This window comes from Lutjanus erythropterus, chromosome 10 (genome assembly GCF_056507025.1).
Source record: "Lutjanus erythropterus isolate fLutEry1 chromosome 10, fLutEry1.hap2, whole genome shotgun sequence".
Lineage (NCBI taxonomy): Eukaryota > Metazoa > Chordata > Actinopteri > Lutjaniformes > Lutjanidae > Lutjanus > Lutjanus erythropterus.
This window is the reverse complement of record NC_139326.1, coordinates 1606558-1749686: the sequence shown is the minus strand read 5'-3', so window position 1 is coordinate 1749686 and position 143129 is coordinate 1606558. Positions and strand designations below refer to the sequence as shown.

General features: G+C 40.4%; 7 protein-coding genes and 1 long non-coding RNA gene across 12 annotated transcripts; 6 read left to right on the top strand and 2 right to left on the bottom strand.

Annotated features, from left to right (window-relative positions):
* The first annotated feature begins 7199 nt into the window (after nt 1-7199).
* Nucleotides 7200-16472, top strand: npy8br (neuropeptide Y receptor Y8b). Of its 2 annotated transcripts, XM_084727819.1 has the most exons (3): nt 7200-7312; nt 7619-7757; nt 14496-16472. In XM_084727819.1, exon 3 carries the CDS (start codon nt 14639-14641, stop codon nt 15740-15742), a length of 1104 nt encoding a protein of 367 aa, XP_084583945.1. In that variant the 5' UTR covers nt 7200-7312; nt 7619-7757; nt 14496-14638; the 3' UTR covers nt 15743-16472. The 2 variants fall into 2 exon arrangements, with proteins under 2 accessions (XP_084583945.1, XP_084583946.1); XM_084727820.1 differs by lacking the exon at nt 7619-7757.
* Nucleotides 16473-27944: 11472 nt separating this feature from the next.
* LOC146319778 (progonadoliberin-1-like) lies at nt 27945-29407 on the bottom strand. Its single transcript, XM_084729409.1, has 4 exons — nt 29396-29407; nt 28290-28418; nt 28107-28205; nt 27945-27992 (listed from the first exon to the last, which is right to left on the bottom strand). The coding sequence occupies exons 1-4, from the start codon at nt 29405-29407 to the stop codon at nt 27945-27947; spliced, it is 288 nt and encodes a 95-aa protein (XP_084585535.1).
* Nucleotides 29408-31291: 1884 nt separating this feature from the next.
* kctd9a (potassium channel tetramerization domain containing 9a) lies at nt 31292-37159 on the bottom strand. The gene is made up of 12 exons (XM_084727818.1): nt 37000-37159; nt 36567-36688; nt 35562-35605; nt 35381-35474; nt 35213-35271; nt 34985-35113; nt 34818-34885; nt 34186-34281; nt 33408-33557; nt 32802-32907; nt 32587-32720; nt 31292-32237 (listed from the first exon to the last, which is right to left on the bottom strand). Exons 1-12 carry the CDS (start codon nt 37045-37047, stop codon nt 32121-32123), a joined length of 1167 nt encoding a protein of 388 aa, XP_084583944.1. The 5' UTR covers nt 37048-37159; the 3' UTR covers nt 31292-32120.
* A 462-nt stretch (nt 37160-37621) lies between these two features.
* ankrd39 (ankyrin repeat domain 39) lies at nt 37622-41768 on the top strand. The gene is made up of 5 exons (XM_084729408.1): nt 37622-38055; nt 38249-38352; nt 39970-40173; nt 40275-40484; nt 41239-41768. The coding sequence occupies exons 1-4, from the start codon at nt 37962-37964 to the stop codon at nt 40419-40421; spliced, it is 549 nt and encodes a 182-aa protein (XP_084585534.1). The 5' UTR covers nt 37622-37961; the 3' UTR covers nt 40422-40484; nt 41239-41768.
* Nucleotides 41769-44263: 2495 nt separating this feature from the next.
* On the top strand, nt 44264-51473 carry LOC146319775 (uncharacterized). Of its 3 annotated transcripts, XR_014771488.1 has the most exons (4): nt 44264-44941; nt 45203-45303; nt 47655-47885; nt 50289-51473. It is a non-coding gene; the product is annotated as an uncharacterized LOC146319775 (long non-coding RNA). The 3 variants fall into 3 exon arrangements; XR_014771487.1 differs by having other exon boundaries at nt 44264-45303; nt 47683-47885; XR_014771486.1 differs by having other exon boundaries at nt 44264-45303.
* Nucleotides 51474-59351: 7878 nt separating this feature from the next.
* Nucleotides 59352-103447, top strand: fgfr1a (fibroblast growth factor receptor 1a). Of its 2 annotated transcripts, none has more exons than XM_084727816.1 (18): nt 59352-60017; nt 69062-69242; nt 78068-78310; nt 78691-78780; nt 81094-81266; nt 85150-85273; nt 86318-86508; nt 87427-87577; nt 94099-94289; nt 95020-95165; nt 96133-96254; nt 96725-96835; nt 97528-97718; nt 97830-97952; nt 98674-98744; nt 98852-98989; nt 101479-101584; nt 101686-103447. In XM_084727816.1, exons 2-18 carry the CDS (start codon nt 69089-69091, stop codon nt 101860-101862), a joined length of 2502 nt encoding a protein of 833 aa, XP_084583942.1. In that variant the 5' UTR covers nt 59352-60017; nt 69062-69088; the 3' UTR covers nt 101863-103447. The 2 variants fall into 2 exon arrangements, with proteins under 2 accessions (XP_084583942.1, XP_084583943.1); XM_084727817.1 differs by lacking the exon at nt 87427-87577 and adding an exon at nt 89951-90095 and having other exon boundaries at nt 59353-60017.
* Nucleotides 103448-120319: 16872 nt separating this feature from the next.
* lgi3 (leucine-rich repeat LGI family, member 3) lies at nt 120320-131450 on the top strand. The gene is made up of 9 exons (XM_084729407.1): nt 120320-120804; nt 123394-123465; nt 124406-124477; nt 127511-127582; nt 129007-129078; nt 129290-129459; nt 129551-129715; nt 129808-129898; nt 130284-131450. Exons 1-9 carry the CDS (start codon nt 120602-120604, stop codon nt 131011-131013), a joined length of 1647 nt encoding a protein of 548 aa, XP_084585533.1. The 5' UTR covers nt 120320-120601; the 3' UTR covers nt 131014-131450.
* Nucleotides 131451-134890: 3440 nt separating this feature from the next.
* On the top strand, nt 134891-140981 carry chmp7 (charged multivesicular body protein 7). The gene is made up of 10 exons (XM_084727815.1): nt 134891-135472; nt 135751-135922; nt 137333-137518; nt 137647-137780; nt 138727-138775; nt 138856-138975; nt 139063-139161; nt 139460-139514; nt 139939-140172; nt 140271-140981. Exons 1-10 carry the CDS (start codon nt 135216-135218, stop codon nt 140324-140326), a joined length of 1362 nt encoding a protein of 453 aa, XP_084583941.1. The 5' UTR covers nt 134891-135215; the 3' UTR covers nt 140327-140981.
* Nucleotides 140982-143129: the final 2148 nt, after the last annotated feature.

Below are 143129 nucleotides of genomic sequence, written 5' to 3'. Positions count from 1 at the left end.
TAATTTCTTTTGATGAAGAACACATTTTGTTTTGGAAATATCAGCCGCAGAAGTGTGTGCCTTCTCTCCAGTATTATGAAACTAGATGCCACTCAGTTAATGCACCGAAAAAGTGTTAGAAGTGCTAGAAGAGCAGCATTCATTGAACGTGCTCATATTTTAGGTAAACGGTGAACTGAACCAATCAGTTTGCAATTAACCAATGTGACTGTGAGCGTCATGTTTCTCTGTCATTCTGTGGTGTATCAGTGAAGTGCGTGAACTACACCGCAGGCTGGTGACGAACAGACAGAGAGAGCCATGATGCTCATTTTTACCAATATGATAAATAATAATAATAAAAAAATTGCATAGAACTTTAAAAAAAAAAACAGGTTTACAAAGTGCTTCACAAGCATAAAAACAAAAACAGTGTATTTACACAACAGAGTAATATCAGCTGATGGATGAAGATCCTGTAAGTCATTATAATGAGAAACTTTGTCAAAATAATGTCTTCAACTGAACATAATGACTTAGTATCTCAAAATATTGTCTAAAAACAATGAGAAACTTTATCATTTTGCAAATTTTCTCCCAAAAAAGTCAAATAAAAAAAACCCACAAGAACAGAGGAAAAACAGAAGAAAAAAAAGTGAATTATGAAAGTGAACTGGCTCTACAGTTTTAGAAGTAGCTCTTTGTAAGTGTGAACTTGTACAACACGGGCCCCGTCTCTCTGAAACAGCCTCCCCTCCATCTGTTACATATCAGCTGAGTCTGTAAACAGCTCTAAAACTGTCTCAAATCCTATTTTTACAGTGTTGTCTTCCCTGCAATGTGGCTGTAAATTATTTTTTCTGTATATTGCCATATATTCTGTATGTAAACTGAACAGAAGTATAAACACATCACTTTTGCTGAAGTAAAAAAAAGTCAGACACAGAGGATTTATCTCTCTTGGATTTTGCTCACAAATTTGTTGAACTCAGTTTTAGTGAGCGCTTCTTCTGTGCCAGGATAATGCATCCCCCCGACAGGTGTGGCATCCAGCAGGATTATTGCACAGGTGTGTCTTGGATCAGTTTTATGACACTTGTTGCTGGTTGTGTTGGTTAGGATTAGGCGTGAGGATTGGTCCGTCAGGGTTAGGGTAAATATTCCAGGGTAAGCCAGTGAGGGGCAGAGCAGGGCGGGTCATGACATCCAGCACCCAACACCCTCTTGGGAAAAAAGATCCTGTACCTGTAGCCCTGTGTGAAATAGCCACAGTACAGCGCCTAAAGTAATAAGTGTGGGGTTTTTTTTCAAGATCAAATGTAACAAATGTCAGCACAATTACCATTTCATATATTTGAACTTTCTTTGAAATTAACCACAGAATTAACCCACATTTCATGGTAAATATGTGAGAATTAGCCAGTATTACTTGCACAAAAATGACACTTGTGAATTATTACATACTTACCATGAAATTTGGAGGCAATTTGTGGGTAAATTCTGAGAAATGTTTAATGTGTTGCTTTGTAATTATTACCACCAGCTATGAAAATGGTACTTGCTAATTATCACATAAATCTGGGGGTAATTTCTAAGAAATTTCAAATATATTTCTTGGTAATTCTGACCTATTTAAGATGATATTATGAGTCCTGAGCATCATTATTGTTATTGTGACCAGTTCAAGACAAGCCTCTGCAATAATCATGCTGTTGTTCAATCAGCATCTGTTTGTCACACCTGTCAGGTGGATGGATTATCTCGGCTTTGTGCTCACTAATACAGAATTCAGCAAAGTTTGAACAAAATTTGACAGAAACATCCCTTTTCTGTGTAGAGAAAAGGTTTTAAATGTTTTACTTCAACTAACGAAAAATGGGATCAAAAACAAAATGGTTGTATTTACATTTCTGTTGAGTGTACATACAGAACACATGAATATATAGCAACATACAGAAAAATAAATTACAGCCCCATTGCAGGCAAGGCAAGTGTGTAAAAATGGGTTTTGAGAAGTCTTTCTTTCTTTGTTTCTTTCTCTCTGTGCCTCGTCTTTAAAGCACGACTAAGCAAAGTGTGAAGTTACAGAGACTCATCATCTCTTTCTCTCTTTGTTTTGGCCGGCTGCTCTTAAAATCTATTTTTGAAGCCCCACTGCACAGCAGAGGATATTAGAGCTCTGCTAAAGTGAAAGTTTCTTTGTCAGCACAAATAAATCACACAAAAACAGCTATGCGCTTAAAAATACAGAAAACCAATCGCTCTCCAAATACTATTAAGCATGGATATGTGGAGCTACAGCAGGGGAACAATTCCTTGTTAATTTGGCACAGTACTATATTGATTTACACTGGCAGTGACACATAAAACTATTAACCATTTTCCCACAAGAACTGCTTATAAAAGCCTTATGTAATATGAGCCTCCCTCTGAATCCTAATATGGACATACATCTGAATCCAGTTACATTATGTGTTGTGTAAATGGACACAGGAGGGGAGTCCAAACAGTTTACAGAGTGAACAGAATAAAAGAGGCAATCAAAGAGCCATCAAATATTTCATGTGACAGCAAGATAAATGTTTCAGAAATGTTTGGAACATGTTATCTGTTCCCGTTCTACCTTATCACGTAAGACGGAACAAAACTCATCCGCTCTCTGTTTGTCTGTGCGCACGACGTGCTCTGTGACAGACATGTTAGTTTTAGAAAGCAGGTCTCCGTCAGAGGATTCTCGCTGTCCAGATTGCACAAGCTTTTCTGGTCACACGTCACTGTGTCCAGAAAACGTCCCGGAGTCCATCAACTTGTCACTTATCAATCAGAAAATAAACTGCTGGACAGGCTGTCAAAAAACAATTTCATGTCACCACAGTGCTCTGACATTTAAGAGTTACTCTGAGAAATGTTTTCCTCATTCAGTCTGTCAAAAAAAAAAACACACACAGGTTGAAAGAGAAATCAAAATGTGAGCGACAGAAGTGAAGATTGCACAAGATGAGAGTCAACAGTCATTACATGTCTCAATGTATTGAACAGTTGTTCTTTAGAGGCAAAATATCTGTTCCTGCAGCCTTTGTCAGCATTCCTGCTTTCCTCTGAAAAATATGTGCATAGATTAATTGTCTTGAGTGCCTTGACACGCGTGTCTCTGTGTCAAGTAAACACCCACAGAGCTGTTGTTGTTGGTGGCAAGTCACTGCAGCGCTCTGCCTCTCAGACAAACAGCTATTACTGTTCTCTGACATGCAGCCTCCACTCGAAACAGGAGTGTGTGGGGCGAGTGTGAAGAAGCAGTTAACAATCTGTTGCACAAGCAAGAGAGGTGCAAAAACACGGGTTTAAAATAGTTTGAGGTGTTATCTCCGTGTAGGGATCTGGACGAGCATTTTCATCCTGATGATGCTTCAGTTCGCATGGAAAATTATGCAAAGGTGCACATAATGCACGCTGCTGAGAACGTAACACCGTGGTGGTCAGTTCTGTGTTATTAATCAGTCGGAGTCATTTACTCATTGACAAGGTTAATGATCTTCATACATGCACAAATCAATCCATACCTATCAGAATCCACCAACATCCATTACTGAATTCTGGCAGCAGAAATTATTTTAGATTTTTTAAAGACTGATGCACCATGGTGTTTTTGGTGATGAAATATGACCACAAGATGATTCTTCTGTAACTGACAGCCTTCTTCAACACTGAGCTCTGCACCCACAGATTTTCACACAATGTGAAAACTGAATTTCTCAGAACAGCATTGTTTCTGTTTATCCACAGCTAATCCACAGCATCCACAGGAAGGAGGAGGAAGTATTCTGATCATTTACTTCAGTAAAAATTCTAATATCACACCATAAAAATAGATAGCATGTACAACAGATACAGAAGTGTAGAGTGGAAGTTCTCTGAAATGTTAATGACATTTCACCTGACCTTTTCTCTGCGGTCGTGTCTTCTTCTCTGTCTGTTTTGTAATTTTTGTTGTGTTACATTTTTAACGGTGTTTTTGTCAGGTTAGGTCTTTTTTGTCCTGTTAAATCTTTTACATGATTTTCATCTTGTCACGGCCTTTGCATCGTTTTTCATCGTTTATGTATTTTACGTATTTTTTCGGCGTCTTCATGTCCTTCTCAGTGCTGAGCTCCCCTGTAATTCAAACCATGCAGTGACTCTCCTCTAACACCAGTTTAGCCCTAAGAAAAATCATATTTGCAGGTTTGACTGTGGCCAAAAAGACCATAACACACTGATGTTTGTCCCCTGAACCTCCCTCGATAGAAGTGAATGATTAAATCATTTCAGGGACATTGCTCCCGTTGACAGATCATTAGCTGTAATTCTTGAAGCCTGGTCATCCAGTGGAGAGGCCTGTGATGTCCTCACTGACTATAATGTGTCACACTGATTATTTAACTTTTTACTTTTCTTTTGTTCTCTCATTCTTTGCAAGACCATGATGATATTTACATAGTTTGTGTTCAGCGTTGTCAGTAAAACACCCTCTTCTTTCATACCTTCTGTATGATTTTCATCTGACAGATTGAATCAAAACAAAAAATAAACAATATTACATTAACCCTCTGAGATGTAGTGGAGTACAAGTAGAGCTGGGAAATCTGACCATTTTAGATGGAGATGGTGACCTACGGTTTCACCGTCTACTTTTCAGGCAAATCACAGAGATCATAGTGTTGAATGTCTTTTTACTTCTGTTTCCAAACTTCACATAACCTCACTGACAAGTGGATCCACGCTCTGTCAACAAACCGGTGGTTAACTAGATGGTTATGCTGATTGGACGCACTACTTCTCATGGCTCTTCCTTATCATGCCTGTGCAGTATCTCTGACACAACATTGTGTTTAAATGGTGCAAATGGAGAAATTCAGAGGCTATTCCAGGTTCAGCCTACAGTGCATTTCAAACTTGAGGAAAAAATGTCACCGTTTAGATTGTGTACCAGGATTGCTCCTAAATAGACTACAGTATTTTTGGGCCAGATTGCCCACCTATAGTAGAGAGTGCATTAAATGAAAACACTAAAGGATGGTTCAAGTACCTGAACATAAAGGTTTTAGTAGAAAGAAAGAAGTTCCAACATGAATCTGCTCACAACAGGGTCTGTGGATTGTCTTGAGTAACTGTGATCAATCAGTCAGACCAGCAAACTACATGTTGTTGTGAACTGTTCCTTTATGTACAGTATTTGACTCTGTAAAGTATACATTACAATCATGTTTTTAACATGTTTCACATATTTTCCACTGTAAACTGAATAATAAATTCTTATGCATCGTGTGTATCATCTTTAGATTTTTACTTCTCACGTTAACATGGAGTTATAAATGGTTAAATACAGAATATGCATTTGTTTTGTCACACTATGCGGTCTCACCTCCTCCACTCTAGAACGCCACGGCGGAGCCCCCCAGGGCCGTGTGCTCAGTCCCCTCCTGTTCACGCTGAACTGCAGCCCCCGACATGGAGAGAACTCTGTTGTGAAGTTCACAGATGACATCACCATCAACGTCAGCAAAACCAAGGAGCCGAGAGCCAAGACGCACTTACTGCCTTACATCAGTGAAGCTGAGGTGGAGCAGGTGAACAGTTTTATGTTCATGGTCAACCTGGACGAGGACATCGCAGCTCCACCCTGGTAAAAAAAAAACAGAAAAACAGGCTCAGAAACAGCTGTTTTTCTTAAGGAAATTTAAGATGGCAAAACTGGCTTCATGGGATGTGCACATTAAAATTGCCCAGAACATCACTGGTACCCATCTACCGAGCATCAGTGAAATCAGGGAGGTGAGGTGAAACTAAAAGACAACCCCCCCCCCCCCCCCCCCCAGCCTGTTCACCCTGCTGCCTTCAGACAGGAGATACAGAAAATCCACCGCTGTACCACCAGACGGAGGAGCAGCTTCTTCCCTGTGAAACTGTTCGATTCATCCTCAGCACTCCACTTTATTAGTTAGTTTGTTCTACATTTTTTATTTGTCTCTACAATCCACTGACTCAAGTGTCCCCATGGTGCACTGTGTAGTGGACAAATGCTGGTAAAGTACCCTCTAGGGTGCCCTTTCAGTGGACAAGACATTATTAAGTGCCCTCTGGAGCAGTGGTTCCCAACCTGAGGTCTTTGTCTGCTCTGTGGCTGTCAAATTTGAATTTGAAGATGACCTCTAAAGCTCTGTTATAATGAATCATTACTATTCTTTTGGTAAGGATGAGGACGTATAATCCACTCTGCTGGGTTGTTAAAAGAAAAGATGCTAAACTTTTACTAGAAAAAAGAATACAAGTAGGGGGTTCTCTGAGGAAAAAATGTTGGGAAGCACTGGTGCCCTTCCAGTGGGCAAAATGTGATAAAGTGCCTTCTAGAGTGCCCTTCCTGTGGACAAATTGCAGTAAAGTGGCGTATAAGGTGCTATTCCAGTGGACAAAACATTTCAAAGTGCTCCAAAGTGTTCCACCACATATAGCTGGTGCTCATATTTCTTTTCGCCCCTCTCAGCCTGAGTCTGCCACTGACAGTGACAAACGCTTCATGTCAAGAACAAAATGACTTCGGATCAGTGAGATGAACATGCAACTGATTTTTTTAGCCCCCTCTCATGTTAGATAGATGAGATAAAACCATTGTGACAAGTTACCAGTGTGACAATATGCCCCTCTCTCCCCTACTGTACACAGACATTGCAAACCGAGGAAGCGCTATAGGAATTTTAAACATTACAGTAGAAACATGTCATTTATCAGGATTATATCACAGTGATATTACAGTGATTTCTCATCGGGGAAATATGAAATTTTCCTTAACTATGTGAAACCTCAGCAGCATTTCTCTTTACAACAAGACACTAAATGAATCATGATGTCACTGAGCTACAAATTCCAAATAACTCAATTTACCCATCGGCCCCTCTGTGGCAGCGCGCCTGCATGCGCGCGTAAAGGCGTCCGTGCGCGCATTCGTGCGTGCGAGCGAGCGAGCGTGTGTGTGTGTGTGTGTGTGTGTGTGTGCGTGCGTGCGTGCGTGCGTGCGTGCGTGTGTGCGTGCGTGTGTGTGTGTGTGTGTGTGTGTGTGTGTGTGTGTGTGTGTGTGCTCGGCAGGGAGAGAATTGATTATGTAACATGTTCACAGTCACATCCAGCCTGAGTCTGAGGTCGCTTTAAGAGATATCTGAGCTGCTATCAGTGATCCCGGCAGGACACCTCCTCCTCCTCCTCGTCCTCCTCCTCCTGCTCCTCGACCCAAAACTCCGCTGTCTGCTCACTGGGTCTCACCTGATGCAAAGAACGGACTCCAAGAAGACAGAATATCTCGGTAAGAAACACTGACAGATGATTAAAATACGGAATTTTGTGGCAGCCAACTCTTTGACTGAAACTATGAAAACAGATTTGCGTGTAAGGTCGTTCATTTGTTTTTCATGACATGCTTCAGTCCAGTTGTTCTTTATATTTTCTTGAGGTGCCTACAGAGAGTTCAATAATCTTATCGCAGCGCTGGTATTTTGAATTTCCTGCAGCTTTCAGCCTTTAAAAGACAGAATAGGTTGAATAGTTTTCTTTCTGGGATAATAAAAGTGCTGTGTGGCTCTTGAGGTGTAAATGTGCGGCGCGTTTCCAGAGGAGTCTCCTCCACCTGTCCGGGGCTCAGAGAGTCCCCCCTCCCCTCAGAGCGAGCAGACACAGCAGACAGAGAGACAAGAGAGAGACAGTCAGACGGTGGATCCAGGACAGCTGCTGCAGAGACAGAGGGACAGAGGGTAGGAGACACATACTCACACTTTTCCTCCCCCCAAAATTCATGCGTTTCCTCCCCGCCGGAGGAGCCTGATGCCTGATGTGTGTTTGCATGAGCGGATCGGGACTTGTGGCTGTTTTGTTTCATGTCGAAGTGTTTCACTGAGAACTGAGATGATGTGAACGATGGAGTCAAAATCTAATTTGTTTTTTACAAACAGCTCCATTTTGAGACAAATCCTCAGGAGCTGTAACATCACAGACTTCACTGTCTCTCTCTTATAGTTCATTTTTATCTGCAGGAGGTTTGAAATCTGCAGATAATCTGTTTAATTTTGTATAATATATTGAATATCCTGATATTACAATAGAAAATGTCACACTGAGACCATGTATACAGTGGTATCCCATTGATGTATACAAATTACATCATTTTAATTTAATTTGATGTAATGCAATCTGATACAGTTCATATTAAAACAGACCATATAAATCTATAAAAGTAACATTTCTTACCTTCAAATAGATGTATTTCATGAAAGACCTCAAGTTTTTTGTGACTTATGGAAAAGGGAGAAGACAGTTATATTTCAGTGCATGAATAAATATTTTGACATTATGAATATAAACTGAAGTCGGGCTCAGACCAAACATTTGGCCAGACTTTTGTCAATTTTTCTTTCCGTCCTTCTTATAAAATCTAAATGTCATCCAAAGTTTAGATATTAGATTTGAGGGTGCACTGTAAACTGTGCTGATGTTGTCAGACAGGCTTTTTCTTGTTTTTGCTTAGAAAGAAATGCCAACCTGACTCTCATAAAACTCTTAACAGGAGCAGAGAGGCTGCAGAGATAGAAGAAAGATTTTAGTCAGGAGATCCATAACTTTAGAATCAGGACGTCAACCGGTTCATGCTACATTTAGATTGATCCAGGGATCCACATATCGATGCAGCTACATCTTTCATGTTTAAACCAGTTTCCAATTCATATTGGTGGATTGTTACACCCCTTTACTACATGGTTAATTATTTTATTTTATTATTTTTACTTTGTTTTATGAAATGACTGCTTCTGACTGCTGCATTGGTTTTGTTTTGCAGTTGCACGTTCAAAATTCAAACATTTAAAGATCATTCATGCCAACATGATTAGGTCATTGCTGCCACATTTATTTTATTTTATTTTATTAAAGAAGGAAGCAGCAGCATCAGATTTATAAAGGACAGTTGTTATTTTGCTTTTCTTTTCTTTTGGTTTTTAGTATGGCGATAAATATCGTGTCATGGACTGTTTATCATGGTATTATTGTACTTTGAGTTTTTGGTATTGTTACATTCATAATGATTTATAATGTAGCTCATGTCATAGGTGTATAGTTCAGGGGGATGGAGGGAGCAGGTCCTCCTATGTAGAATATTTGTCCTCCTCACTGAAAACATGAAAGTAGCAGAGGTCTTACCTGAGAGCCTTACAACTCCACTGTGTTTTCCTTCACATAAATGAAGAAAGTTCACAGTATAAACTGATGCAGAAAAGGCACAAATTGCACAAAAGTGCAGCAAATTAAGTGTCTGATGCTTTAAGTTCCAAGGTGTCCGCCTAATATGTGTCCCCCCGATGTTGACAAGAGACCTACGTCCTTGTCTTATATCAAATATTAATTATGTCCTTATTAAATTTCCTTTGCCAGCAGACACAACACACAGCAGTGCATCACTGTAAGTGTCCAAAGTCTGCCATAAATAATCAGCATCAAGGCTGCAGTGTGGCTCTGACACATGGAGCACAAAACAAGGAGGGGATTCATTATCCAGATACTTCAACAGATAAGACTGTGTTCAAGGGCTGCAACTAACACTTAATTTCACCAGTGATTAATCTCTCCATCATTTTCTCAATTAATCCATCAGTTAGTTTTCTTCATAAGATGCCAGTTTTATCCCCAACACAAAGATATTCAGTTTAGTGTCAGAGAGAAGTAAAGAAACCAGAAAATATTTCACATGTAAGAAGATGAAATCAGAGAATTTGGACTTTTTTTCTTAAAACAAAATCACACAAAATGACCATTCTCAAAATAGTCAGTGATTAATTTTTGTCAACAGCTAATAAATTAATCGACTAACTGTTGCATCTCTAAACTGGAGGTTCTAACTGCAACTAATCATTAATTATAATCGATTTGTACAAATAAAATGTCAGAAAATGATGGAAAATGTTGATCAAAAATGGCATCCTCCAATTTCTTGTTTTCGGTGAATAATTTAATAGTGGACAACTTATCGATCAATCAACTAATTTTTGCAGCTCTACTGTGTTAAGAATTATTCAATTAAAGTGCTGTTATTACCGTACTCAGGTTCAGGTTCAAGTGTTTTCTTACTTGCTTTGAGCTGCAATGATTAGTCGATTAATCGGGGGATCGAGGAATAAAGAAACCAGAAAATATTCACATTTAAGAAGCTGAAATCAGAGAATTTGGAATTTCTTTTCTTTAAAAAATGTCTCAGAATAATCAATCAATTATCAAAATACTTAATGAAATTAATTTAAGGCAGGGATAATGTACAGTGAGTGAGTTTATTTTGCAAAAACGACCCAGTCACTGAACATTTTGTTGCTTATTGCATATATTGACAAATCTACACCACCACAGGGTCCATCTCTTAAAATCAATAATTTAACACAAAACCATTATTTTACTTGTGTTCCTTTGTAGTACACAGTAGAGCTGCAACGATTAATTCATTAGTTGTCATCTTTTACATGCCTTTAGTAAATACTCGATTTTGATTGGTCAGTTACACCATTCTAAGGTCTGTTATTTCTGAATAACAGACTTCCACTTTACATCAGGGTTTATTTCGCAATAATGACCTGCTCACTGTACGTTATCCTGCTTATTTTTGTTTATCTCAGCAATAAATTCCAGTCAATCAATCAGTCAATCAATCAAAGAAGAAACTACATTAAAGTATAATTTTACAAACTTGTTGTACTTGTTTAAAAAACAATTTCATACAAAGTATTAATTTAAAAATGATTTTATTGCTCCTCCAGAGGCAATGATCAGGTCCATAGCAACAGTGTGTTTTTCATAAATAACAGACCATAGACCGGGTAAGCCGAGAAATAAGTGCTAACAACTAATCAATTAATCAATAGAATGGTTGCCAGATTAATCGATAATGAAAGTAATCATTAGTTGCAGCCCTACTTTTACTGTGAGTGCTCTGGCTTGTTACTAATCACTAACAGATGAAACAACATGTTGTAATATGAATTTTCTGCTCATAATAGAGACAGACGCAAGCAATTAATGTGTCAGCATTTATCATCGTTAAGGAGCCCCGCAATTAAAAATGATAAATCCTTTAAATCCCGTAGATTTCATTCTGTTAGTATAGCTGCTGTGTTGCAAAGCTAATTTCTGGGGAATTGAGCCGTGGGCAAAACATCTCGGTTAATCAGTTCTGTTTTTACTGCCACACACGCACACACACAAATATGCATGTCCACACACACACACACACACACACACACACACACACACCCCAGTCAGATGTTCTTGGTCCTGGTGTAACAAAATTGTATTTCTGTTCTGTTTTCCAGTACATTAATTTGTTGGCGTTTGCAGGGACCACATGTGCTTTAGACTGCGAGCAGCTCTTGTGAATGCTCAGTGACAATGAGAGGTGTCTGCTCCTTTATGGACAGAAACTGAATCAATTCCCGCTGTCAAAAAAGGGGGGAAACAGTGAGCAGGGATGATTGTCTCTGAAGAAGCGTCATTATCACCGTTATTGTGATGGAAATTCAAATCAGCACGCCATAATAGCCATGCCACCAAGTCTGGATCTGTGCTGTTTGCTTGATGATCTGCCATCAGTGCGTCATTTATTCTTATAGCCGCTCCTCGAGGAGACAGAAAATCTGCTGCTCATATCTGCATACAACATCAATTATCCCCTTCAGAAAGCCATGTTTTTGTAATCCAGAGGTGAAACTGGACACCTAAATTTACATCTCTGCACCAGAAAGACACTTGTGGAGTTACATTCAGGAGTGCTGTCAATTTAAAGGGACACTTCATCCCAAAATCCATATAAATATGTATTTTTCCTCTGTCCTGCAGTGCTTTTTAACCATCTTAATAGTTTTGGTGTGAGTTGCAGATTTTTGGAGATGTCCACCTTCTTTCCAATATAATGGGATTAGATGGCACTCAGCTTTACCTTTATTTTTTATTTTTTATAGGACTATATATTTTTTTCTATTTATTTTACTTTGAAGATGTATCACTATCCTCCCACTCAAATCCTTAGTATAAGACAACATAGGTGTGCTCCTGACTGACCGTGATGAACACCTGTGTAACATCGCAACACGTTGGTCATTTATAACCCTTTTTGACATGGAAAATAAAGCCATTTTGAGGTTGTGCAAAGCTTGGATTGTTCTTAAAGGAGACTTGCATTTTTGACTTTTTTTTATTGAGACTTTCATGGATGCAATGAGCCCTTCACTAGAAGAATAAAAATACCAAAGATCACCTGACCAGCATGAAGACCCAGCAGTGTGTCCACTCTGTTGTGTTTGAAAAACTAAACAGCATCGTCTCTTTCCAGAAGTCATGACCGGTTTACTCATGATAATCCACAGGCCTTGTTGTCAGCAGTTTCACAAAGGATCTATTTTCTTTCTACCGAACTAAAACCTGCCAACCGTATCACCGTTAGGGAATCGAGATGCGACTCCAGAGCTCCACAGGCCTCCGGTCACAGAACAGAGTTGGATCTCAGCTCCTTACTGCATATCTGTGATTGTTAGTGATAACCAGCATTAAGTAAAACCATTTAAGGACAGTAAAATGAACAACTGCAAGAGAATCGACTAACTCACCAGCACATCGTCAGTGATTTCTGCATCGCGAGATGGCCGAAAGCATCACACAAAGCAAAGCGACGGGGGCGGAACTAAAAGTCTCTGAAAATTCACCACATAAAATAAAATATTTGTGTCTTTGAAGAGTAACAGCTGCCACCCAGAAACAGCGGTAGGGGAAACACTAATATATTATATTATATTATATTATATATATTATATATGCAAATATATTTCAGGGCTTGAAAAGATTGGCAGTAAGCTGAAGTAAGAAAATCTAAAAGGGAAACAAATGCTGTACAAATATTCTCTCGTTTCATCCACCTCAGATGACGACAGACTGTCTGTGGAGCTTTTGCACACCTGAGTCAATGAATGCCTTTTTTTCTACTCTGTTCCTGCTCTGTGTTCAGACTCGGAGATAAGAAAACAGTTGCACTGACAGTGAAAACCTGTGTAGGTCTGTCTTTTTCCACAGCAAAAATTGATCAGGAATCAATAAGGAAATCAATAAAGAATCTGATCAATTAGAGAGGTCACAGTTTAGCCGTGGAGGACTTCATTAACGTTTACGTGCTCGTGCTGTCACAGGTACGACCTTCTTGTCCATGAGTAGATGCACGTTTCCTTCTGCGCACTGAGACGGTTGGCAGGTGGCAGAAAGAAAAACTAAACTGTTGTGTATATTCTGATTATGGAGAGGCTGAACTTCTGGAGCCATTTGAGCCATTTTGCTTCTTTTGCGTCAAAATAGTATTTTTTCAAAGTTTTTTTTTTCCACAGGTTTGTTCGACCATGCTAACAGACTCCAACTGATTGCACTGTATACATGTCCAAAGAATACTCCTAAAACCTGACTACTATCCCACATATGTATCCCTGTATTATATATTATACACTGTGTGATCTGAGTCTGGATCTTTGAGCACCACAAGCCGAGTGCCTGTGCAAATCTCTGCTGATGAAGTTGTGTCTTTTGTCATCATAAATGACTTTATTTAGTTATCTTGTCTTTTTGGAGAGGATGTTGTAACGATACCATGACAGAAAATACTAACTAACTAGATTAAAGCACAAACCTCTTATCCATGAGTAGATGCGCGCTTCCTCTTGCAGACTTGTTCGTTTGGCAGGTGTGATTTTGTGGAAGAAAAATAGCTCCTACATGAAACTGCTCACAACAACATGTGTCATGATTTCTGAAAAGAGAGACTGCTGGTGTGCAGGCCGAGTGCAATCTAGCAATCCAGTGGCTCCCTGTGGCTTTGAAAAAAATTATTAGAAAATGATTAACAGTTCTTTTTTAACACTTTAATTGCCATTTATCATTGTAGGAGGCATAGAGTGATTCTTACAATTCTTACTGTAAAATGTAGCCTACGCACTGAATAAAAACAGATGAGTTTTAATATCTCATTAGTGTGTCATGGCCTCCATCTATTGCCCAACGCCTTTTGCTGTACATGTTGCCGGTGGCTACCTTGAGGCTCTTGTGGCTAGCAATAGATGCCAATAGTTGTGGCTCTAGACAGATTTTTTCCCCCTTTTTTGGCCAATAATGTCTCTTTTGATAGTAAAGGTTGCTCCCTCTTGATCTAGATGGTAAATAGCACTACAGGTAAGAGGGGTGAGCTGTCTCTTTCAAAGAAAATCACTCTCTGCTGCACATCTTTATTTATAAAAAAGTCTTGTAATGAAATGAGCTGTTTCATCAAGTGAGGGTCAATTCCTTTTTATGCTTTGGTTTTTATGAGAGTTACATTTTAATTTGAGCAATAAACCGACCACTTCATATCTCAAAGAGTTCATGACTTCAAAAATAAACTTTTCACGGATGGAAATTTGTCTCATTTCTGTTTCTTTCTCTTTTTTCAGGTTGCTGTAAGACTGCCAAACATTAAGGATGAGGAGAAGCTGTAAAAAATGCAAATATTATTCATGAAGTAATTACAGCAGGTGTGACACAACAGATCAGCTCAGTTAGCCGCCGGCCTTTGAAGTGAGACCAAGAAAGCGTCATGGAGCTGCAGCACAGCAGCAACAACAACCAGGCGCTGTGGAAGGAGATACCGTGGGACTTCACCGAGGACTGCTCGCTCTCTGTCAGCGGCACCACCTTCCTCATCGTCGCCTACAGCACAGTGATGGCGGTCGGCCTCATCGGGAATTCATGCCTCGTGTTCGTCATCACGCGGCATAAGGAGATGCGTAACGTCACCAACATCTTCATCGCCAACCTGTCGTGCTCTGACATCCTCATGTGCATCGTGTGCCTGCCGGCCACAATCATCTACACGCTGATGGACCGCTGGATCCTGGGAGACGCCCTCTGTAAGCTCACGCCCTTCATCCAGTGTATCTCCGTCACCGTGTCCATCTTCTCCCTCGTCCTCATCGCCATGGAACGTTACCAGCTCATCGTCCACCCAACCGGATGGAAGCCCCTGGTGAGTCAGTCCTACCTGGCTGTGGCGGTCACCTGGATCGTGGCGTGCCTCATCTCGGTGCCTTTCCTCTCCTACAGCGTGCTTACGTTACCTTTCCAGAACATGAGTGTCCCGTTCCCTGTCAGCGACTACCTCGTCTGCATGGAGCGCTGGCCTTCGATTAAGGAGCGGCGGGCGTACACCACCTCCCTGCTCGTCTTCCAGTACTTCCTCCCTCTCAGCCTCATCATGGTGTGCTACCTGCACGTCTACCTGCGCCTCAGGCGGCGGAAGGACATGGTGGAACGTGGCAGGAACGCCACGCAAAAGAAAAACAAGGGCTCCACAAGGATCAACGCCATGCTGATTGCTATCGTGGTGGCGTTCGCCCTGTCCTGGCTGCCCCTCAACGTCTTCAACACAGTGTTCGACTGGAACCACGAGGCCATCCCGTCCTGTGGCCACGACATCATCTTCTCCTTCTGCCACCTCACGGCGATGGCCTCCACCTGCGTCAACCCCATCATCTACGGATTCCTCAACAGCAACTTCCAGAAGCAGCTCAAGACCACGCTGCTGCGCTGCCGCTGCTGGGGGGTGACGGAGCGCTACGAGAGCGTTCCGCTCTCCACTGTCAGCACGGAGGTCACCAAGGGGTCGATCCTCAGCAACGGCTCTATCAGCATCAATACTTAGACCCGAGGCTTTTCAGTCAGAGACAAAGACACTGCCGGGGCCTCCTCCGCCCTCATTGTGTCATCCTCTGGAACTTTTCCTGCTCGGTTGAGTCCAAAAGGAAGGTTGACATTAACAAAGTTATAAACCTCACAACAGCCGTCCAGAGGGAGTCGACTGAAGACACTTAACCAGCGTGGCGCCGTGCCCTCGATTCAATATGAGTTCACATGTAAGAGGAAGTAGATAACAAAAAGACGGTACAAAGGTTGGACAAGTTGAAGTATTGCTGTTGGGCGACTGAAGGCACTTTACATGAGCACTTTGAGAACTGTAGTCTGTACAGTCTGTTCCCCGCGTGGAACGAAGAGACGGCATTTAATCTGCTTTACATCTGTCATGTTTTCTTTCTGAAGCACTGGGATCTCCTCAGAACGTCATGTTTATGTGGAAATGAGCGGTTTGGGGTTTGATTTTCACACTTTTACCCTTATTTGCCAACATTTAGAACTCAAAAAAAGGGAAGATTTCCAAACCAAAGTGGAGTTCCTCTCAGAAATTTGAGTTTTGTAGACTTCGTTTCCTGCATTCTGGCGACTTTTAAAGAATGAAAATAACAAAATAATAAGTAACGTACACTTTTTTTCTCAAACAGATGCCTGCAGATGACTTATAAATGAAAATTATGGGCTGGAAAACACAATGGGACCACCAAAATGAAAAATACATATTTTTCCTCTGACCTGTAGAGCTTTTTAATCCATCTAGATAGTTTTGGTGTGAGTTGCAGAGTTTCAGCTGTAGAGATGTCTGCCTTCTCTCCAATATAAAAGCTTAAAGTTTTGGAAAAAGAGAGATGAGGTTATTTACTTTTTTTCTTTAGATAAACTTATATCTTTGAGTTTTAGAGCCCCCCCAAAAAAATGTATTAAAAATATTAAGTACATTTATTGAAGTGACAGTGAATGATGGCTGAAATTTTAAGATTTTCAGTTCGAACAGTTTAATTTTCAGGAACCAAATTACTGACAGATCAGGTTCACAGCTCACCGTGACCAGTTTCATAAACACATTTGAGTTTCTAAAGCTCAAAGATTCAAGTTTATCTAAAGAAAAAAATAATAAATGATCTAAACTAAAGATTAGCAAAACTTTTTAAAGTTTATTTGAAAATTTAAGAGCTTGAGTTGGGTTAAATCTTTCTATGGTAGAATTTAGCGGGACTATTGGATTATCTGAAGTAACCTGGTCATGATTTCTGGAAAGAGACACTGATTTAGATTTTTTTTTGGCCTTTTGTTCATTTTAGTTCCATTATATTGGAGAGAAGGCAGACATCTTTACAGCTGATATCTTTGAAACTGGGCAGCTCACACCAAAACTGTTTACAGGGATAAATAGCACTAAAGGTAGAAGGAAAAAATATGTGCTTTTTATTTTGGGGTGAATTGTCCCTTTAAGTAGTAATCCAATTTCAAATTTGCTTATAATAACACAGAAAATGAATATTTTACAAATGTTTTTCTAATTAGGCTGCTCTTGGGAAAAGAATGTGTTCCGTTTCTGTAAAACTTTACGCGAGGAATTAAAAAAAGGAGGTGAAATTTTGTCATAAATTTGGAGAAATATGGGAGAACAGTGACCCCAGGAGGAAAACAGGACGGGGCAATGAAAAACAGAAGTCTCTCTGGAAAATTGGGAGGGTTGGCAAGAATGTTTTTACCTGCTCTGAACGAGTACTGAAGGCACAGAGGGTGTGAGGAGAACTGCAGATGTTTTTATTTTTATTTTTATTTTTATTTTGCTGTTTTATGTCACTACTATTGATGAACATATGAAGGGATTGTGAACTGTGTTGTGTTAATGATTATCAGCAGAGTAGTATAATATATAACTGAAGGAGAGAACATTAAATGTGGCTCCAGGCGTTCATTCAGACGAGTTACTCCCATCATCTTAATGTGTTTCTTATTACCTAAAGTCACCACAAACGATGTAATGATCTTTCACAGAGAACTCTATACATTTCATGCTGTCTGCCAAGGTCTGCGCTGCAGTATATTGTGCAAGTGGGATGTTTTTTTTTTCTCATAAAATGTGCCATACAATGACCATATATCAAGTGCCATAAAACAAACTGAAAGTGTCAGTGAAGGACTTTGTCAGAGCTGCTGTATATAACGTTACAAAACACATGTAGGGTCTGTAAAAGATGTGACACAGTTACAGTTTATGGTGGAATATCGAGCACTGTGTAGCATAGCAGATATCTCCTAGGAAACCTGTTGTTATTCACTTCTCTTTGTGCTATTGAACTGAATTAAAATGTTTACTATTATCTTTAATCATGTTGTAATATTCTCACAATCTTCACTGTTTGTTCCATTTTTATTCTAGATTTTTTTGTGTTTGCACTCGATGTCTGATTGTGTTAAACATAGAATATCACTTACACCAAACTAAAGCTAATGCAGTCTATACAGCCATTTATAATACAAGAGTCCTGCAATAATTCCTACTTTCTTGAAGGTTAAAGGGATAGTTCAGATTTTTTGAAGTGGTATAAAAATTCCTTCGTTCCTTCTAATTCTAATTTTAAGTGTATGCTGTATTATTAATATTTTCACAGCTTTGCCTTGCTTTTCCAACATGAAACTGCCATTATTGTAAGCCAAATATCGCTCTTTCCAAACAAACCAGACTCTTGATAAAAACAGTAAATTTACTCCACAGAACATGAGAGTTTCTGGTCTGCTGCTGCCTCGATCTGTTTGTTCGTTTGTGTTATTGTGTGACTTCTGTGTTTTAAATGGTTAGTTCAGATTCATCAAAGTCACACAATTATACAAACAAGTTGCAATCATGAAAAGGAACAAAAGATGTGAAAATGTTTCATAAATTGGGAGAAGTGCAGGAGAATTATGAGTAACAGGAGTCTTCTGGGGAAATCAGGACGGTTGGCAAGTTTTAAATGTCCCTCAGCAGCATCTTTTAACTATCTTCAAAATGTGGTTTTCTTTTCAACAAAGACAACATAGCATATAAGATATGTACAGGAAACAGGAAACAGGAAACAAGAGGTTCCAAAAGAGGCGGAGCTTAGGACAATAAAAGCTGAACATGTCAACCTTCATAGGGGAGGATCTACTGCAGGCTGCTGTATTAGACCAGGTTAGTTTTAGCTAGGTGTGCCTAATAAACTGGCAACTGAGCGTATATGTTACTGTCACCTTGCAGGTCAGTTAATCAATATCACTCCCTCAGTATTTGACAGATAATCAATCAGTCCCAAGTCTCCTCTTAAAGGCAAAATGCGAGCAGACTGCACTGTTTCTGCTTCAGGAAACCGTGTGAGATCCTGATTCCCCAGAGATTAAAACGCTGATGTGTTTACACATGAGTCAATCGGCACTTGACACCGCTGTCGTCGTACGTGGTGAAAAGGCGAAAACCTCCTTCTGATCTAAAACTTTAAATTTAAAAATGTTTCTGAGGTCAAATTCAGTGTGCTGCCTCTGTGTGCATTATTCAGGAGGGGAGTCTGAGATCACAACACGTTTTAGATGTGCTTGTAGTGTTGAATAAATCAGTGTTGTTTGGTGCCTTCATTGGTAAACAGCACGGGGAGGGAAAAATTATTCATAGCTGGCTTGAAGTTAGCCCTCTTTAAAGGGACAGTTCACTCCAAAATCCAAAATACATATTTTTCCTCTGACCTGTAGTGCTGTTTGTCCATCTAGATAGTTTTGATGTGAGTTGCAGAGTTTTGGAGATATCAGCTGTAGAGGTGTCTGCCTTCTCTCCTATATAATCAAACTAGATGGAACTTGGCTTGTGTTCTTCAAAGAGCCAAGAAATACATTTAAAAAACTCAACAGCAGTGTCTCTTTTCAGAAATCAAGACCCGGTCACTCAAGATAATTCATAGAACTTGTTGTGAGCAGTTTCATGTAGGAACTATTTTCTTGCACGTACTTCATCACTGAACAGGAGGAAGCGTGCACCTACTCACTGGAACCCTTATTTCTAATGGCTAAATTCCACCGGGCGCGGCTCTGTCGCGTCACAGCTGCACCAGGTCCACCGGCAGCGCCTCGGCACGTCCCAGAGGCGACTCTCCGCTCCGCCGCGATTCAAATACACGCCAAGTTTATTTTTGACAGATGCTGCATCAGTTAGCACAGAGCAGATCGAACAGGCAGGAAGTCAGACACAGAAAAGGCAGTGAGGTTTGGGTTCATTTTCAAAATAAAAGACTCCGTGCAGACTTGCAACATGTAGGCTGCTTATCCATGTCAGAGGCAATTTACAATCTATGGTTGTAGTGAAGCTCTGGCAGGCTGCAGGAGTGCAAGACGAGATCAACACTGTAAACTGACAATAACAAGCAATAAGGAGTCTTCCACTGTAAGTCGCTCAGCAGCTTATTACTGTCAGTTGTCTGTCGATGTAAAGCTAAACTCGATCTCCTGAAAACAAAAGCCTCTGTGCTCTGGCTAAACTCCATTCACATATCGGTCAATTTAACTGTTATAAACTCCTTATAAAACATTAGTGAGGATTTCTTACTCATTCTACCAGGTTTCTGCTTTAAGAGGAAATATATGTATTTTTTGATTTTGGGGAAGAACTGTTGCTTTAAGAAAAAGCACTACTATGAGGAGAGAAAAGGGTAAGGTTGTTGCTGTCAGGGGTGTTTTAGCTGTGATGATCATGTCAGGAGGTCAACTGTAGGATGTTTTTACACCCCACAGAAAAGCCGGACCTGTTTTTGACTCTGAAAACGTCTCAAACAGCTGGATGAACTGTATTCTGAGGGCAGTTCAGCCCTTCGCAGGGCTGTCAGAGCTCCTTGTCCACATAATTGACTGTGTGCTTCCGCTGCCTCGGCCTGAGCTGACCTCTGCAGACCGTCTGCTCCTATATTTTCCTTCTTCTCGGCTGCCTTTCATTTTAAAACGCCACTGAATGAAGCAGCAGCACTCATTCTGTTTTGCAGGAAGGACCCAAGATGCCGGAGGTGCTGACGTACTCCAGCAACACTCGACAATGAGTGGAACTCAAAGGATGCCATTTCACATTGTTACCAAAGTAACTGCTGAGGGGCTTTGAGCACATTACTGCACTATAAAATGAAGCTTAGCTGAAGACAAACACTTAATGAGTACGCGGGGCCACACTCTCCTTGTCAGTGGAGCAGTTCCAGAAAGATTAGCATCTTGGCTCTCTGCATTTTAATTTAGAGAGATTCTCATAGACGCACAGAATCACAGGAACAACATGAACTACATGGTTGGCCCGAGTGTTCCCCAAGCTGTTGTTCTAAGCATTTAAATTCTCTGCAGTCACATTTTGTGCTGTAAGATGAGGACATAATTCATCCTGTTTTACTGTGTTCTCAAGTTTATAGTAATAATAAGAGTTTTAATCGCTTTTTTTCTGTTGCTTTGTAGAAGAAAAGTCCTTCCTTCATGTGTGAATCCTGCTCTCCAGCTAGCACTCATAAACATCAGCAGGCTGCAAAATGTTAATAAACATATACAGGGCTGGATTAAATGCATACATTACACTAGGCAGACTGTACTTTTTTACAGGGGCCCCTACATGCAGATTATGATATTTGCAACAGGAGCAGATTGTTAAACCAAACTTTGTATTTTTCACTGTAAAAATGACCCATACTATAGCCAGCCACCAGGGGGCGATCCAGATGTTTCAGCTTCACTTTATGCTATCAGCTGCAGAGCCTCCACCCTTTTCTGCAGCAGAGGCTTGCAGTTGCAGCCACTAACTGAGGCTGGCTTGTGACCTTTGAGAAAAACTTGTGTAAAGCTCTCTGCTGTTTTCTTTCTTACTCTGCATTTTTTATTTTCTTTTATTGCGCTTTGCTGCACCAAAAAACACACCAATAAGCTGTTAGCCTATATGTCACTGCTGCCCACATCTGACGATTATCTCCACTCAGCCACGGATACATTGTCCTGCATATTGCTGCTAATGTTGTGAATGTTTAAAAAAATTAATTAGATGAATACCTAGATGAAAACAAAATTCTAGATTGAAGCTTTTTTTCTAAAATGTTGTAAAATATATGCAAACTATCACCTGGCTACAGCTACATATTTGCTGTCTGTACGGAAAATATAAAGATACTGCTGCCAGCTGGTTAGCTTAGCTTAGCATAAAGACTGGAAATGGGGGGAAATGGTAGACTTGATTGACAGCTGAGTTCTGCTTGCGATCGAGTCAGCCGCCTGTGTGGGTGGGGACTTGAAAGTGTGGCTCTGACGCTGTGCAGGCTCTGACGGACATCACCAGCACAAGATGGCAGCAGTCGCATTTGAGATATTTTGGCTTCATTTTTGTAGAGGGGGGAGGATGTGGAGACGCGGTGTCCATATTAATCTACACATCTAACTCTTGACAAACAAGCAAAAGTGTAACTAGATAAAGTTTTAGATTGGATGTTTATCTCTTTAAAGTATTTTAAAATATATGTTAGACGTTAATGTAGGCAGCTGATGTTCTTTACCCATCTGTCTGCGCCCCCTAGAGGCAAGGAGGCTCTAGGCATATGCCCAAAAGGCCTGTGTGTAGATCCAGCCCATAATTTTCAAAGTGGGGGCCGCCAGTGGGGCCTCAGCAAATTAAAGGGAAGATGACATAAAATGCTAAAAATATAATAGTAATATTAAAAATAAAGATTAAAAATTAAGGTATTTAGTATGCCATTAATAAAAGTATATTCTGACTTTTTTGTTTTGTTTAAATTTGTAACAGTTTGTCAGTAGGTTTTTAAAGACAGATTTATAAAAGGGGGCCCCGGCCGTACGCATGTGGTAACTCCTGATAGGCTACAGTATTAATGTAAATCTGCAGGGTCTGTACTGATGAATTATGAAAAGTTATACAAGGAGTCACATTATAGATATGCCACAAAATAAATTCTCTGTTGAATATCTTGTATTCAGTGATGTCAGACAAAGCCACTGGCCCTGTGGCCCTTTGATCCTCTGTGAGAAGGAACTAATCTTTTTGTTTTGGCAGATGAAAAGGTCAAAGGGAGCCAAGCTGCCGCCTCTGGAATCTTAATCACGGTGTTATACATACGAACATCTGCATCGAAAGAGACAGGTAGCTTCATCTCAGGGTCAAGCACACAGATCAGCCCAGTCGATATTTCCTCGCTCTCTTATCTTTCTATTGAATTGGCCTAATGGTTCCGCCTCGGATCAGGCGCTTCCTGGTTCCTCAGATCTGCGAGGGAGGGTTTATTTCAGGGAGCAGTTCTTGTTTTTATCTCTTCATGAGCCTGGAGATCGTAACAGCGTGGATGTTGTGTCATGTGAGTCAGACCTGCGTTCACACACGTAATCCTGCAACACGAGTCCTTTTTTAGTGAATCTAGATGTAAGTGTGTGTCGTATCCATCACAAGACTCATCTTCCTCTGTGTACACTCTCAGAAACAAGGGTTCTTTCTAAAAGGTTCTACCCAGCTTCTTCTTCTGAAAAACCTGACCAATTGAGGAAAGGGTTTCTTACGAGTTCTTTATCAGACTAGGGGTTCCATAAAGAACACTTTTCATCCAAAGAAAGGATTGTTGAAGCTCTCTCATCAAAGGTTTGTATCGTAACGGAAAGGGGTTCTCAGCAGAACCCCCTGAATGGTGCCTGTATAAAACCCTCAGAATAGACAAAGGTTCTCAGTAGAACCCTCTGAGTGTCTTCTAGATAAAAACCTTGGAATATAAAAGGGTTCTCCGTAGAGCCCCCTGGGTGTGTTCCCTCAGATTTTCCTGGCAGAAACTCCTGGGTGAGTGGGTTCTAGAAAAAACCCTTGGAATGTGAAATGGTTTCTGTAGAACTCCCTGACAGGCCTTCTCCACCAACATGGAACCAGACCCGTTCTGGTTCAGGCACCTAATTTTGAACCACTCTGAGCATCTTGGTTTGGAACCTGACTGAAACCAAAAAAAGTATGTTTTCCTTGGGAACGACTGCACCGTAGACTAGTTCTCTGAAGAACCTCTCATGAGAGGTTCTGAGTGAAACCTTCCACAGATGGTCCTGGGATGGTAGTATAACCGTTTATGCTGGGTTCTTTATAGAAATCTCTGAGAGGAATGTAACATTTATTGAACAAAAAAGGGTTCTCTTATGGGGACAAGCTGAGTAATGTTTTATAGTTGTAGTTAGCATCTTTAATTCTAAGAGTGTGGTGTTAATGACACACACACACACACACACACACACACACACACACACACACACACACACACAGTTTTTTCTTGCATAACAGAAACTCCCTGATCAGTGACAGTTTTTTCTCAGGATGGATGGAAGGATCAATAGATAGATGGATGGATGGATGGATGGATGGATGGATAGATAGATAGATAGATAGATAGATAGATAGATAGATAGATAGATAGATAGATAGATAGATAGATAGAATAGAATTCTTTCATCTTGCCCTGATAATTTACGTTCTGCCCTCTGCGTCTGACCTTCCATTTCCTCCGGTCAGAAGAAAAGAGGCAGACTGCGGCCGTCTTTAGTTGCCTGGTTACAGTTTCCTCGAGGGTTTCAGTGGGTTCTCTTCGAGCTGACACAGAACGCCAAGCTATTAAAGGCACTTTATTAAACACCGACAGAGGAGCTCCGGCAGGGTGAGGCTGCTTTTGTGGAACCAGCTCCGTCAGACGGTTCTCTCTGTCTGAAAAGGAACATGACAGACGAAGTGAGGCAGAACATTTATCGCTTCTTGATGACACAGACAGAACCTTCCCTTTTACCTTTTCATCAGCTTGTTAAAACTGTAAACAGTGACTGTAAAGTAGCCCAGACTTTTAGGGGGATTTTCATTTTGATACGTCGTGGCAGGGGAAGCACAGGTAGTTAATAACCTTACACTGTGAGAAGTAAAGATCCCAACCAGAACCATCAAGGGTTCTTTTGCTTCTACTCATAGAGGAACCCTTGTCTGTTCCTGGTAGAATGCTTTTAGAGAGTTCTACCTTGAACCCAAAGTGAAGGGTTACGTCTAGAACCATCTGTGAAAGGTTTCACCCAGAATCCTCTCTGGAGGTTCTATTCAGAACCTTTCCACCTTCTAAGGGTAGAAGAGCCCACCCAAGTGGTTCTAGCAAGACACAGAACACACTCAGGGAGTTCTACCAAGAAATTTTTTAAAAATCCAGATTATGTAATCTGTTACTTTCCAAGCCTGGTGGTAGCTTCATATTGATTATCTATATGATACAGGGACACAGTATCAGTCTACTCATCTAACAAGCAAACAAACAAGCACATAATGTAGAACTACTCCTTTAATGTAATGAGCTACATCTGCTTTCCCGTCTATGACAGGTCAGAAGGTCTGCTGATGATCCATCCTCACACGTTTAGGGACCAGAGTCTGCATCATTAAACACGACACTGATTTAGACTCTGGTGCTGGCCTGAATCGGCTCTGGGATCACAGCCCCGTGTTCTCTTTTATTAGTTCAATCAGTCTCAGTCTGTCTCTGTGAGACTAATTAGAGGTAACCTGGTGGACCTGGCAGCTGTGGGAGTACAGACTCAGCAGGGTCTGAGTCTCCAACAGGTATTTTCTTGATTATAGAGCCGTTTGAAATCAGCATGCCCCTCTCTAAACATATTCTTTAATAAGTTAGGGCTGCTTTGATGTTTTAAAAAATGTAAATAATGTTCTTTTCTGCCAGAAATGTTCCTGATGTGATGTCTTTGAATTCAAAATGGAGGGTGGATGTTTACTGAGAGTTATTGTTCACAGTGTTATTGATCTTGAGTCAATATTTTACGTCCCACTGTGCAGTTAGTTGCCTTTCGTATGTTTTTTATCTCTTATCAAATCACTTTCAATGGTGGACAATACTTGACCCATATGGTGTCGGCTGGTTGTTCAATAAAAGTAGCTGCCTCTCATCAACAAGATGAAACTGACGGAAGTGATTTTCTGTTTGCAGAGTAACAGCAGAGTGACACACAGACTGAACTAGTTTGAAAACACACTTTCCACTGCAGATAAGAGTGTGAGCAGCAGCAGGATATTACAGGCTGTTGTCTCACTGTCAAACCTGTGTGATGAATTAACTTCGATTTGTTATTCAGTTTGTTTAAATTCCATACACTGATGGCAAACACACACACACACACGTGTGTCGCCTGCTCAAATAATCTTCATGTTGTTTATCTGAGCGTGAATAAGCACCTTTATAATGCAGAGGAGATTGTGGAGTGTACGTGCAGCAAGCCGAGCAAGCAATGAGCTATTATAATACAATAAATTGGCTGCAGACACATGTTCTTCTCATGGTGAACAAACACAATAAAGTACAGTAGATTACAGTCAATTACAGTATTGACTGGATCTGATGCAGCCTCCTGGAAAAACACTGTAAAATCTCAGCAGTAGAGAGATGATGTAGATTCTACAAAATTTATATTTGATGTCAGATTATTTTATGAATCAGACAGAAATACTAGCGGACGCTCTAAAGATGAAGCGTAACATTATTGTCTGATGCCCTCTGGTGGCTGAGCACAGAGAAAAAAGAGAAGGAAAAGAGAAAGAAAAACTATGCTGATTTTTTTGTATAGTTCCAAACTATCAAAGTTCTGGACACTAAAATTTCATGATTGCAGTATTCTGAAGAAGCACAACCTTCTCAGGTTCGATGATGTTTGACAACATTTAAATGTCTCCCGACATTTTCAACATTTTAGGTTTCATCACACTGACACTAAAATCCAGACTACATCAGAGGGGAAATATAAAATTAGACAAAAGGCTTCATTTGCACAAATTGCATTCTCAATTAAAAGCAGACCCCTCTGGAACATTTTCTACAACAGTCAACAACAATTTTGGGTAAAACTTGACTGTCTGACTACTATTATTTCTATATTTGAGCTCATGCTGCAAATGTTCTGCAGGTCCTTTGTTAGATTATCTATGTGTTGTCATGAACGCTTGCTGTTCTTGTTTTTGTTTATTATATATGTTGTTTTTAAGATTTTAAACTCTAACTTGGGGCAAATCCTGAGGGGTGGCAGCTGTCATCCCTAAAAGATACCTTGCCACCCCAGTTTTGGACAGTTCCAGTTCAAAATATGTTTATGCATATAAGTTGTAGCTGGCTGGAAATTTCCAAGATGGAAACTTTGAGGTCTGAGTGCAGCAAGTGAATGCAGCACGGGGTCTGCAACCTTTATGGTCATTCTGACCAAAAATCCAGTTTGGAGCTGAAACTATTCATTTCTCTATTTCCTCTGAGATTTTTCTTGTTTTGCATAGTTTGCCCCAACTCAAGACTAGCAACCAGCAAAATTGTGACTTAGGCTATAACACACAATTAAGTTGACTAAACATTAACTAACATTAACATTTTATTTGTTGTACAGGCTGCACATTTTTACAGTCTGGATGAAGCCTTTTCCAAAGGATCACACAATAAATCTGAGGGGTTTTTAAGATGTGGTAGAAAATAAGGAACTTTCTTTTAATCTCTCCTTTTTTGCAATATTTGGTAATTTTGGTAATTCAGTAAGACACATGAGGCAAACTAATCAAAATCATGTGTGTGGATTCAGCAGCACAATATAATAATCCCTCACACGTTCACAACCTGCTGACTGCTGTCAAATAGAGCAACAAGGATTAAAACTTAAAATTAAAACCTGTTAGCTGTTGTGTGTCACCTTCCCTTTTTTTAACGAAAATACTGACAAAGGTCCAGTGGCCCAGTTTTTAAACTGCTTTTTATACTTTTCTCTACTGCTGGATTAAAAATAATAATAAAAAAAACACCTGTTATGTTTCCGTGCATAACAATCAAGAAAACTCACAAAAGACTATGTACTGATCTCTTTCAAATATACTCAAATACATTCTGATCCTCCTGTTTACCAGCAGTTATACTGATGTACATAAAGCCATAAAATATCCTGAATTAGAGAGATATTTTTGAGGTAATATGTGTATGTGAAAGCACTGCTCGTACAAACCTGCCGTATTCTCATCAGGAAGTTTGAAACTGCTGGGACATGAAGCAGAACGCTGGGGATTTAAATCCTCCAACAGAGCAGAAAACGAAGTCTGCAGCTTGAATTTGGATGATGGATATTTGGATATAAATCAAGTCACGCAGCGCTTGTGATGTGCTGATATAATAATTTATTGTAGAATCAAACAATCATCATTTTTGATATGTTCGGTGTCCAGTCTCTCTGTCTATGGCACTGTCCTAAAAGAAAACAGGAGATTAAACCTGAGAGAATAAATTAAAACTTCATCAGAACCATGAGGCCTTCACAGTATTAACAGATCAATCAACAGAAAAACGATCAGAAAAACTCACAAGAAATCCTTTCATTCTATACATTTTAGGGAAATCCAGTTCCCTTGCACAACCCAGAACACCGCAGGGTGCGTCCACGTGTGGAAAACCCTCAACTATCTGTTCAAGAAGAAAAGAACATCACAATAAATTTGCCATATTGGAGGAAAATTATGAGAATCCATGAGAGTGATAAATCCTTACATTTCCCAGTGTGTCTGAGAGTCCGTCCAGCTCTCTTTTCCCTCCTGGACTCAGTCCATAAGACCAGTGCTGACAGCAGCCCTGAGACAACAACACCGTCCCCACAAGAAGCAGCACCAGCGTCAACGTCTGTGAGGACATTCTGACCAGAAAAAGATTCAGATTACACAGAAACGTCCTTTAACTCACGTTACTGTCGTAGTTCTCAGCCCTTAAATGACACAAATCTGATTTACAGTATATTTTACCTTCTGTGAATAAGGCAGGCCGGCTTCTCTGATTAGTTGCTTCTTGTCCGCTGTCCTCTGTGAATCCTGCTGCACATTATTTTCCAGGGTTTATATATATAAGCCTGTGCCATTTCCCTTTCTCTTACTTTTCCCAACACTTCACTGCAGGGGGCACAAAGTGGGATTAAGCAACACTTACTGGCGACCTGCAGAGCTGTTTAAAGGATTACACATGGTGTGTGATTTTCTGCCCTTACACAAAACAAAAAAAAAACAAGTTACACGCAGGCACGCAGGCATCACAGCCGCAAATCATCAAAACACTGCCTCTAGTTTTCAGGTACTTTTATGATCACGGTCGAGGCCAAATTTATTTACAGAGCTTTTTAAATACAAACCAGTTTGTGCCGAAGGCCTTTACAACAAACAACTGAGCAACATGATCATCACAAGACATAAATACATGAATAAATAGAAAGTACAGGGATCTGCAACCTGCAGCTCTTTAGCCCCTCTCCAGTGACTCCCTGTGTCTTTGTTAAATAATTATCTGGAAATGACTGTTTTTTTTATATTTTAATTTTAAAAATCTGTAGATCTGAGGGGCCTTCATGTTCTGTTTGAGGATGGAAGTGCAGAGATGTGAATCTAACATAACAGTGAAATGAGGTAATGTGGTTCTGAATCATTTTGTCAAGTGGTTTACAGTTTACAGAATATGAGGAGACTGAGGACCGGACCTTGAGTGACTCCACATGAGAGACATGCAGGAGTAAAGGATGAGATGAGATGACATTTTCAATGAGATCATCGGATGGTTGACAGTCCAGGTGTACCTTTAATCATTAATGGGGCCTTCACAGATATGACAGTTACCCATGATGCCATGGGCTCTAACACACCTCCATACCATCACAGCTGCTGTCTGTTGAAGAATCTGGATGGTCCTTTTCCTCTTTAGTCCAGAGGACACGGCAGTATCTGTCTTTCTCTTTGCATGGTAGAGTCTGAACTTACATTTGTAGATGCAGAGACAAACTGTGTTTACTGACAACAGTTTTCCAAAGTGTTCCTGAGTCCATGTAGTATCATTTATACAATGATGAGGGTTTTTAATGCAGTGCTGCCTGAGGGGTCAAAGGTCACAGACATTCAGTGTTGGTTTTCAGTCTTGCTCCTTACGTGCAGAGATTTCTCTGAATCCTTTAGTGATATTATGGATTGTAGATGGTGAAATCTATAAATTCCTGCAGTTTTGTGCTGACAAACGTTCAAATGCTGGTGGACTGGTGTAGTGGTGTCAGCCTTATGAGACAGGAGGACATGAAGCTTGATATTTGCTTGTCTAGAAAGATTTCTGTGAAGCTTTTTGTGAGAGTCCAGGCTAGAAGTAGGAGGTGGGTTTACAGCTGATTCTTGGGTTATGGCAACTATTCTCAATTATCCTTGAAAAATATGGTGCATTATACAAAACACTCATTCATTCACAACTGAGACAAAAAAAATATGAAAAATTAGATGACAAAGGCTTTTTCTTCTTCTTCATAGCAGTTTATTTATAACAGTCATTTATGGAAATATATTTCCACGGTCGAGTGCAATAATCACAGATAGGGAGACCGTCAGCGCTCCCCGCCTCAAACACAAACCAACATTTGCCCCATATTGCATTCAGTGAGATGTATCAAAATAAATAACCAGAGCTCTTCCACGGACTTTCACGCTCACGGTGACACACACAACATGATTGCCTTCATCGTTCATTCTCACAGGCTGGGTACCTTCTGTTGAACTGAGTGAATAAAGTATTGCATCAGAGCAGCTTTGAGCTACAGCGAGAGAAAACTTCACCGGTCAGAGACGAGTAATAATCATAATAATAATCATAATAACAGCTCTTCACACATGCAAACGGACGACGCCGTCCAGAGAGAGAAGTGAAGTGACAAACACCTGCCTACTCTAACAATCATTCTTTTGGAAGTTTTGTTTTACAGAAGATTACAAGCACCAAACATTTTTGGTGAAAAGGTTTAACATGTTACAAGTTAACATATAGTTGTGCAAATAAGTTCAAAGCATGATTACGTGATATACATCGATACACAGGAGTAATGTTTCCAGGCAAACCCACGACATGAACACGTGAAAATGGCTTTCTGTTAAAGGGACAGTTCGGATTATTCACAGTGTGGTTGTATGAGGAACTTATACGATACGATGTAGGAAACTAAACAATGTACTGCTAGTTGCTGCACTTCTATTTTGGGTGGCACAACAGTAACACAACTCCTGCGTTCTGTGAAATAAAATGACTGTTTTAGTCTGATGGCTTTGGACAGAATTATATAACAACAGTTTCTAAATATAGCGTACACTTAAAGGACAATTCTGCACTTTCCGTGTGGATGTCTTGGGAAAGGAGGCCTGTGGCAAATTTCTTCAGATTTGGTATAAAGGACACAAGGATGAATCGACTAAATTTTGTTGGTCAAAGGTCACTGTGACCTCACGTTTTTAGTCATAATTCAAGACTTCATGTGTTAATTATGAGAAGAATTTTCCCTTGTAATGTAATTATACAAACTGGTTGTATCCTCTCTGTCCACAGCAGTACAGTGTCGAGCTTCCTGCACCAGGACTCCTGCTGCTTCTCCAAACTGGAGGCGTGTCGATCACCACCTACTGTAGTTAATACACAGACTATGGATAAGTACCTCGTACAGCCACACTTCAAAAAAACCCAAACTATCCCTTTAAAGCAGACTCTTTTCTCCTAAAGCGAATCTTCAGAATAATGAATGTCATACATGTATATAAACATAACAATAAGCAGTGCCACAGTCAAACGCATGCACTTGTGGATCACTCACACACCAGATTAAAAAAAGAGGTAGATTCACAGAAAACAAGGGAAAAGCTTCTTTAAGAACACAATAATTCAAAGTAGGAAAGGAGAAACGTCACAGCTGTACATCTTGTATTGCATACCCAAGCTGTGTTTAAAACTAGCCCGTCGCATAGTTTTATTTTACGGTGCACTAACAGCACTTTTAGCCTTTCAGACTGTGCTGTTGTTATGGCTTTGGCTTGCATCGCTTCCTATATTGTACGTTGAATCCAGCAAAAATTAAGTTAAAGAGGAAGATTTAACGACACAGTTATTGGTAGGTGACCCTTCTGTTTCTGCTACAGCAGCATCAGTGAAGCTCTCGACTTCACCACACGCAGATTATCTGATTCTGACTCCCATTAACACGTCAAGTAACATGAAGAGAATATAAATTATGTAAAACATGACATGAGTGGATTGCATCCAGTCACATCTACATACACGAGGAACATTATTTTGTTTTGGTGATATATGCAGCCGAACATTTACAAACATACAGAGACAACCCTGAATAAAATCTAGTGCAAGATATTTAAAGCTAACATGATATAGGTGGAATGCCAGGGATGTGCATACAGTTACCTGTGCTGCAGACAGGTACAGATTGAGAGTAGGGAGTATACTGTACTGGAGGAGAGGCTGCTGGAGGAACAGAGCAGTAAAGAAAGCCGACTCAGGCTCACACTGACAGCCGCTGTGTGAGCGGAGTTATCTGACGCTCTGAGACATGTGCAGAGGAGTCAGCATCTCTTCAAAGATGGCTCCTTTCACGTTAGAGCCTCTCAGGTTGGCTTCTTGTAGATCGCAGCCGGACAGGTCACAGTTCTGCAGAGACGCAGCAGAGACAGAACAGTAAGACAGGAGAAATAAATGGATCTGAGGAAAAACCTGACGTATATTAAATATTTTATGGAAGCAGGCTGGAAAATGTTCACATATTTCATTGGTGATTTAACTCCTGCTAAAGCATTATGTAAAACCACAAGTGACGATAGTTTCTTTTCTTTTCTCATTATTTTATTATCTAGTGGTTGATGGTATTTGGGGGGGGGGGTACATCTGTACTCAGATGTGCACTGTTTCATCCTTTCTGGCCCAAGAAGGTTGCTGTAAATTCTAAGATCTCCAGCTGAGTCAGCATGAAGGTTTTTAGAGATGATCCCCTCTGACTCACCTCCAGATCGGTCCCTGCTAAAGTGGCTCCCCGCAGGTTACAATTCTTCAGCTTGGCATTTTTCAGAGTGGCCACACGCAGGTTGATCCCGGTCATCTGGCTTCCTTCCATGTCCACTCCCTTCAGGTTAGCACCTGATCACAGAAACAGTCGGTTAAAACACGACTACAAATATGAAACGACCTCTGCTTTGATTAATGTTTGTGATGGATCACCTTCCAGGTTGGCCTTCAGTCCCGATGGATCCTCGAAGTTGCATCCTTTGAGAGACGCTCCCTCAGCATTGGAGCAGAGCATCTTCACCCCCTGTAAGTTAGCACCCTGCAAAAAAAAAGTTCATAATGTTCCTGTAAGTTCATACTGAGTTACAACCTACATGAAATGTATGTGAAGTGACCAGATTGAGGAGAAAACAGTCCGGTTGTCTGCTTGTTTCTTTAATGAGGTGACTGTGAGAGGAGGTCTGTGTGTGTGTGTGTGTGTGTGTGTGTGTGTGTGTGTGTGTGTGTGTGTGTGTGTGTGTGTGTGTGTGTGTGTGTTTGTGTCATTGGCAAACATGTTGAAGAACAGAACGGTTCTTCCTCCACACCACTGAGGGGACAGCAGGTGTGAAGTGACCAAAAACCACAAACTAAAAGTCTATTGTTCACCAGCAGGAGGAAGGCCAACAAAAATAACACAAAAACGCCGCACACAGTTTAAACAGAAGACGGAAACGTTTGCTTCCCCACAGTGAGATTCTCTGAGTGCGTTCTGCTGCTCATAGTGTATGAACACATGAATCATTTAGTGGTGGCATGAAAACAGTTTTTCAGACTCACATCCAGGTTGGCTCCGGAGAGATCGGCTCGCTCCAGATTAGAGCAGCACAGGTTGGCGTGTGTCAGATTGCAGCGGCTCAGATTCGCCATTTTGAAGTTGATGTAACGCAGATCGAGTCGGGACAGATCAGCGCCACTGAAGTTAAGACCCTGAAAACAGGAAGAGAAATAGAGTCAGACAACTGAAAGAAAAAGAAATGCCAATCATTTTGAAAACTGATTGTTTCAGACATTTTTCAAGCAAAACATTTGCTGCTTTTCTGTCATTTATGAAGGTAAATAAGAGTTTTTGGGTTTTGGATTGTATGTTGGACAAAAGAAAAGAAGGATCTGGGAAACTGTGATGAGCATTCATTACAATTCTTTAATGTTTTACAGAATGAACAATTCATTTTGAAAATAATCAGCAGATTAATCAGCAATGACTGCATTTACATGCACACAGTATCCTGGTTTTGATCTTATTCAGGATACGATGCTGACATAGAACATGAGAAACCTGGTTATTCACACCCCTGAACACGTCTGTCTGTAGTTCAAACTTTTCATCTCAGTATCTACCAACAAAGGCTGTTCAGAAACCAGGAGTACTCCAGGTCCCGTATCCAGGTTTCTCAAAACCAGGATATGATGTTTATATCTGCAAAACATAACCATAACACTACAAAAAACTGATCATAACCAGAATACTTTTGTGCATGTAAACGCAGTCGCTGAACGCAGCAGCCTTTATGTTGAACTGATGGGCTAAATGAAGTCGTTTTTCGTGGGGCTCTACCTGACAGCGGAGCTCTGACTTGGTCGGTGTTGCCAGAAGAAAACGTACAAACTCTTTGCGGGAGATGGGAGAGTGGTCCTCAGGAGGCTGTGAGCTCTGTTTTCAAAGGAAGAACATGGTGAATCCCGATGCGTTCACATTACTAAATGTAAACTATTAACTAGAACTGAACTGAATAGTTTGAAGCTTTAAATTATGATACAAATGTTGCACAGCCTTTTCTTTTGTTTGCTATTTATTCTGTTTAAAGTCTGTTTTTCTGCACAGTTGCAGATAAAGATCAGGCTAAACTAATAATATTAGTATTACACTATTCGTAGAATTAGATTCCAGTAGTGGCTGCAGAATCTATTTTCTGACTCGTGTGATCCAAACATTGTAAAAATAAAGATAAAAATGTAAGCCTTCAAAAACAACAGACTTTGGCTGATCACAGGTCAGTGACACAGCTGATTGGCCATTGATTCTCCAGAACTGGTTACTGTGCCTTTAACTGGTTGTTCTAGGAGCAATCAAACAGCAATATAAATTACATTTTAATTCATCTGAAAACCTCAGTAGAACATAAGTGTAAAAAAAAATCCATTTGTTACAGCCCTGCTTTAGTATTTACCTTCCACAGTTCATATTACCTTGATCGCTGCTTCCAGCTGTTCAGCAAGCTGCTCGATTCCAAAGAAGCGAGCCTCCTCCAGCACACCTGGAGGACATTAAGGACAAATTTGATCAGGAAATAACTGTGAGAATTTTATTTAAAGACCCACCTCTTCAGGCACGCTTCATCATTAAGGATTCTTACCTCGTATATTTATGCCTTCATTGATGATGAGCTGACCGTGTCTCAGATAGTTGAGGATCGGCTCAAAGTATTCCGGGCTGCGGTCGATCAGGTACGCCCCGTGCCTGTCCCGCTTGTTCCCCCACACATCTGGAGCAAATACAGAGGTTCATTCAGAAACATGGCTCAGATAAAACAAAGGATGAAATGCTCTCTGATTGGCTCGTCTGATCTGCAGCCATTGTTCACCTTTCTCTCGAAACATGTGAGCGAGCATACTCTCTGGCTCTTTGCTGACCAGGGTGCTCCTGAACACAACACAGACACGTTCAGTAAAGAAGACAATTCATGAAAATGTTACTATAACAGAGAAAATCTAACATTAATCTTTAGTAATGAGTTTAAGACCACAGATACCTGGTGGTGGTGAAGGGACGACCGCCAATATTCAGGGTCAGCCAATCAGTGTGAGCTCCATGATCTGATGAAACCTTGGCTTCATTTTGAGGGTCTGTGGTATAAAGAAAAAGAAGAGAAGAAGAGTGTGAGACCACGTTCACACTTTGACTGACAGTGGATGAGACATGACAGCACTCACCGATAAATGGATCTCCTTCTGACACATACAACACGTCGTCATCTCTGTCAGAAACACAAGATACACGGACATGTCACAGATACACACTTCATTACAGAACAAACGACAGATGATAATGATGATGATGATGATGATGATATTTAAAGACAAGATTTATTTCTTTTGCACAAGGAAACATTCCCTCGCATAAGTTCAGTCTGAGCACAGATGGCGTGAGGATGTCTCTCGTCTGCTCAGAGCGTATTGTACAACACTTCATACTGCACACGTGTGATCAAACTACAGAGAAGCAGGATTACAGAAACTTCAAGTGGCCTATAATGATGTTGTGAGAATATTACTCCAGAGCCAGAGATGGTACAACGCAAGTGTTTTTGTCTGCAGGAGTCAAGTCTTTCTAGTCTGTCATAAGAAATCTCACGTGCAAATCTATATGCTGGTGAAATGACTCTGAGAGAGAAATAATGTTTTAGTTTATTCTCATCAAGTGTAAGGCATTGATACATACATTTCACGACCACTTCACGATAAGACCACCTTTATAAATGATTTATAAATAGCATAAATAGATTATTACCTTCTATATTCTGTAAAAAAGTATATCAGACAGTATGATGACATCTGTATTTTTTCATCTGCTCCCAATCATCCAGTATCTGTCAGGTCCTAGTGAGCCGTTACTGGATCTTGCCATAAAGTGAACCCACATCGATGTATGAAAAATATATTATAACTGTTCATTAATGATTTATAAAGTGTTTACAACCTAATTGTGAACGATTTATAATTAATGTATACTGCAGTGTTATTGTAAAGTGGTACTTTGTATTTTTCTCCTTTAAATCATGACCTTTTATTGTGCCTATTATATGTAATTTATAATAAGTGATGTCTTGTCTTGGACCTTGAGTGTGTAATAAAGTTTGAATTGAATTAAAGTGAACTGACAGAATGAGACGACATGCTCATAACAGCAACATGTTTATTATTATGGTGTGATCTTACCGTATAAGGGCAATGTCATCTATGAGACCACCCTTCCCATTGTACAAACAGGAGGCTTTGATTCCCAACTTATTGCTCGCTACTGACAGTAAGTCTGACAAGGTCCCATAAACTGCTACAACCTGAAAATAAAGGATTAAAAATCAATGGAAACTAAATAGGTCACTGTTGTCTGATACATGATTAATGAGGCACAGTCAGTTAGCAACAGAGTAAACGAGGCTGAGATAACATTTCAATTCATCTTAATTGTGGAAATAATGCTATAAAAACTACTGTTTATTTTCACTTCATATGACTATTGTTAATAACTCTTTATATGTACAATGTAAAAGCGTCACTTCGCTATAATGAAATCCGTCTGTTCAGTGGAAAAATCCAGTCATTCTGCGGCCCATTAAGCTAACACATTAAATAGCTTATTATTACCCACCTTGCCATTTTTATTTGTCCCGTTAATAAATAAGGTAACTCTTCTCATTCTTTACGCGCTTTGGTTATTACTACTTTATTACAATTACGACAATTAATTTGGCGTTTGCCAGCTAACACTAGCTCGCCGATTCAAGCTGGGTTAGCTAGCTGCATCAGACAATAACACGAGACAAAAGATGCCTTCATGAGCGACCGGAAAAATAGCCATTATCAGCTTGCACATACATACAATACCCCAAGCGCAGGTAGGCAATGGGTAAAGTTTAATATCTCACCTTCTCTGGTACATTTACACTTAGAGTCTCAGTTATTTTGTTTATTATTAACACATTACATACATAAATTTTGCTAACGGCGATGTAGGACATTAAAGGGGACAGAAAAGATCAGACATGTAGTAATTTTTGATAATTCATGAAAATAATTAAGGGCAGCAGCGTACTATTTCGCTTTTCATCATCATTATGCTGCCACAGCACAGAATTATGTGCCGCCGCTTGTTTTCTCTAAACAAATCTGGACATAATCAGACAATCCCACGAAATAAGCGAGTCCCTGAAGGGGCTTCCCGAATGCAGCTCTGCCATTGGTTGGAGCGTTCACGCAGAGGCACGTAAGGACGTTATTTTACGTCCGGTGGTCTGGTGCAAACACCTAGCCGCTCTGGCGTTTTTTCGTGATTTCTGACATAAATTAACGCTAATGGCCATTTACAGTAGGTCAGCCTGTGTCCAAATTATTCCATAGAATATTTACTATCTTTCGGTTAAACATTCGCTGACTTTTTAACTTTATTTCGTGTGGTTTTGTATGTTGGTGGTGATAATATCTCATGAAGTTGAGGACCACTGAAGACAGGAAGAAACAGAAATGTCAAACATCTTAACTCTCAGAACCTAGTGTTTAGCTTAACATTTTAATCGATCTGTATCCTGTTAAATTGCCAAATTAATTCACACAATGGCCTCTGACAGACAGCAGTGTGCGTGTTGCTCCCATCCTTTCTCTTCTCCCAGTGTTTCCCAGACCCTGGATGAGATGGACTTTGAAAGAGGTTTGCATTCATGTGGTGGCTGAGTGAAATCATGGTTCTAATAGAGTTATGTAGAATATATAATTGTTTGTAAGTAGATCTCCTCCTCCAAATGCAAAATGTCGCATATTTGACTTTTGCCCATAGTTATTTTTGCACCTGATTTTACTGTCAGTGAAGGACAGGTGTGTGTTTGTGTGTCATTCTTCTGCAGGTATCTGGTCTGCTGCAATGGACGGAGACCTGGAGAGAGTCAAGTCTTTGGTGCAGAGAGGCACAGACCCAAACCTGAGAGACTCAGCTGGATACACAGCTCTGGTGAGTCTGCTGACAAGATGTTTAGCTGTACAGAGATGGACACAAACATCAAAAAGCATCTTCTTACAAATTAGAAATATATTGTGTCAAAGGATTTAATCTGAATATTTAGGCAAATGCTCTAAAAGCCAGTGTATATTTATGAAGCATATTTCATGTTGAAAGCAATTTTATTTAGGAATTACTTGCTTTCCTAGTTGAAAGAAAGTAGTTCCAGTTGATTTTAGAAAGAAAATAGTTTCTACTTGAAACTGCTAACAACAAGGGCTGTGAATTATCTTGAGTAACTGGGTCAAAGAGACGCTGGTGTAAGATTACCAAACCATAGCAAACAGTTAAAGATATAATCTGCAACATTTTCCTAAAAAAAACAAAACAATGTATAGACTGTATTGTTTGATGGTGGTGGCAGAATCTCCCCTCTACCTTTATTTTCTTACTTTTTCTCAGTTTTGCTGCGCTCAGAACATTTCACCAGCCCAAAAATGTGTTTTTTTGACATCTTGATGCGTTTAAGAACAGCTCGGACAAATTCTACTCTACATAGGATCTGCAAGTTATGAAGTTCCTGTAATGATACAGCCCCAGATACACAAAATATTAATATGTTTGGACACGCTACAATCTCTTTGACCTCTTTGAGCACTGAACAGTTTTTGAAATGAAACCATGTGAAATGTTGAGAGGAAAAATCTCTCAGAAACATCTGAAACATGTCGAGGACACACAGCTACACATTGATATTTTTGTGTGAAATCTTTGTAAAGTGTTGTATTTCATAAACTTTATTTTGAATGTTAATTTTAAATTGTAGTGTAACTAGCAGCTGTAGTGGAGTAAAAGTACAATATTTTTCCTAGAAACAGAAAGAAATAGAAAGTAACATGGAAAGAAAGTACAAGTACCTCAAACTTGTCATTAGTACTTGAGTAAATATATTTAGTTACATTTCAGCACTGACTATTAAATTATGTAATTTACCATCTGGAATCATCCAAATAGGACTTTGGTGTTGTTGAAATAAACAATAACTTCAAATTGAACTTTTACATTATGACCACCAGAGGTCGACAGAGAGGCAGACACCTGCAGGAATATGATTGATTTTTTTTATTGAATTGATAGACTGATTAAAGGGGAAAAGGTGGAAATAAGAAGGGGGTGAGTGGTGACTGTTTCAAGTAAAATCCATTCAATAAAATATTTTTTTAATTATATTTTGTGTCAAATTATCATTTTCTAAAAGAAAATATTTGTGTAATAAGTGTAACTTTATAACATTTAACGACATCTTCATGACAAGTCCAAAATGTCCCACTTTGTTTGAGGCTACGTAATAAATACACACATGGCTCAATTCTAATGATGGACCAAAAACATGTGACAGTTTAATGTTAAAATATAAAGCTAAACAGTTTCTTTAAGTCTGATAATGTCAAGTTGTCATAACAAAGACACCTCAAACAATGTCAACTTTGTATTAAAAATGACATAATTGACCAAATGACACTTAATGACAACAGTCAGAAACATTAATAAACGTTGAGACTGTCTCATGCACACCGTTTTCTGTTTTTTTGCCCTTTAGCGTTCTAACGTTTGTGTGTTTTGTCTCAGCACTATGCAGGTCGCAGCGGTCGCCTCGCTGTCTGCAGGTTTCTTCTTGAGAACGGTGCTTGTGCGTCTCCTCAGACTCCAGGTGGAGCCACACCACTCCATCGATCAGCTTACTGCGGTCATCTGGACGTGGTCAGACTCCTGCTGCAGCACAGAGCAGACCCAACGCTCTGCGATGACGACGGAGCTTCACCTTTACATAAGGTACAAAATCAGCAGCAGCAGCAGCATGATAAAATCAGCCCAGAGAGATAGTCTGATCATCGGTTAACCACCGCCTGTTATTCTGTTAAATTCTTGGGCAGGCTGCAGAACGGGGGCATCAGGAGGTGTGCCAGCTGCTTCTGGAGCACAGTCCAGCGCTCTGCAGCCAGGTGAACAAGAGGCTGCAGCTCCCCTACCAGCTGGCAGCACAGGAAGATCTGCAGGAGCTGTTAAAACCGCCGCGGTGACCTCAGACACATCTGGACATGAGTTTAAGATCAGACCAATGATGTGAGCCCAACACAGACGAGGTGAGGTCCACTGGAATCAGAGCGACTCTGGTTCACTTCTCCTGGCTGCTTGTTTCTCACCTGAACAGTGAGACAGGATAGACACCATAAACATCATCCTGTTTGTGATTTATAGTTTGCTGCTTGTTTTTCCAAATTGTCTGACTGGTCAGAATCATATGTCTCTGAGGTTATCGATTCCTTTTATTGATCCCGGCATGCTTTTGTGACAGTTTCACATTGCAGAACAATGACATCAAACACCTCCACTGCTGGAAACCTGCAAGAAGGAGTGATGGCAGAGAAAAAGAAATGGTCCAAAGCATGGCTTCATTGCACAAAGAAAGATGACAACAGTGCTTGTTATAATGTCTGTGAAATGATCTTTTTAAGTGATCATTCTATACAACATGAGCCTATTTTCCAGGAATGTCATGTATGTGACACTCTGCATACGAGTGTCACAGCTTCCCAGTCGAGCAGCACGTCTGTTAGGGAGGGTAAATGTCCTCTGTTGTAATACTAGCATCACACAGCAAACAATTTCTCAAATCACCTGCATGTATTTTTCTTCTCTGTTGCTGCACTGGGATCAGCCTCAGACGTTGCCATCTTAGACACAGAGCACAGAAATATTGCCGTTCAACACAGAACAGATGGATGTGGAGTGTGGTTTGAGGCATTTCAGCCTGATGGATGTCTGTTTTTGAATCTCTGTCAGCAGGGGGAGCTGTTGTCTTAAACTCTGCGTGTGTGGTTTTTTTTTTTTTTTTAGTGCACCATGTGAATTATCTGGCAGCTTCCACACAGTGACCTCATTCGATCCTCCCAGCACACTGTTGGAAAACTGAACAGGCTGACTGTTGGAGAGAGAAAAGCATCAGTGTGGCTGTTACAGCTGATAGTCACACATCATCATCATCATCATCATCATCATCATCGGACACCACCGTTCTGACAAGTTATGTTTATGTACTTTATTATTCACTGTGCATCAATATCACTGCAACAGATTAAATGATTTAAAGGTAATTTTGGCGCATTTGTATCATGAGACATATTTTAACTTTAGTCTGTAGCTGCTCAGCTGATATATTTTGTTACTGACCTGTTGCTCCTGCAGGAACTCGTCTGAACTGCCTCTAGTTTTATGTCTGTTTGTGGAGCTCCTGCTTCATGCTTTCACACTTTTCTACTCTGAGGCCAAATGTTGACGGCTGATAGTCTTTGTTATTCTGGTGAAGTAATGATCTCAAATACATGGAGACAGAAAAAGAATAAATGTGCAAATATAAAGACAAATAACCACATTTGAGAATTAGACAGTTTAGTTTAGTTTAGTTAGTTTAGTTTCTTGCTTTGTTATTCCTTGAAGGTCAGTCAACTGGCTGAGTCTGTTCCTGCACACATGAATCCTGCCTGGATGGTTCATTCAAGCAGAATTTAGAATTTAGAATTTATTTCAGTCTGCAAAATAAGAAGAAATAAGAGCATCACATATAAATCTACAAATTAATGTAAATAAATGTGTAACCTCTTACAGAAAATGGCAGATACTTAAATACTGCAGTGCAAAACATTACAGCAAAATAATGAAACAACAGAACAAATTCAAACTTTTAAAAGTCATTTATATGAAAAAAAAATCTAAATATGTATTTTTTAAAATATATTATAAATATCTTAACAAATACCTTGTTTCCAATCAAGAAAAAGCATTAAGGATTAAAATGAGGAAAAATAAAGGGGTAAAAATAGATAAAAGGCATTCTATAAAATAAAAACATAAAAAAAATATTAGAGGTGTATTAATTTCAGTATTAAATCTAAAATGGATCAAAATGAGCTTTCAGTTTCAAGAATCAAATCAAAAGGCAGGATAGGTGACTCTCACAGTATCTGTGTTTCTCTCCACATGTTTGAACAAAAGATCAACACCGGCCGTCTTCTCACACTTCAGACCAAACAGATTATTTTTTCTTTTTAGAATTTGTAAAAGCAAAAGAAAGTTAGCAGAGGCACAAAACAAATGATCTGTTGCTAAAAAAAACTTGAAAAAATGAATCAAATCATGACCTTAAAGTTGAAATTCATATTGAACTGCGGTTTTGCAATTTGTAATTTATGTGAAAACAAACATTTTAAAGCACTGCTGTGACTCCATACATAAACAACATAACTCTGATCAGTTATCTGTTGTTTATTGATATCTCAGTCACACCTTGTTTTTAGGTGTTTTTAAATTAAATATTCAGACTCTTTTGAAAGGATTAGCAGTTATTAGCTTTGTGTTGAGGCGACTCATGTTGTGTGAAGTTATCAAAGGCAGGACGACACACGACTGAGGGCTTTTTCAACCAGGATTTATATGCAAAGGGAACAAAGGATGGAAGCCTGGGGGTGAATGAAGGATGTTGATATTTCCATATCTACTGAAACACATGGAAATACTTTCAACTATTGTCTCACATACTTACTTATTCAAAGCACGTTCAATAAGTAACACATGCACTCGTCTCATGTGCAGGGCAGTGCTGCACTTCTTCTCCCTGTTCTTGTTCTTCTTCTGCGCTCCTGCGACAGAAAACCTCTCTCTGCAGTCTGAGGAACTTTCATTGGGTCCGCCGGTGGGTGGTGTTTCCAAACTACCTTCAAACCACATCCAGTGCCGTGACTGGAGGGGTGCCAGGCCACATCTGGAGCTCATTGCAGCTGACGCCACACAGCACAAGGAGATGGGGTGTCGGGGGGTAAACGGGGTGGGATGGGGGTATTTCAGCTCGCAGAACTAAAGCCAAGAGAGCTGTTTACGCTCAGTGACAAGTTCCTGCTTCCACACAGCTGAGGAGCTGCAACCAGGATCACCCATTCTGACTGCCACATGTCAGGAGCAGCAGAGCTTTGCTCAGCCTTTTTTCAAACTGGCCACTGAGGTGATAAGTGAGAAGATTTTCAAAATAAAGCACAGGAATCATTTCTGAGTGGCACACAGGCTGTCACAGCCGCCCACAGCACCTCCTGATTGTTCTCCTGCCAGGTTCTGTGTAACACAATCAAAGTTGATGTCTTAAATTTGCAAGCAGTGAGCGAGGTAATGAAAACCCTCTGTGTGTCACGCGGTAAAACCGGAGGAATATTAAAGGGCCTCCTGCTTTTTGAAAATTTTTCATGAGCTGGTTTGAATTTGAGAGCTGCTTTGCCCCTTTATGTGGAAACGATCAGGAACCGGCCTCTGTCGGGTGAAAAAAAAGACTTTTTTCCACAGTGAACGCCGGTGCTACTTAACTCAGAGGACTGGACTGGAAATCCTTCAAAAGATCTGAATTTTGTACTTGGAGTTTGAATAAAATGTTTGAAACTGCTTGAAATGACTCCTCTTAAGTCCCGCCCCTCTTGGATCCTCGGTCATCTTTCTCCTTTCCAGTTTCCTGTTTGTGTTGAAATCTTCTCCGCCCAAAAAAGAAAATCAAATTTTGGTATATATATACATATATATATATATATATATATATATATATATATATATATATATATATATATATATATATATATATATATATATATATATATACTCACATCTCGAGTTAGCTATTGTCAGAAATTGAAATGCTAGTTAACTGAGTTCTGAAAATAAATAATAGGAATTTTAAGTTTAATTAACTTTACATTTAGATAATGAGAAGAAATTCTAATTTTTAATTTTTATATTAATTTTTGACTTTTTATCTCATAATTACGACTGACCATGGGGATATTATCTTTCTTTCTCTGGTAGAAATGTGCTTCCACAGAAATTGGGTTAAAAAAGAGACATTTTCCACACTTTTTTAAAAACATTTTCTTTCAATGAACTGTGCCGCTCAACTCAAGTTTTTGTCAGCGTAAAAGTACCACAGAGTGATCTGTAGAAGGATGAGGTGTGATTTTCAGGCCGAGCTTGTGAGAGCTCTCTCGTAATGTGAGGAGGACTCCACAAGATGAGGAATTTGGATTACAGCTCTGTTTAGTGAGATTTATTTGGAAAGCAATGAAACTTCCTGGCCCTGGAACCCACTTCCACCATAATGAGGCCGAGTTAAACCAGGACTGGATGTTATTTTCCTCAGAAATAGAAGGTGGTCTGTGTGCCATGCTTGTGTGGAGGATTTGGAGTCAGTTCTGGGGGTTTTATTTTAAACAGCACTTTAGTCTGGGAGTGGATGATGAGAACAGCTTGTTCTCTCTGTACATTTATCCATGTTTAAGCTGCAAAATTAGTAGTTTTGTGGCTTTAGTTCAACACTAGAAAATATATAATTCCCAGTTGTATTCAACCGTACCAGATGTATTTTTCCTGCATGCTGCTTGTTTTCACAGATTAAAGGGTCAGTCTGCTCCTTATCTGTCCCGTGTCCACCTGTACAACATTAATGCCACTGTCCGGCCTCCCAGCTGCCCCGGCAGAGACCGACCTGTCCGACTTCTCCCGGGGTAATCAGGTAAATGGCTGGCAGATGGGCACACATTAAGAAGTGGAGTACGAGACTGTGGCATGGTGGACCGCCCCACGCCGTCTCATCTGCATCGAGGGGGAGGCAGGAGTGTGGGTGTTGGGCGAGGGGGGCGTGTGTGTAATCAAATCTATGGGAGCTGCTCCTCTGAGATGCCGCTTAATCCAATTTAGGTCCACTCCCACTTCAAAGCAGCATGTCGTCTGCAGGGTGAAGTGATGTTGCAGATCTGACGCTCCCGTTTTCCAGGTCAGCGGGTGATGATGAGAGCCAGGAGTCCAGAGAGAGGCCACAGCCAATCAGCAGTGAGGCTGTGGGAAATGTTATCAGGAGATCCAGCACCATGAGAGGTGTGATCAACATGAATCATTTCCAGCTCTATATTTTTATTCAGGGATCATTAATCATTTACTAATTAATTTCCAAATAAGAATTAAACCAATTAAACATGTATGTAATGAAAATTAATCAATAGTCTAGAAATGGTATTGGCAGAGCCATTCATTGATGAAGGAAATGAAATTATACTTAAGAATAAGAAATATAATGAATAATAAAAAAAGGAAAACAAGAAAATGCTTTTTAAAAAATGATTATTAATGATTAATCAGTTACTCAGTTGTTGTTACTAATGTGAAACCATGAGTGTCATCATGAGTGAATCATTACATTTTCTATCTCAGAACATAATTTTAGTTGATAAAAGCACAGTAATATACCTCATGAAGAGATGAGATGATCATTTTGTATATAAGTACATAATTTACCAAAGCTGTAAGGTGCAGGAAAAGACTGAAAATGGACCTTGAAAATGTTGCTTGAATTTGACTTTGGAAAAGATGTGCGACCCTGAAACTGTGATTTTACTCGACATATGCAAATCTGATTTTGAGGACCTCATAACAGACAAAGTCTTTGGGACCCTCTGTGATTTCTAAGAGGGGCCCAGACCCCAGTTTGGGAACCAATGTCCAGTTGGAACGACTGTTCATCACCTCGGTGCAAATGAACAGACTGCAGTCAGCTCATCAGGAAAGGAGAAAAAACGTTGGAAACAACAGAAATATTAGTCAGTTAAACTATTTATTAATATTTCTTTAATGTACAACACTGGTTAACTCTTGCCTTTAAGATGTTACAGCAGCCCTCTTCTCCCTGCGCTAAACCAGGGAGGTGGCAGCAGAAAGTGGCACAGATATCTCATAAAAACCAGTGCGATTTGGCAGGATTTTGATCTAGAAAGTTAAAATAAGGTTGCATGTAAATTGTGTCAGAATAAACTGATATATAACCCCTCAACCAGAGCCATGCATCACCACATTTGGCACAGACGTGGGCGTTAACCTGCAAGAAGAGCAGGCTGCTGCTACTAGCACTGCTAGCATTAGCTTCCAGTAAATGATGTCATGTCTGTGATCCTGCTCAGTCTGAAAAGTTAATGCATTGTAAGTAAATGTGCAATATTTATAATGTACAGTGCAAAGCGCCACACATTCCAGCAGCATTTAAATGTAATTTGACCATTGAAAAACGATCAATCGATCAAATAAATTGTACTCAATTTTAACTGTTTTCTGTTCTTACTTTTAAACTAGTCGACTAAAATTTCAGTTAATTAACAGGGAAATTACCCCACATCCCAAGTCTGAAGGTTATATATATATATAAATATATGTGTGTGTGTGTGGGTATATATATATGACAGAAATTAAGGTCAAAGGAAGTATAGTATGTTGCCTTTAATGACGGATATGGAAATGGAATTTGGGCTCCTGCAGTCACACTTGGGCAAAAATGCAGCGAACACATCTGGACAGTGTCAAAACGTCCTTACCAACAACCATAATCATGTCATGTCAGAGTTTCCCCAGGAAATGGAGCTCAGTGAACATGCTGTGATTTTTGTGTTTTTGTGGATATATTTGAGGGTGAAAGTTTATTTTCCCAGATGTTTTTTTTTCTTTCATTCCAGACTCTGTGGTGGATGGTTAAGCTTCTTTTTTTATTGATTATGGAGATGTAATCTTCTCAAAAGCAGAGCCAGACGAACAAGCCATAAGCTGTACCATATGAGTCAGAGGACAATTAATGAAGCTTTTAGGATCATATATCTGGGTTCCATCTTACCAGACTGTTGTTTGAAATTTAGATTATTATGTATCATCTGCCAAATCTGCAGAGGAACTGAATATATCTACTCGATCAGTGCGGTTGAGCTCCAGCATGTTGTTCACATGCACGGGATCGGCTGTGGAGTTTTATCTCACGTCTATTTTTCATGTCTTTTTGTAATCTGAAGTAAACACGTGAGAATTCATCAGGTTTCATCTACAGATTATTGTTGATATAAACACAAGTTTTACACAATACATCTAAATATATATATAAGTGTTTGAGGTAATATGAACCTAATACTAAATTTCAGGGAGGAAATATTCTAAATTTTACTCTGTTACATTTACTTGACAGCTACAGTTAATAGTTACTTTACAGTTTTTACACATAACATATATGTTGCATTTAGAAAAATGATGCATTATTATAGATTAAACTATTCAAGAGTATATAAAGAAATTAAAACAAGCTCCACCTCATTCAGTTAAAACATTCTAATGCTGTTTATACAGTAATGTGTGAGTATGAGTAATAGCAATCAAACATAATATTATATATCTTTATTGTTTTGTTCATTACTTTAAAGGTGCAACATTCGTACTCCAAACCAACAGGGGGCAGCATATCAGCACAGCCTGCGAGACTGACTGAGGGCAGATTAACAGTACAGAATATTACAGAGGCTCCAACCAGGACGATGAAGACAGGACGGCTTCAGGCGGAGACAGAGGAGGTGGTGCAGGACAGCATGTCAAACCAGAAGATTTATTTCTACCAAACCAGAGTTGTGATTATTGGAATAGTGGAGACACTTTTGGTGAGTTTTATTTTGTTTTTGTTGAATTTGAATAAAATGTGTATTTTTCTGTAAAATAAGTGCAGGAATATTTACTGTCTTGATTTTTTTTGTTTATTTTGTTTATTTATTAGACTAAACACTTAAGAGAGTTTGTGAAAGTAGCAAAATTGGCACTTGTTGGTACAAAGTGGTATTATAAGACAGACTAGGCTGAAGTTAGCAGGTTAGCATGCTAACTTCAGGAGACAGACGTCAAAACTGTTAGTTCTTCACATTCTGTTTAGTTAAAATTTGAATCTTTTAAGTTAAAATTCTTACATATTGTATCTTTAAAGGTCCAGTGTTGTGAGATTTATGGGGATTTATTGGTTGAATAAATGGCTGAAATGGAAAATAATCTTCATAAGTTTGTTTCCATTGGTGTAAAATCACCTGAACATAAGAATCATTCTGTTTTTACTACCATAGATTGAGCCCTTTATATCTACAGAGGGAGCGGCTCCTCTTCACGAAGGCCGCCATGTTGCACCATGGTGTGTTTTTTTTTTACAGTAGCACTGGATCTGAATACGGTCCCAATGATAAATGTGTAACTTGTAATGGACGATACTCAGACGGTGGTATTTCTACTTTTACTGAAGTTACAGATCTGAATAATCCTTCAGTAAGAGGAAAAGATCATGGACTGTTTTTTGTTTTTTTTTCAAATAATACTGAGTCAGACAGACTTTTGGGAACCGTTTAAGACTTCTATCTAAAACTGGCATCAGATCTGCTTTTATTGCCAGAAATGGAGCATAAAAGACCGACTACATGTAAAGGCAGGATCCTGCAGCCCTCATTTCATATAAATCAGATCAGATAAATCAGATTCTTCTCAGTATTCAGACATGATGTGAAACACAGAGGGAGAACAACAGAAGGGCAGAACTAAATTGTTCCATTTGGTGATGATTATTCACGACTAAAACAAAGCAGCTGACACCACATTTGTTAAGGATTCCAGTAGAAACGTATCCTGCAGTGACAATACGCCCATTCAGTGTGAATGACCAGGCAACGCAACAAGATATTAGTATATGAATCGTCCTTCAAAAGGTCCTGGAAATCCTTCAAAACACTTGAATTTTATTCTAATATTTACAAGATTTGAAAAGTGAATCTTTAATTGTAATACTTTCATAATAAATCATTCTCTGACTGAATAGTTTGCTTTTTAGATAAAGAGGTCAGAGAGTTTAATTGCTTTTGTATTTGAAAAATACATTTTAAGATTATTTTAAAGTAAAAAAATTGAAGTTATTTGTTTAGTCACTGTTTTATAATGACTCAGTCAGGATATATAGGATTGCAGGTTTACTTACAGACAGGTGAAAAGTGTATTTTTATTTAATTTGTCACCCTCCTGTAGAATTCTATCACAAAACATAATTTTGGTTGTTTATGACACAATAACATCTGATTTAAAGTGATGAAGAAGTCAAATAGGGCTAATCATTTTAAGTGTATATGTATATAAATGTGGCATTTATAGCAACTGTAAGGTGCTTGAAAATATACCTTGAAAATTCTTGAATAGTGCTTGAATTTGACTCAAGAAGAGGTACAGGAACCCTGAATGGGGTCCTTGCACTGGTGAATTTCATCGTTCAGGTGACAGTCTGTGGGGTGTAACTGACATGTTTTTGGGAACCTCCAATTAAACCAGCAGCAAATGAAAAAGAAGAATCAAGTAAAATACAGCATATTAGAAGAAATACTGCAGTGCTGCTGAGCTAAATGCAAAATAGAGTTTCAAGACAAAAATAAGGAAAGTCAACTAGTTGAAAACTGAAGTGAAAATATAAGTTTTTAGCTTCTTTTAAAAGTATTCAGCTGGAAAAAATCAGGCAAACAGTTGCCACAGTTTTCTTGAGTAAATAAACACAAAGGCTGGAGGTTATTAAAGCTTAAATATTGGGAATTAAAATGATTGATTATGCCAACTCAAATATTTTCAGTAATCCTGACAAATCCATCACCGCAGTGAGAAAACAGATTTGCTACATTTTAAGCAGAAGAAAATATTTCATTTTGAGTAAATACACTATAGTAGGAAAGGAAGTTTTTTAATCTCTTAAAATGTCAGTGTTTTATGAACCTTTTTTCCTTATTAATTGAAAATTATGAGTTTGATAAAAATCAAAAGAAATGAATTTCTGCTGGCACTCAACATTTTTAAGTTGGTAGAATCTCTAAATAAAATAATATATTTTAGCATGCAGGTTGACAGTCTTTAGGGTGTAACTGACACATTTTCTGGGAATTTAATGTAATCTTTCTTTATTTTAAACTAGTTTAAATGTTTGGTGCAACATAATTTAAAGTTAAACCATGATTCAATGAGCCTTGAAGTATTTAGCAGGTTGGCTTTGCTGACAGCTTTGGGGCGAATCTGACACTGTTTCTGGGAACCTCCAATAAACCAGCTGCAGATGATCGCAGTGTTCCTCTTGAAGGCAAAGAGAGAAGAAGGGAGTTACCGCTGCTGCTGGGTCCCGGGCCATTAAAGGACCAGTGTGCAGGATTTAGTCTCCAACACCAAACAGCAAAAATATCCACTGCTGCAGTGACAATACTCCCATTCAGTATGAATGACCAGGCAACGCAACACCGCGCTGCACGTGTAATTGAACAAGATGGTTACGCTGATGAACTAAGACTCATAGAGGCGCACCGTCCCTCTGTCAGCAGGTGCCCGGAGCACACTGGCCCATTCATATGCGCATTCCTGTCTCTCCACTCGCAGCCCAGCAGGTTCCTGCCGGCCACTCAGGACAGGGGCTGACGCACACAAAGGGTCTTCAATCTGCCTCAGACAACAGGCAGCATAAAGGCCCGGAAAGCCACAACAGCGTTATGTCAAAGAACAGGCTGGGGGTGGTGAGGCGAGCCTGGGGGGCCCCCGTGTAGGACAGGGGCACCGCTGACGGATGGATGAGGGCTGGGCTCAGGCGACGTAGTGGAAGGCCTGTCTGAGGTTTGGGTGCATAAAGGAGGATATTTGTACTTGCCCGGTAACAATGGAATGCAAACACGAGAAGCGAGGACAATAAAACAGCACTTTGGGGCGATGAAGAAGCTGCTAGGGAAATCATCATGCAAAGCGTCCCCGGGGGAGACATTGTTCACTCTGAGGATTGCATGACTCCCTGTTTGTTCTCATGCTGATGTGCGGCTCGGCCTGCCTTCGGTTTGCTTTTGCATAAGGTGTTCCTGGCTTTAACAGTGTCCGGCACATTTCCTTACGCTGAAAGGAAGTGAGGAGTGATCAGAAGTGCCACACCTCGTCTTAAAACAGGCGGGTGGCTGGAGGATGAGCTTTCCTCTGAGCCAAAGTTCAACTGACTTTAAAGTCTATATCCTATCTCATAATATCAGTGACTCGTTTATTTGATCTTATCCTTTCTAGACAACCTGTGGACATTTTTAGCATTTCCTTCAAGGTGAAAAGTAACTGCATCCACTGTAAGACAAAAAAAAGTTTTAACTTTGAAAAGCTAGTGTCCACACTGCCTTAAAAATTTAAGTTGACTGAATTTGAAAAGTTGAGGTAATTTTGTTCTGATTTAAAAAAAAAAATTCTTTTCACATTCATAATTTTCCATTAAGTTAATGTGAAAAGATCAGTTGATTCCTGCATGATTTTTTTAAAGTGTTGTGTAATTATTGATAAAAATCATAAACTTTATGACTTCATTTTATGGCCTTTCAGTTAAGTTGTGTCAGTAAGCTCACCTATACGTTTCTTGAGTCACCATGGTATGTATGCATCACAGAGAAAAGTTAATGATTAATGACTGAAGCTGCTTCTTTATTAGTCCTTCATGTAACACAAGTTCTGCTTTGACTCTCTTCTGTGTGTCACTGAACCAGTATACAAAAAGAGACACTTCTGCAAGCACACTGTCATGTAGTACACTTTGCACACTATGTACCTACACTTTGGACAGGGTAGTGCTGTCTCAAATTGAGGACGGCCGTTGTACCTTTACCAGAAATGTTGATCACAGCTTTTTCTTATTCTTGGGTGAACTGAAGCTGGGCGGAGCTTTACAGTCAAACAAAACAAAACATCTACCAGCTTATTTATCCATTTGTGTCCAATTTCACTTCATTAAACCATCAGACAACCTCCCCTGACCAAAAACCGCTGATATATAAGCCAAATATCGCCCTCTCCAAACCAACCAAACTGCACAGGCAATATCTGTAATTTTATCTCACAGATAACGGGAGTTGCTGATCTACCGGTGCTTCGATCAGTTAGTTAGTTTGTGATATTACGGGATTTTGGTGAATCCAAACTAACACAAAAGTCACACAATAACACAAACAAACTTAGTGATCCATACGCTGGAAGACTAGAAGCTCATGTTTTCTGCAAGGTAAAATTACTGATTTTTCCTATGGAGTTTGGTTGGTTTGGAGAGAGCAATATTTGGATTTCATAACAGCGGTTTCCAGCCAGAATATGCTGCCTGATACCTAAACTGATATTTATGTTTTTAGGCAGACCTGCTGATGTCCCTCTCTGCTTCTCCAAACTGGGTGCGAGTCAGTCACCATCTACTAATGCTCTGACTATCGATAAGTACCTCATACAACCTGACTTTAGAATATACAGTCTATCCCTTTAATTGCCAATGGCATCAGGCAAAAATATCAAACATTTGCTGGTTGCAGCTTGTTAAATGTGAGGATTTGCTGTGTTTCTTTGTCATTTAAGACAGTAAATGAGTCTTTGGACTGTTGGCTGAACAAAAGAAGAAAGTTGAAGACGTCACTTTGGGCTCTGGGGAACTGTGACGATCATTCTGAGATTTTTTTTTGTGACATTTTATAGATGCAATGATTAATCCAATAATCCTGCAAGTAATTGATCCATAATGAAATAAGCATTAGTTGCAGCTAATGTCTGCCCTTCACTGCTATTAACAACCAAAGACCATCTTTTACTTGTCTGCAATTGATTGGTTTTATTTTCTCATCTGTTTTGCACACACTTTACCACCCAGAGCTGTCACTGCTCAGACTGGGTGGAGATTTTCAGATATATCACTCACCTCCCGTCGTCAGAGGCAAACAAAAAGCAACCAAATAAACATAAACAATAAATGATCTCCATGTGTTTTGAATTCTGGCAGGGCTGAACTTATCATTAACAGCCTGGTGCACATCTCAAGGGAACTCTTTATCAGTGACACAAAAAGAAAAAGTCTATAAAATGTCTGGTTCCAAACTGCATCAAAGATCTTTGGCCGTGTTTTGATGCTCTGGGATCGTAAGATGTGGCCGATGGCACGTTTAACTCTCACTATTACCAGCACTAATAAAAATGCTTGCTTTTTCTCTGGTATGTGTGCGGTTATCAGATTCACACTACATCTGCTGCAAAGTTAGCAGCTCTCTTTGAAGCTGCAAGTTAATTTGAGCCAAAAGTGCATTTGGAAAAAAAAAGCAGTACAGTCGACACTTTGGGAAAGACACGTATTTGCTTTCTTGCCAAGAGTTTGATGAGAAGATGTATTCCACTTTCATGCCTGTTTGAATATGAAGCTACAGCCAACAGCTAGTTAGTTTAGTTTAGCACGAAGATCTAATTCAAAACGCACCGTCTAAAGCTCACTAATTAACACTTCAGGTCTTGTTTATTTAATCTCTATTTAAAAAAAAATGTTGGATGTTATATGTACTTCTTCAAACAGGCGTGTCAGCCACCATCTACTGTAGACAATACACCAAATACACCAGTCCATCCAGGAAGTCACGATGTTGCGATCGCAACGGTTCACGCAAAATCAACTAGTCCCAGTGAATTCAGCACGACTTTGCACTTTTGTCCAAACGCCACAACTTTTCTGCACATTAGACCCATCAGTGTTGCTTCCCTGTCATACATGTACGTCTCAATGAACCAACTCAATCTTTTCTTTTATTATTCACATGTTTTTGTTGTTCTTTTTGCATTTATATTATTTTATTTTGTCACAGGTACTGAAAAGAACACATTTATCGATGCTGTGCGCACTTTTTATTTAATAATGTTGTGCTGTTTTGAGCTCGTTTCTTTGTGAAATACCCCCCAGCTGCTCTTCTTCATCTAAAACTAAAGCATATTTTGTTAGGGTTTCTGTAATCCTGAGGCTTTCTGGTAAATTTACTTGGAACACATAGATTAAAGTGTGGTTTTATTTTCCCTGGAACAAGTTGCCTTTGATTTGAATGAATTACACAAAAAAAATAAATAAATATCTGAATACAGACACTGAATTTTGGGGGGGGTTCTCTTGCTCCCACAGTTTCATTGCAAGAAATCTCTAAAACATTACAACATGCACTGCAGGTTTTTAGAAAAGTGAAGGAGGGACTGATACACTGACTATGGATAAGTACCACTTACAGCCACAATTCAAAAAATCTGAACTATCCCTTTAAAGACTGTCTTTAGTTTGATAATGATACAAAAGATGCATTTTTTAATAAATTGGCAATATTACAGAATTTAACTTTTCAAGTATCTACACCTTTCTCTCCCCTAAACCCTCAGAGGCAAAGTTTCATCCCGATGCATTTCCTGGTGTGCAAGCTGACTGCTGGTTGCCACTAAATCCAACACACTGGCCCTTTAAACTCATGACGACACAAGTAGGAAAGTTATCAGGACAAGGAGGAACAGTGCTGGAAAGAGTACTGAAAATCTGTACTCAAGTTAAAGTACTGTTACACTGCTAAAACATTACACAGTTGCAAGTAAAAGTGCTGATATTAGAAATATACTTCAGTAAAAGTACAAAGTATTTGTCTCAAAAACAACTCGGAGTTTCTCCAAATCTTCACTCTGAATTTTTCCCAATTTTCCCAGTGGTCACAGTCGCCTCTCCAAACTAGGCTCACTGTGCATTTTCCTGAACCAGTATTTGAAAATGCCAAGAATCAAATCACTGATAACGAATCTTCACAGACAAATCGATTAATTAATAATCATTCTGGAGATATAAAACTTTTTTTTGTTATTTCTTTCTCATTTTAAGTCTAAGATATAGTTTCCTTATTCAACCAATGACTGCCAGGCAATAAAGTCAGACGAGGTGCAGTTCCTGCCACTAGTGATTAAATATCCATGAATACATTTTTGATTTGTTAAATTCTTAACGGCAATTAATCAATTAATGATTCAAATTCCAAACCTCTGCAGCATTTTGTTTTGTTTGTTTCATTTGTATGTCCTTGTTTTCATTGGCTGATTTGTGATCAGATCACCTGATTGGCTACTAGAATTGTACTCAGTGCTCAACAAAGATTTTAAAAGTAACTAAGTAGATTGCATAGTCTAATGCATACTTACGTACGAGTAACAGACTTGAAAATCTACTCATAAAAGTACAAGTACCCAAAAGATTGCAGTCATTTGAGTATTTCTAATTAGTTACTATGTACTATGTTGTATTTATATATTTATATATATACATGTAGTTTAATCAGTTTGGTGTTACAGGAAACATAACAGCAATAAGATGATGTCTGCTTTCTTCACAGAGGACAGGTATCAGAAGAGTTCAGAGCAGAAAGTCTTTGTTTCAGGCTCAGTTTCTGTGTTTTTATGTGACTCTCTTGTACTAAAGTCACCTCATTTTGTGAACGTCCTCAGCGTCACACAAGGTTAACCCTGCATGGAGGATGAAAGGCTGACACATGTTGAAACACAAAGCTGCTCCCCGATCTTTAATCTAAGCATCAAGCTGGGCTTCATGTGTCTCTGCAGCTTCAGTCGTCAATCATTCGTCAATCATGTCGTGAAATCAAAGACCATATGAGCCTCTTCACATATGAACTATGTGTTTGATCAGGCAGAGCAAAACTTGTGTTTGTGCTGACTTGGCAGATACATTTGAATTTCTGATGCTCTTTGAAATGCTGCCAAAGCATATGATCCTTACGCCAGCACAATAAAGCTTTTTTATAGTCGCCTTGAACGGGAAGTTGATGAAAGTGCTCACTTTCTGTCAGGGAATTTGCATTCATGTTGGGTGGAATCCTGTAAAGAAAACAAATTTCTCTCCTCAGAGACACAATCACATTATTGCCCACACATACTGTCAGTGAACGTCTCTTCACACACTGATAAACCTTCGTCTTCTTACTTTGTGTTAACACAACCTTGTATAAAGTACAAGAGACTTTTAAGTTGGAAAACAGAGTCATTAAATTTTTCAATAAAGGCTCAATGACTTTGTAAAATGCAGAAAACATTTATATTATTGCTATTTTATGCCTATGTGGGATTTTTTTCTCAGTGATCCTAAAGTGCCCTTTCAAAATAAAAGTGATGTTTAATAAAAATGACGCCTGTCTCTTCTGACTCGATCGGACTCAAGTCAAATGACTTAGATTTGAGTCAAGCCCAAGGTTGATGATTCAACTTGACGTCAGTAAAAAAAAACTTGCAACTGGACTTACCATAAGCTGTAAAAAAAAAAGTTTGATGCCATGTCTCCTCTTCCTCCCACTGTGCAAAAATAAAAGCCCGGATATGAGCACTGATGATGTCACCGGCCGACTCAATCACAAGCAGAGCTCAGCTGTCAGTCATGTTGTGAAACCTGCTTTTCATATCCTCAAATAAGTAATTCAACCCAAACTGATGAGACAAAACAAACACTTGAACAAACCATCAGCGTGATAAGAACTACCTAAAATGACAGAAACCATCTTTGAGAAAAGTTTATTTGATGTGTACTTTGGTGTTTTAGTTTGGCTCATTTCCCATCTGCTAACATGGAGGGGACGGGGTTTATGACCTACCTACTGCAACCAGCCAGCAGGGGGTGATTGAGCTGTTTTTCCTTCACTTTTGGGGAGCTGCCATATTGTCCATTTCTATATCAAAGTTTAGGACTCAGGACTTGTCTTGACTTTGGACTTAAGCTCACTGTGACTTGTTAAACAATGACTTGGTGCTATGTCCCTGATAACAGGCATTTTAATCAGTCAAATAGCAGAGGAGTGGACTTGAGTGCCATGACCTGGACACGAGTCATGCTTGAGTCACAAATTCAATGACCTGAAATCTGATTTGAAAACAATTTAAAAAACAAAAAAACAAAAAAACTTGCAGCTGGAGTTGGACTCAATCTGTCCACACACTCGGCTGATGCGTCCCCCTGCTTCCTCGCCGAGTCTTCCATACTCACAGACACGTAAAGTAGAAATGAGTCCCAAAACCCTGAACTGAGTTATCATAACACCGCTGGGATCGCCTGCAAGTCACTGGGTTTTTAAATGTGTTGTTGGTCGTTTACCTGGAGGTCTGTGGTAAACATAAGATTTATAAATATGGTAAATAAAAGTAAAACACGTGTTAACATGTTTTGTTCTTTGACATATTCTTTTTCATATCTTAGAAAATTGATGAAACTTTATGAAATTTTAAAAATCCTTGACATCTCCACAGTATAAAGTTGAGCAGGAACTCTCGAGCGGAGGAAAGGGGTTAAACAATACTACGCATATTCAGTGGGCGGTATTATCAGGAAGTAAACCTGGAAGCTAGAAAACTTTTTAGGCCTATGCATCAGGCAAGCAACTCTAATTTGGATTGAATGGGTGCCATCTTTGTGTACAATATCTAGTTCATTATGATTTATAGTCTAACGTTAGCATTTTACCTCTGATGATTGCATTTAAGCTGCAAAAATCATTAAAGTGGTGTTCATTTGTGAAGTTTATCTTGCTGGACAAAACATGTCAGTTTGATAAACTTTTGTTTGACACAGTTTATTTTCTGCATTAATCCAAAATCCAGTGGAAGAATCCCTTTGACTTTTCTGTGGAGGGAACCAGAGCGATGCTAACTTCAGGGTTGGACTACAAAAATATGTCATCCCTGCAGCACAGTAGCTAATGCTTTGTTATAAACAGGGTACTTAGTTTAACAGCTAAGTAACTATAAATCAATGAAGCAGAAACTCACTGTCATATTATGACTTGTTCAGGACACAGAGCTTAAAGTTTAGGACTTGGGACTTGGCTGTCTTGATTTGGGACTTGAGTGCAAAGACTTGAGACTTACTTGTGACTCGCAAAACAATGACTCTGTCTCACCTCAGACTTGTCGTGTGTCTGTCAAATTCAAAGATCTTATGGCAATCTTGTTTAACTCAGTAATTTTACATTGATTTAATATATAATATAATATCTACACTATTATTGTACATATTTTTAATGTTTTTTGTGATCAGGACTCAGTTTGCATTGAGTTTATGTAAATTATACCCTCTGTGAAAATTGCCATGAAACATAGAAGAACTATAATTATTTATAAGCACAGTATTAGCCTGTTGGTGTGTTGTGTTCGTCTCCAATCCCACAATGCACAGAGCGCGGTGGTGTGTAGGGAGAGGTGCTGTGGATGGCAGGGGGAGCCAGGTCTCTACCAGCCCGAGGAAACCTGCGTCAAGCCAGAAAATAACAGCCTCTGAATAATGTTGGACTTCCGTCTCTGTGACATTCAAAATAAAAGCCCCACTTTCGTCACACGGTAAAAAAAAAAAAAAAAAAAAAAAGCATCTGTGGGAGTCAAAATTGCCTTTTATATGAGGGGTGAGGAAAGCAACAGATGAATTCCGATGAAAACTGTTTAAACTGAGAAAGTAAAACATATTCAAAATATTTTTTATGTGACAAAAGTTTGTATGAACAAGTGACAAAATAGAGGAAATGAATGAATGGTGATTTTCAGTTTTAACTCATCACCCTCACATCCTCCCCACATTAACTTTACCCACCGATTTACATTTTCATCCTGAAAAAAAAATGTCTCATATCTAACAAGATTTTACTTTTATTTACCCTGTTTATAATTTATGTTTTCAACTGTGAACTGACTTAACATTACAGTAATTTGTGCAATGTTTTAAATGTGTAATAATGATTCAATGGTGCATACACTGGCATCAATATTACATGTATAATGTACATTTCTCCTGATACTTTTATTCAGAATATTCTTGCATTTTAACACACTTATATGTAGACCCCATTTGTATTGCTTATGTTCACTGCTGTTATATATTTTAGAATAGATATATATATTGACACATTTCTTGTTTTCTATTTTTCTATAAACATTTTATGGTATAATGCACATATTTTATTATTTCTACTTCTGTTTCTTCTTTCTTTTATTCTATTTTTTCGGATTCTGTTTTTTTTTTTTTTTTTTTTTTTAGAGGTAACACGGTTGAGTATTATAGGATGGGGGTTAAATAATGACCGAGGACCTGACTCATCTAATTAGTCAACGAACTGTTTACTGAAGTCCAGTCGAGTGCAGTTTTTTTCTGTTGGCTTTTGTTTTGTAATGCTTTTATTTTGTAACGAGAGAGCGGAAGTCGTGTGTGTTACTGCCGCCGTCTTGACTGCGGTCCGGAGGATGCGCATATTCTCAGATTTAGGGGGGGAGGTTTGGTTTGGAGCAGCCCGGTCGGACTCTCGTTGTTTAACACCATTTCTCCGCCAGGGACGGTTCGAATACTTTCTAGGATTAACTCAAACACCGCTGATGTGTAAGAATATAAACAGCGAACGACATTTTGTTTCGTTGTAGTGAGTTGAAGAACTTCGGGAGTCAGTTTTCGGAGGTGAGCGGACTTCGTTTCATCGTGAGCGGATCGTTTTGGGATAAAGAGACGAACCGACGAAAAAGTCCCGCACAGCCTGCTGCAGTCGGTCTGTTCGGGTTAACGAGGGAGGATAAAAGGAAGGAAAGACGGACACAACCTTACAGTTTAATTTAAAAAAAAAAAATCTACTTTAACAGCACATAGGAAGTTTTTTTCTTTCCGCTCCGTTGAGTATTTGGGTTTTTCGGAGCGGGGGACGCACATTCTTTTCTTCTGTCGCACAAGTTTGGCTGAAATATGCGCAAACTTTGTGTCCAAACGTTGATAGTTTGGAGCGAGTGAGCTTCGTGACCGGGACACGCGGTTAGATCTGGATTAAACTGTTTTTATTTTTTTTTCCTGGAAGTTTTTCTGCCTCCAATCTGAGCTCAGGAGTCTCCTTATCTGACGAACACTGGCTGTTCGAGCACAGCCCCCCGCCACCAAGGTGAGTTCACTGTCCCTCCACTTCACTGTGTGTTTAACGTGTCTTTAAACTCAACATACATTTGTACAACTCCATATCATACAAAACCAGTTTAAAATGCTTCACGTCAGGTAACATAAAGCAGCAAAATGAACACATACATGAATGGAAAAATACACATACAAGCGAGCAAACTGTTTAAATGAAGTGTTGATTAAAAAAATGCTTTAGATCAGGGATTTCCAAACTTTTTCATGTCAAGAACCCTCAGATTAGATGCACATTTGACTGCAGGCCCCCAGTTCAGGATGATTTTGTCTTAAGGAATTCCCTCTGAGTAATACGTTTTTAATTTTTATGTTTGAAGATAATAAGTTTCCTTTATTAGTCCCACAGTGGGGAAATTTACAGTGTTACAGCAGCAAAGTGGATCGTAAAACTGTAAAGAAGCAGCAATAAAAAATTTAAAATATGAGCAAGGAGGAAATATAAAAATATGAACAATTTGAACTGAGGAAATATAAAAAATAAAAATAGGATTACTTTAAACAGGGGAAATATAAAGATAGGAACAGAATAAACGGTTTAAGGAGACTCAGCAGTTGAATTTACACCATTATACTGAGGGAATATTCATATTGCACACTTAATGATAAAACACCTGATTGAAATATTGATTATTGCACACTGAGTCTGCATAGTCAATCAATAATCAAACTGGGATCACTTTAAATTGCAGTCAGTCAAAACAGAACAAATCCTGATTTTTCCTTGTTGTTCCAAATTTAAAAAGAAAATGTGAAAAAGTTCAGACATTCTGTTCCCCCTTTTTGCTGGGGACCTCATACAACCCACTCGGTGACCCCCATTGGTCCCCGGACCTCAGTCTGAAAACAAAATAAACAGACACTCATGTGCTCCTACACAAATATAAAACATACAGAATCAATCAGATTTACATTAATAAATGCTGCACACATCAGGAGTGAAGCTTCAGACTGCATGTGATTACTCCTTTTAAAGGGACAGTTCACCCCAAAATCAAAAATGCATATTTGTCCTCTTACCTGTAGTCATATTTGTCCATCTAGACTGCTTTTTTTTTTTTTTTTTTTTTTTTTTTTGGAGATATCGGCAGCAGAGATGTCTGCCTTCTCTCCAACACAGTGGAACTTAATGGCACTCACACACTGGAAAAAGAACATTTGGAAAAACTCAACAGCAATTTCTCTTTTCAGAAATCACAGCCAGGTTACTCAAGATAATCCACGGACCTTCCTACGAGCAGTTTTATATATAGATTATGTAAGAAGTTTTTCATGAAACTGCTCATGACAAAGTCTGTGGATTATGTTGAGGAGGAAAATATGTATTTTTGATTTTGAGGTGAACTGTCCCTTTTAAATAATGGCCTCATGGATTCATAGCACCTTTTTGATCTCATTTATTGTCCTGTGATAAATGTGTGCAGCAGTGTTACCTCTGCAAAAACGTTCCTTGTCACTAGAGCTGCAATGATAAGTTGTTCTGGACCTTTTTTTTTATTATTATTAAGGAAAAATGTCCAAATTGTCTGATTTCAGCTTCACAAATGTTTCCTGGTTTCTTGAGTCTTTTCTGGCAGTAATCTGAATATTGTTAGGGTGTGGAGATGTTTGAGGATGTAAGCTTTGGCCTTTTCACTGTTTTCTGACATTTTATGGACCAAACAACTAAAAGAATAATGAAGAAAATGTTTAATCAAAGGTTAAAATAGTCCTTATCCATCCCTCGTTCTGTCTGTAGCCTGTCAGAGTTTGTGTCGTAGACCTACATGAAACTTTTGAACATAGCTGGTATTTCTTTCTTTCAAATCAAGGCACAAATGACATTTTCAGAAAATCTCAGAGGACGAACATCATCATTACTACTGCTGTCATGAAGTGTAACTCTGCAGGGGCCGGTCTGCTGTTATGTAAAGCTCTAAATGTTATGATATGAAGGAAGAAGGAGAAGATGGATGGTTTAGGAAAGCGGCGTGTCCACTGGGAGTTCACCAGCAGGAAAAAAAAAGTTTCTCCTTCAACATATAATGGGAAGTGAGGAACAGTCCTGCCCTTTAATTTACTGGGCTGCTTCCCCTGGCACAGAATTATTGTCACTTGTGGAGCTGAATGATTATAACTCGATCCGTCAAGAAATGTGGGTGGAGCTTCAGTTTTACTGGAAAATAAAGTGTGCACACTCATCCTTCAGATTCATTTGATTTTGTGTGTGTGTGCGTGTGTGTGTGTGTGTGTGTGTGTGTGTGTGGGCTGCAACCAATGAAGATTTTCATCAGCAATGAATTTAGTCTATAAAATGTGAAAAAATGCTCATCAGACTTTCTCAGAGCCCAAAGTGACATCTTCAGATTGCTTCTTCTGTCCAACCAACAGTCCAAAATTCACAGACACTTCATTTACAATCATAAATAGGGCTGATTAGTTTCATTGTCTATCATTTTCTCAATTAATCGGTTAGTTTTTTAGTCCATATAAAATCAGAAAATGGTTCCCAAAGCCCAAGATGACTTGCTTTGTCCACACCTGAAAGATATTCAGTTAAAATACTAAAGAAACTGTTAAATATTCACATGAGAGGCTAAAATCAGATAGTTTTGACTTTGATTTCTTTAAAAAATGGCGCAGTTATTTTAATACTTGGTGATTAATTGTTGTATTGTTGCAGCTCTAAGCATAAATGACAAATACAGGCAGCGAACACTCACATTTACGAAATGTGAAGCAGCAAAACATTTATGCTTGAAAAATTAAGCAAGAATTTGTTTGTTTGCAGCTAATTTTTGATCTTTTGATCTACTAATCAGTTAATTGACTGATAATTGTAGTTCTAGATTGATTTAATTCAAATACAACATATTCTGTGCATATAATAGTAATATGTCAAGGATCAGAGTCTTGTTTCTGGATTTAACCTCTCTTGGGAAAACATGTAGGGCTGCAATGACTAATAGATTATGAACTGATTATTAAATTAATCACCAACTATTCTGATAATCAACTGATTGTTTTGACTGAGTTTTTAAGTCAAAAGTCTCTGATTTCAGCTTCTTAAATGTGAATATTTTCTGGTTTTATTTCCTCCTCTCTGACAGTAAACTGAATATCTTTGGGTTGTGGACAAAACAAGACGTTTGAGGACGTCATCTTGGACTTTGGAAAACAGTGATCAATATTTTCACTGTTTTCTGACGTTTTAATAGAGAAAATAGTCGACAGATTAACTGTGTTGTTGCAGCTCTTCATTCATGCTCAGTGAAAACGACTGAAGCTGCTGAAAAGCACTTTGAATCAGTGTGTGAACCAAATGGTCGAGTGTCAGATGGCTTTACATTAATTGTCTTTACTTTGACACCTGATTTCCCTCCATGTCGGCTGGTGGCAAACCACTGACTGGTTCAGACTGTGAGGCTGCAAAGAAAAAAAAGCAGAAGTGTCTGTTTTTGTGCAAACAGTAGCCTCGGGGAAATAATGGTCTGATGCTCTTGTGTCCGCTGAACTGCAGCAGCCGTGTGCACACCGACCGGCCTGTTGAGCTGGGGAGAGGGGGCTCCAGAATTTGGGAGCCGAGCTGAGGAATTTTATGCATGGATGGTAGCGAACAGTAATTATGGTGCAGGCCATGTTATGGGTTAGGCCTGTAACCTTTGTCTTTGTATAATGAGAGAAGCTAAATGTGTCTTGCGTGTTCTAATCTGTTTAGTTTAACCCCTTTTATTTGCCAGATTTTCAGTCAAGTGTTACCGTCTCTTAAGAGCTTTCACAAAGACGACTGGGACTTTACCAAACATGTGATTTAGTAATGAAGCAAAATGTCTAAATCCTCTCAAATGCAAGTTTTCTTTTCTTTTCTGAGCAGTCATGGTTTATGAGCTGAGGATATGTCTGGATTTAATCTTTCCAGCTTCATACTTTTATAAGTAAAATTGCTTCCTGGAAAAATGTGACTCAGAATGTATTTTATATCTATGCCTCACCGACTAATTTTAACAGCAAGTGTTTAGTAATGACGAAGGATCTCAAAATGAAAAGGGTTATGCACTGAAGCACCGACTCTCTGGAGATGAGTCCTGGTATTTCAGTTTGAGTGTATCGTTGTTCCCTGTCAGCTGGTTTGTCTCGACACCAGGTTAAGGTCTGGTCCAGTTTGAAGTGAACATAAACCATTTTATCCTCCAGAACCAGTAGACAAGCGTGAGTCTCTCAGTGGCCACAGTGGAGGACTGTAGCTCTGAGCTCACAGGTGTCAGGTGTGCTGTGTTGGAATTTGCTTGTTGAGTCCTGCAAAATGTGTGTCCTGAGGCAGTGTGTTTTACTATGAAACAATGAAGTGTAAAAATGACAGTTAGTACAGAAAATAGTCCCTGGAAATAAAATGATTATGCTTGTTAGCAACAGCCTGATCAGATCTGATATATAGTCATGCTGATAGTCATATTTAGTTACATGACATTAGATATGAGGGATGCCTGAACTTTTTCCATTGGATCATCGGGAGGCCAAAACTGTGGTATTAATATGCAAATAGTACAGGGATCCCAGACTTCCTGCACAAAGTGGCACTTTGCCTGTCATGCACAGATTGTGAAAAATAATTAATACTGTAATCAGAGCAGTGAGAGCATTTTTACCTCACCAAAAGTAAAACTGCATGCACAGCAATTTATGTTCTAATTTCTCTTCAGCTGTTTGCACTAGAAAAATGTAGCCGGTCCGACACATGGCATTATATAAGCAACGATTCTGACAGATTTTTGACCAGGATACATGCTAAACAGGACATTTTTACAGCTAATAAAAACAAACTATGTCTAATGTAGGCTGGCATTTTCTTAATAATTATTAGCCACGTGTCAATCCAAATGTATCACCGATTTTTCCAGAGGATCAGCAAAAGAAAATCCAGATAAATTCTTCTTTCTGTCCACTCAGATGTTTCCAGTGGCACCAGCTGCAGTGAAGAACACTGTAGAAAACAGGATGGAATCAGAAATTTCTGTTAGTTTCATGTGTTAATGTGCAGAGGGTTTCATCTGATCTGTGTGGCGCCATTGTTGATGTTTTATGGAGCCATGAGGAAACAGCTGATCGGTCATGTGATTTGTTTGTAATAAATCAAATGTGTAAAAACCATAAAAACTTTTTGCTTCAAATTTAGCCTTTTCTAATTTGATACTTCAAAATACACATAAAATATACTGATAGAAACACAGTTATTGACAATATGTGTACAATAAGCTAATATTGGCCTGCCTGATTTATCTCTTGCTCCAATAATAACTATCAGGGGTGTCAATTTCAATATTTAATCAAAAATTGATTGAAATGAGCTTTCAGTTTTAAAAACCAAATCAAAAGAAGAACAGATGATTCTCTCAGTATTTTATTTTCTGTACTTACGACACCCTGTGCAAGAGAAAAAAAAAACCAAAGACTTAAATAACTTAGCAGCTGTTAAATCCCACTTCATACTGTACAGACTGTCACAGTAAAGAAGAATTTAAAAAATGTAAATGACAGTCATCAGGACGTAAAACCAATGATCTGTTAATCATTAACAAATCAACACTATGTAAAAAAAAAAAAAAAGCTTAAACTGAGAAAGTTGAATTATGACCTTTATAACTGAAAGTCAAATACTGAATTTGGAGAATCGTGACGCCCAGAGAAATCATAAAAAGGGTCAAATTAAGCCTGTGCTTATGTCCAGCTATTTCTTCTGCAGATGTTAATATCTATGATGAGGCAGTGTTGTCTGATAATATCATCCTGCTGGTGATTCAGTCGGTCTCAGTTCAGGAGTTCAGGATGAGTGTGTCCTGTGTGTGTGGATAGTAAGACACACTGTGTGTTTAACTCCCGCTCCCATGAGAGCGAAAGATGACAAAGTGTTGTGTCATTCTTTGAAGAAGCTACTTCCTCCTCTTTCAATTACGGACGGTTGTCGTGGTGACGAGGGCCAGGGGAACGTGGTCGGCCGCGCTCTGCGGCGGTTCCTTCTGTCTGGCAGCAGAAGCACTTTTGTTGGAGGCTTCCCAAACTCTGACTCACTGCTTACAGAGCCGCGATGACCAAGCTTCTTTATCCCCCCCGGACCCCCCTGACCCGGCTCAGCTGCTGGAACACTAGACCATTCTTGGAAAGTGAAATTGAATTGGTTTTGAGGAGAACACAATGACTGTTTCAGCTATGAACACACACACACACACACACACACACACACACACACACACACACACACACAGTGATTACCTCTTAAAGGAAACCACAGCTGCATCTGAACATGACTGTGTGTGAAAACTTAACCGAGTTGGGTTTCTTTGACCCAGATGTGACACTGCTGCTGTTGTGTTGTTGTTTTAGAAGAATTTGGAGGATTTTATGACTCTTGAGTTTTTTAAGTCGTCATTGATGAGGACTGTGTTCTTGGGCTTAAAGGGATAGTTCACCCTGAAGTTCAAAATACATATTTTTCCTCTTACCTGCAGTTCTATTAATCCATTTAGATTACATTATAAATTGCAGAGTTTTGGAGATTTGAGCCACAGAGATGTCTGCTTTTTCCAGTGCTCAACAGCCCGTCTGTCCAGGGCAGGTAAAATGTCATGACGGGCAACTAAATGTGGCTACTCACTCGTCCAACTGGACAATTAATCTGTCAGTTGTTTTCTCGATTACCCAGTAAGTTATTTGGTTCATGAAATGTCAGGAAATAGTGCAAAATGTCGATTTAAGCTCAAGATGATGTCCCCAAATGTCTTATTTTGTCCACAACTCAAAGATATTCAGTTTACTGTCAGAGTAAAGAAACCAGAACATTTCCACTTTTAAGAAGCTGAAGTCAGAGAATTTTCTTTAAAAATTACTCAAACCAACTCAACTCAATTATCAAAAGATGGCATTTAATTTAATAGTTGATCGGTTAATCAAGTTTAATTTTTCATGCAGAATGGCAGAAAATGCTCTTTTGAGCCACTAAAATATGGACATGTCCCTCTTTTCTTAGTTTACTATCATATTAAACTGAATATCTTTGGGTTTTAAATGAGACATCGCATTGGACTTCACTGTTTTCTTACATTTTGACACTTAGCCTTAGCTTCTTGACAGCTCATGGGAACAAATGGTTGCCGGGGCGTCATTTTGGTCTGCGGGACCTAAACCAACTGCTAGGTGATAGATCTCTCAGCGTGGACATGATGGCCTGGCGGTCTCTTGCTCTACAGGGGTGTCACGTAACAGGCTGTAGTTTTTCTGGTGTTTAAACAAATTCCTAGAGGGGGGCTATCGGGGTTTGAGGCGAGCGTTAATCTCTGTGGCCAGATGCTGCAGAGGTGATGATGCGAGCAGATGTTCATGTGAGGGTCACCCACTGCACACTGGCTGGTTTTGGAGGCTACTAACTGCACATCCTTCAACCTCCACGGCGGTTTAACAGTAAAAAAAAACAAAAAGTTGATGCTTCGTCTTGTGAGCGGTTCGAGTTCAGACTTCAATAGTTACTTTGAAGTTTGGAAAACAAAACATTTAATTCCTGAGAAGTGAGCGGAGCTGTTTGTTTGTTGGAGTTATCAGAGCGTGCCTGGTGCTCTGCACTTTCTTATCTGTGTTTTTGTACAAGCCGGACTAAATGCTGAAGTTTCTACCTTCAGCCTTGTAAACAGAATATTCTCTTCTTCTTTGACCAGAGAGGAATTTCCCTGTCAACAAAAGTATAGACCATCATGTGTAAAAATGTTTATTCTTCTGGTTTGTATGGGAGTAAATCAGAAGTCTCAGCACAAATTTTCATATGATTTTGATTCAGTATAAGTCAGTTACAAAAGAAGCTGCTGCCCCTGTGGCTCCACTGACGCACATAAAACATGGCTTAACAAGAACATTTAACTAAAGTAGAAAATTCAGCTCAATGATAACTGACAAGCTTCAGAGACAAAATATTTGTTGTTTTGCTGGTCATCATCATTAGTAGCTTAATCCTACGGTGTTTTAGGCTGGAGATCTACTTGCTGTTTTACCGTGTGTTTGCATCGCATGTGCATAATGTTAATTTCTGAGGATGTGCACAACTTCAGCTCCAAACCGATGCAGGATACACGAGGCGGCCATGATCCATGTGCAAACGTGTGGTTAATAGCAAGTATATCTCTGGCCTTACGTTGCATGAATGAACCCAGCAGCTGGTGGACTTTTCCTCAACTCTTAACAGTTTTACTCGTATAAATTATACAGTTTAAGTCATTGTATCTCCTGATATGGAATGCAGTGTTTTTTATTCAAACATTAAGGAAACAAAGCGGCTAATACTGCCGTAGTGAGAGAAACAAGTGAACAGACTGCCAGGTGAGGTTTGTCGTGTTTCCTGAGTGTTTGATCGTAAAATACTCATATCTCGTAATTGTTATTTTTTTAGTTGTTTCCTCTTATCTGTCTGGCAGTAGCTCTGTTTGAATGTTGGTATGGATCAATGTTTTCACTTTGCTTTGACAGTTTTTGCTTTGCTTTGCTTTGACTGCACAGTATAAAAATCAGATTGCCATTATTTCAACAGATATTGTGATTCTGATATGATTCACAATTAGTGAGAATGATTATTTTTGCATCACAATTTTCTCTTTCACTGAAAAAACATATTAAAATCATGAAGATGTGTTGAGATCCGTACCTAACAGACATGTTTTCTTACATCTGGAGAACAGGACTTGTAGGCCAGGTCATCCTGCAGCACTACATTTTTCCTTTATCAAAACATTGCAATCTGCAAGTTAGATATTGCACTTGGCCATGTTGCGATTTTAATAACATTCAGATTAATTTTGCAGCCCTAGTTACAACCCTAATGGTCTGTCTCAGTCTTGAAGAGCTACAGAAGATTTTATTTGGCCTGGCTTCATTTTCATATTTTATTTTCCACCAGCACTTCAGTTTCTGTCTTTGTTACAAACTTTCTTGACTTAACTCACGTGGTCCTGCATCCATTTGTTCTTTTAATATTAATATTTTATTTTGTTTGTGTGTCTTTAGCGCAGCACTGTGAATGACCTGCTGCTGATGCCCCAAAGGTCTGAATGGAGTTCCAGTCGCAGAAAAGCCAACAGTTGTAGCTCCCTCAGCAGGATGCTGATGAGGCCAAGTATACTTCTGTTTCTGGCTCTGTTCGCCCAAGTCTTAAGGACGCAGTGCCGGCTTGCCAGCACAGATGAAGGTAAGACGGCTTGATAACTTAAAGCTGTGTGCACTTTATTAGCTTTTTTTCCCCGTCGCTCTGTGTTCAGTATTATTAAATATCATGTAACTGTTTGAACTCAGTACGTCTGTCTTATCTTGACTCCTGTCTTGATAATCAAAGCTTTGTTCTTGGTATAGGAATGTAACACTAACACACTCCAGGCTCTGGTGGAGTCTGTCCTTTGTAGCGTCAGTGTTTCCTCCACCACCCCCATTTGCCTCAGTCTGATGTTGTTTGAGGGCATCAGATGTACAGGGTCCTTAAAGGTCGAGTTTTCATGGCTCTTTTTTGATAAAGAACCAAAATAAGTTGAAGAGAGCATAACTGCTTTTGCCTTTCACACTAATTTTGGTTGTTTATAGCACAATAACATCTGATAAGGAGTTTTTAACTGGTATTACTGATGCCTCTGTATGATTTACTTAAGTTAATTAGACCATTTGGCAGATTCTGGCTTGTTTTTTGTTACTCTGAATGGCTGCCACTGGCTCAGATTCTCCTCAGGATCAGATGAAACATCCTGTGTTTGCATTTTCACAGACAAAAGTTACAGTGAGTAGTACATCAGCCAGTTATGAAGGAGCATGATGACTTTTTCATTTAGAAAATATTATTTTTGACATTATATTTTCACAGTATGAAAGTTCTAGAGCTTCAATAATTAATCAGTTATTAAATTAAGTTCCAACTAATTTGATCATTTATAGTCATTTTTTAAGAAAAAGTGCCCAAACGATCTGGTTTTCTGGTTTCTTTGGTCCTCTATGACAGTAAACTGAACATCTTTGGGTTGTGGACAAAGCAGGACATTTGAGGACGCCACTTTGGGCTGATTGACTCTTTTCACTGTTTTCTGACATTTTATGGACCAAACAACTAATCTATAATCGAGAAAATAATCATTAGACACAAAGTTCCTGATGAACGAGTGAAACCTCATTTTGTATACGAACATGTTTTCTTACAGCTGTAAGGTGCTAGAAAAGTTTGAAAAGGCACCTTAAAAATGCTTGAAAAGTGCTTGACTTTGGAAACGTGGAGGAGCCCTGGATGTAATTCAACTGTGTTTCAGAAAAACCTTTTTCCTGACTCACTGAACAAATTCATACTCTGAATACTTTAATAATGGCTGAACTTCTGGTCTTATGATTGTATTTTCCTCTCAGACTGGACAGTAAAACTCAATTGCTGCAAAGAATGAGCAGAATTTGCACTTGAAGTGTTCAGCAGAACCTCACTTCCATTTTTACTCTTGAAACAGTTCAAACATCCAAACTAACAGACACATAACTTTTCCACCCAGTGTCCTCACACACTGTAGCTCTACTGTGTTTCTGACGATCGGGAAAAACTTTTTCCTGACTCACTAAACCAAATATTTAAACACTGACTGAACTCTTGGTCTAATGATTTTATTTAGTTCTTAAACTGGACGGTACAACTTTAAGGCTTTCTATAAAGAATGTATCCCGGTCTGGCTGTTACACAAGTTAAGTTCTGAAAGGGGGAAAGAGGCACTGAAATCGAATCCTTAAAAATGTGTCTCTTGGATGCAGTCCAGCGGTGTAATAGCTGCCTGGACTTGTGGGTAGATGGGTCTGGATGTTTACACTCTGCAGTCGGAAGTGGAGAGCAGCAAAAGAATATGATAAAGCTCGGCATTATAATTAGAGTAATTAAGCAAGAGGGTCTCTCTTGGGCTGTAAGCCCTAAAATAAACTCTGTGCGGCTGTGTTTGAGCCAGCGGTGGGACAGGGAGGAGTAAATGACTCCCATCTGTAGCCCAAGGGCAGCCCTGCTACCTCGCAGTCCCTGCTCCTCTCCTCCTTTGTAATGAAAAGGTATTTGTTGTCACTGAGAGAGGAGTTAACTGCCAGGGAAACTATAAATTAGCCTGGGTTTTTGAAAAGAGGAGAGAAGATGCTACTCTGAGCCCTCCTTTATCCTCAAGGATAGGGTTTCTCAGGAGAATGTTTGTCTTCTAAGGTGAGCCATAAATTTCCACCGGGGTCGGGGGGAGTGGGGGATGGGGAGGGGGGGTGAAGTCTGATGCATTTACACTCCACCCAGTTCTTAATCACCAAATGGCCAGGTACTATCTATGCGCCTGTGTGCTTCTCCTCCTGCTCCCCTGCTGACTTTTTGCTTGGGAATGCTTCACTTTCCCCCCCCGCCGCTCTCCCGCTGGGTGACGGATGGCTTCAGCTGTCGACAAACAATCACAGCAGAAGCATTTGGTTGCATTCCTTTTGTCTTGGTTGGGAAACAAAATGTTTTATATGGAAATGGTCATGTTTTATGCATGCTTCTGTGTTTGTCTTGTGGCTGGTTGTTCACATAAGAAAAGAATATTCACTTAACAAATTCATTTAATCGAATTTCTTCAGGGGCCACATTCAAATGATTACTGACCCCTAAAGTGTTTTTTTTTTTTTCCTTTCACAGTTACCTGACTGTGTTTTTGTCTTAATCGTTTCAGTGTGTGTATATTTTTTTTGGGTTGTGACAGTGAAATGTCAGTAAAGTTATTTTTATATGTTGTTCCCAGAGGATGTGTTTGACTCGATGCTCTGCTGTCAGTCACAGTAGACGAGCCACTGACCCTTCAGTGGAGGGCTCATAAAATCTGGAGCTGCCACAGTCCTGAGAAAGACTCCTCAGACAGTGATGGGGGCCCGGAGGAGCCCTGAGAGCGGAAAAAACAACTGAACTGACAACAAGGAGAACACCACATTCATTTAAATTTTTCCCTGTTTTCATTCAAGGATATTCTGCTGGGTTTGTTCAGGATCTGTGTGTGGTGTGACACTGTGATTAGGCTCAGGTGGTATTTATTCTTCATATCTTCTTCATTTCACCAGGGTATACGATGAGGTTTGTGTGGAAAAACAGTTGATTAAAAGCTGATGATAGAAGTCATTGTAGAATATATGATATTGTCTACATTACAGTGTTTTGTGTCTTATATACAATTATTCTTCCTAGATATCTCTTACTGTGTTTAAATACTTATGGCCCGTAAAATAATGAGTACATAGAAAATAAGCATCTTACTCCATAGATTCAATGACACTTGTTGCTGCAGATACCAGCACATCGATTGGCTGAACGGAGATGATTTATAGATATATTGTGTGGCTAATAGACAGCTTTTATAGTTGGGAGAAATCATCAAAGTTATATGCAGCAATATTTTCATGATTCCATATCTAGTTATATTTAATTAATTAGTAACATGATCAAGGCTATAGAGCAGAAATGACAATCCAATTATTTCTTTTCTAGTACCTCCAAATAAACCTTATTTAAATAAAATAAATAAACTAAGGAGAAAACATTTTTGAAAAAGGGTATAAAGGAAAAGGGTATAAAGGAAGTACTGTGAGTCAAAAAGCATAAATACAAAATTGACAATAAGTTGTTGTGTTATCTGCATGCATGTGCAAAGTATTCAGCAGCAGATCAACTTCTGTGCTTTATTTAGTTTAAACTTAGTGGGAAACATGAGAATAAAAGGGTGGAACAAATACATTTAAATTCTCAGGGGGTTCAACATCACTGCACAAAGTAGAATTTAAATTGGTGTTTCATGAATACAAGTTTTATATGACAATAAAACTATTAGATTATCACATGACACATATCCTGCTGAAGTTAGAGGGATGAAAAGTTGTTGTGAAATAACAAAACCCCAGTCAAGTGTCAGAGTTTCAACATACTTCGGATAAAGCAAACAATTCACCAGGGATGCTGAGAGATTTGTCATGGAAGAATTTTGTTGATCAGCTTTTTTCATGATGGATATTAATGATTATGATGTGTGTGTGTGCTGGCACTGTGTGAGTTTGAAGGATGTAAAGGCTGTTAATGGATGGAGGTTTAGCCATGAAAAAGTTGCCAAAACTAAATTAGTAAAGAAAGAGCGCTGCACGCCAACTTTTCCACCCTCAGTACCTGATATACAAAATACCAAGAATGCAGCTGTTCTGTTCTTCACACATCACTCAAAAATAAGTCATTCATTATTCCTCTTCATTAAATGCTTCTGTTGCTCTAATGCAACTTATATTAAAAATGAATTTAATTTGGGATGAACATTTCCTGTCGCTGTTTTTTATTAAGAAGTGAGCAACCAGAGGCCAGGAATTGGTTGTCAGTTTCTGAAAGTAGTTGCCAGTGGCAACCTGGCAGCCATTGCTGTCGAGAAAAGAACTTCCCTCCCGTCTTAATCTTGGAAGGAAGTTTTCTGGTGCAGTTTGATGCTTTACATAGTATGGAATTTATAGTTTGTACCATCCTTATAAAGATTCAGAAAGTTTGTTTATTCAGCAGCAATTATAGATTACAGTCAATGAAATGTTGTCAGTTATTCTGATGACCTGCAGGAGAAAGGATGGCAGAGCGTGGGTTGTTTGAGTCCAGAGGTTTTCAGATTGGTAGGTGGGCCTCCAGACTGTTTCAGGGCAGACTCAGAGAACAGAGGTCATCAAACATTAGTAATCAAAAGGAGATCACACAGAAGAGCCTAAATTTATGTGATATGGTTGAAGAGGTGGGATGTCAGGTTATCTTTGCTCAACAGGTCAGTATCTCTGGGCTCAAATAACATAATTCTGATCCCATAGACATCCAGGAACTGAGTAAAACCAAGCAAGTAAACAAGAGGGAGGCCTCCTTTTTTCTAAGCTTTGTTTGAGAGGAGGCCCACAGTCTCAGACTTTGAAAGCCCCGGCTTAAGTCTGTGCAGCAACATGTCTCTGCTAACCATTTTAATGATGTTTTTCAAACTGCACTGCTGCAGGTTTGTTTCAGGAAGCAGTCACACAGACGCTAGTAAATTAACAAAACTAGAAACAGAACTCAATTAACATATAATGTGTGATTCCTGTCAGAGCTCCCGGTTGTCCTGTTTGTCCATTAAAGCCTTAATGTAAGGCTAAATGCAGCTGGACTTATTTGAATGACACTGGAACAACTTTCCACTGCACAGTAATCCTTGTAGCTCCCAAGTGTTAATCCATGCTGATTGTCAGCGGCTCATTTAGGAATGAAAAGGTCCTCCACTGGAGGGCTTTCAGGAGGGACACTCGCTTGGTGAGTTTTTTGGGGGCTTGCTAACAGACATTGTCCCATTCTTCTGCTTCCTGCCAGTCCTGCCTTTTGTCTCTTATCAATCCCCTCTACACGTCAGCCACCCCTCCACTCCGCCGTGGTCAAATCAGCAGTGGAAACTCGCCATGGCCAGTTTTTTTCTCTGTGTGCCACCACAGAGCCTCAACCAGCCTGACTTTTTCCTGCATTCAACCATCACTCCAGTGAGAGCAGGAAATCCCAGAAGTCATTCACGCGGCATATTGCTTCCTATCTCGTAGCCAGAGAAGGTTCCACAGACTGGCGCCAACTCTTCCTTTTAGTTGGTCTTGAATTTACAGACTAGTGAGCTTTTCCCCCTCCTAGTTAAAAAAAACCTCTCATGCTTTCTTCTTCTCCACAAAATTCCTTTCATGACTTATGTTATTAGGCTGATTTTAAACTACGTCAATCAATTTTTCCAAATGGGTGGAAGAACACATGAGAGGCCATTCCAGATGGGCTGCTTTCTGAAAATATGGCCCTTAATCCACGTTAATCCAATCAGAGCAGCAGGAGGATTAATTGAGATGAAACATCCTCAGATTCAAAGGAAATGCTGGAAACTTGGCACCTAACTTGGTGCGAAGAGTTGAAAATAAGTTTACTGTGAGTGATACTACTGTTTACTGAAGAGTGTCGGGGCCAGGCTGCATTAAAAAAAATAAAAATAAATCAGAGGAGAAACTTTATCATCAAAATGCACCAAAAAATCTTTTTCCTCTATTTTTTTTTCTGCCTGCCAACTTTACTCTTGACATTTTGATGCAGTTCTTGACATTTCAGCTTTGTTCTCAACTGTTTGGCTTTATTTTCCTTTATTTGCTGTATTTCATCTTTATTTTTCAAGATTTCTCTTCATTCTTGACATTTTGGCTTTATAACTGACTCTTATAACTGACATTGCACCTTTATTTTCAACATATCAACTTCATTTTTTTCAACTTAATTCTCAACATTTCAGCTTTATTTTTCAATATTTCAAAAACTCTTCCTCCTGATTACTTTTTTAAATGGCCGGAACTAATATCAAAAGTTTGACTTTATTATTTGTTATTTTGAATTTATTCTTGACATATTGGATTTATTTTTCAACATTTCAGCTTTATCTTCAACATTTTAGCCTTTTTTTCAACATTTATTCTTTTATTCATTGTATTATTTATGCTTTATTCTCGGGTCCTAATATTCTTTTATAACTGTTGCTATTTGTTAGCTTAATACTTATTTTCGTTTATTGCTTTGTTTATTTGTCAGGGTCAATGCAAAAAAAAAAACAACAGCATGAAACAGATGCATTGGATATAGTACAAGATTTATTGTGACCTCTGTCCTCGGTTAGACTTTTCTAAATAAAAAAAAAGTCATAACATTATCATCATAATCAAGGCTATATTATTTAAATAGTGACATGTTATAAACAGTGATATTCTCGTACAGGTGAAGATGTAAAAATGTAAAAATGACAAAATGAGAAAAACAGCAGCTCTGTCTGTTTCATTTTCGACATCAGCTGGGTTGATTTGACTACATTGTGTTGTAGGTTGAAGTAGGTTGTCACAGAAGCACAAATGGTCCTGACTGTGGCCTACAATAAAGCAACAAGCACATTTTACAGCTTTTATGGGTGTTTTATGATGTCTGCAGCTGGATTAACAGCTGGGATGTTGACACAGTCTTATCAGTGGCATCTCCATTTAGAGGGCAGGGACAGAAACATACAGGCCTGCCCCCCCCCACCCCCTCCGCGCACACACACGCGCACACACACACACACACACACACACACACAGCGATAAAGGCTGTGTGTCCAGGTTGGATCGCTGCAGCCTGTCACTAAATGCCTCTTCTGCTTTCCCCCCTTTGGTTTTGTTTTTGAGGAGAAAGTTGATCCTACCCCCTGGCCCCTTTTCCTGCTGGGATTAAGGGCCTGTCAGACATATGTGATCCAGGAAATACCTTTACTAGGCCCAAGTGGGGTCACCATAGCAACTGGCACTAGAACCTGCCGCTGCAGGCCCTCGCTGGCTCGCTCCTGTGCACATGCTCACTGGCTCGCTCTTGCTGCTCCCTCTTCCCCTTTATTGTTCGCTGGCCTTTGTTGTGATGGTAGGAGGGATTAGGCAGGTCTGCTGATGTTGTCCTGAGGTTATGCTGCTGTATAGATGTGCTTCCTGTCGTGAGGAAGTGCGTTTACAAACACACAGTTCAGAATAATCTCATTTTGGCATTTGATTATGTAGTTCAATTTATTTATTTTTTGTTAAAATGCCAAAGAGACGATGTGGGAAACGGGGGAGGAGGATGACTCAGATTTTATATTATGATTCACAGGGGTTTCCAACTAAAGCTGAAACAATTAGTCAGTCATTCAACAGCTATTTTAGTCATTTATTACGAGTTGGAGTCATGTTTTAACGGGATAGTCTTGACATTTTGGCTTTATTCTCGATGTTTCAACTTTATTCTTGTTATTTCATCATATTTCTGAATCAACTCGAGTGTTTTGAAAGGTTAGTTCAGATTCACTGAAGTCACACAATAACACAAACAAACTGACAGACTGAGGCAGCAGTAGACCAGCGACTCCTGTCTTCTGAGAGGAAAAATGACTGTTTTTGTCAATGGGGTCTGGTGTCTTTGGAGAGAGCAGTATTTACTGCATATATCCTCAGTTTCAGCTTCCTACACCAGTCGATACTCCTGCAGCTTCTCCCCACCAGGGGCGCATTGACGTCCATCTACTCTAACTTACCATATACACCCGCACTTCAAAAAATCTAAACTATCCCTTTAAGGTCAGAACCTGACACATTCTTCATTTCCAGCTTCTCAAATGGGAGGATTTGCTTTTTTTTCACCATTTTCTGAGATTTTCTAGGTAATGAAATGAGAAAATAATCTAATCAACAGGTCCGTTGATTAGTTTCAGCCCTGACTACAGAACCAGGCTGTTAACGGGAACAGTGGAACTTGCATGCATTTTTTTGGGGGGGGCATGAAAGTGTGATCCTAGAACAAGAATGTCAACCACGTTGGCCAGTGGTGGTCTCTACCTTTGTAACTAGACAAACAACACCATTGTGATGGACAACGTGTCAGAATAATTGTGTTACCCCCTCCCCCTGGCGGACTCTGTAGTCATTTAGAACAGGGGGGCTCAGGTGTCTCGCTCCGTGACACCTCCCCTCTCTTCAGTCCTCTAATTGAATTTCACCTTCCTTTCCCAAGTAGCTCCTCTCCTGCCTGACGATGGGGCCTTAACTAATTTGGGATATGATTTAATTTGGGGGAGAGGTTGGGCCGGCGGTTTGCCGGGAGGAAATCAAGGAAGGACTTTTCTGCTGTCTGTTGGACCACGTTTTATGACTGAAGTACTTTTGGATGTGTGTACAGCTCAGATACAGCTGCATTATGTGAACATTTTAGTCTCTCTGTTCCCCGTCTGTTGCTATTTTATTATTTATATCAAGATATTGTGCTGATTATTTGAGTAGGAATAATCCCTGTGGTTAGCCTACTGTGAAGGACTTCAAGTGTGCAACATATAATTAGTTTGTGCCAAAGATATTAACTTTTTTACATGTTCGTGGAGCCGTTCTTGAATTTATAATTAAATAAAGTCACTGAGCTGTTGAAATAAAACCGTGTCCTTCTATTTTCTTTGGCAGTGTCTGTGGAAACGCAGGCTGAGCTCTTCACCCTCTATCCCGGGGATCGTCTGGATCTGAGCTGCTCTGCCAGAGACTCCCCCCACGCTGTCAACTGGACCAAAGACCATGTGGCAGTCGTGGACGGAGAACACACACACATCCGCAACGGGCAGCTGGAGATCGAGACGGTGGAGCTGTCGGACTCTGGTTTGTACGCCTGCACCACCTTCGGCAACCACAGCGTCTTCTTCAACGTCACAGGTAAACTTACAGAGACCGTGCAGAGAACTGAAAGCAAAGTTTTTTTTTTTCTTTTTCTTACTGTTCCTATGCATTGACTTTATATTTTCTATTTAGATTTCATTAATCTGATGCTCTTGTTGTTGTTTTTAAGTTACTGTAACTTTGGAGCAATCTGGGACAAGAATTTCCTTCAGGATTAAGAAAGTCTAATCTTATTTCAAAAACTGTCAGCCAAAATATGGTGTCCTTCTTGGGACAGTTATGTCTCCTGCTGCTCAAGATCTAGTTAACCTGTTGTTAATAATACTGAAATGTCCTGTTTTTATCTTTTTTTGTGTGGCTGACAACCCATCCACGTATCAGTCTAAACAGAACCGTTTTTCTTTGTGTTTCACTAGTTGACACCCTGGCCTCGTCTGAGGATGACGACGAAGATGAGGAGTCTTCGTCAGAGGAAGCCAAACTGTTGGGCAGTCAGAAACTGCTGCGTAAGTGCGCTGATCTCTTCACGTTTCTAATTCTCCTGCAACAAAATGGTCATTACTCTCCTGGACCGAGAGTCACAGGGTTATGAGTAATGGTCATGGTCAGTGATTTGAGAGCTTTATAATTCAATTATGGTCCCGCCATGTGTGTGTGGGTCACGTTTGTGTGAATGATTTCACTGTGAATCAGAGGGTTTTCACTACCCCGGTGACAGCTTTTACATGAGGAATGTCCCTGCGGTGACTAAACGTGGTTAACCTAAGATGTCTTCCAATTTGTCTCTGGAGTAATTAAGACACTCAGGCTTCATCATCTGGCTGCTTCTACCCACTCTGCCCACTAAGAATCCAGCAGGCATGCCGACCTTGACTTTGTACTCTGACTCCTCAGAGCTTTATCTCTCTCTGAAACTCACACAGCATGACTTTACTTAACTGAGGCCAGTTTAAAGCCACAGCATCTAAAAAAAGTGATTTTCTTTTTATTTAAAGGTCCCTACTCATCCAATACTGCCAAGTCCTGTGACTGTCATTTAGAAATCTTGTTTTGGGTGAACGTGTATTATGTAATCCATCCATTTTCTGCTGTCAGGCCGTGTCGTGGTGGCAGCAGGCTAAAGCTTTGGTCACACTACATGACTTTCTGTCTTGAAGTTGTGAATCTTGAGGTCCTTGTGATTTACACACTTCATGACTGATGAGTGACAGCTGGTCTTTGACCAGGAGGAACACTGGGCCTCATTCAAGAACACTTTTGTATTCTTATCTTAAATTTTTCAGACTTTTTTTTTCATATGAAAGGCTCGTACGAACACGCCACATCATTGAACTGTGTGCATTTGAGTTCACGTGCATGAGATAATAACTCCCTGCACCTTATGTCAGGAAGTGTTCACGAATGCAAGGCATCAAAGAGTAAGAGTGATTGTTGCATGAGACCTAGAGCTAGTTCAAACTACCCTATAATTTTATAACTACTGCTTCTCCTTTTTAAACTACTTTTTGCTATTTTTTTCTATATTTGGGCTTTTCTGGCTGCTCTTCCGTTTCTCCTTCTTGACTCGTCTCCTCTTCCTCCCCCGTGTCTGCTCTCATTGGCTGTAGCTCATTGCATGGCTCCTCCATCCATCCCCAGTATGACAAGATATATGGTCTGCTTGATGGATTTCAGGCGCCTTCAAGGCGGCATCTTTGAAGAGTTCACACATGGAGATGAACCGCCAGTTTGCTTCTGATCTGGGGATTTTGTCTTTGTCTGTGATCTTAAAAAAACTGTTTTTGAGTGAAAAATCAGAGATACAGTCCTGTGGTGTGAACTTGGCATAAGCAACGTAGTTCATGTGTCCCTCTCTGCAGCGATGTTTCAGCTCCTCCCGGGGCGTCCTGAGGCGTTCCCAAGCCCGGTGATAATGAGTCCAGCGTGTTCTGGTAAACATATGAATCACCATGTGAACATGGTGTTTGTTATGGCCAATTAATGACGAGCACAGAAGTCCAATAAAAAGCACCACTCAGGTTCAGGTTGGCCTTTTCTCCCAGTCAGCCCCCTCTGGGTTTCTCTATCATTGCCAATGTGAGCTTTGAAGTCCCTCAGCTGCCTGAAACAACATGTTTCCACCTAAAGTACCCAAAACTTTCAGTCCCAGGAAGAACTTTTCAAGCCACTAAAAGGTTCCCTCAGCCTGTTGTTGTCTGCTTTTCCAATGTAGTCTAAAGACCTGCAAAAAGTAGCCAAATTAGTCCACTGACAGATGAAAAACATCCTTTTATGTGCAACTACATAAATGGACTTGGTTGTCAGTCCAGATGTCTTTCCCCTGCAACTCCATGTTGATGTGACGCACAATGATGAAAAAACAACTGGTTTTATAGCTCCAGACTTTCAAAAATGGTAAAAATGGTAGCTGAAATAAAATGCTGCCAAATGCGACCGATCAAAAATGTTCAGCACTGCAGGCCCCACCCCAGAGTTCCTGTACTTTTGGAAAATACTACCCCCTGAGCAGGGCCTTTTTTGGGGGTAAAATAACGTCCCTGCAGTGGAAATGCATTGAATTCCTTTAAAGTTTCCTCGTTCCAGGGTAAAGTAATAGCTCCAACCAGGAGCTGTTGATCCCAACAAGGATGTTCCCAGGTTACAAACCTCTCCGCCACGACAGAGGGGGCATTATATAATATCCTCTATAAAAGGAGCTTGAAATTCAGGCTACTTCAAGTGTGTTTTAAGCCTTTCTTTTCTGTATTACTTAGTTTGATATGGATACAGGTATTTTTGCTTCTCAGCTGCTAATTGACTTTGTTCGTCTCATTCTTCAGCGATGCCTCCACAGTGGGCTCATCCAGAGAAAATGGAGAAAAAGCTTCACGCCGTTCCAGCCAGCAAGACGGTGAAGTTTCGATGCCAGGCCAGCGGCAACCCAACTCCCACTCTGAAATGGTACAAGAACGGCAAAGAGTTCAAGAGAGACCACCGAATCGGAGGCTTCAAGGTAAACAATAAAAATATTCTCCTCCTTCAGCATTTTTTATTTAATCACTCAAACTCATTCACTATGAGCGGAGATGTGTCGGTGATCTCATCTGCACATTAGATCACCGTCACCACCTCCCCCTCCCCTGGAGTCAGAAACACTTCCTGTAGAGGCAAGTTTCACATTTGACCTGAGAAACGATGCAAGATGAAACCCGACACCACAAAAAGCAACGTTGTGCAGCAGTAATGATACCTCCGGGTGGGCAATCTTAGCCAGGTGTTTGGATGAAGGATAACACTGGCTGTCCTCGTTCTGGGTATCAGTGCATCGTCTTTTCTGTAATTACATCCACGCAGCAGTACAAATACCATGATACCCGCTGTCTGCAGTAGAACATTCAGACCTGGACAAACAAACAGTTAAGTTAAAGGATCATATTTTAGAAGAATTCTCACATCTGTTTCCTGCTCTGCAAAATATGAGACTTTGCTGCTTTTATCTGTTTTATATCTTCTTAAATCACAACATGGACATCACAGAAGCGACAAAGCAGCATCATAACAAAGTACTGTAGCGCTGCAGAGATGTCCTGGCCTTGAAATAAGAAATATTTCTTTTAAGCTGCAGTCACATTCAGATTTCATCAGACTGTGTGGTTAGCTAGCTAAACTGAAAGCACCAGCAGCTTAACACACTGAGCACCTGACATTTCATCTAGTTACCCCACTGAAGCTAACATTTGTGACAGTGCACTTAATGATAATCATCCATATAATCCAGTATATTAAGTATTATTGCAGGAACAGTAATGTAACAAGTTGTCGTTAGCTTTAGTAACGTCATCTTCATTTCGCCTGACGCAGTAAATATTGAAGGGGAAACACTGGGTGATATATGATGCGGTTACTCCGTTTGTCAACATCTTCCTATTTTCAAGCTGGCTGTATCCTGATGTGACACCAGCTGCTGATAAACTATGAGGTTATAACAGTTGATAAGACAGTTTACTGAAGCCTCTGGATCTACTTAGCAGAGGTGTGGTGGATAAAAGGTGTGGGCCGGATCTGTTATATACCAATAAACCAGTTTCAGCCGCTACCATTTACTGTAATGGTGACATCAACATAGTTAATATGTTTTTAAGACTTGGTCTGTGCCTTTATAAAGCCATCAGTCATTTCCTATTGGGAGGAAGGAAGGAGGTTATGAAAGCCAGTCATTGTATCAATGCACAACCTTATAATATGGTCACGATGCATTAAGAGGCTGTAAAAAATCAGGGCAGCCCCCAGCCGAAGATTTACCCTCGTCAGCTGGTTGTTGCACTAATTATTTTAGTCCTTTAATTATTTACATACATTTTTCGAGGGCATCAGAAAATAGTTTGACTTCTAGGGTGGAGAAATAAAGTTTTAAGCATATTTGTGTTTATCCTGGTTTTGATCATATTCAGGATATGACATGAAAAACACGGTACACATGTACACAGGTTTCTGATTGTCTACCAGCAGGCGGCTCTTGATTTCTCAAAATCTCAGATGAGACGAAGTGGTTTCAAAACCTGGATAATGTGTTTATGTGTCTCTGTGTCCTGGTTTCTGAAACTGGGATAACTTCTCTCAAGCTGTTCACAGTTGCAAAACATAACCAGAATATTTTTTGGATTAATTTCTCTTTCTTTTTGTGTCATGCACACAAAGTTCCCAATCCTCAAGCCAGTCCAGCTCTGTGTTTGGAAGAAGGTCCACTGGTTTCTCCTCATCGACTAACGTTTGCTCGACTGTTAGTGAGCAGCCGCTGTAACTGTGCTTGACGTACCTTCACGTTGGCTTCTGTGTGAATAGCTGCACTCAGTGGCAGTGGCCTCACAGGTGTGGGGTGTGCACACATGTTCACCCTCCTAATTCCTGCATCTGCTCATCCCATCAAGGTGTGTGCTAGTCCAGCCTTGTCTCGTGCTTCCCATCTCCCTCCCCAGCTGGGACACATTTAGGAGTTTCCTCTCAGCTGCCTGCTGCCTTTGCCCCCCTCCACCCAAGACCCCCACCCAGCCAGCCAGCCAGGCAGCATACTTCACCATCTGGCTGCTGTTTTTTCAGTCAAGGTGCAAAGGGCTGCATCAGCGGCCGGGGACGTCTCTCATCCCTCCCACACTTTTTGCTTTTATGGCCGGGCTTCTATTGTTCATATCGTCTGCATCGAGACGTGCAGGAGGGAGGGACTAATGTGGACCACATGTATGTGAAGCCAAGCACAGCACATCTGGCAGCAGGCAGCTGGACTCCCTCATCACGTTTTTAGCTAAATGAGGGAAACCGTATGGCTCTGTGTGTGTGTGTGTGTGTGTGTGTGTGTGTGTGTGTGTGTGTGTGTATGTGTGTGTGTATGCATGTTTGATGTTGCCATTGCCTTAGAGGTCCATTGGTTAATCACACACTGCCGGTTCTGGCAGATTTATGGAAGAAAAACTATAATATGTCTTGGAAAAAAGAGCCAGACATAAGTTGGTGCTAATAAGACAGGTTGGGGCAGAAAACATGTGCCCATGTTCCCCTGGTTTCTGTTAGGTAGGACAAAGATCCGCTGATTAACGAACACAGGGTTGTGTCACAGGAAGAGGGAGCAGTGTGTTATCTTGTTATCATCACATCACACATCATTGACCTTGTTAGCTGTGGCTTTAAAATGAACAAAACTTTGATTTATGACAATTCATATTGAGAGAAAACAGATGGGGAAAACTTCACCAGTTATTTCAGGTTTTTGCAGTCTAGCTCCGTCTCTGATGCTGTGATTGGCTCCCCGCTGGCTTCATTCACATATAGCTCTTGAGAACTGACAGTACAGTTCTTAGAGCTGTACTGTTTCTACTGTGGACAGGAATTAAAATGACCTGCAGTGAGCGATTTTGTCAGTGAAGAAACCGACACCACTCAGCTCTGTCTCATACAATAAACCATCCGTTTGATGATGCACTGTTGAACAATTAATCAAATGTCAATCTCAGTCACGGTTTTGGCCTTGCACAATTAAATGAACATGATCGACTGCGATATCGACGTTTAAAATGCACGCTCCACTCATAGAAACCTCTGATGCATATTAAATCAAGTGCTGTCTGAACAACCAGCCGGCCAAACTGCAGTGGCAGCCTGTGCAAAGTCTCCTGGATGTTGCGGCTGTCGAAGAGTGAAATACAGAGAGCAGGCTGGCAAAACAAAGGCGAAGAGCTAGTCCCTAGAAACGGATCATCATCCAAAGGGTTTTGGATTTGGGGCAAGTGATGTTAAACCTGCTACAAGGAACTGTGTTGATTTTGGAGGTCCCTGTGGACAAAAGCAGTAGTGTCTCCACCACCATAAGCACAAAATATAATGTCAAAAATAAAATTATCTGAAGAAAAATAATCTCCTCCGCTTCTTTTTAACACAACTTTTCCTTTGAAAATGTGAAAATAGACTCTTCCAATCAGCATGCTGTAAAATGTTTCAGTTGAATCTGACCTGGTGTCAGGTTTTCAGAATAACTCTTTACAAATAGCCAGATGTCTTGCTGATGGTCTTACTTGCTTATGTAGATCATGAAGACCCTTTTACAGCTGACATCATCAAAAAGCTGCATGCACATTTTGGTAACAGAAGTATTAGTCTCCCTCCAGTCATCCAGACAAATGATCAAGCTGCAAACATTGAATTCGACGGTTTACGAGCGCCAAAATCACCAAAATGTCTGGTCGGTTCATGTATGATTGTCAGAATCAATATTCCACATTTTGGCTGTAATCATGTGTTCATTAGCCAAACAAATGTGGACTGTATGGTTTTTGTTTGTGGTAATCAGGTACTGTTCTGTATCCCAGCACCTGTAACTGTAACTAATTTTTCTCCCAAACTTTCAGGTCCGTGACCATGTGTGGACCATCATCATGGAGTCTGTAGTTCCCTCTGACAAGGGAAACTACACCTGTGTGGTGGAAAACCAGTACGGCAGCATCAATCACACCTACCAGCTGGATGTTGTCGGTAAGTGTCGACTGTAAACCCGATGAACCAATCAAATGTGATCCTTAGAGGGGTTCATACAAAGTCTTCAAAAGTTTGGAAAATGCTTGATTTTAAAATGTTTTCAAGGTTTGGCATATGCTTGACTTTCAATGTGCTTTAGTTTGCACTTTGCATTGCATTTACTCAGAAGACTACACCTATAGTTTTATATTTATTGTTTAATTTTGTTGCAAAATTGGCCTTAAATATAATTAAAAAGTGGATTTTAAAAGTCTTTAACTTGCTGATTCATGTAGACATGCTGCATGGAGCCTTGGTGTGGGCTGAACTGGGTGAACTGGGTGTTTTTGTCAGCCATTTGATAGATTAAGCCTGTTTACTTGAGTCTTGAGTGATGGATCCATGTAGAGGAGAGAAGTGATTACTCCTCTTGGACCTGCACTGTGACTCGCTCTTACACCATCGCTTCTATAAATCACAGTCCCACTTCCTCCGTCATCGTCGTCCCCTGAGCTTTTCTCCTGACCTCAGCGGAGGTCCAGACTCTGATGAGCAGTGAGAGCGTCTTATTGAGGGGAGGGTTTTGTCACAAGCGCTCGTCCCTGCGGATGTCTCGGTCAGAGAAGCCTGGTCAGTTGACATCCTGCCAGCAGCTTGGCTTGTGAGTTTACTTAAGAGAGTTATCAGTCATCAAAATGGAGTCGCAGAACATTTTGTTTCACAGTAACGGCTGCAGATCAAACACTTAACTTGCTCTCCCATCTATTGTGGCCAGCTCTTAATAATTACACGAGCAGAATATAGCTGGGAAATAGCGGCATATGAGAAATTATAGTCTATAACTTGTGAAATTACACAGTATCAGATCAAATTATACGGGCAACCTCGTTTACCGTCTGCCCTGGTCATTTCCAGGAAGAAAACCATGACGTGTCACAGGTTTTATTTCTCAGCCGTGTGTACCTTCGATTTATTGCACATGTGTTTGTCTTTTGATACTGCGTGTTTGCTCCAGTGCTCAACAAACTTCTAAACTAACATCCGTGTGTGTTTGTGTTGCAGAGCGCTCTCCTCACAGGCCGATCCTGCAGGCTGGCCTGCCCGCTAACCGCACTGCGGTGGTGGGCAGCGACGTGGAGTTTGAGTGCAAGGTGTTCAGCGACCCCCAGCCTCACATCCAGTGGCTGAAGCACATTGAGGTCAACGGGAGCCGAGTCGGACCTGATGGGTTACCGTATGTCCGTGTCCTCAAGGTAGGAACCTGCTGTGACCAATCTGCTGCAACAAGCCAGTTAAATCTGTTTATGTAATGAAAAAGGAAAATGGAGGAATTTGGAATAGATTTCATCTTCATGTTGCTGTCAGTTGTTTTCTTAGAAACACAGTGTTATCTGTAAAAATGCATCCTGAATAAACTTCATCTCACTGTTGTAACTCGTATAAAAACTTTAAATTTCACTTCTGCTTATCAGTTCCTAAAGAAACAAAGGATAATTATCTGCAAGGCCATGTCTACCTGAAGCATCAACATCACAGCGTGTCAGTTTCCTGTATCGTGATTGCCTGTGGCGTGGCATTTTTCACCATTTTTGGTCATGTTACAGACCAAACCACTGATTGATAAATAATTGATTAATCAACAGATTAATTGAAGATGAAAAGAACTGTTGGTTGCAGCCCTCCTGAGTTTATGAACACAGCCTGCTACCTTCTGTGTGGGCAAAGGTACATAAAGTTTACAAAAAAGGAAGATACCATAACAGGATGTAAACATTTGACCTTTTTTTTTTTATCATATTGGAATCAAAACAGGGAAACAATGAGGACCAGAACTGATAAGCAGAATCAGAATCAATCATTCAACCTTACTCTGAACATAAGTTTATGTCTAGAAGGGAACCCCAGACCTCACAAATGATTTTAACCCAAATCGTGGTCTTTCCTTTACTCTAACTAACTCTAACCACAGCATTGTCACATTATAAAACATAATTGTGCCCAATCAAGAAACAACCCCAAAATCTCACAAGAGTTTAACAAATCTAGGGTTCCCTGCTAGAGCACAACCTGAACACAAATCAAAAACCGCTTTTCACGAGTTCTTTCCTTGAGTTTGATCCTGTTTCTGCTGCTTTTTGTCTGTGCTGCACATGACATGTTTTTATTTCCAGCATTCTGGGGTCAATAGCTCGGACGCTCAGGTGCTGACCCTCTACAATGTGACTGAGGAGGAGAGCGGAGAGTATATATGTAAAGTGTCCAATTATATAGGAGAGGCCAATCAGTCGGCCTGGCTGACTGTCACCAGATATGAGCCCACAGGTAACCGCCACCGCCACCGCCACGCTGCAGCAGCACAGGGACGACACGGTGGAGGACCACCGGGGGAAAAACTAGGGCCGTATAACTTGAGACAACCTCAGCTGTTTCTCTCCTCCCTCCCTCCCTCCCTCCCTCCCTCCTCCGTTTCACCCTCCCTCTCTCCTGCCTCAGTGCTCCTGACTGTAAATGACGCTATGGAAAATTCCCAGCAGAACAGTTGAAAGTGTTTAGTCTCAGGTTTATGTTGGACCCGTTCTCATTCCTGCCCCATGCCTGTGCCGTGCCCTCCTAATAAGGGCCTCTCTTGCCATCTTCTTCTATTACTCTCGCTCCCTTGCCCTTCAAAGTCCTCCGTACACGGCTCACAGACTCTCTCTCCCAGCTTTGTTTTCCTCCAGCTGTCCTCCTCTGCTCACCTACGTTTCACAGACCTCCTGCTATTTGTCTGAGTATGTAGTTCGGATTATTTGATGTTGGATTGTATAAGGTACTTATCAATAGTCAGTGTTTTACCTACAGTAGATGGCAGTTGACACACCTCCCAGGCGTGTCTGCACAGAAGCTAACAATGTGCTACTGTGACAGGATCAGATTTTAAAGACACTTAAACCTTAAAAATCAGTATAAGTGTAAGTGTATACTATATTTTCACAGCTTTACCTCACTGTCAGACTGCCTTCTCTGGCATTAAACCACCGTTTTACAAAAGCCAATTATTTCTCTCTTCAAACCAACCAAACTCCACACGTGAAACTGGCAATTTTACCTTGCAGAACACAGGAGTTTTGCTGGTCTACCACTGCCTTCAACTGTTAGTTTATTTGTATTATTGTGTGACTTTAGTGAATCCAAACTATTCTTTTTAAAACACTTGAGTCTCACAGTGACACAAACAAACTGTGCTCGAGGCAGCGGTAGAACAGTAACTCTGGTGTCCTACAAGGACAAATGACTATTTTTGTCTATGGAGTTTGGTTGGTTTGGTGAGGGTGATATTTGGTTTACAGAAAAGAGAGTCTGACGGCAAAGTAACATGGTGAAAACATTTTAAACATAGCATACACTTGAATTGACTGAAACTGTTTTTTTTAAGTGGCTGAAATATCTTCTGTTGTTGATCCTGTCCACAGCAGTACATTCAGGGTTCTTAAATCTTTTCCAAAGTCACTTTTCAAGGTGCATTTTCAAGCTTTTCCAGTATCTTGCGGCTGTGGTAAATGATTTATTTATGTACATTCATTTGCTCAAAATGATTAGGTCCTATTTCACCTTTTCTTCACCTTAAATCAAATGTTATTGTTCCACAAACAACCAAAATCCTGTTGTCATGATAACGTTATACAGAAGGTTGACAAATTAAAGGAAAAACTTTCAAGGTTCAAAATGGTTAACCTGTCTGTAAGTAGACTTTATATTCTATACAGCCTGGTGGAGGCAATATAGAACAATTACTCTAAACCAGGGGTGTCAAACATACGGTCACAGGCCGAAACCGGCCCGCTAAAGGGTCAAATTTGGTTCACCTAAAAGACACTGCTATTCTTCACTTTTCTTGTTGAAATTTGCCTTAAGACAAATCCAGGCTGTTCATCTGTTTTGTAAACCCCAACCCTGTGAATGTTTTCAGATTATTTTACTTCATAATATTTACACGTTTAAAAAAAAAAAATCCTTGTCATTTTTTTAAGGCAACAGCAGTTATATACCTGCTATACCTGCAATTTATTATGAAAGTAATGAGAATACAGTTTCATGTAGTTTCAAGCATTTTATCAAAATCCAAGCACTTTCCAAACCTTAAACACATTTATTAAGATTCAGGTGTTTTCAGTGATTTTCAGCACCTGTAAGAACGTTTTACTCCTTTCTGCTTCTCCACACTGGGGACACGCCGACCTCCATCTCCTGTAGGTACAGACTGTAGATAATACAAACCAACTTCAAATAATCTGAACTGTCCCTTTAATAGAAGTAAAGAGAAGTGTGAGTGTGTGTGTGAGTGTGTGTGTGTGTGTGTGTGTGTGTGTGTGTGTGTGTGTGTGTGAGATGTGACCTGTTCTGCTGTGGAGTTTTCCATGTTGCCCATCTCTTGCATGTAGAGATGAGACTGAGGTATTTGACGTGGTGATGGGTGGCCCAGCGTGGGTTCAGCACCTAACAGCTCCTCCACTAACAGATACTGGGGGGTGGGGGGGGCTCTCTCTGACAGAGTCCTCAGCAGGGGGCTCCTGGTGGTACTTTTTGGGCAGGTGGTGTTGGATGGCGGAGGAGAACGCTCCTCCATCCCCTTTTCTCTTTCAGAATCCTTTTACTCATGGTCTCCTTTCCCCTCTTGGGCCTCTTGTCGGGTCTGCTTCCTTTGTTATTTTCTAGACCGCTGGCCTTAACACCACGGACAAGGAAATGGAAGTCCTCCAACTGAGAAATGTGTCTTTTGATGACGCTGGGGAGTATACCTGCTTGGCGGGCAATTCTATCGGGTTCTCTCATCACTCTGCATGGTTGACCGTTTTTGAAGGTATCAGTGGTTCTGTCTCTCTCCTGTTTCCATTTATTCTTCACTTTTCCAACCACAGCCTGGCTGTCCACCCTCACATTTGGCAGAAAACGGTCATGTCAGACTTTTATTTCTGTTGAAAAATGTGAGAGGAAGTCAGAGCAAGTTACTAAAACTCTTCTCCTCAACATGGCTCCTGCTCCATCTAAACCATAGACATGTATACGTAGACGTCAACGTCGTCGTCAACGTCGCCTCCATTCTGGTGTGGGTAAGAATAACCTGTCAGTGGGAGAGCTGTGTTTCTCTCTGGAAAAAGCCATCCGAGTTGAAAATCTATTTCTGATTCCTGATCAGAAAACACAGCCAATCACAAATCCCAAACAAGACAAGAGCAGGAAAAAGTCTGAGGCTACTGGAAACAAAACAGAAGGATTTGTTTGCTGTCATATTCAGAGGTGGTCAGGTAGCCAAAACTTTATTTTGCAAAAACAAGGACTCAAGTTGAAGTAAAATGTTGTCATCAAAACAACTTCTTGAGTCGAGTACAAAAGTATTTACTAAAAAAAATGACTTGAGTGCAAAGTAACTTAAGAAATTGTAAAAAGTAAATAAAAACCATCAGTCTTTGATTTGATGTGGATGTGAGTGAAATGATTTTAACTACAGATGGTTGTATTCTTTGCTTGTTGTCTCTAATACTATGACTTTTTGTGCGTTTCCTTTAATAGACTGTTTAGTTTATTCGACAAAGAATCAAATACAATAGTAAAAGAGGTACCAGCACATATGACACAGATAACACAATAAAGTCTGAGACTTCCATCGTTCTCCCTGATGTTCCATCAAACACCATCAAACCTTTAATATAATGTTATATGTCAAAAACTAGATATAAAGAGTGTCAACATGTCGCAGTGTCCTTCAACTTTGATTATTCCAGTAAACTTACAGGCTTTAAAATGTTGCAGACCACATTATTTTGCAGGTCGGCATGATTTCAAGTTTTAGCTTGTCCCAAATCTTTGGTGTTAACTCGCTGTCACAGCCCCCCTGAAGAAAAACAATTTGAAAACTGCAACATGTAACAGAGGATGCCACACAAAATTCAGCAGTTAAACCCAAGATTTATTTACACTCGAATCAAAATGAAAAGTACAAATGAAAGGAAACAAAAGGGGCTGGAGACCCTGACCAACAGAACAGAACAGACCGTCGCTTCCAGCACCTTCCACCTAAGAACAAAGAAACTGACTTAAATCAAACCGGGAAAAAAAAAGTTTCTGGAGATCTCCAAACTGAATCAACAAAACACAACAACATGCTGGGGGAGAAAACCTGCAAACATCACATTAATACCCCCCTTACAGAAGTATTGCTTCTAGCACCTCCCGATGATCTCTGAACACTGAGAGACGTTAATCCAGAGGACGTAAATTAGGAGAAAAAAAACTTTTTTCTTACTTCATGTAGCTCATAAACCCTCGATTGTAACGCGAGTGAGATTTGTTTGCAAATCTAAATGTTTCAGTGCTTTTTATTGAGAAAAACGGCAGCTGTCCCTTTAAATGTACTTGTTCACGGGTCAGTCTTGACCACACCAGTATGGCGGCGACATCGACGTATCTGTGCAACAGCTGGCATCTACGTATTATATTTCTATGCATCTAAACTCTCTAGATGGGAGAGCGTGTGCCATGTTCTGCTGTCTCTGAAATGAAATCAGTGAATGCCAAACAATGCGAGAGCTGTGTGCTACCTGCTTTACCGTGACCAAGAAATCAACAGATTAAAACGGGCCGGTGGTTTTTTTTTTTAAGAACCAGATCACACAGACGTGTTCTTAACGGCCTCAGCCAGGTAGAACTTGGAGAACATTTCCAGACGTGTTGTTTGGCAGCTCTGATCAGATTTCACTTTGAACTGTCTCTTCCACCCTGCTCTTAAACTGGTGTTTGCATTTGATTTGGTGTAAAGCTGATTTTCCCTGACAAGCGCCACAAATGACATGTATCCCTGATGTCATTTCCTGCTGTGAGCGCAGCGGCTGGCTCTGATAATTGGCTCGCTGTAGTGGATGTGTCTCATTCCTGAGGGCTGGAATGGGCATTTGTCCAATTATCAAGCTGCTTGTCAGTCAGCCTCTTCACACAAGTGCAGCTCACTTGTGTTGCTGGTGTTGGTCAGGGGTGTAACGGTGCACTTCAGTCCGTACAGCAGCCTTCGTTTGGGATGCATCGTTCCACATGCATCTTTCAGCGGTTACACATAGTCTGAGTGCAAATGTGCTTCCAGAGTTAAAGTACAAAAGTCAACGTTTTAGGCAAGTTCTGAAAAAGAATGCATGAAAAGAGAAATAAGAAAAGGAATGAGCAACTAGAAATAACATCTAATCCTGAACAAGTAAATCTGTCCAGGTTAATAAAATAAGATGCATGGTATTGTTGCATTAGCATCTCTAACAGTAACTCCTAAAATAAGACTTAGTACCACAAAACAATGACTTGGTATCTATTATTTTGAGATACAAATTGAAACTTTTTCTCAAAATAATGACTTAATATAGCAAAATATTACCTAAATCCAATAATATTTATTATTCTGATAAACTATCTGTGAAATCTTAAAATAATGACCTGGTATATTATGTTCTTCATTCTCTCTTTTTATCAGTACATGACAGCAGTTGTGTGGATTTAAAAGTCGTTGTATAACTAATAGAATTAACTTAATCATTAATGACCTTAACAAGATTTAAGGCCACAAATAAACTTTATGTACAAACAAGGAACTCGTTCAGAACTAATTTGCATGAAGCTACATCCCAAACCAAGGTTTGCACCGAACTCTGAATTTATTTTATTTTTTTTACTAAAATCTGGAGCCCGTTGCAGCCCTACAAGTTTTATGAATAAATGTTGGTGTTTTCACTGAATGGGAGGAAAAAAACAATTGGACAGTTTCTTTTTTTTTATGTTAGAATTTTTTTTTTTATCACATGAACATATTATTTTTATTTTAAAAAACAAAAACATTGTTTTTATTACCAGCACCAACACACAACTCATTACCAGTTGCAGTCAGAATTTGATATTATATTGAACAGGTCAAGCAGTTAAACTACTATACTGAGCTCAAGCTTTGTGGTTTTCTGCTTTTAGACCAACAGTAGATATTTGAAAGTATTTGAAGGAGTAGAAATGACATGCAGGCTTGAAATATTACATTTATATTCTGTATAAAAGTCAGATCCTTTGAACTCCGTTATCTATTCCTTACATTGGAACATCAGCAAAAATATTTATGTTCATATTTCTATTTACAAAATCAATCTGAGTTTATTTGTGTAACAGGGTTAAGAGACTTTTAACACTTTGGTTATGTTTTCTATGATGCCCATGTCTATAATGCATTGTAAAGCAGTATAAACATACTTCTAATGGTTTTACTGTGCTTATAGCGCTGAATAACACATATGGTCATGAGCACTCCCACATATTCATATTGCTTTATAACGATCATAACCTGTTACAAACATTTTATAATGGAGCGTAAGGTCAAATCTCCTAATGCGTCATAATCACTGGTCACTCACTGACATGTTTTGGCGAGGGTCATAGTGTGTTATAATTCTCATAGTTGCAATATGTTATAATGATTTTATAGTGCATTATAGTCGCTGCATTAAAGTCATAGTCACTGATATTTTTTTTAATTTAAAGCAAATTCATGGACGTGGGCTTCATAAAATCTGTTGCAGAAGTTTTTGTCCTGTATGTGTCAAAGGCTCTGATTTTTAGACAGGCAGCTGTGTGTTTGTGTGTGTTTGTGTGTGTTTGTGTGTGTTTTGTGTGTGTTTGTGTGTGTTTGTGTGTGTTTCGTGTTGCTGTGTAATTGAAAGCTCGGGTCTGTTTGGTGTGATTGAGTTTATATAAATCAGACTTGATTTCGTCGCTCACAGCTGACCCCACCCCTCCCTGCCTCCTGTCAACCTGCGTCCCCTCCCCCTCCTCCCTCCATCTAGCTGTCCCACACTATCCTCCAGCCAACCACACCTACCTGGAGGTGGTCATCTACTGTGTGGGCTTCTTCTTCATCGCCGTCATGATCGCCATCGCAATCATCGTCAAGATCCGCACCTCCTCGAAGAAGAGCGACTTCAACAGTCAGCTGGCCGTCCACAAGCTGGCCAAGAGCATCCCGCTGCGCAGACAGGTAACAGAAAGTAGATAGGGGGTTTGCAGTTTTTATACCTCTTCATCTCTTCTCTCTCTTTCTACATATGACGTTTACTTTTTTTGTAAATTCAAATTTCCATGTTTCTGCTGACAAACTAAAAGCATTCAAAGAGTTTTCAGGTTCATGTAGCTCCTTCAGGTCTGTACATCAGGTAAGTTTTCAAGGAGTAGTTTCTGTCCGTGGAGACAACTGAGTGGTTTGCGTGGTTTTAAAATGATCCTAATATAAGAATTTCAGCAGCTACTCTGTAGTTTTCATCAGGGACGCACCGATTTATCAGCCAATATTCACCCTGTTGACTGGAATCAACTTATCTGCAAATACGATGCCATTTTTCTGTCGTGTCACTTGTGGTCAGACTCTAACAACAGTAGCTGTAAACCCAGCTGCTGTTTCAGGGAAGAATCCACTGGATGGACATAAATCTGATATGACGTAAGAAGAAAATGGATGTCTTTTATTTTCTTTATTTTTTAGGGACATTTCATTGGTTTTGTGGCACAAAAAGAGGAAATAACAAAATATTATAAAACAACCACAAAAACATTGGTATCAGTATTAATTGTTTGCCAGACGTGAAATTCTGAGCCGATACGACACTTAAAATAAGAACGGATGCATCCGTAGGTTTCCTGTTCTTTAGTGTCACTGTAAGCCGGTGTGCGTTCCACTGTGAGGGGAGTAATGTCAGTGTTCTTTACCTCAGGTGTCCGTGGACTCGAGCTCCTCCATCCACTCTGGAGTGATGCTGGTTCGTCCGTCCCGTCTCTCCTCCAGCGGATCTCCGATGCTGTCAGGGGTGTCTGAGTATGAACTGCCCCAGGATCCCCGCTGGGAGCTTCCCCGGGACAGGTACGTCCCCGACAAGGAAACAGCAGCCTAGAGCAAAGCATTAATGCTATTTATTTACATTGACTTATGTCAGGGTGAACAGGGGAGAAACATTTAACTATAAAATGCCATCAAAACTGATTAGAGTTAAAATCTGTAGTTCTGATACATAATTAACCAGTTTTTAAGATATCATTCGGTGGCACCATTATTGGTCATGTAACACCTGTAGTTTACAGGTGAGAACTGCAGATGTGGTAATCTGAGAAGTTAGAGGTGTGCAACCTGTTGCCTGGAGTTGTTCATCTAACAGCTCACTGTGGCTGCTGTGACTGTTCCAGTACTCCCAGCAACATGTCAGATTAATCCACTGGAAACAAATGAGAAAAATGGCCGTTGTCTTGTAAGATGAACTTTTGATGAAAGACAGCAGTTAGTTCTAATTTCTGTGACTAATTCCACTAATAAACACATTGCATTTCCTGTGTAAAAGTCAACTCATGTTTCACCAGTTAAATTCCTTCAATGCGAGGCTGCAGCAGTAGGAAATATTCAGTTTGCAGTAGTAATAACTTATGCAACGCTCCTCTGGGAATTTCACCACAGTCACCCAGTTTGTAACGCTGCAAATATGTAAATATTGCAATACTTTAATCAGTAGCCATTCTGCAAGACGTAGGAAGTTTTGGTCATCAGCTGATGATCTCTGGCCTGGAGGCGAGAGACACAGAAACCAGCTGCACAAGGACAGTGAAACTGTTTGTCACAGAGTTGATGTTGAGGCTCCTTCATGCACCAGAACAGGGTGGAGGTGCAGAGCAGCAGGCTGTGTACCATTTAGCTAAACCACAGAAAGTCTAAAATTGAACTTGAGATCTGCTTGAAAATGAATTGAAAGGCCAAACATTATCACACTCACGTAATACAGATTGGCAGTGAACTGGACTGACTATCACTGACTGTCTCATGTGTCCTCTTCTCCTCACAGACTTGTTCTTGGGAAGCCGCTGGGTGAAGGCTGCTTCGGTCAGGTGGTGATGGGAGAGGCGCTGGGTCTCGACAAAGAGAAGCCGAACCGTGTCACCAAGGTCGCAGTCAAAATGTTGAAATGTAAGTCAGCTGTTCTTGTAAACAGTAGACTTAAATGTGTTTCCAGAGAAGAAATCTCTTCAGGTTTTAGCAGTGGATTCTCCAGAAACGTCCAGTCCAGACTCACAGGACGAGAAAACTTCTAACACCAAATCTGTGATGAGCAGATACTCCGAGACATCTGCCATTGGATCGCAGCCACCGACCAAATGGGAGAGCAGAGTAAAAATTTATGAGAACCCTTGACATCCCACATAAAACAGTGTTCATTAAACTGCACAGAGGAGTGAGGATGGAGGGAAAGTAGCATTTATTGTCTCGTACTTTAAGTGCTTTTCCCCAGGGAGTGTTCTCCAAGACAAACGCCAGACTGACTCATTTTGTTAGACTTTATTCTCTCCATGGTGATTACTGTGAGGACTTTTTGGGCCTTTTCACCGACAGAACATCGACTAATTACCCTAATATGATTTATTTCCCTTCCCCTTCAGCTGACGCCACAGAGAAAGACCTGTCAGACCTGATTTCAGAGATGGAGATGATGAAGATCATCGGGAAGCACAAGAACATCATTAATCTGCTGGGAGCCTGCACACAGGATGGTAGGACCAGACACACAGACACACAGAGAGGGGTCTGCTACTGACCTGCTCAGGCCAACACACACACACACACACGCACACACTCTGTTGTCCCTAAGACAACGTGAAGCTTTACTTTGAGAGTTGTGTGGAACAGCATGAGTAAACGGTTCTGACAGCAGCTTCCGAGCTCACAGTTTGAATCTGCTGCCATTTCTCTCCAATCATCCCTGACCAGCAAAACTAAAGGAAACTAACCTCTGATGACCCTGCAGGGCGTCACGCTCTGATGGTTTCACACTGAAACACAGAAGATCTTTGTTAACTCCACAAATGGTGCCAAGTAATTTGCATATATCTATTAATTTGTCTATTAAAGCCAAAGCATTTACGTGCTGTGCCAGTATTTCCAGGATATGTTCATTTACTTGCCTGTAAACCATCATAAAGAGTCTGTTCACACCTGGTATTAACATGCGTCTTGGGTGGTCCAATCACAAGCGGACAGCTCCGAGTACGTCAGTTCGTGTCTCCACATGTGTCTCGATCGGTCTCTCGTCCTTCACTCTATAAATAAACACATATTGTTTCTGTTTGCACAAACAAAATGTGTTGCTGCTTTTAACTTGAATTTTCTGTTTATCGCACCACATTTCTATCCTGTAAAATAATTTCTCCATTTAAAATTTGCATTGCCTCATTTTTGTCTCCAGGCCCTCTGTATGTGATAGTCGAGTATGCGTCCAAGGGAAACTTGCGGGAGTACTTGCGAGCTCGGCGCCCACCGGGCATGGAGTACTGCTACAACCCGGACCAGGTTCCTGTGGAGAACATGTCCATCAAAGACCTGGTGTCCTGTGCTTACCAAGTGGCCCGAGGGATGGAGTACCTGGCCTCCAAAAAGGTAATTATGACGTACACAGAGCCGTTCTCATCTTTACATATTACATTAGCAGAATATTTACAGTGATAATAAAGAGTTTGGTCCTACTGATGTCTGCTGTTGTGTGTTCAGTGCATCCACAGAGACCTCGCCGCTCGCAACGTTTTGGTAACAGAGGACAACGTGATGAAAATAGCTGACTTCGGCCTGGCAAGAGACATTCACCACATTGATTACTATAAGAAGACCACAAATGTGAGAATTTTCTTCATTTGTTTGATGTTATTCACACAGTCAGAGTTTTTTGCACAGTGGGGGGAGGAGCTACGCCAAGTCTGCTAAACCAAAGTCTGTGAGCAGCGGAGACGCACTGACTTTGGGCAATATGTTCAAATTTTACAGCTGACAGTTGCTGATATATTTGCTCAGGTGTGAGAGGAGTGCACACACTCTCTGATGAGATGACCAGTTCTTTACAGTAACCCAGTTCACTTCATTCACCTGACTGGTGGTCAGTTGGTACAGACTCTCTCTCTCTCTCTCTCTCTGTCGTTAGCTGGCTGAACTGAGAGTCTGTCACTAAGCAGCAGCTCGCACACATTTTTCGGAAGCAGGTTATTAAATTAGCAAAATAACCAAAATTACCCCAAAAAACGATCAGCATTGAACTATTCGTCCAATCACCCAAGCCTGGAGGGTCCAGTCAAAACCTTGAAATGTTTGTGCTGCACGGCGCAGCCTGGTAAAGCAGTTTACCTTGACGACAACAATAACGTTGGAGGTGTTTTATTAAATAAACCACAGAAAGAGATTCTCGCCAACAGCCCTCTTCATCTCACCGTGACTGTTTCTCTTTGTACTTTTCCCCCCTGCAACATTTCAAACTGATCCGATGACCAAACATGCAGAACGATGAAGCTTGGCACACCACATCTGATACTGTAGAACGCCGTTAACCTGCATTCCTTCTCCACAGGGCCGTTTACCAGTCAAGTGGATGGCTCCCGAGGCTCTGTTCGACCGGATATACACGCACCAAAGCGATGTGTGAGTATCACGTGTCGTTAACTTTTCCAAATCAGTCCTGATGGAATGTGAGCAGAACGTTTAGTGGTGCAGAAAATCGAGACGCTGCTGTCCGTTTGTGTCTGCAGCTGGTCGTTTGGGGTGCTGCTGTGGGAGATCTTCACTCTGGGAGGTTCTCCGTATCCCGGCGTCCCCGTGGAGGAGCTGTTCAAGCTGCTGAAGGAAGGTCACCGCATGGACAAACCCTCAACATGCACTCATGAGCTGTAAGGAAACACTACACACCGAAAATCAAACATGTTGCATGTTCGACACAGGGTTGGTTTAAGCCTGTATAAACTCACATCCTGTTGTTTTACAGGATGGATTTTTTGTATGTTTTGATATATATTGTTAAATATGTGCACGGTATGACGAGGGATTAAAAGCGCATTTTTCATTTCATCTCAACTTTAAAAGGTGTGTTTCTTATTCACACCAGAAATTTGGGCTTTTCTTTTGTGCAGCCTCGCAAACTGGTGGTTAGCTGATTTGTTTACAACACAAAGAGCCGACTGTAAACAGGCAGGAAGCCGTGTGTCGCAAACCGCGGTAAAAACCCCAACTGAGACACAGGTCTTAGTCTGAAAATGATACATCCTAATTCATCGTATCCAAACAGAACATGCTGTTTAAATGACCCGTATCAAATTCAAAATATTTTCATATTCAGTATAATAGTGGAAAATTACTGGAGATACTAAGTCATAAAGATCATGTTCCAGCAGGTGATTTGTTGTCTGTTTACAGTGTTGCAGATGAAGACTGAAGTCCAAATGTGTGTCTCAGTTCGGTGCAAATGTTCTGGCACACACACTGAATAAAAGTCTGTGGTTTTCTGTTTTTGAGTTTGCTTGGTTACAACAAGACTTACTCTGAACCAGATGTTGCCAACATCAGTAGAATAACTGTAGGGAACGTAATGTGTGTCATGTCTCTGATTTGACCTGTCAAGGCCGATTCTTAAAAGTTACCGACCTTCAGTTTGGTTTGTAAAGATCTTTGTAGCCTGTGAGCACAGAACCTGCCAGGCTTTTAAATCAAGCTCAGTGTCTGCTGTGTGTCATGCTTGGCTCAGACAGTTGGCATTAATATTTACATTACCACCATGTTGTATATCAGAAAGATTCAGCTGCTGCTTAGCAACATAATAATGCTCCCGACTGCTGCTTGTGCGACGACCAATAAAATGAAAAGCATAAAGGTTGAGTGAGCGCCAAGTGGCACATTTTGTTCAGCTTCCAGCTACAGCTGACTCTGACCTCACAGGAATTTAAAGGGACAGTTAAGGATTTTTGAATTGTGGCACTTATCCATAGTCGGTGTATTACAGGGATGAGCGATCTGTCATATCATCAGCCTGTCCGTCAGCGACTGGCAATGTCTTCGTACCTCCTGCCGTCTTCTCAAGTCTCAGCTGGGAGATGTGCACAAACAATACGTCCAATAAACAAAATAATTCACACCTTTTTGAGCAAAGAAACACAACTGAACACCTTCTGAATTCAAGTTTCTGTATTTTACCAAACTACAATGAGTTTAATCGACTCGTTAAATCCTCGTAAAATACACTTCATTTAAACCCGACATAAAAACATGTAAAACTCATCAAAACAGTCTTTGTGAGTCTGTCCACTCTTCCAGCGATCACCAACTCTGGTTTGGTCAAATGAAATCCTTCAGTTTGTAAAGACTCTGCAGGCTGTTTACCTCTCACCCCTCACCCGGCTCAGAGGACTCGTGGTCCGGCTGACTGGCTGTGTCCTGTGCCGCTGGATGAGAGCACAGTGCGGTGCAGCACTGTCTCTCTGTAGACCAGCGCATTCGCAAAATGACAAAATAAAATCACCCCTCAGTAGGTGATGTGTTCGACCGGTCGCCCAGCCGTAGTGTATGACCTGCAGCAGCAGGAGGTCGACAGCCTCAGTTTGGAGAAGCAGCAGGAGTGTCTGTGCAGGAAGCTAATCAATGTGCTGCTGTGGACAGGGTTTGCAGGAGTGGTGGGAATCTCTTGGCTCTCTTGCAATTATAAAGTAATTATTGATGCAAAAAGAAAAGAACCAAAATGTTTCTATATTCCTATACATTATTTTAAAACGTAGCCTACTTCCATTATCTTTTTAAACTTGTTGCGTACAGAGTTGCTCCTGTCCAGGTCCCTTTCCTCTTTAACTTCAGAGAGAATGCATCCATACGTTAGCGGTGTGCCGTTATATGAGCCAAACATCATCCTCTCCAAAGCAACCAGACTCTTTTGACAAAATCAGTCATTTTGTCTCATAAAAAACGAGTTGCTGGTCTGCTGCTGCCTCGGTTGTTTTGTTTGTGTGTGTTATTGTGTGACTGCGAACTGACTCTTTAAACCACAGAGGAATACAATAACACAAACTAACTAGTTAAGCTAAGTTAAGTGAGAAACAAATACTCAGGGCTTCTGCAAATTTAGGCCTTTAAATGTACAAATGTTCGCTTAAATACAATTTTGACAGGTCTTAAAATTTAATTATGAAGTTGGACTTAATTTATATTCATGATGTTCTTAAAAATGTTTTTTAAAAAAGGACACCTTCAGAAAACCTTCATCTACTGTAGGTAATAGACTGACTAGTACCTCAAACTATTCCACTTAAAAAAAAAAACCTTAACATGAGATTTTAGTTTTAGAAATTACTGCTCAAACTTTGTCGCTCAGTTTTGGCTCTCTTGCTCTCTGCAGGTACATGATGATGAGGGACTGCTGGCACGCTGTCCCCTCTCAGAGACCCACATTTAAACAGCTGGTGGAGGATCTCGATCGCTGCCTGGCAATGACGTCCAACCAGGTCCGTCCTCCTCTCCTCGTCATACAGGGAAGAATCAAAAACGTCTCATTTGGAAGTGAAATGTTGACTTTTTTTTTTTTTTTCTCCCTTTGTGCCAACAGGAGTATCTGGAGCTGTCGGTGCCTCTGGACCAGTACTCCCCCAGCTACCCGGACACCCGCAGCTCCACCTGCTCCTCCGGCGAGGACTCCGTCTTCTCTCACGACGCCGGAGCCGAGGAGCCGTGCCTGCCAAAGTTCCCTCCCCACTCCAACGGGGCAGCCATTAAGAAACGCTGATACCTCATCTCCATTCAGACAAACATTGACATTTCCTCCGCTCCCTGCCTCATGGGGTTGGACTCTTCCCCACATTCCCAGAGATGAAGCTAAAAAATAAAAAAAACACTGGTGCTCTGTGAAAAAAAAAAAGGAGCTCGGAGGGGGAAACACCTCGGAGAACACGTCGGATCACGTGGACTGAAGAGAGCAGCCGTTTCCCGGTTCTTCACGGTGACGATGTTTATGGGGCACTTTGTATTAACGGGAGTTTGTCACGGTGTCAGAAAACAGAGCAGACTCCCAACTCTTCTCTCCACTTTGGGCATTCCACGGGTCAGGAGAATCGAACGGACTGACTGCAGCCACGTCAGGTTTTTGTTTGTTTTGTCGTTTTTCTCTCCACGGTTGGTTCTTCAGTAGCGACGGATGACATCCTGCTTTTCAGACCAAATCCTGAGAGTATAAATATTACAGAGGGACATGTGATCCACTGCATCATTCATCATCTATCTTCTTGTACATACAGTTAGAAAATTATATGAATATATATTTACATTGTACTCTTATTTTTATTACCATAATTGATTTATTTTCTTTTGTACAAGGATGCTTTTGTTTGATCCATTTTTTAATATAGTCTGTAGGGGCAGTTGTTACATGAGAATATCTTAAAATGCTGAGGATTACATGGCCAGTTCTATTTTTTTTCCACTGTGTCACAGCTTTGATTCCCCTAAAATTTGCTACATAATCATCAAATGAAATATATATATTGGGTTTTCTATTTTTTAACTGTAAGTGCTTTTCATGACACAAGCTGTAACTCAGTGTTTGAGGTTTTCTCTCCGTCAGATGAAATGAACTCATGAAAACATCAGAATATTAGTTGTGTGTCAGTGGAAGCCTGTTTACACCAGTGTGATGAAAAATAAAGAGTCTGCAAGTCATCATGATGAGAAAGTTTCCTTCTCATTATTTTAGGATACTAAGTCATTATTTTTAAGAATTTGTCATTACTTTGTGAAATTCCCTCATTATTTTGAGAGAAATTATCATATTTTGAGAGTTTCTCATTATTTTGAGGAAACAATCTCATTAATTTAAGTCATTATTTTGAGTTTCTCATTTTCAGAAGGTTTCTCATTAATTTAAGAAGATTTCTAATAATTTTAAGATACTATTATTTCAAGAGAGATTATCATAATGATTTAAGATTCTTTTTGTTCATCACATTCGTGGAAATGGGCTTCCATAGTGACTGTGTGTGTGTGTGTGTGTGTGTGTGTGTGTGTGTGTGTGTGTGTGTGTGTGTGTGTGTGTGGAAAATTTTTTATCTCGTCTCATTTCAAGATTGTTCATTTCCTTCACGGATGGTCACAACTGTAAATATCCCTGGTTGTTCGCCATGCTTGTTAAAATGATTTGCTTCAGTCAACGTCATGCACTTCCACTGTGCATGCCTCCATGTGATGAACTTCTCTTCTACTGTAAATGCTTTAACAGGAGTTACATTCACTGCCATATAACTTCTGATGAAGGGTTGCAGAACACGTATGTCATCGTAAAAGGATTACATTAAATAAAAATGCTATCGAAAAACAAACCACCGAAGCTTTCAGCGTCTGAACTCAACTTCATAAAGGGGTCTATAAATATCGAGATTTTCATGTTTGTGATGTAAATCATGTTTACAGAGATGCAACGATGGCTACTTCAATCTCCCACCCATTTAACACGGGTTGCTGGGGGCTGATTAGATATGATAATGTGCTGCTGACATCAGAAGAAATGTTGGCGAGCGCAGAGAGCCACAGCCGGCAGTAAACATGTAATTTATGGCCGTGGGAATGGCTTGGCAAGTGCTGGTGCTACACTTCCATCCATCAGCCACACCAACCTTGATGCCCGACCGTGTCTGGCTCTGGCTTCCTGCCATTGGCTGATGCATCACCTGGACTGCAGTCTCCACGCAACAGGCTAAAATCAGCCGCGCAGCACGACTGAACTGTCGACCTTTTTAAAAGCCAGCTCTTAGAGCTTGGGTCAATGCAGTTAGCCTTCTGTGCATACTGTATTACAGCAGAGGGGAGGAACAGTTTATTTGTTAATGGGGAGCAGATCCTGGTTACTGTTATCCAGCAGTTATATGAATTCAAGCTGCTGGGAGCTGCAGATGAACACCAACATACTGTAAGCTCAACTGTGATTTTAAAAAAAAGATCCTGTAAGTCATTATAATGAGAAAGTTTGTCCAAATAATGATTCCATATCTCAAAATAATGACAAACTTGCTTAAAATATTGACTTCATATCTCAAAATTACAGAAGTGCAAAAATGTTTGGCCCTTTTTCTGAATGAACAATCAGAATTCTGAGAAAAGCTTTCATGAAGAAAAGATTCTGCCGTGTTTTTCTGAGTTAAAAGATCCCTCCAGCAGGTTTTCCATGGCCAGGGCCGACCCTCGAGTCTACTTCATGTCCCACTATAAGCCTCCTGAATCTTCCAGTGGGTCCAGCCAGGGCTTTCTGTCCCCTAGACCCTCGGGAAGCTCGCCAAGCCTGTGGCCTCGCTCTTAAAATGGATTTATGCTCGCCGTGGTGTGCCCAAAAATGACGTCCTATCCTGTGTCGGCTTGAGCATGAAGGCTCCAGAAGAAGTCACGGCGTTCGGTCGTGCACCTCTGGAATAGTTGTACATAGTCGGCCCCGGTGTGAGCCGCACCTCTCATTTCAACATGGAGGGAGACTGGGCGAGCTGGTGTTACATGTACAATGACAAACGTGACAACGAGATTTTCCGAGGTCCTTCTGTTGGTCCCTTGACTATTTCTTCAGTTTCTTTAGTTTGTTGATGATCTGCTCGATGCTTCACCACTGCAGCCATCTCTCGCTGTATCTGTTCAAACGATGGTTTTGTTCTTGAAGCCTCCTCGAGTGAGTTCAGAACTTCTGACAAGGTCGCAGTACAAAGATTGGATTGTGGTGTTTTGCTCTTCTTCCTTGGATTGGGCAGACCAGACCCTACACCAGCTCTGCTTCTTAAAAAAAAAAAAAAAAAAAGGTCCAGAGTTTCAGGGTTTTTTCACAACTTAAAGTCTGGACCAAGGTTCATTTTTTTGACGCTGTTTCCGTCTGGTTAGTTTTGGTGTCACATTGCAATTTTCCAAGCAAACCAAACATGTCGCCTATGTCCTGTTGTCATCTCCCTATACTTGACATTGATTGGTTTGACAGGCGTGTGTCTGATGTCAGACCAGATGCCTAAAGATCTGGTGTCTTCCTGTCCCGTCCCCAGGTGCTCCCGTGGCTCCTTTTGCTTTGGTGTGTTTTTTTTTTCCTTCTTCCAGCTCTGATGATATTCAGACATCATTTTTTGTTTGATCCAGACAGAGACCACCTTTTTTCGCCAGACCAAAGTTTGGCTTTTTGATCTAGATTGTGGTTCAAGGGAGGTTTCTCACCTGTAATTTTAGTCCGGATCCAACAGAAAAGTCAAAGACCAAAAGAGGCAGGTGTGAAGACGCTCTAAGTCGGTCTTGTTGGTCACTCTGCCCACAGTCCCTGAAGGACCAGCAAAGTGCTGGTGCTGCTCTCAAACCAGTTTTCTCAGGCAGGAGGCAGTTCTTTGTCTGTTCAAACGCAAAGAACTGGCTTGAGATGAGGCACCGGCTCCGAACCAGCCCTCTGATTGCTTTGGATGAGTGTGGAACATGTTGGAGGCTGGGGATTCTGGGGGACTGAGAGCCGACCCAGCGGCCTCCTCACAGCCAGAGAGCCTGAGTTAGGGGCTTGGGTTACGATTATGGTGCAAGGTCAGGTCTGGTTTACTGTGAGACTTCCACACACACTTCCCAGACTGAAACAAACATAAGACCTTGTTGTTTTGGGGAGAAATATCATGAACTCCTGGAAACGGGCCGTAATAAAACGTCTCATCCGCGCTGTGGTTGAGGTGATGATGAAGAGCTCTATTTAACGACAGAAAGGACGGGCAGAGGCCTCGCTTTATAACCTGCTAATGGCGCAGGGCGAGGAGCCGAGGTGCCATTAGGTGGAGGCTGTTATCACTTCTGACAGATGGCAGCAGAAGAGTTCTGCAGAGCAAAGTTCAGCAGGATAATAAAGAGTTAAACTGTCAGTCCTCCGCTGCGTCTTTATTTGTCTCTGATGAGGACACAGAGGAAGGTGTTTGTTGTTTGCGGTGATGATTGTGGAATGTGACAGTATCTAATTAAATGTTTTCTAATCGCTGAGATGAAAGACGAAGGCACTGCTATGTCCTGTTTTTGTCTCCTCACAGAAATTACCATCTGATGACTGATTGGGAGAATGTAAATTGATTTGGGAATACTGGAATTTCAGCCATCCGAGCGTTTTGCCCAGTAATTGGTAGCCTGTGTTAAGCTGCAGGAACACCCATGCTCAGTTCAGTATAATATAATCAGTCCCTGCAGGACTTCGCGGGCTGCCTTCGGGATTGTTGCGGCCTAAAAAGTCTGATTTCACGGCAGCTTTTAAAAAAATAAATTGTGATGCATGTTGCATTGCATTGGACTTGAATTGTGGGAGCAAGAGAAAATGCCAAAAGAAAATTGTGATTTCTTTGTATAATTCATTGAAAGTTCTAAGTAATCTCACCAAGAAAGACCTGACACAAAATATACTTCATTTGCAGATGTAGAAGTACACTGCTTATTTTTAAGACAGTGTACCGCGTGTGTGTGTGTGTGTGAAAATGTGATAATTATGTCTCCACGTTCTGTGGGAATGCAACAAAGTCGCAGAGCTAAGGTTACAGCAAAACACACAAGAACAGAAAAGAACTGTTTGCCTTCTGTGAGCATGAATGCATCATCAATCTTGAAGATATAAATTACAAAAAATGAGCACATCATCTTCTCTAAAAGTCAGTAATATGAGCAAGATGAGACTCGTGTTCATGTTTCCTTGGTGGCCTGTTGGTGTTGTTGTTTACCAGAGAGGGTTTGATTTATTCCAGTTTGAGATGATTATCCGCAGGTCTGCAGGAGACGTGTCGCCATTAATCTGCAGCATGTGTGTCTCCTCCTGTCAGCGCTGACAGACGACCTGCCCTTCAACTCTGTCCCGCCCTGTGGAGGAGACGCGTCGTCAATCAGGTCAGGATGGAGGGACACAAGGACAGAGAGGGTCCTGCAAGGTGACACCACTCGCACACTAAGAGGCCTAAAAGGGTTCTTCCTGAAGAGCTGATGTTCTACCCCGAACCATTTGCTTCTGAAGAACCTTTTTTTGACTAAAGTGTATGTCAACCGTTCTTTGTAAGACTAAGGGTTCCATTAAGAACCCTTTTCATCCAAAGAACCCTGAATGATTGTCGAAATCTTTGAAGAATTCTTCTGTCAGAGGTTTTTTGTACCATAAGACTTCTCAGCAGAACCCCATGGGTGGGTTCTAGATAAAACCCTCCGAAGTGGAACCTCTATAAAAGAACCAAAAAGGGTTCTCCTCTGGGGACAAGCTGAAGAGCCTTTTATGGTTCTAGTGAGTATCTTTGTTTCTAAGAGTGCAGCAGCGGTGATGATGATGATGGTACTGGTGATGGTGTGTGTGTGTGTGTGTGTGTGTGTGTGTGTGTGTGTGTGTGTGTGTGTGTGTGTGTGGAAACAGCAGCGGTGACGTCAGCCTGTTCTCGAGCTCCTCCGTCTCCTCACAGATGAACAGATTATTTATGGGATGGAGGGAGGAGAGTTTAGTGGAGGAGACAGTCACAGAGGAACTCCAGTACTGGAACTCATGAATATCTCTCTGGCCAGCGTCCATGTCCAAGGTGAAGGAGACATGTCTCCTTGTCCAGGCAGTCGTCCCCATGCTGAGTCCATAAAAAGAGCTCAGACATGAAGCGTGTGAGGGTAACCGCAGCAGACAGGCTCAGCTCTGCTTCACCATAGATTGTTGATTTCCAAACAGAGGAGGAATTTTAATTTTCTGTTGTTTGCTTCTCGCTGGGACGGATTCCCTCCCTCGTTAACAATAGTTAAGATGATGAACAGCTGTTTTGGGTCTGCATGTGGCCGCGGTGGTTTAGGGTGTAGTTCACTCATGAGGACGCATTTAGCAGCAGAACAAAATATGTCATACTTTCAATGATTATTTAGGCCTGTAAATATGTCGTCACCGGACGTCTCGGTCTCTGTACTGAACCTCAGTAATGTGTGGTGGAATCTTTCCCTGAGTAAGCAGAACCGATCATTGTAGGACATTTAACTTACAGAACAATAAAATATAGGGTCTTCAACAGGGGGTCTGTGACCCTCAGGAAGTCCTCACAGCGACTGCAAGGGAGCCGCCAAATTATCGTTTGATAATATTTTTTTTTAATTTCTGTTCTCCAAAATTAAAATATGTCTGAAAATTTGCATATTTGATATATTTGCCAAATTGTTTCACTGAGAAAAACCAACAACACTCAACACTGGTCCTTCAACACGGTGTGAGGACTGATAATGTATGAGCACCTTTCTGAAAACATTAGCGTCAGTGCAGACAGAGGAACAGATCATGTCTGCCAAAACGTTCAGGAAAGGTAGTTTTTAGGAGCATGCAGTGGCAAAAGGAGCAGACTGCACCTTTAAAAAACTTCTGACTAGTTTTACAGGATTATGTGTAAACAACATGAACAATAAACTTTACAATAAAGTAAATGAATCTGAAGAAATGATCAACGAATAAACCGATCACATAATCTCTTCTTTTTACTGTGTAGTTTGTGTTTATCTTGGATGAGGCCCTGTCTACCCTGGTTGCACATCATCCATTGGCCTCCTGCAGTAAAATGACAGACGGAGGCGGTCGGTGTCCTCTCCTCGTCCGCGCTCTCTGGTCGTTGATGTTTCCGTCTCCACAGAGGGCCCGGGCCCCTGTTTGTGAGATGGCTGTCTGTATGACAGGTCCCCGGTGCCCCGGCTGCTCTGTGGGACAGACACAACAGAAGAGGTGAGGCTGGGGCACGGCCCGTCACTCACTGCGTGTCTCACTATCGTCTCTGAGCTGCTGCCCTTTTTCCCTCTGATCTCCACGTCACAAAAACCAGAAGCAAAGAAGTTTTTGTGGGAAGTGTCAGATCCCTCTGCTACAAACATCACGATAAACTCAGCTGTCATTTAAACAAAACTTTTCTAGTCGTCTGACCACTCAAAGTTCTGCACTCACACTCATTCACATCCACATTCATGGTTTGGGGAGTCACAGACAAAAAAGACGTAATCAGATTACAGATACATCTAGTAAAAACGGGGTTTATTAGCAGGATTACATTTTTAGGATTAATCATCATGGCCCCTAATGAAAAAACATTTTTTGGTCTTTAAATAAATCAATCAATCAAAAAATTGTGCACAACAAAGGAAACAGAAACAAAGGACACAAAAATAACCTAAAATGAACATGTAATGCTTAGAGCTGCAACCATAAATCTATTATTAATCAACTATTAAATCAGTCTGCATCTAAAATGAGTCCAAATTCTCTGATTTCAGCTTTTTGGTTGTGACTATTTCCTGGTTTCTTTCCTCCTCTCTGACAGTAAACTGAATATCTTTGAGTTGTGGACAAAACAAGACATTTGAGGACGTCATCTTGGGCTTTGATCAACATTATTCACCATTTTCTGACATTTTATGGACCCATTTATTACAAGCACTGTGTGCATAAAGAAAAGAAAAAAAAGTGTTGTCTACGCACTCAAACCTGGTACATACAGGAACTTCCAAATAAGGTCAAAGGTCAAATCAGAGGTCAGGATTAAGAAATGTAGAAACAATAACATGATATAAAGATATGACACATGCAAGTATTTTGGCTCGACAACAAGAAAAGGTTAGAGTCATTTTTCTCAGTTCTGCACTCGGAGAAGTTCCTGCCTTTTTCCTTTTTAGGACAGTACAGATGTTGTGTATTCAGGTGGAGCAGATGGGTGTTGGTGTAAGTCTTGTTTTGTATTTTTTTTCTCTGTTCTGTCTTTTACATACATTTTGTTTTGTTGTTAAGATTGTACATCTTTGTTTTGTTATTGTGGAAAGTGATATATTGGAATGAGAAATCTATATAATGTTTTTTATTTACACTGCAGTTTGGTGTTCACTAAGTATTTCTTAGTACCTGTACAAAATAACACTGTAATTTGTGGGGTCTATTTAAAAAGTCCTCAAAAGTAAATGAGAAAATAAGACATTTTAAGGCCAAAGTTTCTGGTATCCAAACACTCGTCTGTCCTGATTTGTGGAAAGAGTATTTATGGCGTCTGGAGGCACGGGTGTGGTCAGGTAAATGAGATGGATGAGGCTGTTTGTTTGGTGTCGAGCTCGCAGGGGGGTGGCGGTGGTGTCTGCCCGACAAGGTGTGTGTGCTGGCGTCCATACAAAACCTGACGCCTACAGGCATGGCCCCGCCTCTTTCCCACCAGATCGACTTTCTTCAGCGCAGGAATGAGACACAGACACCTCCTCCAGGCTGAGACATATAATCTGGGCCTGTCAGGGCCTTTATCAAACAGGATCAACTGGTGCGCTGGGCCTTTCTCCGCCGTCCCCACAGGCAGCGGGATACCTGCACACACATTCCTTCGACACATCCCCGTCCCAGGAGGCGTATCGCCTGTCTTTTATGGCAGCTCGGCTCAAGGATTCGGGGAGGGCTGAGCTACAGTTGCTCCTCTGCTTTGTCCCGACTGAAAACTAAGACAGCAGCTCGGCCTTCGGTGTGGAGGATGTTCCCGATCCCCCGAGTCTCCAAATGTCAGAGTGTTGATCAACAGAAAATACGTCTCTGCTGTCTCTGGGGACGATCATGTGATAGGTTGTGTTTGTTAGTGTGCATGGGCCGCTAATGTCACATACAACTGTACCCATTCACAATTTCTGAAAAACCTTGACAAAATCTATTGCACTGACTGTTTTATACCGACTGCTGACTCTATACTCTTAACCAGCCGGTAGGGGCCACAACAGTTGACATATGAAATCTTACACTAAACTGTACAAAAAACTATACTGCTCAAAACTTTGCAAATTTCTGTTGGTTGCATCTGGCAGTTGTGGTGGCATTGCAGTAGGTGCTTCACCATCTGCACTCCACTGCATGCACTTTCCTAGTTTGGTGACTGCAGCGTGTCTTTTCTGCAGCAATAAAGACGATCCGACCAGTTCAGGAGGCCTTTGAACGCTCCTCGAGGCTCCTGCGGCCCACCTGAGGGAGCTCCCTGCTGCTCGCTCCTCGGTTCGGTCGTTTCATCCTGTCACTGCCAGTGACCAGATAAGAGCGGGTATGAATCAAAGCTGCAGCGTCGTCGTGCACAGGACTCTAATCACATCACTCGCCCCTGAGCCATATGTCTTTGTACTCTCTTTAATTGAATTGAGGCCGAGATGAGATTGGCTGACATACCTCCCAGTGACGGAGCCGCACTTAGAGGGAGCGAGGCGAGGAATAAGAGCCATTCGGGACGGCAGTTTTCTTGGCACAGTTTGGTGTAAAATCCTGAAGGTATCCTGCAGCCCTGCAGTTTCATTTCACAGCCTGTTAATAGACTTGTTCAAGGCCTTAACCTTTTATTGTCTAATATGAAACAATTGTAAATTTTATTGGCATGTTTGTAACCCTGCGATTGCTTATTAAAGACGACTCATCAAACACGACAGGCTCGTTGTGACAAACACTTACGTTATTGAATTTCTCAGCCACGTGTGAATGCATCACCAGGGAGGACATGTGACGTCAGCTTGTCCTCAGACTCGACCATCTATCAGCTGGTGGCCTCACGAAGACACACAAAGATGAAGTTAATGATTTAATGCCTCAGAATCGCCTGTTTATTTGAGCCCTTGTCCACCTCTGTTAATCACCTTGTGTAAAGAACTGCAGAGGAGCTGCAGACGTGTTGCGTTTGTGTCTCCAGCAGTACAGGACAACACAGTGTTACGTTCAATGACGGTCCAGGGTCCAGGGTGTAATGATAATTTAAAGTAAACCAGGAAAAAAGAAGGAAAGGAAACTGAGACAAATGCACAAACTACGATCTTTTTATTAATAAGTGAGGTAAAAAATGAAGTTAATTCAAAGCAATGTTTGGAACTTTTTTTGAGCTCTTTTAATAAATAAATATGGTTTCTGAAATGACGAGAAGGTCTTGGGTGTGTTGGAGTTGACTGACTCTTGACTGCATGTGGCGTCTAATGTCAAAAAAACAACACAACAGAGTCTACTGGCTCTGTCTTGCTGCTCTTTCCTATTTTTAAACTCCGAGCCTGATTGATTAGTGACTGTTGCCAATCACTGCAGCTGCAAGGAGGACAGCACAGCAAGACAAACACACCACTGTGGCACACAACAGGGGTAAGACAAGCCAGTGGGTACAAGATTCTCAGCATGCCAAGTGAATTTATCATATTACTAAAGTTCAGTCTTGTATCTTAATTCAAATAAATCAATTTTGGATTTTTAAGTCAGAGTAAGCCACAAAACAAGGAAACCGTAGCATATCAGTGGATCTGAGCCACTGTGCTAAATAGTTTTGTCAAACTACTTTGTGGGGTAAAACGTGCCCATGATGTTGGGGCAAGTTAAGTCAGTGGCTCAGTTTACCCCCTAATAGGCGACATATGTGCAGTAAGTAAAATAACCTATGTTTAAGTATTATTATCTAATATTCAGAGGTGGCAAAAGTCCACACATCCTTTACTCGAGTAGAACTACAGATACTTGTGTAAAAAGCGACTCTGGTGAAAGTACAAGTATTGATTCAACTTCTTTACTGCAGTAAAAGTGGAAAAGGTAGAGGCTCTGAAATGTACTCAAAGTATAAAACTCACCTTCTGTCCACAGTCCAGTCTTCCTTTCATGTCTGTCTCATCTCGTCACGTCTTTTACATTGTTTATGTCTTGTTACGTCTGTCATGCATGATTTGCAGTGACAGACACACTAAGGACTTGTCTTTTCTGGGTTATTGTTCCAGTTTAGGTTGAAATCAGTCTTGATGTTGCAAAGGCGGCCTGCAATGATGCAAAATAATACATAATTCACCTCAAATTAATTAAAAAAAAAAAAAAAAACTAAAGTAATGACCCTGTTTTGAAAATTTAAATACTCAATTCTCAAAAATTAAGTACATATATCTGAAAACTCTTAAGTACAGGAATGAAGTATTTGTACTTCATTGTACCCCGCCTCTCCCAGTTTTGTGGACTTATTTTAATTTGCAAAGGTACACAATGCCCTGAGTTATATAGTAACTGTAATGTGAAACAAATACACTTTTATTTTGCAGTAAAATCATCAAATGTAAGAGTGGCTCATGTTACCCTGTTCTCCCCTACAGGACCTACAGTATGGAACTGTAACGTGTGTGTACATGTCTGACTGAAGTCTCAACACCTTTGTGACTCCTGTATGGAGCTCGTCGCCTGCAGCAGCAGCTGGGATTTTCCCTGAAAAGAACTGAGGTGAAACAGATTTCGTCTTTCTTCCTATTTTGTTTTTGCTGCTTCCTGTGCAGCCAGGAGGCGAAACCGTGAAAACCAAACAGAACTGGAAACAGACAGACAGAGGGGTCTTTTCAGGCTCCTTGGCCCGTAATCAGAATGGGATGTGGGTTTGAAACTGAGCTGAACAAAGTCAGTGTTAAACGTGTGTGCTGTGACGTAGAGTTAGAGTTATCCAAACAGGGTGAAGCGGGGCCGGCTGATGAGGAGGTGAAACGCTCTGATTTTAGACGGCAGAGGATATAATGAGATGGCGAGAGTCTGGCACCGGAGACAGGAGCGCTTTGTGATGTTTGATGACTAATTTTTGCCCAACTCAGCACGGCCAAGTGCTCGTTATGATGTGGAGCTCTCAGAGCGAGGGGTGGTAGCTTGGCTGAACTTTCCTTTATTACAAGTTGATATGAAGCAAGAGGCACAGCTGTTAATGCTGTACAATATCAGACAGAGTTTGTCCTCGCTGCTGCTGTTGATCACAGCCTGATGTGTTTCACTGAAAAGACCTTTAACTGAAATGCTCCTTAATACAATCTACATTCCCTCAAACACACTAAAAATATATAAATTATGGTTTGTTTTAATTTGCTGTTTGCAAATCATCCCATCAGCCAACACCAAACCCACAGTGCACAGCCAAGCCACAATCAGCTGCCCAGCTTTAGTGTAGTTTAGGTTACATTTAGCTAGTTGGCTGTGGCTGCCTTGCATCACGCTTGACCCGTAGAAAGCTGTTGTTAGTCACACACCTTTGCTTTGTACCGTTACATCATTTACTATTTGCCAAATCAACAGATGTGTCAAAATATATCCGTATAACAGATGAAATTTCCTGGTGAAGTAATATGGCAAGCTGGTTTGACGAGTATTTTGCTAGTTATAACATTAGCAAGCAAGCATGCTAAAGTTAGCCAGCTATAACTACATGGATCTGGCATGGTTTGTTTCGTAACGTTAGCTGATAAATTCATTTGCAAATGGCAAGCATGCCAATTTACTAGCCAGACCTGCGCAGGAGTCTTGAATTAAATGAATGAATTACCTAATATTATTAACTCACTTTTGCTATGTTAGCTAGCTAGCAATTCGTCACCAATAGCAAGCAAGCTAACATAGCCTAACATTAGCTATCTAAATCCAAAATATAGGAATATATTTCATGTCCTGTAGTAACATTAGCTTTGACTTTGGACTTTGTGTTAGAGTTTGAGGTGGGTGCTGGTTGCTGGTTGATGTCAGCAGACTTTCCAAGCTAACGCTGGCGCTGTAGGGGAGCGGAGAAGAGGCAAAGCACTCAGTAGAGTGTATAAACATGTCCATGTAGTGATGGACAAATCATCAGCTCAGTCTGCAGCTCCCCTCAGCTTTTTTAGCACATTCTTTATCTTTCTGGCCACAACTTAACTGTGATTCACTCTCACATTTGACCTTGAGTCATATATAGTTTTTCTTCATAATTTTGTAATCTGTCTGAGGAAAATGTTGAAATTCTCAACAGCTTTATCTTTTCATTACACCTTTGCATTTCCTGCATTGCGTTACCTGCTCGTTAGCTTGCTAAACTGTTAGCCTTGGTGGCTTCTAGACAGGAATATTCCATGGCGTCCATGTTGCTGTTGTCGAGCAGAGACTTCCACATAACCACAAGCACATTTTATTTCCTTTATTGTTGCCTTTCTGCTGCCCTCTAATGGCCAAAAAGTCAGTTATTGTCAGTTTAAATAAGAATTAAACATACAATGTGTAAGTTCTGACGCTTCTTGTTTTTCACAGATTAAAACCACAACAAATTATGTACTTTGATAACTTTTGATTGTGAAGTAATGGGGGATCATTGGAGTTATTATTTTCACTTTTAAACAGCCACCATAACTGATGAAAATCTATCTGATGTGACTCTGGCATAAATCAAGTCTGTGGACGAGGTAATATTTAAGATTTATTCATGTCATGTCCACAACTTTTTCACTCTGTGATGTAGCCGGTGTTTTCTCAGACAACTAGCAACTAGCAACCAGCTAGCAATGGCTGGGAGGAAATACACTGTTAACCTGAACAAAATGTGGATTTCCCTACATTTGAACATTGTTGAAACATTTGGGATAATGTAAGCACACGGCTCAACAAAATACATAATTATATCTAGAGTTTTAATGCAGGAATGTTACATATTAAAGCTTTAAGGCAAGTTTTAACTTGTTTTTGCAAGAGTTAGATATCACTCTCAGTTTTGTGTGCAAAGTATGAAGCCATGGCTAGCTTAACATGACAGCTAGGCATCTCTGCCCAAAGGTTAAAAACATCCACCTACCACCACTAAAAATTAATAATTAACACATTTTCACTTTTTTGTTTATATAAACCCAACAAGATATTACATATTAATCAGTCAGCTTTAGAGGTGGTGGTATTCTGTTTGGACAGAGCCAGGCCAGCTGTTTCCTTGCTAAGCTAAGCTAACCAGCTGCTGGCACCAGCTTCATATTTACTGCACAGGCCTGCAACTGGTATCTAACTCTTGGCAAGAAAGTAAATAAGCGTATTTCCCAGAAAGTCCAACTATTCCTTAAGAGGTAAGTCATTCGAAATACAGAAGAGTTGCTTCTGAAGATGAAATCATTCTTTCTTTGATGTGATAACTGGTTTATGTCACTCTGCACTTTTTCCAAAACAGTATTTTAGCCTGAAACCTGTGATTAAGTTGCTAAGTATACATGTATAGAGACAATTCTGTGCATTAATCTCAGCAGATTCCTCGGCCTCACACAGGGTTTTCCAGCTGCTGCTTCATGCTCCGTTCTCTATGCCATGCAATTATGCCGGTTCCCACCGGAGGTTTGAATTGGGTGGAGCTCAGCAAGGAGTAAGCTCAGGCATTAACTGCTCCTCACTGAGCATAACTTACATAAATCCACAAATACAGACAGAACAAAAAAAATGCTAAGACGCACGCAAACACGCTGCACCGAAGCACAAAAGAAAATAAACCATAAAAATAGCTGCTGCTCAGGAAATGGCATTCCAGAAGAGACACCACCCATAATTCTGTAACTGATTCACATGAGAAATCACTCTGGAAATGTCTGTTACATACAGTGAGACTGCACAGACGGATTTCTGTTCAAATACACCAGAGTCACTGATACACATCAAACTGTCCCGCGGCAAAGAAAACACATCTAACAGATTTCAAATGAAGCCCCTGAAGAGCTTTTTCCTCTTTCATCCATCAAGATAATGCTTTTTATTTCATTTCATAGCTCACAGTAGGCGTAGATCAGAGAACATGGGACAAAAAGACAGAAAGAAATAAAGAAAGGACAAACAAAATCAAACATTTCATTTATATGACCTACTGTACATAGAGGTACCATCTGCATTAATATTAGTGCAAAAACTGCTGCTGTGGATCAGATGTTGCAGGCCACATGCAGTGTCTGTTGGGACACTGTGCTGAGACCTGGACAGACAGGACAGCGTGTTTCAGGATGTCTGTCCTTGTGACAACAGAGTCGTTGTGAGTTGAGGCTGGTAATGCCTGGCACTGAGGCTGCAGCCCCGTCAGCGGTCATTCACACACTTTCTGCACAGTCGCCTGCACTGGAGGGACTTTATACTGTGGCGAACAGCGTCCCCTGGTGTCACGAGCCGGAGTCAGTCGGCAGGTTTGTCTGATGTGGTTGAGTTGTCATGTTGTAACAGTGTGTCTGTTTCCTGGAGTTTATTTTTGTGCAACAAATAATTCAATGCAGGAGAGCACAATTTGTTGAAAACAATTTCCAGAAGTCCATGTTCCAAATTATCATGTAATCAGTAATCTGATGATGTAATCAGGGTTATCTCAGATTGGACTTTTGATTTTTATTAAAAGCTACAAACTGGAGGCAGGAGTTGGAGAGATGTGGTAGTTTACCAGGCAGGGAGGCTCAAGTCTGAGTCTGGGTGTTGTTTAATAAAATTATGAGTGATACAGAAACCAACAGAGGACTTTATTTGATTTTCTTTGTCTTTCTACTTCATTTGAGACCCGACATCTTAATGGAAGCTTTCCTGAAATAATCTCTCCACATTTTATGCATTAATTTTTCAACTCTAGTACAACAACTATAGCACAAAACCAGCGTTACAAAGTGCTTTACTTGTATAACACAACAATAAAATACACAGAAATGAATGAGGAATGAGAGAGGAATGAAACTTTAAAACAATGACATAAATAAAATACCAAGGATAAAATATAGCAATAATTTAAATGTAAAGCAGGTCTAAGAGCAACGCTAAGAATAAAGTACAGTGTAACTCAATAGTAAAGAATTCAAATTAGATAAGAAACATAAAAATAAATGTTCAAAATTGGGTTAAAAAAAGATGCAAACGTAGATCTCATCAAAGAACACTTGGTGATTGGCTGCAAGCAAACACATACAAATAATCTTTATTTTTCCTAAATCTGCATACAAAAAGGAGAGAATGCAGCTATTGTTTGACTAGAGAAGTTTCAGGGCGACTTGTAACTGGGTTATATCCATCGATACGTTAAAGGACCAGTATTTTGTGGCATCTTGTGGTGAGCTTGCAGATTGGTATCTAGACCTGTGTTTGGTTTGTCCTTTCTGGGCTCCTGTAGGAACATGGTGGTGCAGCATGTCGACCTCCATGAAAGTGGAGCTGCTCCCTCTGTAGGTATAAAAGGCTCATCTTAAGGTAATAAAAACACACCAATTCTTATTTTCAGGTGATCATACACCGATGAGAACATACTTATGAATATTATATTCAATTACTGCCTTAAATTTTAGTAATACTCAGCCTTTGTCATGATGCTACTGAGTTGCATTTTGGACATTTTAAGATCCTTTGGGGTTTGACAGATAAAGTCAGTCAACTTTCAAGTTTTCTCTCTGAACAAGATATTTCCCTCAGCTAAGGTTCACTACAGAGCGCTGGATAAGCCTCTCATGTTGTCTCCCCACCCAACTGTTTAGACTGAGGCTCATACGCTGCATTCAAATAAAACTTGTGAAAGAAAACTTCCAAGTTCATGATGGACTCATCTCATAAACACAGTAAACAACACGACCATCCAATAAAACAGCACGTGTGCACTTCACTGACCATGGTTACACCTTTACCCTGCATTAGTAGCTTCTCTAAAACGGAATGGAAAACAAGACTAAACTCGAAAACATTACTGTGAAACCGAGAAAGGAGACAAAGATTCACAGGAGTCGACACAAACATTTGAGTTTCAATAAAACAGTCTAGCTAACATGAATATATGAAACAGAGTTCTGTTGATGTTTGGATAGGTAGCTGAGACATGCTAATGCTGACGTCAAACCTATACTTTCTGTCAAAGCCATGTCACCCATCCTCAGGCCAACTTTGAAACACTCTGGAACAAGTTGCACATTTTCTCTGTGCTGTATTTTCTCATGTTTCCTCTGTCCTGAAGAACATGTCTTGATGTCTCCTCCTTCACTTCGGTCACCATAAATTCAGTCACTGACTGATGCTCCACAAATTCTTTCACTTTTAGGAGACGGATAATTTTCTGAGGGAAAGTATTTACTAAGGCCCTGCTAGCAATGCATAAGAAATACAAGATTAGCAAAAGGCAAACACAACATCCTGATGCCTTGCCAAAAAGAAAAAAAGCTATTACAAGTATTAAATTGTGTAAGTTGCTTGTGTCTGTTTTTGAGTGGGTGTCCATACTAGCCACTAGCCAAATCTTGGCTTCTCCGCTGTATGTCTGTGAAGCTCCTCAGTCATCCATGTCATGGTATTTGTAGAAAAGCTTGTTGTAGGCAACTGGACTTGGTAGAGTTCTTGAAGACATTTTGCCTCTCATCAAAGATGCTTCTTTAGTTCTGACTGACTGGACTGACTGGTTCTGACAACAAGCTTCTCTGTTATACTATCTATGTTTTTTTTATTCTTTCGTGTTTGTTCTTTGCACAGTTTTCTGAGTTGCTGCAATCTCATTTCACTGCTGCTGTACACGTACACTTATGCATGCAGCAAATCTCTTGAATCTTAAAGCAGCCTAATGGAAGCAGGGGCGTTTCTGGAGGGGGACAAGCCCATGAGCCCCCCACATAATCCACAAATATGGTTGGCTATCTGTCCAGTGAGAGGCGGGACCTCAGTTTTAACTGTTGAACAATTATTTATAAATGTGCAATGTTTCTTTTCATGGTGGAATCCTGAGAATAAAGGTACAAGTGCTACATGCTGTTTTTGTTCCAGTGCATGTGTGTAAGTGTGCATGTACGTGCATGCTCACACACACTTCATCAATCAGGGCCCCACTTGTGCCCCCCTGTCAAAAAAAAGTCTGGAAATACCCCGTGAAGTGCAATAAGAAATCACTGAAGTTCCCTTTAAAAATGCATTTCATCTTATGTGTCATCTGGGATCTAATGTTACTACAAATTACAAATGTCTTTTTGTGTGTGTGTGTGTGTGTGTGTGTGTGTGTGTGTGTGTGTGTGTGTGTGTGTGTGTGTGTGTGTGTGTGTTTTGTTCATCATTTGGTGCTCAAACTGGCTTCACCAGCTCCCATGGGAGTGTTTCTTTTTCTTCTTCTTCTTCTGGAGTGTGTGTGTGTTCATGTGCCTTCAAGTCTCAGCACTGGTTGCTGTTCAGAAACTGCCAGAATAAACACCCTCCCACACACACACACACACACACACACAGAGCCACTGACACATGAAAGCATGCACACACACGCACACACACTGCATCATGTCTGCTCTCATGACTGCAGCAGCTTGACACGACTTCACACCTGATAGCAGCTCCACAGAAACATGCCTGTATTTAATCTCCCATCAGCACCTCCTCACCCTCCTCCCTCCCTCCTCTCTGCTGCTCTTGTTTTAAGGTTTTTTCCTGCGTGTGCAACAGTAAATAATTCATTGTCAGCGTCGCTGCCCACAGGTCCTGTTGGTGTGGAGAGAAGCAGCAGCCTCGCTCGTCATTCCTGCAGTGTGCACTCTGGCACTGACAGAGATTGCACAGATCCGGAGAAGCTGCAGCACCCACACCCACCGAGGATACACAGGACTCCCCTCACTCCCCCTCCTCCTCCTCCCTCCTCTCCTCCTTTCTCTCTCAACTCTGCGCTCAGCATTATCAGAGCCGCTGCTCCTGTGTGCAGGCTGATCATCGCCTCTCAACAAGCCACTGAGGAGAAACTTCAAGAAGCTCGTCTTCTCCTTTTCCCTCCTGCTCAAAGATGCTGGAGCTCGAATGGAGATGGATAAAGCTGATCTGCCTGTCGGCTCTGTGTCTGTGGCTCTGCCTGCCGGGGGAGTCAGACGCCAGGAGAGCCCCCAAAATCCCCCGCTGTCCTGCGACCTGCTCCTGCACCAAAGACAGTGCCTTCTGTGTCGACACCAAGGCCATCCCCAAGAGCTTCCCCCCTGGGATCATCTCTCTGTGAGTGCAACATCTGTCTGTGTCACAGCATCTGTTCATAACCTGTATGAAGTATCAGGATGGTACAGATGGATACATCACTGATGTCACCCTCCATTATGTAATGATGCATGAATACTTGTCTCTTAATCACCTCAAAGTGAATAGGTGTGTTTCTTAGTTGTGTTTCCTTGACAAAACGTCTCTGATAGATGCATACTAGTCTGCATTACATAATAATGATAATAAAAATATATAATGCCCCTTTATTCTTCCATATGATGAACTTGAGCAGTACAGTCCTGTCAAGCTCCAGGGAGAAACACTAACAATAGATCTCACTGCAGGAGACCTGCTTCTGCTCTCAAAGATTTCATCTCATACGCTCAATAAATGGAGAACATAAAACATAATGAAATGGAGAGCTTTAGCACTTGTTGGGGGAAGGTTATGATTTGCTGAGAAGGTTACACGGTGCTCCCCCTCCTCTGATATTGACCCCTGTCAGCCGTGGATCGAATATTGAGTTGAAACAGTCGAGGGAATTCCAGCCGGAGCTCAGGCTTCTGGAGGAGGAGGTGCCCTCGTTTCACAATAGAGAAGAAAGTGAAGAAGGAACTTGTGTGTCCCAGTTTTTAAAAGATTTAGACCTCCTTGATGTTTCATGTGCAAGGACGGACATGTCCTGAGAGAAGAAATACAAATTACACAGTCAGGTGAAAATGTAAACTTACGTAAAAACAGTACAGAAAAGCTACTATATGTAATGTTTCTGTGAAAAAAATAAATAAAAAAGATGTGAGACATATTTTTTTGAGTTGTGTACTCACATTTATTGATACTCTGTACCACTGTGTGATGTCTAATACTGATATCAATACTGCAACCTTGAGTATCTGCTGATACAAATAACAATCTGATACCATTTGATTTCCATCTCTTTAACAACTAAGTTGTTAATATATTCATGATATGGGATCATGTAATCTGGATACAAAAAAGGTAACTGTACTCCATTACAGTTACAGATACAAAAAAACACAATCAGATTGCACTTACATTTAGTAAAAATGGGGATTAATATCAGGATTACAATTTTAAAATAAAGAATGATATCCCACCATGCTCAGTGCACACAGCTGACAATTCATCATTTTCATGGCCTCTTGTGAAAAAATGCTTCACTGGGTGGAAATTTTACAACTCTTGTCTTAAAATCAATAAATCAGTCAATAAATTCTCCTGTGATTTGACTTGATGAGTGTGATGATTTTTGCCCACGATAATTGTCAAACCCCAGAGAATAACTGAATTCACACTCTGTAGGTGCAAAACGTGAAAGAAAAAAGGTAAAGTTGAATAACCGTGTTTTTCAAAAAAAAAAAAACCGCCTAAAAAACATCCAAACACCATTGAGAGTTCAGCCGAGTGCACAGAGAGAAAAACAGAGCGTTGCGTTGTTGAATTTTTATATCTTTTTCACATTTGGTCCAGTTAGTTTTGGTTTCACATTGCAATTATCCAAGAACTTTACCTGTCGTACCTACATCCTGTTGTCCTCACCTGCGTGGGCCGCGTCTTTGTATATATGACAGATAAAAAGCCCAGATAAAAAGGTACTTTACTGTCTTTTTAATATGTCGCTGATTACATTCACGTCGCTGCTGATTGGGTAACACCTGTGGCACACCCACCAGATCAGAGAAGACGCATCTCAAAGTACACCACTGTGCACGGTTTTGATTAAACATGTCGTTCAGTCCAGAAACTGTAGCTAAACGGTGCACAAGGTTTTCAGATTGATCGTGGCCCAGGTCTCTTCCGGTCCCCGTTTTCTCCTGCGGCTCATTTTGTCTTAGTGCGTTGTGTTTCCTTCTTCCGGCTCTGATGATAACCTTTCGTAATATTCCTGTAATTGTTCCAAAAGTCCAAACATCCAAAAAATGTTTTCACACTGGAAACAAACCGAACCATGGTTCAGTTTGATCCGGTCCAAGACAACTTATTTCCGACTGACCAAAGTCCGGCTTTTTTGTCCCGACTGTGGTACCAGGGGAGGTTTGGATCTGGATCAAACTGAAAAGTCTGAAAGTCCAGACCAAACGGTGTCGGGGTGAAAACGCCCTCAGTGAATTTTCTTTTGTTTCAGTTGAGTCTGAATTAAGTGTTTTTTAAGATGTTAAAATTGCAGTTTCTGTGGATGGAGTTTGGTGGTTTTTATGACCGCGATAAATCATCTGTGGGTTCTTGCTTTAACAAAATGGTCTCTCTCTCTCGCTCTCTCTCTCTCTCTCCCTCTCTCTCTCCCTCTCTCTCTCTGTAGGAATCCTTTCTATGATGTTTTAGAATAACAAGCTGAGACTGTCATTATCAAAACAAGCACTTTTATAGGATGTCTGTAAGGATTACATGCAGCCTGTTTCACAGCTGACGGCTGCAGATTTCTCACTCAGTACTGGAACAATGTTGAAAACCGTTGAGTCCATTTGTCATTAAAACACAAGAAGATAGGAACCAGGTTGAAAACAGAAATGAAAGTTCCCTGTGTCATCTTCATTCTCTCATCAAGAAGACACAGCCGATGATAACTGATGTTGTTTGTGTGAACAGGACGATGGTGAACGCGGCCTTCACTACGATCCCAGAGGGGGCTTTTTCTCACCTTCACCTGCTGCAGTTCCTGTGAGTGACCCGACACACAACACAGCACCTGCACAAGAATTAAACATCACAAATGTATTACTTCTCTCTCACAGACACAGTTATGGGTCAACAGTACAAACACAGTCTCGACACTTGACGCCACACGTGTGTTTTCGCTGCTGCACACGCAGACGGCTTTTGTTTTGTGGTGACAATGGGAGGACTTCAGCTAAAAGAAATGAATGGTTATTGAAGACAGTGGTGACATAGCAGTAATAAGAGTAAAGTGGCTCTGTATCAGTGTCATGGCCAATCAGTGACTCCCTTCAGCTCCGCTCTGCCAAACAAAGAGTCGTTTATACCCTCAGATGCAATCATGAGTGTGTGTCCACGTCCGTATTTGTGTGTGTGCGTGTGTGTTTGTTTTTATATCAGATTAGCTTGAGGCAAGACAGTGGTTTATTTTAGTTCAGACTTCTGTGCTCTTCACAGTTAAATAATGCATCATTTGTGCATTTGAACATAAAGTTTCAGAAACCTTTTACCACAAAAAATTATATAATATCTTCTCCCTAAAATCATGGCAAAAATGTATATTTTTTTATTCATGTTGATTGTATTGTCTTTAGCCAATGTTCAGTTTTCTGTTCTGGATATTTATGAAAATCAGCACATGTATAATTATATAACACCTCATCTGCACAATGTGTGAAAATGTGTGATACGAAAAATAATTGTCAATCATTTTGAGAATTTTTCACCCTGTTCACCCATATATACTGTGCATGTCTTATGGTATTTTTAAAGAATGTAAATTATTTAAAAGCATCATTTTCAAAAGTCAAATATAAATAGTTCTTTGTAGATATTAAAATTGCAGTTAGTTGTTGACCTCCAGCTTCAGTTGGACATGAACTACAGTACATTATATATTTAACTTGATCATTTATGCCTTCGTGTTTTTTTTATTTTTTTTCAGGCTCTTGAACTCCAACACATTCACCATGATCGCTGATGATGCCTTCGCTGGTCTGTCTCACCTGCAGTACCTGTAAGTGTCTCCTGTAAATCAGAGCCTCTCATACCTCTTTCTCTGTCTTGTTTTGGTGGATCTGACTCTGGAAAGGATTTAGTAAACCAGTCTCTCCAGGAAGTTGTGATGTTGCAACAATTCAGCTCAAATTCAACCAATCACAGTGAATTCTGCACAACCTTTCAATTTTGTCCAATCACAGCAACTTTTCTGCAAAACTTGACCAATCAATAAAATACCTCCTAAATAGCCCACTTGTGAATATTGATGCTTTTATGTGTCTAAAAAAAAGGCAGTTGTAACTAGATTGAACTGCAGAGGTTGTTGTGAACATTAAATGTCGTCACGCTGAACACTATAGTCACCCAGTGGGGTGATGTTGAAGTCACGTGACCGCGGTGTAGTTTTGTTAGCTTTTTGGTTCTGGTGATTCCGTCTTTGCTGCAGAAATCATAAAACTGATGTTAATTTGATGATTATCTTGCTGAACAAAATGTGTCAGTATCATAAACGTACAGAGTTTATTTTCTGCACTCATCCAAAATCCCATTTTTTGTGGAAGCCAGAGAGATGCTTCCAGTCTGGCCTACAAATATATGTCATCCCTGCATCACTCTGTATCTGACATTACTGAGTCAGTATGCTGACTGCTAGATACTGTAACTATAATAGTATTTGCGTGTATAAATCACTTTTTATTGCATGAACAGAGTGTAAAGTAACTTTAAAAATGGACTCCAGATTTTTCTGTGTGCTCCTGGGTGCCTTGCCTCTGTTCAGCTCCTCTGTCATCTTGTATGTATCAGATCTGCTCGACATTCTGCGTTTACTGATGACATACATACATTTTATCATTCAGCTATTAGGGGGAAAATGTTCTGGCTTCTTTGGATTTCTTTAAACAAAAATCACAATCATCTCCTGTGACTTTAAGCCCCGGATGCAGCGATGGTACCCTTACAAAATAGTGTCGGGGACGTTGTTGTAATGATGTGGACCACATGTCCACATCCAATGAGTCAGACTAACTAACAAACTAAAACCACAGAGAACCTTTGATCAAATATATTGATAAAACTTCATGATCAAAGCTCTTGCAACTATCAAAGTACTGTCATGAGAACGTTTAACTTTTGCTAAAGACATAAATCTTCTTGTCCTTAACATGGCCATCGCCACGGCTCCTCTCTGACTCCTCTCTCAGCCAATCATAATGCGTCAGTGGGCAAATCACGCAGTGAGCCCTGTTTTCCAGTGTGCACTGTCACTGCATGCCCACACATGCATGGAAGTGTGCAGCAAGGTTACTGCAAAAACACTCTAGTTTAACTGCTACAGACGGTTAATGCTGTTAGAAACATTTCATAGATGCTAAACAGCAACAACATATAGCTACTGTTTCAAACTCAAAGAATGGACCTAATCAGATAAAACATAATTATATAAACCTGAACATTTGTTAAACATTGTTTAGCAAACTTGTGCTTTTTAACAACAGAGAAAGAGCAGATTATCAGTTTTTCATGTCTTTGCTCTCTCTTGTAAATGATTGGTTCAGTAAGTCTGCGTTGGTTTATTTCTCTGTGAAGTGAGTAGAATTAACTTGACTCAAAGCTGCACTGTCAGATTTCAGGATTGGTCTCTGCAGTGTGGTAAAGAATGCCAAAAGTAAAACTGAAAATAAATCCTCTGACAGCGAGCACGCTGCCTCTGTAGTGAGATAAAGCTGAATATGCCGTTCTATAAATTGATGGGCTTTAGAAACTAGTTAGCTGATGGCTTTTTGGAGCGAGCAGCAGCTTGGCCGGCCGTGCTGCTCGCTGTGTGGCTTTGGCTGCAGCCCAGCAGCCATCAGGCCTCACTGCATCACTGCCACTACCGCTGCTACCCGCTGTGCATGATAATAAAGACATATTTTAATATCCAGCCACCTCCAGAGAGTCTGCACATGCTGCACGTTCTCGACCATCAATAGACAAAACAAAGACAGGACGGGATCGAGTGATGCTGACACAGACTCCTTTGTAATACACACTGCTGCTCTAAGTGTCACATTTTAGTCACCTAAAAAAATCAATATCAATTTAAGTGTACACTATATTTAGAATATTTTCACTGATTTACTTTGCTGTTTGCTGACTGTCGCTCTCTCCAAAGCAACTAGACTCCTTTGACAAAAAGTCATTTCTTTTTTTTAGGCGATATACAAACTGTGGACAAGGATCTCCTCTGATTACAGTTTGTGTTTATTACATGAACTTTTACTACGAACTGACAGAAGCAGGAAACGGTTCAGTTTTAACCCCACTTCCTGTGTTATTTTATGCTGATCCCCAGGACAGAAAGTAACTAAATACAACTACTCAAATTTCTATAACTGAGTCACATTTTGGGGCACTTGTACTTTTAGGAGTATTTAAAATCTGTAATTTTACTTGTACTTAAGTATTCATCATACTTTGTAATCTAATTAGTCATATTTAAAATCACAGCTGAGTACTGAGTAAAATTTGAATGAAAATCCAAACCTTTCTATCTGCATTTTGGAGGCCAGTAGACTAGACTGGAATTAATGATTATTTTAGTGTATAAAATGTCAAAAATAGTGAAAAACACTCAACATAATTTCCCAAGAAAAGCAGAAGTCTCTGCTTCATACTGTTTTAGGGCAGTGATATTGGATATTGTTATCACTGGGCTGATGAACATGCACTGTTGCTTTCTACAGTGATACTGACACTGACTGACTGACACGGCGTTGCAGCTGTAGATGTAATGGATGACTGTTTTTTGTATTTCTGGCTGTTACTCACACCTTAAGGGGATAATAAAATATCTACTTGTATTGTCACATCTTCCTTTGTTGCCAACTAATTCCCCACGCTGTCACCTTCTGACTGTAAATCCAGAGGATGCAGAGGGTGCAGACCGCTCACAGTCACACTCCCGACAACACAACCTCTTCAAACAAGGACGACATCCTATAACTCTGGCTGAATTTCAGAGTTTGTCATCGCTGTGTGTCACATGAGTGGTTCGTTCTCTTCTCAGGTTCATTGAGAATAATGACATCCAGGCTCTCTCCAAGTACACCTTCAGAGGACTCAAATCCCTGACTCATCTGTAAGTATTTTCTTGAGCTAATTCAGTTTAGTTTAGTTGATTTATAAGAGGACAGTGTGCAATGACAGTGATCATTTACAAGACATGAAAACATGGTTGCACCAGATTTAGCGAGAGGCTAATTTCCACCTGTAGTCCTACACATAACAAGCAGTGCAATAAATAATACTGCAGTAAATGCAGATGTCTTGCATAATAAAAACAGTAAGTACAAGCTGCACAATTAAATTTACTTTGTTATTGTCACTTGCACAATAGACTGAAATATCTGATGAAGCTAAAATACGTACATTTAAAAAAATGTACAGAGCAGTTACGGCCTGTCACGGCCTGCTCAGAGTGTTTACCTGATTGTTGATCATCTGATTGACTTCACACTCAGCATTACACTCCTCTTAGTCGTCAGCAGTAGACCTGCCACGTGTGAAATTGATCAGTCGTACACACAGACAGACCCAGATTACTCCCTTTATAGTAAGATGATGGAGCTACAGAGGCACCTGACACCTGACCTCACTCAGACATCTACACGTCCACCAAATGTGGTTGCAATAGTGCATTCAGGAGATGAGACATTTTTTTGTAATATGTCCTGCCTGCAGCATTTGAGTAAACTTTACAACAAAGTTGCTAAGGAATATCCAAAGTCTGCAACAGAAACTTTAGAGATGTTGGTGATGATTTGGTGATGGTGGCTCAAAATGTGTTGGAGGAGTAACAAAAAGATATTTCAGAAAATTAAAAATGGCTGAAAATCACAGGTTCATCTGGATTGACAGAGGGTGCGTTTCATTACGTTATATTTTGTCTCGTCGTCTCCTCTCTCCTCCGTCAACCTGGAAGTCATTTCCCATGATGAAGGATCTTCCAGGTGATTAAATGCACCTGGAGGAGATGAGGAGTGAGGAGAGAGGAGGCTTTTGGAGGAGCTCAGAGCGAGGATACACCGGTGTATCCTACATGGAAGTCTTTTATCAAGAGGAGTGATGTTGACTGGACAGTTTCAGCGACATGAAGAAATAACTGATTATGAGTATCAGTCATTAGTATTAGGTATTAAAAGGAGTTTTGTCTCCTCCGCGTTTGTGTCTCCTCCTCGTATTCCTCTTTCATGTCCTTGCTGGATGAAGCTAAGATGCAAGGACAGGAAGCAAGTGGAGGAGATGAGGAGACTAATTCACCCAGTCTTATGGTTCAAAGGTTACAGGCCACATAGAGTTTGTTGTTATAGCACCACCATCTGACAAAATTGCACCATTGCATTCAGCACTGCACTCCCTTCAGTCCTCAACAGCGCACCGACCAAGTGTGAAGTCGATCAGATGAACACTTCCCTCGATAAGGACGGTCAAACACACAGCGATTTCTTCTGTGGCAGATACAAGCGAGACGTGATGATAAATTCCTCTTGTGGATTTTTTCAGATCTCTCTCCAACAACAACCTGCAGCAGCTGCCCAGAGATCTCTTCAAACATCTCGACATCCTCACAGATTTGTAAGTTTTCATCCAAAGAGCTTTGACCCCCAATGCTGGGGTTCCCTCTGGGTTTAGAGGAGAACCACACACGCCTGCTAAACCGTGTGATTTGTATCTGACTCAGAACACACCGGAGCACTTCATTCTGTCTTCTTTTTCCTTCTTGTTGGGTTTGAAGGTTTATGTTTGATTATTTGAGATATAACTTGACATGTTATGTGTTCCTCAGAGACCTGCGGGGGAACTCTTTCCGCTGTGACTGTAAGATCAAGTGGCTGGTGGACTGGATGGAGAAGACCAACACTTCTGTTCCTGCCATCTACTGTGCCAGCCCCTTTGAGTTCCAGGGACGCAGAATCCACGACCTCGCACCTCGTGACTTCAACTGCATCAGTGCAGGTTTCACTCGTCTCTTTTTAAAACTTCGCCAAAGATTGTTGTGTCACACCGGCAGAACTTCTTATTAATGATTCTGGTTGTCTTCCCACAGATTTTGCAGTTTACGAGACCTTCCCGTTCCACTCTGTGTCAGTGGAGTCCTATGAGTTCAGCGGTGATCAGTTTGTGGCTTTTGCTCAGCCTGATTCGGGATTCTGCACCTTGTACGTGTGGGATCATGTGGAGATGGTCTTCAGGAGGTTTCATAACATCACCTGTAAGTTTCCAGCTATGAAATTATAAATGTTGAACCGTTCTTTGGTCAAAAAAAAAAAATCCTGATGGCTTTTGCGTGTCCCTCGCCTGCAGCTCGCTCTGCTGTGTACTGCAAACCAGCCGTCATCAACAACAGTCTGTACATGGTGGTGGCTCAACTTTTTGGTGGATCTCACATCTACAAGTAAGACCTGTTATTTAAAGGGATAATACGTAACATGTCTACATTGAAATGTCTAAAAACAATGACATTTTGCAGAGTTGTGTACATTACCCCAAATGTCCAACAATGTTCAAACTCCATTCAAAGTGAAGGTGCGTTTCATTTGGTTGCCTGTTAATGGCGTCTTATCACCCATTACACCCTCAAGTTGCTATTATTTTCTGGGAAACACCAGATGATACATCGGAAAGTCCCAGGACTTCTCTCTAATTACGTGTCTTGATCATCTGATAATTCAACGGTTTTATGACTTGAAAAATTAACTTTTAAACTGACAGGGCAGAAGTTTGAGCCTTTAATAGTAAAAAGCTTCAGGAGTACTATGAAGACCTTTTTGTTGTCACAGGTGGGAGGAGGACCCGCAGCGCTTCGTAAAGATCCAGGACATCGACACCACTCGTGTGAGGAAGCCCAACTTCGTGGACACCTTCCAGCTGGATGGAGAGTGGTACTTTGTGGTGGCTGACAGCTCCAAGGCCGGTTCCACCAGCATCTACCGCTGGAACAGCAACGGTTTCTACTCCCACCAGTCCCTCCACCCCTGGCACCGAGACACTCATGTGGAGTTCCTGGACGTCGGAGGAAAGCCTCACCTCATCCTGTCCAGCGCCTCTCAGCCGCCGGTGGTTTACCAGTGGAACCGCAGCCAGAGGCAGTTCACCTTCTTCTCCCAGATCACAGAGCTGGCAGACGTGCAGATGGTGAAGCACTTCTGGGTGAGGAAGGTCCTCTACCTCTGCCTCACACGCTTCATCGGCGACTCCAAGATCCTCCGCTGGGAAGGGCAGCGCTTCGTGGAGATCCAGACTCTTCCCTCCCGGGGCTCGATGGCGGTGTATCCCTTCACCGTGGGCCTCCGTCAGTACCTCATCCTGGGCAGTGATTTCTCCTTCTCCAGAGTGTATCTGTGGGACGACCTCACCCAGCGCTTCCAGCCTTTCCAGGAGCTCAACATGAGAGCCCCGCGGGCGTTCAGCCTCGTATCTGTCGACAAAAAGGACATCCTGCTGGCCGCCAGCTTCAAAGGCAACACGCTGGCCTACCAGCACCTGGTGGTGGATCTCAGTGCCAAGTAGACACATCAGAACGACGAAGGGACGAGGCGTTTCTGAGCATTTATCAACACGTGCCAAATAAATGAAAGACTGCAAAAATGTTTAAGCCATGTAACTAAAGGTCTGCTGTTTCACGTGATGTTTTAAAGGGATAGTTCAAATTATTTGATGTGAGGTTGTATGAGGTATCAATAAACAGTATATTAGTTACAGCAGATGCAGAGAGGGACACCAGCACAGATGTACTGCTGTGGACATGGTCTGCAACAAAAGGTGTTTTAGAAACTTAACGTCCACATGAAAGAGAAATCAGAGAGCTGTTTGCTTCTGCACACTGGTCTATTTCCTGTAAAAACAGGCAGCTACAGAGGGGACTTGTCGTTGTAGACAGTGGTGCAGAATGAGCATTAAACCTCACCTAAAAATGAAAATCCAGTCATTATGTACTCGAATTCATTCAAACTTTTTATTCCACAAAATACTGCTGGAGTTTCACAGGAAATCTACCCAATAATTGAAGTGAACGCTGACCAGTTTTCAAACTGAAAAAAACAACAAAAAAAAACCCATAACATGCTGTTGTTCTACCTTAAGTAAGCACACGTCTGTTTTATTTTACAGGAAGAAATCATTTATTGGATTTTCCATGATTTTTAATATAGTAATACAAAGAAATTGATTTGTTTTTTTTTTGTTTTTTTTAGACATACATTCTTAAAGATCTGATCTAAAGAGGTCAAAAAAGCTGTTTTCATTTAATGTCAACTTTAACAAACGTCCACCCTAAAAAAAACCAATATCACTTTAAAAACCACTTAAGTTACACAATAACACAAACATTCGAACAGATGGGGACAGAAGTAGACCAGAAGCTCCTGTGTTCTGTGACGTTAAATTACTGATTTTGCCGGTGGAGAGAGTGATATTCAGTTTATATAACGGCAGTTTCCCTTTGGAAAAAGCTGAGTGACAAAAAAGTAAAGCTGTGAAAATATTCTCAGTATGGCGTACACTTAAAATGATACAGGTGAACCTTTTTGAAGCGTCTGAAATATGTTTTGTTGCTGACCCTGTCCACAGCAGGACATCACTGAGCTTCAGTACCGCTGCTTCTGCTGCTTCTTCAAACTGGGGGCGTGTCGACCGCCGTCCAATGAAAGTAATACTCTGACTGTGGATAAATACCTCATACCACCCAACTTCAAATAATTCAAACTATCCATTAAAGTGAGGCGACTAATTAAATAATTAATCTATTTTTATGCACTGTGATGAGATAACACAGTAACATTAGTGTCATGTCAGTGCTGCATCACTGCTTCTGTTCTGCCAGCCATATATCTACTGTAGGCCAGTTATTTTTCAAAAGTGTTATATTGTATAATTATTATATTGTACTTTACTAATGTGAAATGATGTGCATGTGCATCAACTGAGTTATTCACTGGATGAGAGTGGATATTTAACTGACTGTAAAACTACAAAAGTTTTGTAAGTTAAGTTTATCTGTTTGGCATTTTGCATGACACAGTACAAATGATATAACTATGTAAACCAAGCAATACTTACCGTTTTGAATCCTTGATTATGTTTATGTTTATATGTGAGATATACCCTTAAATCAGTTTTGGATTTAATTTTCATTCTGCAATAATAACTGCCTGAGGCATGAGCAAAGGTGGGAGAGGGGAAAAGTGAGCTGAAAATATAAACCTGCTTATTTTGTTCATAGTTTTAAAAAAAATCCTTAGTTTTTGTGGCCAAATACCAAAATGTCTTTGCACTTCATGACAGTGGAAAATGAGAGAATATTTGGCAGCACTTTAGCAAATGTAGACATTATATGAAATGACCAATTTGGGAGGCATTATACAAAATGTGGGGGTTCATGTGGGGTATAACAAGGTCAGAGAATGTATATTAATATTATTAAAATGTTCTATTCCTATCCTATGTTTTTAATGTACAGTCACAAACTGTATTTAAATGTTGCTGTGTATATTTGCACATGGAGGCGTGGGTGGGAATGGGGTGAAATTAAATCCAGTTTATGGCCCTTAAAAAAGTCCTATGTCCTGTCTTATTTTCAATGATAACCCCAAAATATAAGTTTCATCTGCATCCATGAGATGTTTCTCCTGGATCACAGTGCAGAGACCACATCAGTCTGTAGTCACAGTTCAATCTGGATGATGGACTGGGGAGTCAGTAATTATAATAATTATAATTATGTATATATTTATTTTTGCATATAAATTACTGTCCTCTTCTGTATATTTTTATTTTCATGTAATGTTATTTATTTATTTGCATTCTTTATTTTTTAGGATGCTCTTCCCGTTTGCTTTTGCTTGAATGAACAGATTTAAAAAATATATATATACACAAAGTTTATTCACATTAAATATTTTAAAAGTCAATTGACGCTGAAGGCTTTTAAATTAAGGATATAAAAACTGTTAAAGGTTGGGATGCCATCTATTTTAGGTGCTAATCAATCCTTTATATCCGACCAAACTCTTTTGGATACAGGACATAAGAAAAACATTTGATTCATCAGATACATTACAGAAGGAGCAAAGATCCACCTCAAACTTAAAATCTCTTCTGGAAGAAATTCAGCAACAGGATCAACCTCATTATTTTAAAATGTGTTTCCTTGACCTTAGGAGGAATAGACCATTTAATAAATTTGCAGTGTGCTTTATTTATCAAAGACATTGAAATACTTTGGATTTAATGACAGCATTAATCATTTTATTATTCCATTTTCTATCCATTATATTATAACCATTAATCACCAAGTTTGGCAGAACAGATTTTACAGCTGAATATATTAAATTATTGTGGATTAAATTAAGTAGTTGTAGGGGGACTTCTTTGCAAATTTTATTATATTCAGTACGAGGACAGTTTATTCCAATTTTTTTCACAAAGGCCAACTAATCCATAAAGTCGCCACTGCAGTCCAGTAAATCATAAATGAAAAAATGTCCTTCTCGTGCCACTCACTCTTGAATATTGACTTCCTGTTAAGTGTAATTACTCTGTTATTTCATAAAATTGACCCATGGGGAGTAAAATTATGGGTAAATATCATTTTCCAAAAAGGGAGAGAGAAGTGGGAATCTTTCTCAACTCAGAATTTTAGAAGAAACTCAAGCCTTCCTATTTTTTTAAACAGATCTTGGTGTGTGAAACCACATGGAAACTGGCTGTGATAAGAACATTTATATTCAATTAATTTTCAGTGTTCCAACCACTGATTGAAAATCTAATGCTCTGATACCACCCTTCTCATAATCTTTAACTAGGTGTGGTCTTTTAATATAATGGGTTTTATTCTTCCATAAAAATTGGAAGACTACTGAGTTGGCTTTTTTAATATTACTGCAGGAGACGTAGAGGGAGTGACATGGACAGATTAATTTGGAGATACTTTCTGCTTTAGATAAGACACCTCTAACAAAGATAGTCAGGTCTCCGGTCAGACCATGACTGGGAGTTATGCAGTTAGAAATACTGGTCTGCAGTCAGGTACTCTTGGACTTCTTTGACTCCACAGACCACATCCTGGTTCGTGTCTAGAAGGGAACCCTTCATTTCGAAAGTCTCGCGAGATTTGTACTCATTTCTGTATTGTGCTGGTTGTACAAACTATATATGTTTTATAAACAAACTGTCTATGTTTTCGCTGTGTTTAAAATAGGGAAATAAAACTGTCAGCACCAAATCTCTCCTGCGCAACAGGGATGCGCAGAAAGCGCGCAATACAGTCTTCGTAAACAGAATTTTGGAAGCACTTGCTTCGGTTTTCAGCGTGTCTGGCTGGGTGGAGTTAACTCACTTGCTCTCTGTGACACTGCTTATCACCGCCTTTTCGCGTGATTCCGAATGTTAAAACGCGCGCAAGCATTTGTTGTTGATATGTGAGACGTTAGCTCGTGTTAGCAACATTTTAATGCATCATGGTGAAGTGAAGATGGTTTAATTTGATCTGTGTCAGCGACATGTGAGCCACCGGTCTGAATTTAACCTTAACAGACAGGCGATAGTTTATCTTAACGTGTTTGAGTGGTGATATTTATTTGGTGATAGTGACGGCAGGTAGTGAGTGTTACTAGCTAGCTGTAAACTTGTGTTAAGCTAGCCAACATTAGCTACCTGATCTGTCTGCTACTAAACGTGTTTACTTAAAGTTTAGACTCGGGTTTTAGCTTCAGATGTCCGCAGACATGAACCTGACGCCTGAGTGGGACGACGACGAGCGGATGAACTTCATGTTCTCGGACTTCAAGGAGAACCGAGACGTGAACACGACGGACTGGGACAGTAAGATGGACTTCTGGACGGCTCTGGTCCTGAAGAGCTGCAGGGGCAGGGGGACCGTGTGTGTCAGTCTTCAGGAGCTCAACAAGACCTTCAGGAGGAAAGACAAGACCCCGCTGGGCCTGCCCACTATCCTCCAGTCCATGGCCAGGTAAACTGTCCCAACTGTCCTCCAGTCCCTGTCCAGGTAGACTGTCCCTACTGTCCTCTAGCCCATGGTCAGGTAAACTTTACTGACTGTCCTCCAGTCCATGGTCAGGTTAACTTTACTGTCCTCCACGCCACAGCCAAATAAACTGTCCCCACTGTCCAACAGTCTATGGCCAGGTAAACGCTGCTGTCCTCCAGTCCATGGTCAGGTAACTGTCTGCTCTGTCCCTGCTGACTGTCTCTGTCTCAGTCTGGTCACTCTGGTTTACCTCCTGTCAGATGTGGGAAGATCCAGAGGGAGTCAGAGTTTGCTGCCAACGTGGACTGTGGTTGGCTGTCGTGGGGTGTCGGCCTGCTGCTGGTCAAACCTCTGAAGTGGACCTTCTCCACTCTGCTGGGCAGCAGCCGGGTGCCTCTGGAGGAGTCTTTTGTTATCATTGAACTAGTCAAGGTTTGTCATCACAGTACAGTTTTATAATAATACTTGAACCACCATCATTTCTGTGGGTTTTGTTTGTTTGTTTCAGTCATTGCAGTAAGATGCTATAAATGTATCTCAGCTTTCTATATATTAATATCTCTTCTGTTTTGTGTTAAATTGAGTGCAGTGTGCCTCTGAACAAAAAGTGAAACTTAGCGTATGCAGACTTATGTGTGGACTAGCATCCCAGTACAGATTTTTTTGGACCCAGTTCAACTTTCAGCCCTGCTGAATAGTTTCTCTTTCAGAATCTCTAGTAGCCTGGTGACCCGATCAATCTGTGACCTCATGTTTCATTTGCTCTGGTACAGGGATGAAATGTTTTCAGTTTGGTTTTCAGTTTGATTACTGCACTTTGAAACACTAACAGTACATTCTGTCCATCCTCAACCAAAGTTAGTAACAGTGTCCCAGTCAGTTGTTTTTCTTCAGGGAAAACACTGACATCACAAAGGACTTGATGCAATTTCAAATCTTTGAAAGCTTTTCAATATAAATCTTGTATCAGTACTTTTTGAACATTTTCAGCTATTAATCGATTATCAAAGTAGTTGGTGATTAATTTAATAATCTAGTAATTGGTTTGAGTAATTTTGCAGGAAAAATTGTCAGAATTCTGTGATACCAGCTTCTTAATTATGAATATTTTCTGGTTTCTTCACTCTTCTATCACAGTAAACTGAATATCTTTGGGTTGCTGACAGAACAAGACATTTGAGGACGTCATCTTGAGATTTGGGAAACGCTGATCAACAATTTTCACAGTTTTCTGACATTTTATAAACCAAACAACTAATCGATTAATGGAGAAAATGATGGACAAATTAATCAACAGTGAAAATAATCATTAGTTGCAGCACAGTTTAACAAAACCTAATTAGTACTGATGACTGATAATTTTGGTAAGTATGATCATGATATGAAAAAATTTCATACTCATACTACAGACTACATACAGACAGATTTCCACCCATCCTGGATCTGGTTGGGCCAATCACAATGGTTTATTTAATATGTGGTGGGTTTGATCTGACTTGAGAATTCACATGTCAGTAATGTCACATGATTTGAGTGCAACACACCAGACTCACTAAACTCAGATCAAACTAGACAGCGTTGATAAAACGTGATTCTGTTACTGCATCACTTCCTGCCTCAGATGTTTACAGAAACAGATTTCAGTGACTGCTGAGATGTAATTTAAGAAAGTTTGTACCAAGTTTGATTCTCAGTTTGAATGCATTTCAATCTGCACCCCATGGAAATCAAAAATGAATTTAGCTGTGAATTATACCTCTTATATCTCTGATAATTCAGCTGGTTAGGAAATGTTATTTTGGCAGCTTCTGGATACAAAATTCATCCTCTTTTGTTTTCCAGGAGAAAGCAGCAGACTTACTCAGGGTGTATCGCAGCAGTGAGTTTGCCAACAGCTCCATCCTGTCATTTCAAGAGCTCTGTACTCTGTCCTCTGACGTCTGCGCTGATGAGAGCACTCTGTGCATGGCTCTACTGCAGCTGCAGAGGGACAAACAAGTGACGGTGTTCCTTCACGAAGATGAGAAGGTTAAGTGTAAAACTGATCATTCACAGTCATCAGAGGCACTCTTTGCAAGTTATCCAGAACAGGCCTATTGAGAGGGAGTCTCGTGTGACTCTGATGCTTCATCTGTCTTTTTGTGTCTTCTTTACAGATAGTGAAGTTCTGTCAGCTTGGGCAGGATCGCGTTTCTCCAGTCAGTGATGTGGATATAGGAATCTACCAGCTGCAGCGCAGTGAGAAGCTGTTGGGAGAGCGGGTGGAGAAACTGGGCCTCGAAGCTGACAAGTACGTCAACTTAAATATGAACTTAAAGTGTGATGTTAAACTGTGAGTCTGGCAGGTGTAGGGCTGGGTGCCAAACTTCCATACTTGTACAGCACCAAACAAATAGCTTCGATCTTGTCGAGTCATTTGGTACCAAATCTCGATATCTACAAAGATTCTTGCATGAGGCCCAATGTTTTTTTTGTTTTCCTGTCTGCACAGATCTGTATCTGCTCATCAGTGCATCCCCTCCTCGCCACTGAAGGGATGGATAATCTGGAGATGAAGCGTAGAGCGTTTCTGATGGCTAACTTAGTGTTGCTTGTGTTGCTTAAAGACTGACATTTAAAATTAGAGAAATACACAAGTGGTTCCCTGTTAGACTCAGACTAGCAGCTCTGTAGCAGAGTATTCTGTCTGCTTCTTCTAATTTTGATCAGGCAGACTAGATTCTACAATAGTGCATTTCTGCCAAACTGTCCAATACTAAACAGATATTTGATCAGATTCTTAATTTTAGTTGTTCGGGAACCAGCATTAAAGTCAAGGTCTTGTAGCAGTATCTAAACTTTTTGACATAACCCAGTCTCGGTAGGTATTTGTGAACAAGGCAAAGAAAGTGTTGCTATTATTTTAGTCTGTGACGTTTATGTTATGTGGTTTAATCAGGATCAGCTTGTTTCAGTTGTGGAAATAGGAGGTCACTCTGAGTGCACAGGATATGCAATATGAGTTTCCTATAAGTTTCATGAAAATCAGGCCAGTCATATTTCTGTCATCTTGTGTAATCTTGCACATAACCCCCTTGTGGGAGGTAATAACCAGTACTATGTGCACAACTTTAGACTTTTGACCATCCTTTTCCCAGTTAGTGGGCTAACAGAAGGACTGTATTTCATTTAAACAGTTCTGGAAGTAGAAGATTTTGTGGTTTTTGCTAAAACTTCTTTGCATTTTCTAAGTGCAGGTGCAAAGAGGAAGCAAAGACGCTGCTACGAGAAGGCAAGAAGTCACAGGTACTAATATTATCAATGCAAAAATCCATTTTACTGTCACAGGTCTGTGTCAGTGTTCATGTTCCCTGTTTGTCTCACAGGCTCTGAGGTGTTTAAGAGGCCGCAAAAGGGTCGAAAAGAGAGCCGACAACCTGTTCGCTAAATTGGAGTCGATCAGAGGAATCCTGGACAGAATCGCTCAGTCACAGACTGATAAGATGGTGAGAGACACGGTCAAAGAAATCAACACTCTGTCTGTAACCAGGTTTGTTGTCTGTATTGTTAGTGTGTGCTGAACATGTTTGTAGGTGATGCAGGCGTATCAGGCAGGAGTGGCTGCCCTCAGACTGTCTCTGAAGGACGTGACTGTGGAACGTGCAGAGAACCTCGTGGATCAAATCCAGGAGGTAGCTCTTTATTTTAAGACCATCAGCTGTGTTTTTTATTGTTTAAATGATCTGTGGTTTATAAAACAAAAGTCTGTGAACATGGTTAAATAGAAGTGAACTGTTTAGATTTATTTTTCAATGTATTCTTTTTTTCAGTATAACTTGAAACTGTAGCAGTGCTAATTCATGTTTTACTGAAGCATGTTCAGCGCTTCGGCCACCAGAGGTCGCTGTCATTCACTCATATTTTTGAATCAACCAGATAATTAACTTAAATCTTTGGCAGCTTAACGTGTCTTTTCTCTGATTGATCCAGTTGTGTGACACTCAAGATGAGGTGAACCAGACTATATCCAGCGTCGCCAGTGCAGGTGTGTCATACTGTCAGTGCTATTTCTAATCTAATACACAGTGCCAGTTTATTAGGTACACCTAGATAAAACTGATGTATGTGTAGATCCCCCCTTCCCCCCTTTTTTTACCTGATGTGTCCATGTTCAGTGTTATAAATGTGCCAGAAATCAGGGTTAGTTAACAGTAGAAAGCATGAAGGCAGGTGTTACATTGGTTACTTTTACTTCAGTCTCTCAAATGCCCACTAATTTAGAGAGACGATTGAATGGAGACAGATGGAAAAGCCAGATGTTTGTGGGTAATGGTGTTTTGTTTTTGTTTGTTTTTTTGTACAGTATAAAAGGGGCTTTATTTTTAGCCACGTGTTCCTAATAAACTGGCGACTGCCTGTGTGTCATATCTGAATGTCACAGAGTTTTAACTTTGTCTTGTTTGTTGTAGATGAAGACATGGATGAGTTGGAGAAGGAACTGAAATCTTTGTTGGACGAATCGAAGCCGGATTCTGTCTCAGGTTTACCTGAAGTTCCAACGGGCGGTCTGCGGCCCTCCGTGGAGCCGGCGGTCCCAGGTGAGGATCTGCTGAGTTCTCTGCCTGCTGTACCTTTCAGACCCCTGAACATTTCCACTGAGCAGCTGGAGGAGGAGCTGAATCAGTTAACTCTCACAGATCCAGGTTTGAGCTTTCAGCTTTCTCACTTTCTTTCTCTGTTTGGACTGAAATATTCTGTAAATGCTGTGAGGTAACACGTTGTCCTCTCTGTGTCCGTCCAGGCTTTGGACAGAAGAAGATGACGTCGCCTGCCAAGAGATTAGAGTCTGCTCAGTGACGGCAGGTTTGAAGCTCTGCATCAACATATCAAACTGTTTCTCTTAAAGATTTTCTGTGAGCCAGAGTTCATAGAAGTTTAAAAAAAAAAAGTACTAAGCAACAGCAAAATCGTAATGGTTGTAAAATCAATATCAGGATAAAAACAACGAGGCACTTTCCTTCATTTAATGAAAATAAAACTGCCTTTGCTGTGGAGGCATACCAAAAAGGATTTTTTAAAATATTTTTTCGTTTGCACAAATTATGTTTTCAACTTGAAATCTGTCAGATCTGCTCTGCCATCAGAATCTGAAAGATCTCGAGTCAAATATGAACATTTTAACAGTTTAAAATCTGCTCTTTGGTCTGCTGCCACCAGGAATGCTTTTAGTTTTATGGTATTTTTGACAGAGTGTGAACAAGTATATTTGTCATTTGTAGTGTGTTTATTGATGTGTTTAAATGTCCTACATTGACAGTCTTGTAAAATGTATTAAGTGGCCTTTTGAACTGTAAATATGAACCTTAAAGTAAAGAGAATATTATGCCAAATGATTTAATTACAACCATAAACATATTTAGTCTCATTCAAACGTACATGTGAGGACTGAGAGGCGACCTTAAAGTGAGTTTAACCAAATATGTTTCTCAGAATAAAATTTATTTTAATCACTTGTCTGTATTGACGTCTGTAAGTCAGTGTGTTTGAAGCAGAGACAGAGTTGAGGAGAAACTTGAGTCCTTGTTCTTCCTCTCAGCAGTTCTGGTTGGTTTGCACGCTTAACCTGTAGAGACGGTCGCTACCATTATTTCCACACCAATTCTGAAACTTATGCATCAGTTGGTACCGAGTCCAAGTCCTGATGTGATTACTGTTATTGTAGCACGGCTTCAAGTTCAAAATATGTGGCTGAAATGAAGGCTTGTTGTTTGTTTGAGGGGTGGCACCACACCTCAAAAGGTTGAGGACATAAAAACTAAACAGTTGTGGGTAATTTTCACGCTGCCATGAAGATTCACATAAATGTACCACAGACTAGAGGCAACTCAGCTTCTAAAAACAATATCAAACAAGGATTTAATCCTAACTGGCAACCTACAACAAGCAAAACTGACTTGATGTTTGGGATGTTCTGGAATTAAGATACAGAAAACTTGCATATTAAACCTCTGGGGAGGAATGTATGGATTACTGTTAGTGCTGCACATAAAAAAATAAATAGGAGGAGGAAGATTTATTTATTTTAGGGATGCACTTATACCACTTTTCTTCAGACTGAGTACAAGTTCAGATGATCAGGTTGTTGTCAGGCTTCTGCAGAGGCTTGATGATGAGCTGATCATTTGAATCAGGTGTGTTGGAGCAGAGAAACATTTAAAACATGCAGGGCAGTGGGTCCTGAGGACCAGGGTTGGGAAACACTGCTTTAGATGTTTGCTTGTGTCGAGCGGCTGCCTTTAATGATGGGGTGTTGGAGTAGTTTTATGAGTACAAGTACGAGTATGCGAGGACAGTATTGGACCGATACCCAATGCTGGTATCGGTGCATCCCTAACTTTTATAATATCATTTATAACATCTAACCTCTAAAATCTGGTTCCACGTGCAGTAGAGCCAGTAGGGTAACATAAACACTGTCAGTGTTTGACTTTAAACTGGTGATTTGACCAGAATTAAGATCAAATATGAGTAGTTCAAGTTCAAGCAAGTATCGGACATAAATACCTAAACATTTGCTCTATATGTGAAGAACATTTATCAAAGTAAATTCTATGTAATTGGGAGAATATTATAAAAATATTAAAAAATATTAGGATACATATTTGTAAAGGCATAACAGAAGGTTTGATTGAAAAAGAGAAGAAGGATTCATGTTTAAGAAAAATATGTAGGAAGCTGGAGAGGTTTGATGTCTGCCGGATCCACGTCAGGGATAAATCTGTATCAAGATCCTTATTTCAAGTGTTATTATCAGTTTTCACAACTACAAAAGAAACATTATGTACAAAAGTACAAGAAAAAAAAACAATGTTCCTTAATTAGAAGTATTCTTTCAGTGTATTCAGATGGATTCACCTAAATCCCCCCAGTTTAAACAGCCTGAGTGAAAATGATTGAAAATATTAAGTGTCTCTGTGCTTAACAACAGACAGAACCAATGAATGGAAAGTGTTGGTATGGATACTGACAGATACTAACAGAGTCCCATTTTCCACAAACTTCCATCTCAGCTTTACTGTGATTGAAGGAGGACGCCTGGTGGCCAAAAGGTGGAACTACAGACACCTTCGTTTAAACAGGAACCCATTTCTGTCAGTTGGATTCACCAGCACCAGTATCAGAAAACCCCTCAGAGTCAGTGTGACATAATCCTTATGATATCCTTATAATGGTCGCTGTTCTCCTCCGTTATAATCAGTTCTGAAGTGCACTTGAGGGAGACACTTCACCTCCAGCTCACCCAGTGCTAAAGACCCTGGTTTCAGTAACTAGTCAGAGGATGAGTCACAGGACAGGAGGGGATGTTAAACGATGTGAGTCTGAACATGACGTGAATCATAAAGTAAAAGCCCTGCAGTCAAAATCCTACTGAAGTAAAACTACACAAGCATTTCTCTAACAACAGCTGTTTCATAAGCTGAATATTTTGTTCATATTTGACATTAATATACTTTAAATATGTGAGTTTGTTTAGAAAACTGTTCATGAGGCTGCTAGCTTGCCCGAATTTTTCCAGGACTGATTTTCATTTTAGTTTAGATTGTCATTCCTAAAAAACAGCCAGTCTTGTCATCTTCACGTTCCTCGTGTTAAAACACAT

What these genes read in the sequence shown, in the direction of transcription:
- LOC146319778 (XM_084729409.1), bottom strand. An exon ending in TCTCAGACACACTGGGAAAT is followed by an intron (nt 28,206 to 28,289) that starts GTAAGGATTTAT and finishes CTTCTTGAACAG; the next exon opens with ATAGTTGAGGGTTTTCCACA. An exon ending in ATAGAATGAAAGGATTTCTT is followed by an intron (nt 27,993 to 28,106) that starts GTGAGTTTTTCT and finishes GTTTTCTTTTAG; the next exon opens with GACAGTGCCATAGACAGAGA.
- fgfr1a (XM_084727816.1), top strand. Translation starts at nt 69,089, where the DNA reads ATGCCCCAAAGGTCTGAATGGAGTTCCAGTCGCAGAAAAGCCAACAGT. An exon ending in ACTATAAGAAGACCACAAAT is followed by an intron (nt 97,953 to 98,673) that starts GTGAGAATTTTC and finishes CCTTCTCCACAG; the next exon opens with GGCCGTTTACCAGTCAAGTG. An exon ending in TACACGCACCAAAGCGATGT is followed by an intron (nt 98,745 to 98,851) that starts GTGAGTATCACG and finishes TTGTGTCTGCAG; the next exon opens with CTGGTCGTTTGGGGTGCTGC.
- lgi3 (XM_084729407.1), top strand. Translation starts at nt 120,602, where the DNA reads ATGCTGGAGCTCGAATGGAGATGGATAAAGCTGATCTGCCTGTCGGCT. An exon ending in CTCAAATCCCTGACTCATCT is followed by an intron (nt 127,583 to 129,006) that starts GTAAGTATTTTC and finishes GGATTTTTTCAG; the next exon opens with ATCTCTCTCCAACAACAACC. An exon ending in CTTCAACTGCATCAGTGCAG is followed by an intron (nt 129,460 to 129,550) that starts GTTTCACTCGTC and finishes GTCTTCCCACAG; the next exon opens with ATTTTGCAGTTTACGAGACC.
- kctd9a (XM_084727818.1), bottom strand. Translation starts at nt 37,047, where the DNA reads ATGAGAAGAGTTACCTTATTTATTAACGGGACAAATAAAAATGGCAAG. An exon ending in GATGACATTGCCCTTATACG is followed by an intron (nt 35,606 to 36,566) that starts GTAAGATCACAC and finishes TGTTTCTGACAG; the next exon opens with AGATGACGACGTGTTGTATG. An exon ending in ACTGAAGGCCAACCTGGAAG is followed by an intron (nt 32,721 to 32,801) that starts GTGATCCATCAC and finishes TTCTGTGATCAG; the next exon opens with GTGCTAACCTGAAGGGAGTG.
- npy8br (XM_084727820.1), top strand. Translation starts at nt 14,639, where the DNA reads ATGGAGCTGCAGCACAGCAGCAACAACAACCAGGCGCTGTGGAAGGAG.
- ankrd39 (XM_084729408.1), top strand. Translation starts at nt 37,962, where the DNA reads ATGGCCTCTGACAGACAGCAGTGTGCGTGTTGCTCCCATCCTTTCTCT. An exon ending in CAGCTGGATACACAGCTCTG is followed by an intron (nt 38,353 to 39,969) that starts GTGAGTCTGCTG and finishes GTTTTGTCTCAG; the next exon opens with CACTATGCAGGTCGCAGCGG. An exon ending in GAGCTTCACCTTTACATAAG is followed by an intron (nt 40,174 to 40,274) that starts GTACAAAATCAG and finishes ATTCTTGGGCAG; the next exon opens with GCTGCAGAACGGGGGCATCA.
- chmp7 (XM_084727815.1), top strand. Translation starts at nt 135,216, where the DNA reads ATGTCCGCAGACATGAACCTGACGCCTGAGTGGGACGACGACGAGCGG. An exon ending in CTGGGCCTCGAAGCTGACAA is followed by an intron (nt 137,781 to 138,726) that starts GTACGTCAACTT and finishes TTCTAAGTGCAG; the next exon opens with GTGCAAAGAGGAAGCAAAGA. An exon ending in ATCCAGCGTCGCCAGTGCAG is followed by an intron (nt 139,515 to 139,938) that starts GTGTGTCATACT and finishes TGTTTGTTGTAG; the next exon opens with ATGAAGACATGGATGAGTTG.